The sequence below is a fragment of the Ovis aries genome, chromosome 5 (assembly GCF_016772045.2).
Source record: "Ovis aries strain OAR_USU_Benz2616 breed Rambouillet chromosome 5, ARS-UI_Ramb_v3.0, whole genome shotgun sequence".
Classification (NCBI taxonomy): Eukaryota; Metazoa; Chordata; class Mammalia; order Artiodactyla; family Bovidae; genus Ovis; species Ovis aries.
The window spans coordinates 73181536-73325714 of NC_056058.1; positions in this window are offsets into that span (position 1 = coordinate 73181536).

Sequence of the window (144179 nt, forward strand, 5' to 3'; positions counted from 1 at the left end):
AATGTACTGAGATCTGTATTCAGAACTCATACATTATTTTTGGTGCAATCTCTTGGTTAAAGTAAGTTATAAGGCATTCATGGAGTCAAGGGGTGAGGAAATAAACTGCTTTATGAGAGTTAATGAAGAGTCACTGTGTGAAGAGGCATGGATACAGGGAAGAGTGGAGGATGGTGAACATTTCTGTAGCGTGTCTCATCCCTTCTTCCTTTATTCCCTGATGGCACATGTACATAATTACAAGAGCTTAATAAGCACTTTTTGACAAACTATGGAAACTGTGCATTGAAGATGGCAGTCCATGATGATAGAATGAGTCCTGTCCCCAGCATCGTGTGTGCGTGCACATGCGTCTATTCAGTCGTGTCCAACTCTTTGCAACTCCATGGACTGCAGCCTGCCAGGCTTCTCTGTCCATGGGATTCTCCAGGCAAGGATACTGGAGTGGGTTGCCATTTCCTCCTCTAGGGGATCTTTTCGACCCAGGGATCAAACCCACATCTCTTGGGTCTCCTGCTCTGGAAGGTGGATTCTTTACCATTAGAGCCACCTGGGAAGCCCCTAGCACCCTAAAGCTGCTGTTTGAGAGGGAAATAAGCTTTTGTCTTGTTTGAGTCAATATTATTTTACAGTGTATACTACAGCAACTGAACCAGAAAGCAAACTATTACAATACCCATTTTGTGGATGACAAAATCGAGCTCTGTAGAGACAAAGAAATTTGTCCAAAGTCATTTGGTATATAAATAGCAGTGGCACCATTTCAACATATATTTGTCAGGTTCCAGAGCTCATGTATTTAAGTACTCTGCTGCATCTGCCTATTGCAACAGTATTCACTTTTATTTATCTACAGGGGGTAAAACTCAGGAGATATGTTTTCATCTTCAGTAGGAATTTATGGCTTCTATTAGATGAGTACACTAAATGTAAGGTCTCAGTTGGTCATTTGTAGTGCAAAATATAGTTGTTACGTGGAACTGAGTAAAATTTTTGGAGATTATATCTGCATACATTTATCTATCTGCCTAAATATACGTGTGTGTATATCAGTTCAGTTCAGTTTAGTCGCTCAGTCGTGTCCGACTCTTTGCGACCCCATGAATCGCAGCATGCCAGGCCTCCCTGTCCATCACCAACTCCTGGAGTTCACTCAGACTTGCGTCCATCGAGTCCGTGATGCCATCCAGCCATCTCATCCTCGGTCGTCCCCTTCTCCTCCTGCCCCCAATCCCTCCCAGCATCAAAGTCATGTATGTACATATATAAGTATACATATATATATATAGTGTAAATATTTGTGCTTTGATCAGTCAGCTTTTATACCTCATCCCTTAGGAGTTTATATTATATGATCAAGGTCAAACTTGAATGATCAGCCAATCAAAGTAAAAAAAAAAACACAAAAAGTCAAGTAATATTGGGTGTTGTTGTAATAAACATCTCAAGCTGAGTATGACAAGATACAAAAAGGCTTTGCATTTATCTATTCTTGGGACAGAAATTGCAAAATAGATACAAAATGGTAGAAGCATAGCTGTCAGACTCAGGCATTATGAATATCTATAGTTAGGGACAATTTAAATATATGGAAATTAAATCATCCCTGGTTTCTACCTGTAATAGCATAATCCACTCTGCTAATCATATATGAAACCTGAAATTTGGTGGGCTTATTTAGGGGATGTCTTGAAATTGCGAATGAAAGTTGACTGAAGTTTGCTTTTTGTCTGGATAACAGGGAAAGGAGATTAGTGATCTAGAGCAGCTGTCCACCAGCACTTTGCCTCCTGATACCTTGGGCCATTGTGTTGTTCCTTTGGTTTGCTCTAAAGACTTAAAATGAGACATTTCTGTATTCAAGCGAAGGTTTTTCTATGTCAAGTTATTAGAGGGAAAAAAAGACTCAGTGCTGCCCGTGTAGAGAACTGAGGATCTTCTACAGTTTCTTTCAATCCTTTATGTACATGATGAGCTAGAATAACCCCACTGAACTGAATTATCCTTCTAGGGTATGGTTCAGTGAATACCATTATATTTCAGCACAGCTTGAGTGATTTTTAATGCCAAAAACATCAGCAAGAAATACAAATGTTACAAAAATATTGAAACAATACCATAAAAAAAGCCCAGGATCATAAATACTTTACTTTGCAAGGTCTCAGAGGTCAAAATAGCAATACCATGGAAAATTAAAATGTTCTCTGTGTGAGTGCCTTTCAGGGAAAGACACACACACACACATACACACACACACACACACACACACACACACACATACAGATATATACACACGACAGTAGTTTATGATCAAAATGCCCCAAACCATTTCCTGACTCTATTTTAGGCTGATTATGAGAGGAGAAAACATAGCCATTTTTCCAGGACAGAAAAGCACAATTTATGAAGATATTAATCTGCATTTTTTATTTGCTTTTAATTATAATCTAATTAAAGGAGCATTACAGCCTATGAAAGAGATGACTTTTATATGACTTACTTCCTTAACCACACAAAGGAATATGATGTGCAGTTATCAGTTGGCTGAGGATTTGGATTTAGACAGTTAAGAATCAAAAACTCTTGCCTCAAAGGGTTTGCATCTGAGAAATCCCTTTTCCGTCGAGTGCTCTTTGAGAAACTATGCTACGGGTGTATGTAAAGTGAGTCTGGAGAAAGGGGAAAAAAGAATCAACCAAATGACACCTTGTGAGATCTGTGCACAGCGCTGTGAAAAGCTCTTCTGTATTCACCCCTTGGTGCTCAGCTGTGTGTGGCCTCCTCGTGGATCTGCCCACCACGGGTCAGGTCTGCTACTTTCCTGACTGATGTGTCCTCTTCAACTTAAGTCAGTGAGTTTACGGGAAAAGAATGCGACCTGATATTTCTAATAAAGAGAGGTGGCCCAGATACTTGGAGATAGCAGTTTAACAAAGAAGGATGGCTCCGTTTTACTGTCTAGAGCACCTCATGTTTTCAATCCACCAGTGTTTTGTCAAGTTTTTTTCTCTCCACCTCCTCACTTACCTGTTTGTGCTACTTGTTTTCCAGAGCTTGCTTAGTAGGACTACAATGAGTTCCATCATCTTATTAGTTACATTTTAAAAAGTATGTCAAAGAGTCCAAAACCAGTTCTGCCTATTAATCGATTTTAGACAAAGGTACACAAGGAAATTCCTTGGAGAAAGATGTCTTTCAAAAAAGGATGCTAGAACAATAGGATATCCATATGCAGAAAAGGAACCTAGACCCAAACATTACATCTTACATGTGAATTAATGTTTGTCTTAGACCTAAATTATTGTAAAACCCCAATTTACAAAACTTTTAGAAGAAAATATGGAAGAAAATCTTTGTGCTCTTGGATTAGGTCAATATTTTTTAGATATGACCATTAAAACATAAGCATAAAATAAAAAATGGTGATTTGGAGTTCAACAAAATTAAAAACTTCTGCTCTGTGAAAGATGCTATTAAGAGATTGAAAATCTGGGTTAAAAGAAATCTTTGCAAAACCCATGTCTGACAAAGGGAACCTACTGGTAGTATGGGAAGAATTTTTAAAATGTCATAATAGAAAAACAGGGAAACAAAATTATTTGTCAAAATAGCAAAACAGAATTGAAAACATGAGCAGAGGTTTTATGCAGATGCTTCACCAGAGAAGATAAACGGATGGCAGAACGTGCATGAAAAGATGTTCATTATATTAGTTATTAGGGAAATGCTAATTAAAATCACACTGTTATATTACATACTGTTCAGTTCAGTTCAGTCGCTCAGTTGTGTCCGACTCTTTGCTACCCCATGAAACACAGCTTAAAAATCAAATATGACAAACTCAGTGCTGATGAGGATGCCAAGCAATTGGATCTTTCATTCATTGTTGGTGAAAATGCATATTGGTACAGCCTCTTTGGAAAAGAGTTTATCAGTTACTTATAGAATTAAAAACGTGATTACCCTATGGCTTCAGTGATCCTACTTCAAAACAGTTACTAAGAAAAATTAAAACTTACAGTCACAAGTTTTTTTTTGCCTCTACCACTGCTGAACCCTCATGATACCCAGTGCTGACCTCACCCACCCAATAGACATGCAGTGGGCTCTGTCCCCTAGCCACAAAATTTAATGTAATCTTTGCAATTTATTTGACAAATTTTGGAAATAATCCCAAATCTTTGAACTGATGAATGTATAAATTGTGTGGTGCATCTGTACAATGGAAAACTACTCAGCAATAGAAATGAATGAACTCTTGCTATCTGTAAGTATGAATGTACATCATATGTTAATGAATCTCATGGGCATTAAGCTAAATGAAAGAAGACAGACTCAAAAGACTTCAAACTGAGTGATTCCAGGTATACTATATTTTGGAAAAGCAAAGGCTATAGGGAAAGGAAACATCAGTTGTTGCCATTGGCTAGGGACTGGGGAAGGGTGAAGAAGGGAGTGATTTAAAGGGATACAAGGAAATTGTTTGGGGATGGTAAAACTGTATTTTGATTGTCATGATACTTATACAATTTTTTTTTCCAAATTCATTGAATCTCACACTAAAAATGATCTAATTTTTGAATGTGTAATTCATAACTCAGTAAGATATCAGATAATTTGTTGAATCAACATTAGTACTAATCATCATAAGAATGACTTGAGACTATTCTATGCAGTACTTTGATTTTACCAGGACATTAGTGAAAGTCACTCAGTCATGTCTGACTCTCTGCAACCCCATGGACTGTAACCTGCCAGGCTGCTCTGTCCATGGAATTCTCCAGGCTAGAATGCTAGAGTGGGTAGCTGTTCCCTTCTCCAAGGGATCTTCCTGACCCAGGTCTCTCACATCGCTGGCAGATTCTTGACTGTCTGAGCTACCAACTTTAGTTTAGGGTAATAAGGATAGACTTTTCAAGTGAAGCAGTGTCAGGAATCCTCCTGCTAATGTAGGAGACTCAGGAGATCTGTCTTCGATCCTTGGGTCAGGAAGATCCCCTAGAAGAGGAAATGGCAACCCACTCCAGAATTCTTGCCTGGAAAATTCCATGGACAGAGGAGGAATACAGTCCGTGGGGTCCCAAAGAGTCAGACATGACTGAGCACATACGTGCAATAGGATGGGAGAGTGCTGCTCAGAAGTGGTCCTGTATTTGTGGTGTTACAACTTGATAATCACACTCTTAGACTATATAAGCAACCAAATGACATCTTCATTCATTCATGTGTAATAATGAAAGCCTGGAGAAAGCAAGAGATACAGTTATTTACAACCCCACGTGAAACATAGAGTTTATTAATCATGGCCTTTTCATTATGTTATACTTAGGAACAAAAAGGAGTTCAACATCTATTTTTGATTTGTGGCCAAGACTCATGAGTGTACAGAGAGGTTGACAGCCCTTGACTGGTGGTCATTACTAATTTAATAAGCAGTCTTCAAAGCTCTTGCAAATACAAAGGAATCTGAAGTTACATGTGTAATATGCAACGTGCGCAAAATACTTAATTCTATTCACTTTGAAACCTAGAGGACAGTTATTAAAATTGTATGGTGCAAATTAAAATTTAAGATTAAAATACAAGATCAAAAGAATCATTTTTTTTCCCTCAGCACTATTAAGGATCAGCTTTTTGAATAGACAGACTCGATGTTCAATGTCGTGTCCTTTCCCTCTGGAGAGCTAGATTAAAGCTAATCATAAGTGACTAGAGAAACGTATCTTTCTGTATTTTTTTCAAGTGGGAACACTTTATTACTTTTTAATATATAATGTAATTGTAGTCACAGGGTGAAAAATACAAGTCAAATAAGAGTATGGACAATTTTAGAGAAGAAAGTATGATGTGAGAAAATATAAAGTGTGCCTCAATGACATTCATAGAACTCTGAAAAAGCGCGTTTCATTGCCTAACAGACACCTCAATGTGAATAGGTGAAGACTCACATGAAACTTCACCTCCACCCTCACCTACTTAAGACTTGAAAAATACACTGATAGTTATCTTTTGTGAGCCTTTGTTAATGGTCTGATATGTTAAGGATGAGTTATGAGGAATGATTGGAGCAATCAACAGCAAATCTCTTAGCTTCTGGTTGTGAAGTTACATCCCTAGAGGGGACAGCATCTCACATTATAATGAGGGTGTTAGATCTGGCCCAGGACACACTGCCTCTTGTAAGTCAAAAAGCTTCCATGTCTGCTGAGTTGTCTCTTTGACTCCTATAGGAAGTAGACATGTATGTACCTAAATCCCTTTGCTTACATGGGAATATGCCAGGAACAGCATAAGTAATCTCAGAGGGCATGAAGTTCCTAATATTAGCCATGTTTGGGGTTGCAAAGAGTCGGACACGACTGAGCAACTGAACTGAACTGAACTGAACTGAAACCTGAGTGCTCCTATTGGGAGATTGGGATTGACCCATCTACGCTATTGATACTATGTATATAACAGATGACTAATGAGAACCTGCTGTACAGCACAAAGAACCCTGCTCAGTGCTCTGTGGTGACCTAAATGGGAAGGAAATCCAAAAAGAGGATCTATATGAATCATATAGCTGATTCACTACAGTAGAAGCTAACACACCATTGTAAAGCAACTATACACCAGTACATTTTTAAAAAAATCAGTGCTAGTCCATAACATTTATTTCACTGACAGAAACAGGCAGTTATAATAACTACAGCTCTTCTTTAGTTGTAAATTTTTTTTTCTGAATATTCAAATATTTAAGAATGACTCTTACTGAAGGTTTAAGAACAAATGGCACATGATAAACAGACTGCTCTGGGTGACCTTCCTTAACCATGAACTTGTCAAACCGTAAGGCAGAACCCAAGTTCTTACTTTCATCATCTTTCCTGTATTTGTTAAACGCCAACAAATTTTGAGTGCCTCGAGTATATTGGCACTGGTTTGTGATATAACCTTATAAAACTAGACGACTATATAATTTACTGTCTAAGCCAGGAGACTTTTGAGGGTGAAGGCTGGTCTGTTAATATATTTGCTTAAAAAATAGGCATAAACCAGTTGTATGGCAGGCAAATGAGGATGTATTATCTCCATATGAATGTGAATCCTGTTCCTAGTTGAGCCTGAAGCACTGCCATGACCTTGACGCACTTCATGTCATTAAAAACATTATATTTACTGTGGGGTACAGTTTAGCACATGGAAACGGAGTTCAGCAGAGTGGTAGATAGTTTTGGCTCTGGAATCGTGGTTCAAATCCTAGCATGTATCAATGATTGGTTGTGGAACCTTGGGGAACTTTCCAATCTCATCAGTTGTCAGAATCAGTATTTGTATTCTGAGGCTCGTAAGGGTATATATAGTAGCATGGTGCTATAAGCACTTCCCAGGTGGCACTTGTGGTAAAGAACCTTCCCGCAAATGCAGGAAGGGTTCAACCCTTGGGTCAGGAAGAGCCCCTGGAGAAGGGAACGGCAACCCAGTCCAGTATTCTTGCCTGGAGAATCCCATGAACAGAGGAGCCTTGTGGGCTACAGTCCACGAGGTCACACAGAGTCAGACACATCTGAAGTGACTTAGCATGCACACAGACACGGTGTTATAAGAGGAAACTGAGAAATACATGAGTCGTGTGCCTGGCACAAAGTCTGCCACACAGGCAGATGATCAGTAGATGGTAGGTGCTAAAGGTAGTATAAATTGTCAACAAATGGAAATGAGAATTGACAACTGTTCTTACTGCAATTACCGTATCAGGCTTAGTGTGCCAAAAGTAGTAGGTGCTTAATAAATTCTTATTTAATGGAGGAGTGAATAATAATTGGAAATAATAGTTAAACAGAAATATTTCATAATATTAACTGTTCTAGATAAATAGAAGTTTATTAGATTTTTTTCTCATTTTAAAGTCTCAGAGCTGGTTTAAATACATAAACTCCCCCAAAGGAAGATGATATAATATTAAACTGCCCTAATTCAGTGAGTCTGGGCCCTGGTTTTGTATTGAATTCATCTGAGGTGTTTTAAATACTGAGTCTTGGGCCCTAGTCTCAGTGGGTCTGATTCAATTGGTTTAGGGAAGGATCCAAGCATTGGAATTCTCCAATGTTCTCCAACTTACCTCCAGGTTATCTGAATATAGAGCTAGGGTTACGGGCCACTAATCTAAGGTCTGTGCAAAGTAGGTAAGGCATTTAATTTGTATTGGGTATATACTTTAGGAGAGAAAGGAGGTGGTACAAAGGAAAGCGGTTGAGATAGCAGAATGCTGAGAAGCTGTGACCTGAGAAATTGTTGAAAGGATTCAATAAGAAGCTTAGGGAGGTAAGAAACCTTGGCCACAGTAAGACTGAAGTAGACAGGTAAGTGGTTGATTGTTTCATTGTAGGAATTTTGCCAGATCTGCAGATTTTATAAGAGAGGAAGAAAGTGAGGTTTTTATGTGAATTCTCCTGATTTTTAAGTGGGAGATTTTTTTCCCTTTCAACTGCCTGCTGTTCCAGAGTACGCGTAGGTCTTGTCTGGCAGCTCTGTTGTCTGTTGGTTTATGCCAGGAGTCAGCAGACTGTGGCCTAATCAGAGCAAGTTCAGCTTACTACCAGATTTCGTATGGCCTGATAGGTAGGTTTATCAATGGTTGAAAATATCAAAAGAAGATTAATATTTCATGAAGTAAAAATTATATGAAATTAAATTTTAGTGTGCCATACAGCCACCCTTACTCATCTACATATTGTCTATATCTGCTTTCAGGCTATAAGAGCAGAGTTAAATAGTTGCAACATATTCTTATAATGTTTAGTGTACTACAAATTATAATGATGTTATCACTTTACAGCATTTCAAAATACACATGTAAGAATTAAAGATTTTAAAATTAAAAAAAAATAAAAAAAATAAAAAATAAACAATGGCAGGGCAATAATTTTAACAGCAGGTAAACTAGACCTGAGCTGCTTCAATATTGTCATTCTATGTGACTACTCGAATTTTGTATCTGGATTTGGTATTCTGGTGTGGTAAGAGGATATTTTAGTTTGCTGAATTTGAACATAAATTTAAGATTAAAATGTATCCTTCTATTTAAAAAAAATGCATGTTATTATGGACTACCTTATTTGTTTATTTTTTGTTGTAAGTGCATACTCAGTATTAACATGAGAAAAGTGGACTTTGTGCAGTAAAGCTGAATATCTCAAAAGGGTCCACATTCTGATTTTCAGAACCTGTATGTTATCCTGTCTGGCAAAAGATACGTTGTAGATGTGATCAATTGAAGGGTTTGAGATGGACAGAGAAGAGTCAGAGAAGGTGATATTACGACAGAAGAGATCGGAGTGATGCAGGTCACAAACCTAGAAACTCCAGCAGCCTCTGAAAGCTGGAGGAAGCACAGAATGGATTCTCCACCAAAGCTTCCAACTGGTCCTGCTGGTATTTTGACTCTTAACCCTGTAAGACTTACTTCAGACTTCTGATTTCCAGAACTGTAAGAGAATACATTTGTGTTATTTTGAAGTTAAGTTTGTGGTGATTTGTTACAGCAGCCACAGAGGAAACTAATATGGACTATCGTACTTTTAAAGTCAATGGAGTGTGAATTATTTTATTATTGAATTAGATGCCCCAAATTGCATTTATTATGCAATGACAATATAGAGATGCTAAAAGACTAAAATATATGATGGTATTACCAGGATAAACACCCATCACAATGTTCTCAATGCACAGGAAAGCAATGGTCAGGAAAATTGAAAATTTTACAAGATGGTATCTTATCTTAGTGGAAATTCTTCACAGCAGTGAAAACAAAACATGAGACTGCAAACAAAGTAAGCTTTCAAATGACTTATATGTTAATTAAACAAAACAAAATCACTTACTGTGAGTGAGTTAATTACATCATGTTTGATTGAAACAACCAAAACCAAATACAGTTAGAGAAAATGAACTGATTTAAGATTATTAACTTTTTGGTGAGAACAGTTGCTTGAACAGTTGTACAGATTTTGATGGATCTCTTTGGTTATTGGTGAATTGATAACCGATTGATGATAGATTACCATACTGCTCAGTTGTTTATCTGAGGAGTCAATACCAGGTTTGAAGAGACTTAAAAATTAGTCTGCATGGAACATTTACAGGTGATAAGTTTTTCAAGGACTTAAAAAAACACACACACACATACACACACTAATTCAATATTACCTGAAGTGGAATCTGCTAAAACGCATTATAAAAGAAGATGGTAACAATATGTGACACAAGAATAAATTTAGTTGAACAAATTTACAAAGCTTTTGAAAATATGAAGTCTTAAAATGCCATGGTTATTCTGCGTATTATTCGTTGGCAAGTATTTTGCAGAAAATGTTTGACTTTATCATGTTTTATTGAACTGGTGGATTTTCCAGGTGGTGCAGTGGTAAAGAATCTGCCTACCAGTGCAGGAGACACTAGAGACATGGGTTTGATCCCTGGGATGAGAAGATCCTCTGGAGTTGGACATGGCAACCTGCTCCAGTATTCTTGCCTGGAAAATTCCAGGGACAGTGGAGACTGGAGGGCTGCAGTATCTGGGGTCACATACAGCTGAGTGACTGAGCATACACACCATCAGTAGTAAACATTATTCACTTTCATGGATCTATTCATCATCCATTTTGTGAAGTCTTGTCAGAAATAGAAACTAAATATCCTGACCTTCCCTACCATTTAGCAATCTGGTAATTTAACAGGAATTACATTTCATTGCAATTGTTTGACTTGAGGACTGAACTTGAAAGTTTTCTGAACAAGAGGACTATCGTCAACTGTTATGGAACACTGCACATTTTGGAAATTAATTTGCTTTGGCTGAAGACTTGATAATTTTCAGAACAAGTAATATAGCTTGAATCACAAGCTTCTTTGTATATTTATTGTAATATTAAAAGTTAAAATAAGGATATCTTTAATCCTACACACATTTACAGCAGATATATTTTCTAAACTCAAGCTACAGATCTAGTAGCCCTCAATGCAAGTGAAAAGGGAATTTCCATATTTCAAAATCCATTTAATTGCACAACTGAGGAGCTTCCACTTAACCTTCAATTGGACGTGATTAATCTACATTGTAATGACATACAGAAAGACAAATACCAGAGAAGAATCTAATAGAAATTATAAATGTCTTCCAATTGATGAATATCCACAATGAAAATTATATGCTCATGAATTAGTATCAGTACTTGACAATATCTATCTATGTAAAAGAGCATTTTTAAAGATGAAATTGGTAAAATCTCATTACAATTCAGCATTAACAGATGAACATTTGCAACTGATTTTTGTTGTAGGGTATACGAACTTTGAACATCACTTAAGTGAAATGTTATCCCTCCTTCAAAAGAAGAGAATTCCATTTGCAGACCTCTATTACAAAAAATAGACTCAATAGTTTTTGAATTTTGTAAAAAGAAAAAGTATGTAAATTTGCTTTTTCCTTTTGCTATATTATTGCCTCCATAACATTGTTAATTTTGCCTATTCATTTACAGGGCCCCAAATATTTGCTGTTTGACTCTTACAGAAAATTTTGCAGACGCTTTCTCTTAGTTTTTTTAACACCTGAATCAAACTGCATGTGTGTTTCCTCATTCACTGGGACTGGAGATTGTGTGCAGGGATAGGGGGCTGGAGGAGAGGTATGGTAGGAAAATAACTTCCCAAATGAATTTAGGATGATTTTGGAAGCAAAAAATCTGTGCAGCCAAATAAAAACGGATACTAACTCAACCATATTTGAGGCTCATCTGTTATCTAGCTGACTTCAGAGTAGTTTCCCTTTCCAGACAAACCCTGGCTGACGTCCTGGTCAATCCCTAATAATCAGAAATGGATGAGTCAGGGCAGTGGAAAGAAGATGCATTTGAAACTTCAGAGGTTAGTATACCGCTAGTGTACATATATATCAGGAAGGTTATACCACTAGTTTAAATATATGCGAAGCAGACTGCACTGGCTTCCAACTCCCTGAGGATTCTCTCTAGCAGCCATAGTCTCTCTTTTCAGGTTCCTGGCAGGCTGGAGAGGGAAGAGAATTAATGACCCCTGGGCAACTCTCAGCTAATGATACCACCAATGGGATGACTCAGAGACATACATGCCACAACGATTCCCAGTTTCTTCCAGTGGGGACAAAGACCAGTGAACTGGCAGAACAATGCATCCTTTGAAGATTGCCTTATTTCCTCTGTCTCGTGCCCTTGCTCCTCTACCAGTGCCTACTGGGATGTCACCTCCCAAATAAGATGTTTGTCCCTGAACCCTTATCTCAGGGTCTGTGACAATTCATATGATCATATAGAATCCAGACTTTTCATTACTTTTGCAAAATACCTTTATACTAAAGGAAATTAAGAAAATCTTATTTACAAAGGCATCACAAAGAATCGAATGCTTAGGAATAAAATTAAACAAGGAAGTGAAAGATGTGAACACTTAAAATTATCAAACATTGCTGAAAGAAATTAAAAGGCATAGATAAATGAAAAGATATCTCAACATGTCTATTTTAGTTCTTTTGGATCTCTTGAATTGAGCTGCATAAGTTGCGTCAGTTGCTTCATTTGCTATTTGAATTTTAATTAGATCCCATTTGTTTATTTTGCTTTTATTTCCAGAATTCTGAGGTGGATCATAGAGATCCTGCTCTGATTTATGTCTGAGTGTTTTGCCTATGTTCTCCTCTAGGAGTTTTATAGTTTCTGATCTTACATTTAGATCTTTAATCCATTTTGAGTTTAAAAGTGATCTAGTTTCATTCTTTTACAAGTGGTTGACCAGTTTTCCCAGCACCACTTGTTAAAGAGATTGTCTTTACTCCATTGTATATTCTTGCCTCCTTTGTCAAAGATAAGGTGTCCATATGTGTGGATTTATCTCTGGGCTTTCTATTTTGTTCCATTGATCTATATGTCTGTCTTTGTGCCAGTACCATACTGTCTTGATGACTGTGGCTTTTGTAGTAGAGCCTGAAGATAGGGATTGCATTGAATTTTGTAAATTGCTTTGGGTAGTATACTCATTTTCACTATATTGATTCTTCCAATCCATGAACATGGTATATTTCTCCATCTATTAGTGTCCTCGCAATACCTTATGACCCCAGCAATCCCACTTCTAGGCGCCAGTACATATACACAATGGAGTATTACTCAGCCGTTAAAAGAATTCATTTGAATCAGTTCTGTTGAGATGGATGAAAATACTAACACCTGTATCACAGAGGAGAGGGTGGGGATGATTTTGGGAGAATGGCATTCTAACATGTATACTATCATGTGAATTGAATCGCCAGTCTATGTCTGAAAATGTCCATTCTACCCATGCTATCTACAGATTCAGTGCAATAACTATTAAAACTCCAATGCCATTATTTGCAAAAATGGGGAAAAGTATCCTAAGATTCATATTTAATCTCAGTGGACCTTGAATAACCAAAACAGTCTTGGGAGAGAAAAATAAAGATGGAAGCATCACACTTCCTGATTTGAAAATAACAAAGTAATCAAAACAATGTGCTACTAGTATGAAGACAGATGGAACAAAATAGACCAATGGAACAAAACAAAGAGTAAGAAGTAAACTTTCTTGTATATGTGGCTGAATGATCTTCCGCAAAAGTTCCAAGACCAAACAATGGGGACGGGACAGTCTCTTCAACAAAAGACGCTGGGAAAATTGGATATCTGCAAATTAAAGAATGAAATTGGACGCTTAGCATTTACCATATAGGAAAAAAAGTAACTCAATGTTGATTACAGAACTAAAGATAAGACCTAAAACTATTAAACTCCTAGAGGAAAATATAGACGAAAAGCTTTCTGAACTTGAATTTGGAAATGACTGACTGGACATAACACCAAAAGCCCAGGCCACAAAAGCACAAATAGCCAAATGAGACAACAGCAAACTTAAAACCTTTTGCACATGAAAGGAAACAACAGAGTGGAAAGCAATGTTTACATTGGGAGAAAATATTTGTAACTCAAAAAATGTCTTATAAAGGAATAATATACAAATTTACAAGAACTTTTTACTCAACAACAGAAACAACAAACCTGATTTTAAAATGGACAGAGATCTTGAATATCCACTTTTCCATTGAAGATATACAAGTGACCAAAAGCATACAAAAAGATGCTCAGTATTACTAATCATTCACTCAGTCAGTTCAGTCGCTCAGTTGTGTCCGACTCTTTGTGACCCCATGAATTGCAGCATGCCAGGCCTCCCTGTCCATCACCAACTCCCGGAGTTCATTCAGACTCACGTCCATCGAGTCGGTGATGCCATCCAGCCATCTCATCCTGGGTCATCCCCTTCTCCTCCTGCCCCCAAATCCCTCCCAGCATCAGGGTCTTTTCCAATGAGTCAGCTCTTTGCATGAGGTGGCCAAAGTATTGGAGTTTCAGCTTTAGCATCATTCCTTCCAAAGAACACCCAGGGCTGATCTCCTTTAGGACTGGTTGAATCTCCTTGCAGTCCAAGGGACTCTCAAGAGTCTTCTCCAACACCACAGTTCAGCACTCAGCCTTCTTCACAGTCCAACTCTCACATCCATACATGACCACAGGAAAAACCATAGCCTTGACTAGACGGACCTTTGTTGGCAAAGTAATGTCTCTGCTTTTGAATATGCGATCTAGGTTGATCATAACTTTCCTTCCAAGGAGTAAGCATCTTTTAATTTCATGGGTGCAGTCACCATCTGTAGGGATTTTGGAGCCCTCAAAAATAAAGTCTGCCACTGTTTCTACTGTTTCCCCATCTATTTCCCATGAAGTGATGGGACTGGATGCCATGATCTTCATTTTCTGAATGTTGAGCATTAAGCCAACTTTTTCACTCTCCTCTTTCACTTTCATCAAGAGGCTTTTTAGTTCCTCTTCACTTTCTGCCATAAGGGTAGTGTCATCTGCACATCTGAGGTTATTGATATTTCTCCCGGCAATCTTGATTACAGCTTGTGCTTCTTCGAGCCCAGCGTTTGTCATGATGTACTCTGCATAGAAGTTAAATAAGCATGGTGACAATATACAGCCTTGACGTACTCCTTTTCCTATTTGGAACCCAGTCTGTTGTTCCATGTCCAGTTCTAACTGTTGCTTCCTGACCTGCATACAGGTTTCTCAAGAGGCAGGTCAGGTGGTCTGGTATTCCCATCTCTTTCAGAATTTTCTAATCATTAGAGAAATGCAAATCAAAACAGCAATGAGATACCACCTCATATTCATTTGGATGGATGTTATAAACAACAGTAACACCACCAGGCCGTGAAGGTGAGGATATAGAGAAATTGGAGCCTTTGCACATTGTTATGAGAATATAAAACTCTTCAGCTGCTGTGAAAAACAGGATAGAGATTCCTAAAAAGTTAAAAATGTAATTACTGTATGATCCAATAATCTCACTGTATGATCCAAGAGTCTCATATAGGAATTACTGTATGAGCCAAGTAATGTAATTTCTGTATGATCCAAGGATTACTGTATATCCAAGATATATACCCAAAAGAATTAAAAGCATTATTTTGAAGAGATATTTCCTCACTCATGTTCGTTGCAGTGTTATTCACATTAGCTAATAGGTGAAAACAACCAAAATGTCTGTCAACAGATGAATGAATAAAATGTGATACACACACACACACACACACACACACACACACACACAATGGAGTATTTTTTTGACCTTAAAAAAGAAGGAAATCCTGTCACGTGGTACAACATGGATGAACCTTTAGGACATTGTTCTAAGTGAAATAAGCCAGTCACAAAAGACAAATTCTACATGATTCCACTTATATAAGGTATCTAAAATAATCAAATTCATAGAGACGGAAAGTAGAACTCTGGTTGCCAGGGCCTGGGGAGAGGGGGAAATGCAACACTGTTGTTTTATGGATACAGAGTTATATTTTCGCTGGATGCAAAAGTTCTACAGTCTGTTACAATGATAATATACTTAGCCCTACTTAAATGGCTAGGATGATAAATTTTATGTCATGTGCTGTTTATCACAATTTAAAATGTGAGCATACTGAGTGGGAAATAAGGAAACAGAACGAGGAAGAGAAAGAATTACCCAGCTATTTGGAAGGAATGGAGTGTCCCCATTTTTTCTATTAGAGACTCCTGTCTTATGACCTACATGAATTTGGTGGAGAAATCACAGGTGTCTTTAGGGATTTTCCCAGACGGTACAGTGCTTCTGGGCCTCATCGTGTCCCCCTACTTAGAGTCCAGTGTGACCAAAGGCATCAAACATTCTCTCATCTTCATTCACCTGTCTGTGTTAGCTTCTCAGTCATGTCTAACTCTGTGAACCCATTGACTGTAGCCTGCCAGGCTCCTCTGCTCATGGAATTCTCCAGGCAAGAACACTGGACTGGGTAGCCATTCCCTTCTACAGGGGATCTTCCCCCAAGTCAGTGATCGAACTCAGGTCTCCTGCATTGCAGGCAGATTCTTTACCATTCTTACACTGGGACAAAGGCGTTGAATGGCTGAGTGTAGAGACTGCTGGCAAAAAATAATTGCAGAGCGATGGAAACCACAACTAAGAGGCAGAGGTTTTGTGGGAAGCTCCGAGAATTCCGTGGTGAAAACACACACAATTTTGGAGCCTGCTGATTTACTGCATGCCTGGAAGAGTGGACAAGGCAGGAGTGACGTAATTCATCCGAGCGCCTTCATCCTGCTCCACCTGCTGAATCATGAGCCTAGGAAGAAAATGTTAGTTCTGACAGCTGAGTTTTTCTTGTTTCTTGTCTCTCTCTTTCTACACCATGGTCTAGTTTAATGCACTGAGAAGCTTGTTTCCAGGGTCTGAGACCCTGCCTTGGTCCATTGTCTTGTTCTCTATCACAGCCATGTGTGAACCTAAGATTATAAACAGAGCAGAATTCAGGAGAGTATTCAACCCCTTTCTCATTCAGATCCATTCTATGGGGAAGACTGGCCTCTTGAAGAGACCCCTGAAGGCAGAGTGGTCAGGAATGGCTGTGTGTCAAGCTGGAACTGGATCACAGATAAATTCATTGGTGGTAGAGAGGCAGTCCAGGCAGAGGGCACCTCAGGGGGAAAAAGCATTGAGACAGGAATTAAGGCAGAACTTTCTGGAACAACCAGGAGGTAAGCATTGCTGAACTGGGTGAGGACTAGAAAGAGATGAAACTAGGAGGAGAAACCAGACCAGTTTAATTCTAGAGTCTGTACTTGTAACTGGAAGAATGCTGACACTTCTGCCATACTCATCTGCACATTTATCTATCTATGCAAAATCATTTGCGAGTGAGTTGACAAATCTCAAACCATTTCACACCTAGATATTGTAGTGTACATATTCCAAAAACAATTCTTGTACACCTAAGAAAACTAGCAATACGTTTTTAATATCATCTAAATACAGTCTGCATTCAAACTCCCTCTTTAGTTTCATTTGATCTCAAACAGTCCCTAGCCTTTCTTTTTCTGTTTCTTTCCAATGATCAGCTGGTGAGAAGGCCTGGCCAGTTGTCATGCAAAAAGTCTCCACTCTGTACTGGGCTCTCTGTTTTTCCGTGTCATGAAATTGTCTATGCCCTATCTTTTGTATGAACTGGAAGGTAAGTCTGTAGATGTGATTCGATGCTGGATGCGGTTTTTGGCACGAATACTTGATGTTATGTGCTCTTGTTGCATCATCAAGGGGTACTTAGGTTGTCTCATTGATAGTGGTGCTAGCCTCGATCCTTTAAAGTGGTGACCAACGTATTTTACCTTTGTTAAGGCTAACTTAGTTTTAAATTAACCAATAATCTGTAGGATGATTCTTTGGCAAGGTGTGAATATTTTACTCTCCACCTACATCTTTATGAACGTGAAGATACTTGGCTTAGTTAGTCGTCGAAGCTGCAAAGTTCTGAATTTATATTCCTATCATTACTTTTATACTGGCTAGCTTATATTCTTCTGTGCTCCATGCCTCTTTGAAGTAGTAGAAACCAAAGCTTAAGTTCTCTTGGTTCAGCAAAGGGCTTCAAGGTAAAAATGAGCTTCTGTGTTCTTCTTAACTTTTTGGGCTCCTGCTTTTGTTTAGTTTGGGGACTGAATATTCCATGCTTTCTTGTAGAATCATCAACAGATTTAAGATATTTTTATATTACATCTGTAATGTTTAGGGTGAATATAAATGGATTGTTTTTACCTATGATTCTTTTTTATCTTTATTAGATTGAGCAAATGTTTATTTTTACCTTTTCCTACTCTTATTTGAAATTACTATATTCTATTGGGTTGACCTAAAAGATTGTTTGGTTTTAAGTAAACCTGGACACATTTTTCATTTTCGTGAAGAACTTTATTGAACAACACATTCGTTAACTGAACTTTTTACCCAGCCCAATATATCTGTGTTTTAAAAATTTAACATGTGTGTTTGACATAAAATCTAAAGAACAACACATTCACTAACTGAATTTTTTGGCCAACCCAATATATCTGTATTTTAAAATTTTAACATGCATGTTTGTCTGACATAAAATCTAAAACTATTTTTTTTTCTTCTGAAGAAATCAAAGATGTGAAGAAATCAAAGAAATCAAAACTTTTACATTTTGCTTTATAATACTTTAATTTTCCTTAATTTCCTTTTAAATTGGAAATTACCTCTTGTTATTATCTTATGTTGTGTTAGGGACTGAATTGTGTGCCCCAGAATTACCATGTTGAAGCCCTGATTCCTAACATAAATATATTTGGAGATAAGGCCTTTAAGAAGGTAATTAAGGTGAAATTAAGTCATAATGATTTCCAACCTAATAGGGCTAATATACTCATAAGAAGGGAAAGAGACTCTAGGAGTGGGCATCAGTTCAGTTCAGTCGCTCAGTCATGTCTGACTCTTTGCGACCCCATGAAATGCAGCACGCCAGGCCTCCCTGTACATCACCATCTCCCGGAGTTCACTCAGACTCTCGTCCATCAAGTCCGTGATGCCATCCAGCCATCTCATCCTGGGTCGTCCCCTTCTCCTCCTGCCCCCAATCTCTCCCAGCATCAGAGTCTTTTCCAATGAGTCAACACTTCTCATGAGGTGTCCAAAGTACTGGAGCTTCAGCTTTAGCATCATTCCTTCCAAAGAAATCCCAGGGCTGATCTCCTTCAGAATGGACTGGTTGGATCTCCTTGCAGTCCAAGGGACTCTCAAGAGTCTTCTCCAACACCACAGTTCAAAAGTATCAATTCTTTGGTGCTCAGCCTTGTTTACAGTCCAACTCTCACATCCATATATGACCACAGGAAAAACTATAGCCTTGACTAGACTGACCTTAGTCAGCAAAGTAATGTCTCTGCTTTTGAATATGCTATCTAGGTTGGTCATAACTTTTCTTCCAAGGAGTAAGCGTATTTTACTTTCATGGCTGCAATCACCATCTGCAGTGATTTTGGAGCCCCAAAAATAAAGTCTGACACTGTTTCTACTGTTTCCCATCTATTTCCCATGAAGTGATGGGACCAGATGCCATGATCTTAGTTTTCCGAATGTTGAGCTTTAAGCCAACTTTTTCACTCTCCTCTTTCACTTGCATCAATAGGCTTTTTAGTTGCTCTTCACTTTCTGCCATAAGGGTGGTGTCATCTGCATATCTGAGGTTATTGATATTTCTCCTGGCAATCTTGATTCCAGCTTGTGTTTCTTCCAGTCCAGCGTTTGTCATGATGTACTCTGCATAGAAGTTAAATAAGCAGGGTGACAATATATAGCCTTGACGTACTCCTTTTCCTATTTGGAGCCAGTCTGTTGTTCCATGTCTAGTTCTAACTGTTGCATCCTGACCTGCATACAGATTTCTCAAGAGGCAGGTCAGGTGGTCTGGTATTCCCATCTCTTTCAGAATTTTCCACAGTTTATTGTGATCCACACAGTCAAAGGCTTTGGCATAGTCAATCAAGGAGAAATAGATGTTTTTCTGGAACTCTCTTGCTTTTTCGATGATCCAGCGGATGTTGGCAATTTGATCTCTGGTTCCTCTGCCTGTTCTAAAACCAGCTTGAACATCAGGGAGTTCACGGGTCACGTATTGCTAAAGTCTGGCTTGGAGAATTTTGAGCATTACTTTACTAGCATGTGAGATGAGTGCAATTGTGCAGTAGTTTGAGCATTCTTTGGCATTGCCTTTCTTTGCGATTGGAATGAAAACTGACCTTTTCCAGTCCTGTGGCCACTGCTGAATTTTCCAAACTTGCTGGCACATTGAGTGCAGCACTTTCACAGCATCATCTTTCAGGATTTGAAACAGCTCAATTGGAATTCCATCACCTCCACTAGCTTTGTTCGTAGTGATGCTTTCTAAGGCCCACTTGACTTCACATTCCAAGATGTCTGACTAGATTAGTGATCACATCATCATGATTATCTGGGTCATGAAGATCTGTTTTGTACAGTTCTTCCATGTCTTCTTACCACCTCTTGTTAATATCTTCTGCTTCTGTTTGGTCCATACCGTTTCTGTCCTTTATCGAGCCCATCTTTGCATGAAATGTTCCCTTGGTATCTCTAATTTTCTTGAAGAGATCTCTAGTCTTTCCCATTCTGTTGTTTTCCTCTATTTCTTTGCATTGATCGCTGAAAAAGGCTTTCTTATCTCTCCTTGCTATTCTTTTGGAACTCTGCATTCAGATGCTTATATCTTTCCTTTTCTCCTTTGCTTTTCACCTCTCTTCTTTTCACAGCTATTTGTAAGGCCTCCCCAGACAGCCATTTTGCTTTTTTGCATTTCTTTTCCATGGGGATGGTCTTGATCTCTGTCTCCTGTACAATGTCACAAACCTCATTCCATAGTTCATCAGGCACTCTATCTATCAGATCTAGGCCCTTAAGTCTATTTCTCACTTTCACTGTATAATCATAAGGGATTTGATTTAGGTCATACCTGAATGGTCTAGTGGTTTTCCCTACTTTCTTCAATTTAAGTCTGAATTTGGCAATAAGGAGTTCATGATCTGAGCCACAGTCAGCTCCTGGTCTTGTTTTTGTTGACTGTATAGAGCTTCTCCATCTTTGGCTGCAAAGAATATAATCAATCTGATTTCGGTGTTGACCATCTGGTGATGTCCATGTGTAGAGTCTTCTCTTGTGTTGTTGGAAGAAGGTGTTTGCTATGACCAGTGCATTTTCTTGGCAAAACTCTATTAGTCTTTGCCCTGGTTCATTCTGCATTCCAAGACCAAATTTGCCTGTTACTCCAGGTGTTTCTTGACTTCCTACTTTTGCATTCCAGTCCCCTATAATGAAAAGGACATCTTTTTGGGTGTTAGTTCTAAAAGGGCTTGTAGGTCTTGATAAAACTGTTCAGCTTCAGTTTCTTCAGCGTTACTGGTTGGGGCATAGACTTGGATTACTGTGATATTGAATGGTTTGCCTTGGAGAGGAACAGAGATCATTCTGTCATTTTGAGACTGCATCCAAGTACTGCATTTTGGACTCTTTTGTTGACCATGATGGCTACCCCGCTTCTTCTGAGGGATTCCTGCCCGCAGTAGTAGATGTAATGGTCATCTGAGTTAAATTCACCCATTCCAGTCCATTTTAGTTCACTGATTCCTAGAATGTCTACATTCACCCTTGCCATCTCTTGTTTGACCACTTCCAATTTGCCTTGATTCATGACTTAGAAAAAATACTTTGTGAGGACAGAGAGGAACGATGATCTTCTGTAAGCCATGAAGAGATCTCACAAGACACCAATGACACTGGTGTCTTTATCTTGAACTTACAGCTTCCCAAACTGTGAGAGAATAAGTTTCTGTTGTCTAAGCAACCCCATCTCTGGTATTTTGTTAGGGTAGAGAGAGCTGACCAATGCAGATAGTCAAGGCTTCTTTCTTTATTTTTTATTTATTTAAAAAAATATTTATTTGGCTACACCAGGTTTTAGTTGTGACATTCAGGATCTTTGATCATGCAGCATGTGGAATCTTTAGTTGTGGCTTGCAAAATGATTTAGTCAAGGCTTCTTTAGACTCATGGATCCGTATGACACTGTCTCTTCTTACCACTCCTTCCCACTGTTCATTTCTGAATTTAACTTCCTCTTCCATGTGGTACATCCTTTAGTAGTTCTTAGAGCAGACGCTTTCTCTCTGGCTTTCTCTTTCTTTACTGAAAATTCTTTTATTTTTTATTCTAGAATAAGAGTTTAGCTGAGTTGCAATTATCAATAACTTTTTTCAATACTTTCATTTTATCCTAAATATTCTGAGTTCCATCCATTGTTGCTACTAAAATAATTATTAAAGATTTATGTTTTTTAATGTAAATATTTTTAATAAAATATTTTAATAAATATTTTTTAATAAAAATGAGTTTTCCCAAGAGAACACACTGGTCATAGTAAACACGTTCTTCCAACAACACAAGAGATGATTCTACATGTGGACATTGCCATATGGTCAATACTGAAATCAGATTGATTATATTCTTTGTAGCCGAAGACAGAGAAGCTCTACACAGTCAGCAAAAATAAGACCAGGAGCTCAGATCATGAAGTCCTTATTGCCAAATTCAGACTTAAATTGAAAGTAGAGAGAACCACTAGACCATTCAGGTATGACCTAACCTAAATCAAATCCCTTATGATTATACAGTAGAAGTGACAAATGTATTCAAGGGATTAGATCTGACAGAGTGCCTGAAGAACTATGCACAGAGGTTCGTGACATTGTACAGGAGGCAGTGATCAAGACTATCCCCAAGAAAAAGAAATGCAAAAAGGCAAAATGGTTGTCTGAGGAGGCCTTACAAATAGCTGAGAAAAGAAGAGAAACGGAAGGCAAAGGAGAGTAGGAAAGATATATCCATCTGAATGGGGAGTTCCAAGCAATAGCAAGGAGAGATAAGAAAGCCTTCCTAAGTGACCAATGCAAAGAAATATAGGAAAACAATAAAATGAGAAAGTCTAGAGATCTCTTCAAGAAAATTAGAGATGCCAAGGAACATTTTATGCAAAGATGGGCACAGTAAACGACAGAAATATTATGGACCTAAGAAAGCAGAAGATATTAAGAAAAGGTGGCAAGAACACACAGAACTATACAAAAAAGATCTTCATGACCCAGGTAACCATGATAGTGTGATCACTCACCTAGAGACAGATATCCTAGAGTGCAAAGTCAAGTGGGCCTTAGGAAGCATCACTGTGAACAAAGCTAGTGGAGGTGAAGGAATTCCAGTTGAGCTGTTTCAAATTCTAAAAGAAGATGCTTTGCAAGTGCTGCACTCAATATGCCAGCAAATTTGGAAAACTCAGCAGTGGCCACAGGACTGGAAAAGTTCAGTTTTCATCCCAATCCCAAAGAAAGGCAATGCAATAGATTGTTCTAACTACTGCACAATAGCACTCATCTCATATGCTAGCAAAGTAATGCTCAAAATTCTACAAGCTATGCTTCAACAGTCCATGAAACAAGAACTTCCAGATGTTCAAGCTGGATTTAGAAAAGGCAGAGGAACCAGAGATCAAATTGCCAACATCCATTGGGTGATAGAAAAAGTAAGGGAATTCCAGGAAAACATCTACCTCTGCTTTATTGACTATGCCAAAGCCTTGACTGTGATCACAACAAACTGTGGCAAATTGTTAAAGAGATGGGAATACTAGGCCACCTTACCTCCTGAGAAATCTGTATGCAGGTCAAGAAGCACCAGTTAGAACCAGACATTGAACAATGGACTGTTTCCAGATTGGGAAAGGAGCTCCTCAAGGCTGTATATTGTCACCCTGCTTATTTAACTTCTATGCAGAGCACATCATGTGAAATGCCGGGCTGGATGAAGCACAAGCTGGAAACAAGATTATCAGGAGAAATATCAATAACCTCAGATATGCAGATGACACACCTGAAGAGGAACTGAAGAGCCTCTTGATGAAGGTGAAAGAGAAGAGTGAGAAAGCTGGCTTAAAACTCAACATTCAAAAACCTAAGATCATGGCATCCAGTCCCATCACTTCATGGCAAATAGATGGGGAAACAATGGAAACAGCGAGAGACATTATTTTCTTGAACTCCAAAATCACTGCAGATGGTAACTGCAACTATGAAATTAAAAGAGGCTTGCTCCTTGGAAGAAAAGCTATGACCAAGCTAGACAGCATATTAAAAAGCAGAGACATTACTTTGCCAACTAAGATCCATCTTGTAAAAGCTCTGTTTTTTCCAGTAGTCATGTATGGATGTGAGAGTTGGATCGTAAGGAAAGTTGAGTGCCAAAGAACTGATGCTTTGAACTGTGGTGTTGGAGAACACTCTTGAGAGTCCCTCAGACTGCAAGATAAATCTAGTCAGTCCTAAAGGAAATCAGTCCTGAATAGTCATTGGAAGGTCTGATGCTGATGCTAAAGCTCCAGTACTTTGGCCACCTGATGGGAAGATCTGGCTCATTTGAAAAGACCCTAATGCTGAGAAAGACTGAAGGCATGAGGAAAAGAGGACAACAGAGAATGAGATGATTGGATGGCATCACTGACTCGATGGGCATGAGTTTGAGCAGGCTCTGGGTGTTGGTGATGGACAAGGAAGTTTGGCTTGCTGCAGTCCATGGGGTCGCAGAGTCAGAAGTGACTGAGCGACTGAACTGAACTGATAGTATTTTTTAATGTTACTTTGTTTCTTTCTCTTTGGTCACTTTCAAGATTTGTTCTTTGTCTTTATGTTCGCTGTATCCATGTATGGTTTTTCTGATGGCTCAGTTAGTAAAGAATCCACCTGCAATGCAGTAGACTCCAGTTCTATTCCTGGGTCAGAAAGATCTGCTGGAGAAGGGATATGCTACCCACTCCAGTATTCTTGGGCATCCCTTGTGGGCTCAGCTGGTAAAGAATAGATTTTATTTTACTTATCTTCTATTTTATTCTGTTTCTTTCTTGAGGCGAAGGATTCTTGCATTTAATCAGTTACAAGAATTCTCAGTTGTAATTCAGTATATCACCTTTCTCCATTCTTTGTATTTTTTATCTATACTCCTACTGACAATGTATTAGACCTTCCCATTATGTTGTTGATTCTGTTAACTTTTCTTTCAGGTATTCCTCTATTTATGTGTGCTCACTACCTAGGTAACTTCTTTACATAGAGTTTACTAAGTCTTTTTTCCGTGATTTCGTTTCATTTATTTTTAGAAGTCTAGCTTGTTTCTTTTTAAATTTTGCCAAGTTTGTTTTTTGTAAGTGTTGTTTATTGTAACGCGTTCCTCCAAATTTCTTTTTTACATGAGTATTGTCATTTCAAAATGTTGGGTTGGCCAGAAAAGTTCATTTTGTTTTTTCCCTAACATTTTCCAGCAAAATCTGAATGACCTTTTTGGCCAACCCAATACTTATCGCTTAGCTTTATTTTCTTAAGTTCCGTGTGTTTGTTGAGTCTACTGGCTTTTTTTCATTGTCTCTTATTTCTTTGTATATTCTACATTTTTGTACTTTCTGGGCTTATTGTTAGAAGACTTTGATCTCTGATAATTTAAAGTTTTAAGGAGGTTTATGTTTGTTTCTGCCAAATACCTTTTTATGATTATCATTGCTTTTTAATGCTAATTTTTCACCTTGGTAGGGTCCAGATCAAGAGGAGTGGGATGGGGAGTGAAATGGAGGGAGTTTCAAGAGAGAGGGGACATATGTATACCTTCGGCTGATTCATGTTGATGTTTGGCAGAAACCAGCACAATTCTATAAAGCAATTATCCTTCAGCTAAAAAACAAATAGATTTGAAATTTAAAAAACCCTTCAAAATAAGCAGTAAAACAGTTACTAAATGAAAAAAGAATTAAAAAATGAAAAAAGAAGTAGTTTAAATCTGAACCTGTGTCCTATGATTTTTCAAAGAAGACTCCTTTATCATTCAGGATCCAACCTTCAATTTCCTTTCGCTTCCCTGAAACACTTTCTTGAGCCATAGTTACTCATACAGTAGCATTTTACTGCTTTAAAAAGTACTCAAATGTCCTGCCTTCATCTGAGAATCTATGTGATAACATCTCTTCTTCTTCTTATGTATTCTCAGGACCTTTAAATCCTAAGTCCCTCATTTATGAGAGCAGTGGCCCTCCATTCAGCTTCTGTGGAGTCAGCTCACAGGCCAGTCCCTCTGCTTGCCAGCTTTCTTTTAGTTTTTGTCTCTTGGGGAGATCCAAATGCATGCACAGCACACGCACATTCACACATATGCTTTTAAAAGACTGCTTGCAGTAGTCCATCTAGAATTTCTTTGTATTTGGCACCAGAAGGTTTTCGGTCATTAACACTGGAGGAATGGGAGACTGTGGTGGTTGTTAGCACAAATCCCAAACTGAATGAGCTACACTTTTCAAAAAGAAAGTTCATAGTCCAAAGAACTATATGTAAAAGGCTAAAGATGACTTTGTTAGACATATACGTAAGGTTGAGCAAGGTACACTGAGATTCTTTGACAGAAATCTTACTTTACAGTTCACGTGAAGAATTCATTCGGTCACCAGTGTGCTTAAAGCAGACAAAAAATAAACAGTCCTCTCTCCGAGAAAACCCTCTGCTTATAGTGCTTACTAATTTCTATGGTGTAAATATTCTCACAAATGGTTGGTTTCAAACCAGCAGTGGTTTACCAACTCACTCACAAAATTCCCCCAAATTTAATAACTGGTCCTTGGAAACCAATGTGAACCACTTGAAGCGTACTACTGCATTTAATCCATAATCCTGGATAATTTTTGTGATAGATGTGGCGTTTTCACTTTTTCTTGTTTCTAGAACTCTGTGTCCTGGTTTTGTTGCTTTCCTGGACATAAAATTTAAGTTTAACAAATCTGGTATTTTTAATAAAATCGATTAAATTTAAATCTTAGACTATGGGATCAGCAGACTTTTTCTATATAGTGCCTGGTATAAATACTTTAGTATTTGCTAGCTATATTTAGTTATTTTTACAGAATCCTCTTCTTTTACTTTCTTTCTTCTTCTCTTTTAAAAACAACCCTTGAAAAATTTAAAAACCATTCCATAGTAGGCCCTTAGCTGGATTTGATCTGGGACTATAGTTGGCTATAGTGTCTCTACTCTAGAATCTTGGAATTACTGCTGTCTTAAAACAAAACTTGTGCTGAAATTTCTGACAGATCATAGGATAATCAGACTCTCTATTTCCTGACTTCTTCAACTATTTCTGAAATTATCAAACCAAGATTTTTCTGGCATCATTGAGCTGAGACAGTCTATTTTGATTGTGAGTCTTTGAAACTGTTATTTACTATAAATGAATACATATGTCACTATGGAGAAAAGATTTGATTTCTAGAATTTTCCTTTAAAGATATCTCTGAGATATTTATTTTTTTCCATTTTAACACATTTCGAAGGCTTCACAATAAAGCAAAATATTAGTGTTTGTGAATTATTTTGTCCTTATCCGAATGCTTGAGGCTATTAATTTTTCTTTGTATAAAAATGTTTTTACATCCTTCCAAACAGGACTTAAGCTGACTTCTAGTGGTAGGTAAAGCTGGAAACTCCATGGCTTAACTGCTTTATATTATTTTAAGGACTGTAGAAATTGATGGATTATCATCCAGAAAATGAAAACAGTTTTCAGAACTACTTCGCTTAGAGAATTGAGCTTTTCAAAGCATACCCCCTCCTCAAACACCATGTATTATGTGATTTAAGCTCCTGTTATTTCTGCAAAGAGCTTAAAAGAATGACTGGCCAGCATGAAAAAGCAATAGAGCATTAACTGAACAGATTTAAAATAATTGAGTTCTACATTTATTAAGAACATAATAAAGGATGTTATCAAAATTTCACATGTGAATATACCATTCCCAAAACTGCTTATGAAAATAATAGACTTTGATGCTGAGAATGAAAAAAAAAAAGCTTTAAAAATTTATTACGAAACTTCCCTTAAAAATGAATTTTAGAAACTTCTGCCTTATTATAGAAATACCTCCTGACAGGCTACAGTTATCTGTTTCCAGATTTGTGTACTGTTGAAACAAAATTGATGAAGATACAGGGCATTGTAGATTTAATATAGAAAATTCCATTTCTTAATAGAAGTCAAAAATAGAAATGTGATCAAATGAGATGAAATGAGAGAAAGGGCAACTGGGAGTAGGAAAATGAAACAGAAATGTTTTCCTTTTATCTGTAAAGTGAGTCTAGGCAGCAGAATGGAGATGGTTGTCAGGATAAGCAGTAAAAAGTCAGAGCTGAAGGTATATCATAGGTACTTTTTGTTAACTGATCACTATGCTAGCTTATTTTAACTCAGAAATGTAGTCATCACAACTTTTCAGTTGATAACTGCTATAAAATGTTATTTGAAAGGTTGAGAAATTTACCTATTTTTTAAAAGTTAGCAACAGCTTTAAAATACCAGTCAATTATTCATAGTTCTGATAATTTATGCTAAACTTGGTAATCTCTTGGTTCATGGACCTAACATTCCAGGCTTCTATGCAATGTTGCTCTTTACAGCATTGAATCTTGCTTCTATCACCAGTCCCATCTACAACTGGGTATTGTTTTTGCTTTGGTGCCATCCTTTCATTCTTTCTGGAGTTATTTCTCCACTGATCTCCAGTAGCATATTGGGTACCTACTGACCTGGGGAGTTCATCTCTCAATGTCCTATCTTTTTTTCCTTTTCATACTGTTCATGGGGTTCTCAAGGCAAGAATACTGAAGTGGTTTGCCATTCCCTTCTCCAGTGGACCACATTCTGTCAGACCTCTCCACCATGACCCATCCATCTTGGGTGGCCCCACACGGCATGGCTTAGTTTCATTGAGTTAGACAAGGCTATAGTCCATGTGATCAGATTGGCTAGTTGTCTGTGATTGTGGTTTCAGTCTGTCTGCCCTCTGATGCCCTCTCTCAGCGCCTACCATCCCACTTGGGTTTCTCTAACCTTGTACATGAGGTATTTCTTCATTGGAGGGACTGATGTTAAAGCTGAAACTCCAATACTTTGGCCACCTGATGCACAGAGCTGACTCATTTGAGAAGACCCTGATACTGGGAAAGATTGAGGGCAGGAGGAGAAGGGGACGACAGAGGATGAGATGGTTGGATGGCATCACCGACACAATGAACATGGGTTTGCGTGGACTCCGAGAGTTGGTGATGGACAGGGAGGCCTGGCGTGCTGCGGTTCATGGGATCGCAGAGTCGGACATGACTGAGTGACTGAACTGAACTGAACTGGTAATCTCTTAAAAGCTCATCAAAGATTTTGTTACTACCATGGTGAAATAAGAGAAATAAACATCTATATGTTTTTTATGAGTGATGATGATGATCCACATAAAAATATGTGTATTCTAAAACAAAAAGGCAGTTTCCATTGTCAGGAATGATTGTCTTCTAGAAGGTTGTCTCTAGGTTATCACATATGAATGGCTAAATTCTATGGCTTATTACTCCTCTTTGTGATAAAAGAACAAGCTAGTTTACCTTTTAAGTAATATGGCAAGTAAGGAAGATATTCACATATTCAGTGAGCAAATGTTTAATGATTACCTCTTTGTTCCAAGCACTAGAAATAAAGCAGTGAATGAACAAAGTGCATGCTTTGTTATAAAGTTATGCTTGAAACTTATAATCAAATGTATTAGGTGAAAGGGAGAAAGAAAGAGACTGTAAACATAGTACACCAATTTAATACATCAGTTGATAATAAGTGCTAGAAAGAAAAAGTACAGGAACCAGAGGCAGAATATGCTTGTGATTTTATAGGGGTGGTTAGAGACATCCTATCTGATATAATATTTCAGCAAAATTCTATGAAGGATTGTGTAATGGTTAATTGTGTGCATCAACTTGACTGTGGCATCTAGGGTGCCTAGATGTTTGGTCAAATAGCATTCTGGGTATTTTGGTGAGGGTGTTTTGGATAAGATTAACATTTGAATGGGTAAACTGACTAAAGCAGATTGCCCTCCTTAATGTGGGTCAGTCTCATTAAATCAGATAAAGGCCTGGGTAGAACAAGAAGACAGACTCTCCCATGAGTAGGAAGGAAAATTCTTACTGCCTTTGACCTGGGACATGGGTTTTTCCTGACTTTGGAGTCCATTTGAAACATCAGCTCTTCCTGGGTCTTGAATTGGCAATTATATGCATAGTTCATTTGATTCTCTTTCTCTAAAACAATCTGACTAATATAGACTGTGAGCAAATGAGACATTTGGATGTGGACAGGAAGAGAGCTTCAGGCAGGGGCAAAGACAGTACTCAGGCCCTGAGTGAGTGGGGAGGCAAAGAAAAGATGGGAAGTTGAAGTAGTTGAGACAAAGCTACACAGAACCTGTAGGTCACAGTAAGGGGCTTTTCTTTAATTTTTATAAACGTAGCTCTTGAGCATTTTGAGTAGAGAGACAATATGATTTTATTTATGTTTTCAAATGGATCCTTCCATCTCTTATTTTTTGAAATGGGAATTACTGGGAAACAGGAGATAAGAGCTATTATGAATAAAGTTAAATGTTTGGTCCTATATACATTAATTTTGAGATTTCTGTTAGATGCCTAGTCACCATTTTATATACAGCTGCTGGAAATATTTCTAAGTATTGGGGAAGTTAGGGGCTTCTCTGGTGGCTTAGATGGTAAAGAATCTGCCTGTAACGTGGGAAACCCAGGTTTGATCCCTCAGTTGGGAAGATCCCCTGGAGAAGGGAAAGGCAACCCACTCCAGTATTCTTGCCTAGAGAATTCCTTGGACAGAGGAACCTGGGGGGCTACAGTAGTCCATGGGATCGTGAAGAGTTGGATGTGACTGAGTGATTAACACTTTCACTTTCACACTTTCATAGAGGAGATTAAGGCTAGAGAGAGATAAAGATGGTATTTTAAAATGTGGGACTTGATAATGATGATATATAGAGTTTATTATGGGCCAGGAACAGTTTTAATTCTCAGAATAACCTTGTAAAGTAGGTATTATTAATATTTCCATTTTATGGATGAGAATTCTGAGGCATAGGAGGTTATGTATCTTCTTTATAATCTACTTACTTGTAGTAAGTAATGGAGTTGGGACGTAAACTCAGGCAGACTGATTCTTGGAATCATGCTATCATGCGTCCTTTGTGAGGACTCAGTCGCTCAGTCGTGTCCGACTCTTTGTGACCCCATGAATCGCAGCACACCAGGCCTCCCTGTCCATCACCAATTCACAGAGTTCACTCAGACTCATGTCCATCGAGTCCGTGATGCCATTCAGCCATCTCATCCTCTGTCGTCCCCTTCTCCTGCCCTCAATCCCTCCCAGCATCAGTCTTTTCCAATGAGTCAGCTCTTCGCATGAGGTGGCCAAAGTACTGGAGTTTCAGCTTCAGCATCATTCCTTCCAAAGAAATCCCAGGGCTGATCTCCTTCAGAATGGACTGGTTGGATCTCCTTGCAGTCCAAGGGACTCTCAAGAATCTTCTCCAAACCACAGTTCAAAAGCATCAATTCTTCGGTGCTCAGCTTTCTTCATAGTCCAACTTGCACATCCGTACATGACTACTGGAAAAACCATAGCCTTTAGGAACTATATATACTTAGAGATGAACCCTAAGGATTGTTCTAGGGTAATACAGTAAATAAAGGTCAGCAAGAATGAGGAAGAACTTGTCAAGGAAACCAAGAAGTAACACCAGTAAGGTCTAAGAAGAATTCAGAAAATGTCTCCTGGGAAGCCAAGGAAGGGCATATTTCAAGTGAGTGACTCATGAAGTCAGATGGTCCTGCTCGGGCATGTATGGTGAAAAATGAGAAGGGTCATTTGTTTTTTTAATGTGGAATGTTTTGTTCAGCCTGATTCCAGTTGTTTCAAAAGAAAATGGGCCCTGTGTTGGTTTTCAAATACCATTATCTACTAAAATGAATGAAAACTCCTGGGCTCCTTGGAAAAATATATGATTCCAGAACTGAGGCATGGAAAGTACAAGACGAACCTGGAATATGATGTGGCAGAAAGTGAGGATGTACTCAATGGCTGATGTTTCCAAAGGATACAGGAGCATGTTCGAAGAGACCTCCTCTAGCCACATACTAGACAATTTGAACATCAAGATAAAGAATGAAGGCAAAGGATTTTAACCTATTGAATATGAATTCATGAATTCAAATCAGTATAGTTAACTAAAAGAATTAAAGAGAAATCTTCCTCAACAGTTTCTTTTCTCCAAACTAATAAAGAACAGCAGAATTGGAATTATTGTTTGGTAACTGGAGGATGAGATGGTTGGATGGCATCACCGACTCAATGGACATGGGTTTGGGTGGACTCTGGGAGTTGGTGTTGGTGATGGACAGGGAGGCCTGGCGTGCTGCAGTCCATGGGGTCGCAAAGAGTCGGACACAACTGAGCAACTGAACTGAACTGTAAAAATAATAATTGATTCAGGCAGGATTTTTTAATGGCTATAAAAACCAGTGGGTGAAAGTTTAAGGAGTAATGGAATATTTACTTAGTCTCAACTTATCTCCTCATAAGACTTACCAGTTACAAAGTGTAAAATATTAACTTTGCAGTAGAGAATCCTGGCAGACATCACTTTGATAGTCCCAGTCATGGAACAAATCAATAGGGTATACCTCCTGATTGGAGAAGGGAATGGCAGCCCACTCCAGTATACTTGCCTGGGAAATCCCAAAGACAGAGAAGCCTGGTGGGCTGCAGTCCACGGGGTCACAAAGAGTCAGACATGACTGAGCACACAGCACATACCTCCTGATACAGTGATCTGAGAAGAACTTTACACGACTATATCACCTCCAAGGTGCTCCTACCAAAAGTCCGTAATATGAATCCAGTAATGAGGAACAATCACACAAATCCAAATTAGAGACATTCTATATGTAACTGGACTGTTCTCTTTAAAGATGCCAAACCTTTAAATATAAAAACTCAACAAATATTTAGATTATAGGAGACTAAGGCGACATAGGGAGTATGTCAGGGCTGTATATTGTCAACCTGCTTATTTAACTTCTGTGCAGAGTACATCATGAGAAACACTGGACTGGAAGAAACACAAGCTGGAATCAAGATTGCCGAGAGAAATAGCAATAACCTCAGATATGCAGATGACACCACCCTTATGGCAGAAAGTGAAGAGGAACTAAAAAGCCTCTTGATGAAAGTGAAAGAGGAGAGTGGAAAAGTTGGCTTAAAGCTCAACATTCAGAAAACGAAGATCATGGCATCTGGTCCCATCATTTCATGGCAAGTAGATGGGGAAACAGTGGAAACAGTGTCAGACTTTATTTTTGGGGGGCTCCAAAATCACTGCAGATGGTGATTGAAGCCATGAAATTAAAAGACGCTTCCTCCTTGGAGGGAAAGTTATGACCAACCTAGATAGCATATTCAAAAGCAGAGACATTACTTTGCCAACAAAGGTCTGTCTAGTCAAGGCTATGGTTTTTCCAATGGTCATGTATGGATGCGAGAGTTGGACTGTGAAGAAAGCTGAGCACCAAAGAATTGATGCTTTTGAACTGAGGTGTTGGAGAAGACTCTTGAGAGTCCCTTGGACTGCAAGGAGATCCAACCAGTCCATTCTGAAGGAGATCAGCCCTGGGATTTCTTTGGAAGGAATGATGCTGAAGCTGAAGCTCCAATACTTTGGCCACCTCATGCGAAGAGTTGACTCATTGGAAAAGACTCTGATGCTGGGCAGGATTGGGGGCAGGAGATGAAGGGGATGACAGAGGATGAGATGGCTGGATGGCATCACCGACTCAATGGACATGAGTCTGAGTGAACTCCGGGAGTTGGTGATGGACAGGAAGGCCTGGCATGCTGCGATTCATGGGGTCGCAAAGAGTCGGACATGACTGAGCGACTGGACTGAACTGAACTGAAGGTGATATGAAAACTGAGTGCAGTGCTTTAGTCTTGGATATTCATTTGCTATAAGAATTATTACTAGGACCATTAACAGAATCTGAATAAAGTCTATGGATTAGAGAATAGCCTTGTATCATTATTTTCATATTTTAGTAAGTTGGTATGTCTTAAAACATATTGCTGCTGCTGCTGCTAAGTCACTTCAGTCGTGTCCGACTCTGTGCGACCCCATAGATGGCAGCCCACCAGGGTCCGCCGTCCCTGGGATTCTCCAGGCAAGAACACTGGAGTGGGTTGCCATTTCCTTGTGCTTTAAAATAAAATACTTGATACTGGCAAAGTATAGGAAAATATTCTTTGTGCTTGTTAAGGATTACATATTAACTATTATAAAGTTATAATGTCTGTTGATAATAACTACAAGTGGGAGAGTGTTCATGTCATCATTGAGTTTATTAAATATCTGCTTTTCAGATTCAACACCGCCCTTGCCCTCAGAGATATTTGATGGGGTCATTGCTTTCAAGGGTTTTAACCCTTTAGGATGGAAGGATGCACATATAGATATTAAATATCAATGCAGAGTAGCATACAGTAAGTGCTGAATGAATGTCGCATCCATACCATACCACACCATATCATAATAACTTGGATAATGGAGTTAGACCAAGAAATGAGATAACAAGTTGGACAAGGAGATAAAACTTAGCTTAGTGTGTCAGTTCAGTTCAGTCACTGGGTCATGTCCGACTCTTTGCAACCCCATGGACTGCAGCATGACAGGCTTCCCCATCCATCACTAACTCCCAGAGCTTGCTCAAATTCATATTCATCGAGTTGGTGATGCCATCCATCCATCTCACCCTCTGTTGTCCCCTCCTCCTGCCTTTAATCTTTCCCAGCAGCAGAGTCTTTTCCGATAAGTCAGTTTTTTGCATCAGGTGGCCAAAGTATTGGAGTTTCAGGTTCAGCATGTCTTTCCAATGACTATTCAGGAGAGATTTCCTTTAGGATTGACTGGTTTGATCTCCTTGCTGTCTAAGGGACTCTCAAGTATTTTCTCCAACACCACAATTCAAAAGCATCAATTCTTTGGCACTCAGCTTTCTTTGTAGTCTAAGTCTCACATCCATACATGACTACTGGAAAAACCAAAGCTTTGACTAGAGGGACTTTTTTTGGTAAAGTAATGTCTCTGCTTTTTATTTTATTTTATTTTTTATTTTTTAATTTTTTGTCTCTGCTTTTTAATGTGCCGTCTAGCTTGGTTATAGGTTTTCTTCTAAGGAACAAGTGTCTTTTAATTTCATGGCTGCATAGTGTGTGAAAATGAAAGTGACGTCACTCAGTCGTGTCCGACTCTTTGCAACCCCGTGGACTGTAGCCCACCAGGCTCCTCCGTCCATGGGATTCTCCTTTCTAAGCTTGTTGCCATTGTCCATCGATGGCCTTGTATAATAATAATACATGCTTCATAGTTTATTACCCTTCCTCACCCACTGTGGTGCCCTCCATGAGGGTAGTCCCACATCAGTCTTGGTCATTATTATATTGCTGCACTGTATCCAATTGAAAAATTATATATGTACTGCATGAATGAAATGTATGAGAATTAGAAGTGATATTTTAAAAAGTTTGATGTCTTAACACTGAGGTTGAGATTTCTTATAAAATTAGGATATTCCAACTATAGCATGTGGTAGATAATAAGAATTATAACTTTATTTATTAAGAAACTGCTATCATTACAATCATCAGACTGTCACCATATTTAGAAGTCTGGAAGAAAAGGTGATGCTTCTAAATGTAGAAGAGAGGGGCCAATAGGCAGAAAGAATCTTGTAAAAAAAATTCCTAAGGAATGGTGACTTCTTTCCTTCATCCCTTCCTCTGTGCCTCTCTCCCTTTGTCCCTCCCTCACCCTTCTCTCTTTCTTTCCTTCTTTCTTTTTACTTAGAAAAGATTATATTGGAGTATAGTTGATTAACAATGTTGTGTTCGTTTCAAGGGATTTGGTTATACATATATATGTCTGTTATTTTTCAGATTTGTGTCCCTTATTGGCTATTTCAGAATGTTTCGTATGGTTCCCTGCACTATACAGTAGGTTCTTGTTGGTTATCTATTTTTTACATAGAAGTGTGTATTTGTAAATCCCAAACTCCTAATTTACTCCTCCCTCTACCCTTCCCCTCCTTGTTAACAACAAGTTTGCTTTCTATGTCTGTGAATCTATTTCTGTTTTGTATACCAGTTCATTCATATCATTCTTTTTTTGGGGGGAGGGGTTTCACATATGAGTGTTATCATGCAATATTTTCCTTTTTCTTTCTGACTTCACTTAGTATGACAATCTCTAGGTCCATTCATGTTGTTGCAAAGGGCATTATTTCATTCTTTTTTTTGGCCAAGTAATAATATTCCATTGAATTAGTACATACCACATCTTCTTTATCCATTCACCTGTTGATGGACATTTAAGTTGCTTCCATGTTTTGACTGTTGTAAATGGTGCTGCTATGAATATTAAGGTGCTTTATCTTTTCAAATTAGAATTTTTCTCCAAATTTATGCCCAGGAGTGAGATTGCAGGATCCTACATTTGCTCTGTTTTTAATGTTTCAAGGAACTACTGTACTGTTCTCCATAGTGGCTATATCAATTTACATTCCCACCAAACGTGTAGGAGGATTCCCTTTTCTGCACACCCTGTCCAGAATTTATTATATGTAGCCATTTTGATGATGCCCATTCTGACTGTTGTGAGGTGACTTTGTAGCTTTGAGAAATTTGTATTTCTCTAATAATTAGCAATATTGAACATCTTTTCAGTGAAGAAGTAGGCTGAGACAGTTTATCCAGTGTGGCAAAGGGAGTTAAAATTAGAGAGGTAGGTAGGAGAGAGCTGGCAAGTCTTAAATTCCAGTGTCAAGTGAGGAGATTGGATTTTACCCAGTGTCTAGTGAGGAAGCAGCAGAGGAGGAGATGGTTAGAAAGCATCACTGACTCAATGGACATGAACTTGACCAAATGCTAGGAGAGAGTGGAGGACAGGGAAGCCTGGGTTGCTGCAGTCTATGGTTGTCGCAGAGGTTGGACACAGCGAGTGAACGACAGGAGGTGTTATATTGTTAGCATTGTGAAGAATTTAATAAGTAAATAAAGAAGTTATCAGAGGTACATCTCATTATTGTAATGTAGCCACACGGCTACCTACTATTAAGTATATTCAAAATTTTGATGTTTTGCCAGTAACAATGACTTTTTATATAAAATTGTTGCTATTATAATTATCTTGCCAAAAACTGAGGTAAATATGATAAGAAGTACAGCAGGCAGATCTTGAAAGTGGTTTATGCTAGAGGCTATGGTGTGTTATGTGTGATCCCTGGCATCCTTTTATTTATTTTAATTGCAACTGACGTGTTTGGGACATTTCTTCCAACCGCTATATTAATGACTATCATAGTTAAGGTTACCTGGAAGCAATAGATATGCCCAAGGACATTTACTACTTTATAAAAAGTTCATCTCAGAGTGTTTTCTGGACACAATGAAACATTTAGGGTCTTGGTTAGGTCTCAAGAGTGTAGCAGAGTATAGTAAATGGACTTAGAAAATGCAAAATTGCTGCATTTCAGATGGTTGCCATAAGTCATTTGTTACATGCTGACTGCATCCATAAAATACCTCAATTTTGTGCATTTCCTTAGGGAATGCCTTTCTTCCACATACAAATAAGAAAGAAATTGGTTTGGGAAGGTTGCAACAGATGATCAAGCAAGGTGGAAAATGCATGAAGGATGCAGAAACTGGGAACTCTGTATCATACAAATGCTTTCCCAGTCTTGCCTGTTTAGAAGGAGAAACTGACCAAACTCCAGTCAGAATCTCCTATCTGTTAAGTTTCTAGGGACCATATTGGTTTATTTGTGAATGGCTATTTACAACTAAAATATGCAATTAATTCATTTTTCTAAGCCCACATATGGTACAAGGTATCAATTATATAGCCAATGGAATAGTAGGACTGATTGCATATTTTGATGTGAAATTATTTAGGTTCCTTTCAAATTACTGCTTCTGCCTGGGGTCCTGGAGTATGTGAGAGTGTGTGCGCCATGTAAGAATGGAGTCTCTATTTCCACAGCCCTCTGAATCTCCTGAAAATAAGCTCCACCGGACTTCAAAGACACAAGTTCTGATGGCTCGTCTTCTGATTGCAGGATCCCCCAGGCTGGGGAGCCTGATGTAGGGCTCACACCTGTTGCTTTTTGGGGAGAACCTCTGCAATTACAATTATTCTCCCATTTGCGGGTCGTGCACCCTGGAGTATGGGTTTGTCTATACTGCAGCTCCACCCTCTTACCTGTCTTGGGGTTCCTTCTTTGTATCACTCATTGTAGAAGATCTTTTCTCTTGATTCTGATCTTCTCAGCAACAGTTGCTCTGTAAATAGTTGTAATTTCAGAATACCTGTGAAAGTGTGAAAGGAGGTGAGCAGGGTCTTCCTACTCTGCCATCTTGGCCCATTTCCAATTTCACATGCATCCTGTCCAACTCTGCAGCCTCGGTCCATGGGATTCTCAAGCAAGAATCCTGGAGTGGGTCCTCCTCTGGGGGTATCTCCCCAACCCAGGGATTGAACCTGTGTCTCCTGCATCTCTTGCATTGGCAGGCAGATTCTTTACCACTGAGCTACCTGGCAAGCCATTTCTAATTCTAATTCATTTCCTGGAAAATAATTAGCATTTAGTAAATTCATGTTTTAATGTGCATCTTCCTACTATGGGTAAAAACTCATGGATATAGTTTAAAGACGACCTTATACTGAGTTCCTCTGGAGATAGGGGAAAATGTTGTTGTTGTTGCTGAGTTGCTAAGTCATGTCTGACTCTTTACAACCTCATGGACTACAGCATGCCAGTTCATAACTGCTTTCTATTTTAAAGATCTCCTTCAAGGAAGCCTGTTGAAGAGGGGCTCATGGTTGGAGGAGGAGGTGACAGTTCTCAGGAAGTGTATTTTTGGTTTGATAGAGAATTATTGTCTTGTACAGGACTTAAATCTCAAGTCTGCAGTAGGTGGTATGTGACTTAAGAGCCTTAAGGGAGGTGATTTGTCACTGAATGTCAAGTGTAACTCTTTCAAAGGGACTAACAAGTGAAGTGGAAAAATATCATATTATGTGCCATCTTTGTTCAGAAGGATTCTAAATGAGCAGTTATTCTGAAGTGGAGTTGTGGGTTTAAGACTGGTTTTACCACTTATCTGGAATCTTGAAACATGCCGCAGTGTTCATGGTTTCATTCCTTGGCAAGAGAATAATGAGAAAGCTTTGAGTTTTTAACCTCTTTTGCAGAGATGATTTTCCAGGAAACTTGATTTTGCCAGTCCTTTTATTTTTGCGTCTGTCTTTATAGAAGTTACCATGGTGGCAGGTGTCTGGAGAAAGTACAGTAATTTGACTCTTATTACACATTATATTTATCTCTAAGGTAGTTTATCACTTTTTTAATATCTTATGGGAAAATTGGGATTAAAGAAGCAATGGATTCCATTTTCTTTTATTAGTTCACGTTAGTAGGTGCACACATATGTTGATATTATCAATGACCATGTAAATAAACTATTTTACTGGTCTCATTAACAGTGTACAAGAGCCTGTAATTGTATAGAGTGCATAAAATGTATTGGTACATTTTGATCATTTTACTCAGCCTTGTGTTTGCTACTGGAGTAAATGGATGTTAAAATTATATACTTCCAGTTGAGAAGGTATGGTGTTTTTGCTGAGTAAAACTGAATCTTTTCTACTATCATCTCACAAATACTAGGAGTTCTGCCAATAGAGGTACTCTTCATTTGCAGTATTCAGTGTTTTTTTTTTTTAATGCAATTAGAGCAATAATAAATAGCATAACATTTCCGTTAAGGTGGGAGTAGTAGAGCCCATAAAAAAACCACTGAATATGATTCTTGTGGTAGATGAAAGGTATCAAAGACATCTCATGGTTTTGCCTTTTTTCCTTGGTGCACTTAGATTAAAGGTGTCAATTTATCTAAAGAATGTGTGCCCCAAAATTCATATGTTGAAACCTTAACTCCAATATGATGTTATTAGGAGGTAGGACCTTTGGGAGGTAATAGGTCATGAGGGTGGAGCCCTCATGAATGAGGTTGCTGCTGCTGCTGCCGAGTTGCTTCAGTCGTGTCTGACTCTGTGCGACCCCATAGATGGCAGCCCACCAGGCTCCCCCGTCCCTGGGATTCTCCAGGCAAGAACACTGGAGTGGGTTGCCATTTCCTTCTCCAATGCATGAAAGTGAAAAGTGAAAGTGAAGTCGCTTAGTCATGTCCGACTCTTTGCAACCCCATGGACTGCAGCCTACCAGGCTCCTCTGTCCATGGGATTTTCCAGGCAAGAGTACTGGAGTGGGGTGCCATTGCCTTCTCTGATGAATGAGGTTAGTACTCTTATAAGAGGAGGCCAGAGAGCTAGGTAGCTCTTTTTTTTTTTTTTTGCTGTGTGATGACACAGCAAGAAGACCACCATCTGTAAACCTAGTGGAGGTCTCTTCTCAAGAATCCAACTGTACTGACACGATGATCTTAAACTTCCAACTTCCAGAGTTTTGAGAAACAAATGTTATGATGATTTGTTTTAGCAGTCCAAACAAAATATATACTAGCAATACCTCAGTTTTAAACCTACCACCTTTATGTATACATTTTGGAGTTTTCCCTCTAATTCTTAGTGATTTGGCAATGAGTACTTTTAAGAGAGAACAGATTATTTGAGAAATATACATGGGATGTTAGGAACACTGTGATCCCCTATCTTTTTTTTTAACACATATTGTTCACTAAGGGGGCTTGTATTATAAAGATCAGTAATCAGCCTGTGGTTAAATGAAACAACATACAGCGTTATAAGTGAAATTTCTTTTTGCCTACTTTGGGACTCAGGCAAGATGATTAAGGTACAAAGAACCAAGATGGGAATAAAATAATTTTATATTTTGCACATATTATATTTTGAAAAAAATAGTTTTACAATATTTTACATAGTTTATAATATTTATTTACACACATATACAAAAGCAATTTAAGGAAAAGGGAAAGCAGAATTAGCAAGATGATCTCTTTAAAGTACATGCTCAGGCAAATGAAAGAACAAATGCAGACAGTGGGCATAGATTTCCTATATTCCTGGCCCAAGTGCTGAGGCTATAAATTATGTAAGTAGCCACATAACAAAGCAGCATGAAGCCCAGGTATGTTTACAAAGGAACATTCACACCGGCCCTGGCAACTTGAACCTCATTTCTACTGAGACCGGAATGACTGATGAAAGGTGATTGCTGGCGGGTGTTATTTCTTTATCTTTAAAGAGTGGCATATTGTGCAGCAATGCAAGATATCCAAAAGCTGCTCTGGGTAGGCCAGATCTTATTTTGCTCTCCAGACTACTTGAAGCTTTGTGTGCAGACTTGGTTTATCAGCACCCCAAGCAGATTGGCCCCCGTAGGGCACTCATCTGATTGTGGCCAATGTAATCATTGCTTCCAGGGGACTGTGAAATTTGACAAGCCCTGTGGTATGTTGGCCATTACTGAAAGGGAGGGTTTCACAACACTCTAACTTCATGGTTTCCATAACTTTTTTTCTTGTTCCTAAAGCAACCTAAAACCCACCTTGTTCTTTTCAATCTATGTCTGAGCTGTTCTTCCCAGCCCTCTCATTTTTTCCTTTGTTTTCTCCTTTCCTTTTTTGTCTTCCTTTCCTTTCTCCCCCTCCCTTTCTTTCTCTCAATCTCTTTCCCATCCCTCCCATTGTCCCTCCCTTTTATTTTTCCTCTCTCCCTCCCTCCCTCTTTCTTTGATTCTTTTCTTTCCTTTCTCTTTTCCTCTCCCCTTTCTCTTTCTTTTTCTTTTGAGAGAGAAGAAGAGAAACTAAGGATCCTTTCTCTAGGGTAAAGACGATTAATTAATGTTGTACTCTAGGCCTTCCCTGATAGCTCAGCTGGTAAAGAATCTGCCTGCAATACAGGAGACCCTGGTTTGATTCCTGGGTCAGGAAGCTCCTCTGGAGAAGGGATAGGCTACTGACTCCAGTATTCTTTGGCTTCCCTGTGGCTCAGCTGCAATGTGGGAGACCTGGGTTCGATCCCTGGGTTGGGAAGATCCCCTGGAGAAGGGAAAGACTATCCACTCTAGTATTTTGGCCTGGAGAATTCCATGGACTGTATGGTTCATGGGGTCGCAAAGAGTTGGACACGACTGAGTGACTTTCACCTTCACTACAAGTTTAGCACAAGAACACTCACCAAACAAAACTGATTAGCTTTAATACTATAACCATGCATCAGGACAGCAGTATGTTTTGTTTCCCTTTGCCTGAAAATCCCTTGCTTAATTTGCTCTTATTTCAGTTTAACAATAAATCTCCATCTTGAACAACATTTTGCTGTTACCTCACCTTCTTTTTCTTCTTAGACTGCACACTGAAGGTGATAGTTGTATATTACAATCAATTTTTTGAATATTTCACATGAGAATAATCACACATAACCATGGAATAAGCTAATTTTTTTATTCTTATAGAGGAGAATCAGTTCTGGTGGGTTTTTATTATTTAAGTTGAACAGAACTAGAGGGCAGTTATTTTTAGGGGCATGTAAATGCTAAAAGTGGAAATGAGTCATATGTATTCATAAACATTAACAGTGTTTATAATATTGACTAGCAAGGGCTGTATCAAAGTCTTGATTATGTTCATAAAGATATCAGAAGAAAAAGAAAATAGCCTTGTGTTTGCATTTTTACACTTAGGCTGATCAGTATTCTCAATCATCATGTAGGTTATGGAATAATTTTACATTTTCCCTTTTGTATGAACTCTTATTTATATTTATAAGTATAGACTTCCTTTTTCTGTTTCCATGTCAAAGTAACTTACAGTCTCATTGTAGTATAGCAAACAGAACTAACTTGGAGGCAAAACAATTTTCCTAATAAGGTATTAAGCAACACAACAAAACACATTTTACGAACTCGTCCAACTGTCGAGATTCTTGTAGTACATCAAAATGAGAAACCACAATTGTGTTATTAATTAAGAAGAATACAGTTGCATTTGCCGAAGCATAACATACTTTCACATCTTCAGGAAGAATGTTTCAGGAAGAGATGACAGTAAATTTCAATTAGAAAATAAATACCACACTATACATTTAGCCGTCATAAAATAAAATATACATCGCTTGACTGCTACTGTATTGAATGCAGCCATATGTTTGTACGTTTGCCTCATCATCAAGAGGATAACTGATTTTAGGAGGATGCTGCTGTGATTTAGTCAAGGGGTATTGTGTAAACGGAGATTTTCTATTCTAGAGCAAAGTTTGGAAAACAATTTCTTGATCATCTATCAAATTGAAGGTAATAGTTTTGATAAGCATTGCGTTGGAAGTCGTTATGATTTTGACATGTGTCGTAGGGGTTAATGCTTCATTCTTAAGCTATTCTCTGTCTCTATGTAGATCACTTTTGGAAAGCTCAGATCCAAACACCTTGGAGTTTTATAACAAAATACCGTAGACTGGGTAGATTAAACAATAGAAATTTGTTTTCTCATGAGACTGGAGGATAAAAAGCCCAAGTGAAAGTGAAAGTCACTCAGTCCTGTCTGACTCTTTGAGGCCCCATGTACTGTAGCCCTCGATCAATGAAATTCTCCAGGCAGGAATACTGGAGTGAGTTTCCATTCCTTTCTCTAGGGGATCTTTCCAACCCAGGGATCGAACTCAGGTCTCCTACATTGCAGGCAGATGATTCTTTACTGTTTGAACCACCAGGGAAGCAAAAAAAACAAGAATAAGGATAAAGATTCTTGCTTTATCCTCACATTAGGGGGGCAGGAAGTGATTGAAAGACAAGATTAATGAAAAAGTAGATTTAATTAGGGACACTGGGATTGGATAAACAAAATATGAGTCTGGCCAGTAACTCTCATGCCAGGTATCCTCTGCTGCTGCTGTTGCTGCTGCTGCTAAGTCACTTCAGTCATGTCCGACTCTGTGTGACCCCATAGACAGCAGCCCACCAGGCTCCCCCGTCCCTGGGATTCTCCAGGCAAGAACACTGGAGTGGGTTGCCATTCCCTTCTCCAATGCATGAAAGTAAAAAGTGAAAGTGAAGTCGCTCAGTCGTGTCCTACTCTTTGCAACCCCATGGACTGCAGCCTACCAGGCTCCTCTGTCCATGGGATTTTCCAGGCAAGAGTACTGGAGTGGGGTGCCGTTGCCTTCTCCAGGTACCCTCTAGTGACTCCTAATGTCACCTAAATGTTAGAATGAAGTTTTATGCTCTCATTTTACCCTGTTCACTCTTTGCAACCTCCAGCCACTTGCTCTTCTGTATGCTCCTTGAAGAACTCGCACCTTTTTCCTGCCTTTGGGCCTTTGCATAACCTACCCTTTCTTTCTAGAATATCCTTTACCTGATTTTTGTACATCTTCTTCCTTATCATTCAGGTTTTAACTCACATGTTGCCTCCTCTGAAAAAGACTTGACAGCCATATCTAAATAGCTTATTCCCACTCTATACCACTTACTGTTTCATCCCATTGCTTGGCACCATCACCACTTTTCACAGCATTAACACTATTTTAAATTATGCTGTTTGATTATTTTTTCCTATCTTTCCCCTCCCCACCCATCTATTCTTGTCTTGAATAGAAGCTGTACGAGAACAAGAGTGTTGTCTGTCTTGCTCACAGTATCCTCTCCAAGACCCAGAAAGTACCTGACACAGAATGGACACTGTATCCACATTCACTGAATAAAGAAATTTTTAGAATTGCTTTTAAGGTCTATTACTACTGAATATAATATATATTCAGATACATTTTTGGATGTCTCCCTCCTCTTTGAATATGACCCCAGGCCTCCTTGGGATGATGAGGGCAGAGGACACCCTGAAAAATAAAGTGTTGGAAATATATTTGTATTCCTTTATCTCAAACTGCTTATTGAAACCCAGGAGAGAAGCTTAAAACACAAATCCTATTCCTTTTCAAAGAAACACAGACTCTAATACCTTTGTGAATGTGTCATCTGAGATTTCAGACATAAATGAATAATTTTTAGCTGGTTCCTATTCTTATTTTCCAGATATGAAAATATTTTGAGAGAAACTATCCACATGCCTCAGCTTGAAAGTGCATTACTGATACAAAAATACTTGCAAAGCAGAGTAATAGATAAAAACTCCACAGAACTAGATTTTATTTGACAGTCCTGAGACTTTTTTCAATGACTGCACAAAAGCGTTAAATAGAAATGGCCTAGGGATAGGCGTTGAATCAATATGCACCAGTAAGTTTGTGAAATCAATTTTTTGCTCCTCAGATGCAGGAAAATTGATGGAACCGATGCTGTGTAACTCCTATTAATTGCCCACAGTGACAGAAAATTTATCAATTACTTATTGACTTCTTTTAGACTATGGGAAGATGCTATAGCTCCAAAGTGTATAATATAGAAACCTTCCCTAGCTGAATGAAGGTGCAACTACAAATAAATCCAATTTTTAAATGTATACCTTTGTATTTGGTTTCACACCCATGCCTCTCTCTCCCACTCACATCTTGCCTCAGACGACATTCTGCGTCTTAGAGATGTCTGTCCATTAAGGTTTACGATAGAAACCTTGCTAATAGCGTTAGCAGTAAATACTTTCTGATACCATGAGCTAAGCCTTGTGCTAATCAGTAGTCACAGGGATTGGTACAATGGTTCCTTTCAGGTAGTATCAGAAAAGCAAAGTGTATTAGGATGTACGCTAGGCTTCCCAGGTGGCGCTGTTGTAAAGAACCCATCTTCCAATGCAGGTGACATAAGAGAGACAGGGCGGGGTTCAATCCTTGGGTCTGGAAGATCCCTTGGAGGAGAAAATGACAACCCACTCCAGCATTCTTGCCTGGAGAAGCCCATGGACAGAGAAGCCTGGCAGGTTGTAGTTCATGGGATTGTACGAGTCAGACATGACTGAAGTGACTTAGCACACAGCACACAGGATGTACTCTGCTATAAACCATGAAAATTAAAAAAACAGAAGCTCAAGCAAATGAGTTGGGGAGAAGGAGCCAGGTGGACTACAGTTCATGGGGCTGCAAAAAAGTCAGACACAACTGAACAACTAAACAACAACAGCAAAAAGCATAGTGTCCAGGGCAGATGCTTTTACTACATGGTGGGGTAAGAAAGCCCTTGACCTTCCTACTTTGCCATCCCATCCATGGTGTGTGATGTGCTTCATCATCCAGCAGGACTCCTCTAGGTGTGATGTCTACATTCTAGATCCCCAATGGATCAGTGGACAAAGAATTCTCCTGCAGTGCAGGAGACACAGGGGACGCAGCTTTGATCCCTGGGTTGGGAAGATCCCCTGGAGAAGGAAATAGCAACCCACTCCAGTATTCTTGCCTGAAAAATCCTATGTATAGAGGAGTCTGGAGGACTACAGTCTAGGGGGTCGCAAACAGTCAGGCACAACTGAGCGGGTAAGTGTGCACACACGTAGAGGGGAACCATGAAGAACAAAGGTCCAAAATGAAATGCCAGCTGACCCTGGCTCTGTTTGAAAGACTTCATGGAAGCTCCTCTCAGGAACTCCTTTTTACTTCTCAGTGACTAAAGCTAACTTAGGGAAAGGTAATTGATGGGAAAGTTAACTTATGGAAAGCGTAGGAAAAGCACATTGATGCCCCAAACTAATTGCCCTTGATAGCTAAAGACAAGGAGAGAACAGATAATGAGTAGTGTCTGCCTCTGAAACTGACACTAAGTACTAGGTGACTTGCCAGAGTCACAAGGCAAAGGAAAGGAAGGCAGACAGTGCTTTGAGGTCCCTCTCTCTGCAGTTTAAGGAATAATGGTCCTGTTGGTGTTTGCTTTGTGATTTGAAAATGAAGCTGCTTGACAAAAAGTGTGAGAATTGTTGATTTCAGACGCTCTTTGGGATAGACAAATTTTATGTACTTGTTATTGATCAGGATAGAAGTAAAATACCTTAGGACACTGGTAACAGGCCCCAAATTAGAAATGAAACTCATGAACTTAATACTGTGTCTTGCTCTACTCTAGGCATTCATTTTTTCCCACTGTAATGTGCACAGGTATGGCAAATATGGTTATGTAATCTTTCTTTTTCTGTCTTTAAAAATACATGCAGTTTAATGAAATGGGCTACATTTAATTTCTAAACATTTTTCATGTTTCACTTTTTAATTTCAAAGAAATAATTGTCAAAACATGAAAAACAATATACAATTCTAAACTAGGAGACACATTAATAGAGTCACAATGCTTTTCCTGTGCAGAGGGGATTAGCTGGGTTGAGGGAGTGTAAATGTCTAGTTTAAGGTTACTCTGGTAATAAATCAATAGAGCCAAGATTTGACCTGAAATCCATGTGTTTCTTTTCTTTTCATCAGATTTTCTAGAATTTATTTACCTCATTTTTTAAAAAAGCTTATTGTTTCCTTACAGTTTCCGTAATTTTTTAGAGTGTTTAATATGTTCTTCTTTGTGAGGAGCTCAATTAATGTTCAGTTCAGTCACTCAGTCATGTCTGACTCTTTACGACCCTATGGATTGCAGCATGCCAAGCTTCCCTGTCCATCACCAACTCCCAGAGCCTGCTCAAACTCATGTTCATCAAGATGGTGATGCCATCCAACCATCTTATCCTTTGCCATCCCGTTCTCCTACTTTCAATTTTTCTCAACATCAGGATCTTTTCCAATGAATCAGTTCTTCACATCAGATGGCCAAAGTATTGGAGCTTCAGCTTCAGTATCAGTCCTTCTAATGAATATTCAGGACTGATTTTCCTTTAAGATTGACTGGTTGGATCTCCCTGCAGTCCAAGGGCCTCTCAAGAGTCTTCTCTAACACCACAGTTGAAAATCATCAATTCTTTGGCGCTTGGCTTTCTTTATGGTCCAACTCTCACATCCTTACATGACTACTGGAAAAACCATAGCTTTGACTAGAAGGACCTTTGTCGACAAAGTAATGTCTCTGCTTTTTAATGTGCTTTCTAGGGTGGTCATAGCTTTTCTTCCAAGGAGCAAGTATCTTTTAATTTCATGGCTGTAGTCACCATCTGCAGTGATTTTGGAACACTAAAAATAAAATCTGTCACTATTTCCATTGTTTCCCTGTCTATTTGCCATGAAGTGATGGAACTTTATGCCATGATCTCAGTTTTGTGAATGTTGAGTTTTCAGCCCATTTTTTCACTCTCATCTTTAACTTTCATCAAAAGGCTCTTTAGTTCTTCTTTGCTTTCTGCCACAAGGATGATGTTATTTGCATATCTGAGATTATTGATATTTCTCCCTTGATTCTAGGGAGAATCCACCTTGATTCCAGCTTGTGTTTCATCCAGCCCAGCATTTCACATAATATACTCTGCATATAACTTAAATAAGCAGGGTGACAAAATGCAGCCTTGATGTACTCCTTTCCCAACCTGGAACCAGTCTGTTGTTCCATGTCCAGTTCTAACTGTTGCTTCTTGACCTGCATATGTATTTGTCAGGAGGAAGGTAAGGTGGTCTGGTATTCCAATTTCTTTAAGAATTTTCCACTGTCTTTTGTGATCCACATAGTCAAAGGCTTTGGTGTAGTCAAAAAGCAGAAGTGGATGTTTTTCTGGAATTCTCTTGATTTTTCTGTGATGCAACGGATGTTGGCAATTTGAACTTTGATTCTTCTGCTCTTTCTAAATCCAGCTTGAACATCTGGAAGTTCTCAGTTCACATACTGTTGAAACCTAGTTTGGAGAATTTTGAGCATTAATTGCTACCATGTGAGATGAGTACAATTGTATGGTAGTTTGAACATTCTTTGGCATTGCCTTTTTTGGGGATTGGAATGAAAACTGACCTTTTCCAGTTCTGTGGCCACTGCTGAGTTTCCCAAATTTGGTGGCGAATTGAGTGCAGCACTTTCACAGCATCATCCTTTAGAATTTTCTATAGGTCAACTGTAAATCCATCACCTCCACTAGCTTTGTTCGTATTGATGGTTCCTAAGCCCCTTTTGGGAGAAGGCAATGGCAACCCACTCCAGTACTCTTGCCTGGATAATCCCATGGATGGAGGAGCCTGGTAGGCTGTGGTCCATGGGGTCGTTAAGAGTCTGACACGACTGAGTGACTTTGCTTTCACTTTTCACTTTCACATATTGGAGAAGGAAATGGCAACCCACTCCAGTGTTCTTTCCTGGAGAATCTCAGGGATGGTGGAGCGTGGTGGGGTGCCATCTATGGGGTCGCACAGAATCGGACATGACTGAAGTGACTTAGCAGCAGCAAGGCCCACTTGACTTCACACACCAGGATGTATGGCTCTATGAGTGATCACACCATTGTGGTTATCTGGGTCATTAAGATCTTTTTTGTACAGTTCTTCTCTGTGTTCTTGCCACCTCTTCTTAATATCTTCTACTTCTGTTAGGTCCATACAGTTTCTGTCCTTTATTGTGCCCATCTTTGCATGAAATGTTCCCTGAATAGCTCTAATTTTACTGAAGAGATTTCTAGTCTTTCCCATTCTATTGTTTTTCTTATTTCTTTGTACTGATCACTGAGGAAGGCTTTTTTAAATCTCTTCTTGCTATTCTTTGGAACTCTGTATTCAGGTGGATATATCTTTTGCTTTTTTCCTTTGCCTTTTGCTTCTCTTCTTTTCTCAGCTATTTGTAAGGCCTTCCTAGACAATCATTTTGCCTTTTTGCATTTCTTTTTCTTGGGGATGGTTTTGATCCCTGCCTCCTGTCCAGTGTCATGAACCTCTGTCCATAGTTCTTCAGGCACTCTGTCTATCTAATCCCTTGAATGTATCTGTCACTTCCATTGTATAATTTTAAGGGGTTTGATTTAGGTCCTACCTGAATGGTCTAGTGGTTTTCCCTACTTTATTCAATTTAAGTCTAAATTTGGCAATGTGGAGTTCATCATCTGAGCCATAGTCAGCTCCTGGTCTTGTTTTTGCTGACTGCATAGAGCTTTTCCATCTTCAATTGCGAAGAATATTTTTTATTTCTGCAAATAATTCTGCAAAGAATCAATTAATGTTAGTTCAATAACTAAAAATATTCAGTCTGGTTATTGTTGGTATATAGGAGATACATGCGTGTATGTATCTCATGCTATTACACTCTTAAAAAATATAACCAGTTAATTTGAGATAGGATACATTTATCATACAGTTCACCCATTTTAAATTATGCAGTTCAACATATATTCATATATTTGTACAGCCTTCACTACTGTCAGGTTTTAAAACACTTTCATCGCTTCAAAAAGTAGCTTTGTTTCAATTAGCAGTCATTCTTTATTCTTGGATTCCCCCTCCTCCTTCCTGGGCAACTGCTAATCTTTCTACTTCTGTAATTGTGCCTGTTTGGACATTTCGCAGAAGGGGATCATATGCGGTCTTGTGTAACAGGCTTCTTTCACTTAGTATGTAAGTTTCATCCCAGTTGTAGCATGTATCAGCACTTCATTCATTTTATGGCCTAATAATATTCCATTGTATATATATATACCACATTTTATTTATCCTCAGTTGATGGACATTTTGGTTGTTTCTACTTATGGGGAGTAGTGTATATGAGTATTATGAATAATACACTCATGTACAAGGTTTTTTATGGATGCATGTTTTTATCTCTCTTGATTTATACCTTGGAGTGGAATTGCTGGAGCAGGTAAAGAATTTGCCTGCAGTGCAAGAGACCCAGGTTCGATCCCTGGGTTGGGAAGATCCCCTGGAGAGGGAAATGGTAACCCACTCTAGTATCCTTGCCTGGAATATCTCATGGATGGAGGAACCTGCTGGATTGTAGTCCATGGGGTCGCAAAGAGTTGGGCACGACTGAGCAACTAACACACATGGTAACTTTACATTCAACTCTTTGGAAAAACTGCCAGGTTGTTTTCCAAAGTCCCTGTACTGTTTTGTATTTCAATAAATACTTTATGAGGGTTCAATTTACCATTGTTATAATGCTATTTATTATTGAAAATGTACTTTCCTACAAACACTGTATAAATTTAGAGGGAAGTATTCCTGATACAGTTTTCAAAGAAAGAAAGTCTGTTCTCCTTGGAAAAAAGTCCAGATTGGTCAGGAGAAGATTCTGATGAATAGGATCAGTTAATGAGATCATGAATGACTGGAATCTCCCAAAGAGGGTATGAGATGGGGCACTGTGAAATGCCCAAACACATGTTTAAATAACTGAGGACAAGGATTCATACATGAAGACTATCTATGGTGTTTTCAAGCTCTCAGGAGAGGTAGAGTTTGGTTTAGTTACTTTATGTCAGAAAATTCCCAATGAAATAAACACCTTGAAATTTTTTAGTATTTTTTAATAGCCATGAACAAGTCTAGAAATATTATAGGTTGTTGAAGTTAAGCAGAAATGGAATCTACAAATTTACATTTAGTGAAAGACTCCAAGTTTGCCCGATAAAATCTCAGCATTTTGATCAGGGTTGTATGAAAATTTCCTGGAGAGAATATGCAAGTTAAAATTCATTTTCAAGATTTGTTGTTGGGAGCTTGACTGATTGGATTAACTTAAAAGGTTGTTGGAAGAACTGGCATTTGAAGTTCTAAATGGCAGAATGTAGGCACATAGCATCTTTGGTGAAAGCCTACCAGGAAGGGAAAACTATCTCAAAATGCACTGAGATCTATCATTGACCAAGTTGTTTATTTGGATTCTTTGAAGTTTGAGATGTTAAAAGGTTAATTTTTTGCTGCAAGAAAGAAAAGTATAGCAGCAATAACAAAAATAGAGAATTAATAATGATTTCAAAATGAATCTTTAATATTTAAACAGGTACTATGGGATAGTGTTTATGTTTATCTATAAATATTATGTCATTCTATGCTAAAGGTAAATTCTTCCTGTGGAATATATATGTTTTCAGGAGAAAATGTCCTTAATAAGCAAAGATCAAAGTTTTCCTTTGTTGTTATTTTTGCAAATCTTGTTGTCCATCTTCCTGCTGGACTTATTTATAAGTTCATGTAGTGACTTTTGTAATAATGTGTTACTTAAATTCGAAAATCTCCTTTTCCTCTCCTTTGTTTGGTTAAAAGAAATTTCCCTGTTCTCTTTTCTTTCATCAGAAGACAATTAAGATATTGTTCATAATTTTATGTCTAGCTCTCCTTCCTCTTTTTATCTAGGGCCTCTTTTGAATACCCCTTTGAGACACTAAATTCATTTAATACCTTTGCTATGAATGCGTACTAACACCTTGTTAAGTCAGACCATCAAGCTTTTATCATTTGCCAATTTTTCATGCCTTCTAGTGTATATAGGCTAAATTTCACAAACTGATTGAAAAGTAATCTTTAGTAACATGATATTAATGGTAACAAATTATATCCATGACATTCTTCTATAACAGTAGAAATCATCAGCACTTAAGCTTGAGGTACAGGATATATAATATATGCAGAAGAAATTAAAAACAGGTGTTTCAATGCACAGTTCATTGGTGATGAAAGAAATGTATAATGTATGTAGAAATAATTGATTAAATTCGTACTTAGAGGAGAGATGAGATGGAGTTAAATGTGAGTTACTTAGGGGAAAATCCTTTTATTTAAAAGTCTTGGGAATACCAAATAAAAAGCACAGTCAATAATTTAAAATAGCATCAATAATAAATGCAATGGATAAAAGGAAAATGGCCAAATCAAGTCCAGATGTTTCAAAATGAATAGAGCTATATAAGGGTGAAAAAGTAAACATGTAGATGTTAATAATGATTTCATTGAAATGTTGTGTTGTGGGTCTGTTCTTATGTGTTTGGGGATTATATATGTGAAATGACAGCCACTGAAAATATTAAATATGTAATTTTCCCATAGGACTCCTCAAAAATATTTTTGGATAAGAAGTTCTGTAGCTCTTGATGTAATTTATATTTATATTCTATTAACTTAGCATATTGAAAAGCAGAGACATTACTTTGCCAACAAAGGCCCGTCTAGTCAAGGCTATGGTTTTTCCAGTGGTCATGTGTGGATGTGAGAGTTGGACTGTGAAGAAAGCTGAGTGCTGAAGAATTGATGCTTTTGTACTGTGGTGTTGGAGAAGACTCTTGAGAATCCCTTGGACTGCAAGGAGATCCAACCAGTCCATTCTGAAGGAGATCAGCCCTGGGATTTCTTTGGAAGGAATGATGCTGAAGCTGAAGCTCCAGTACTTTGGCCACCTCATGTGAAGAGTTGACTCATTTGAAAAGACTCTGATGCTGGGAGGGATTGGGGGCAGGAGGAGAAGGGGACGACTGAGGATGAGATGGCTGGATGGCATCACTGACTCGATGGACGTGGGTTTGAGTGAACTCTGGGAGTTGGTGATGGATAGGGAGGCCTGGCGTGCTGTGATTCATGGGGTTGCAAAGAGTCAGACATGACTGAGCAACTGAACTGAACTGATTCTTATACTGTCTTAAGAAATTGCTTTTAGTAATTTATATAATGAAATTCTAAAGTTATTCCAAAATAAATCACTGGCCATTTTGCATGGTAATAAGGGATAAGTTAAGATCCCTGTGCAGTGTATGGAATTCTTAGAAGTTTTTCTGATTTATTTTTTAGGTCCATTTAACTACTGTGGTAAGTGATGGTATTTTTGCTCTTTCACTTCAGAAAATAATATATATTTAACTCTATCATTTTATGTTTATATAGGTTTATACGTAACTAATCATACAAACCACATCACTTTTTAAGAGTAAAATGGGAAAGGCACTGTTAATAATTAAGCCAGAAAAATATGTATAGAGTAGGACTACTTTAAGCAAATTAAGCTATATAGTCACTTTCTGTATATAAATGTGCGTCATAACAAAACTTCATATTTAACTTGATTTATCCAAACTGAAAACCACCAAAATGCTCACCAGCTGTAAAGTGGATAAATAAGTAGTTATAAAATGGACCACTTGTATTTATATAATGCTGTGTTTATACAGTGGAGTTCTATATAACAATGAAAAGGAATGGGGTACGATGTGCAACAGCATGGATGGAACTTAAACATAGATTGAAGTGAGGAGGCAAATATTCAAAATGGATGAAACTAACATTTAGTAAAGTGAGTATAATACTCTTAAGAGTATTAATAAAATAAGAGGACCCCTGAAGATCATGGCATCTGGTCCCACCTCTTCATGGGAAATAGATGGGGAAACAGTGGAAACAGTGTCAGACTTTATTTCTTTGGCTCCAAAATCACTGCAGATGGTGACTGCAGCCATGAAATTAAAAGATGCTTACTCCTTGGAAGAAAAGTTATGACCAACCTAGATAGCATATTCAAAAGCAGAGACATTATTTTGCCGACTAAGGTCCACCTAGTCAAGGCTATGGTTTTTCCTGTGGTCATGTATGGATGTGAGAGTTGGACTGTGAAGAAGGCTGAGCGCCGAAGAATTGATGAGTTTGAACTGTGGTGTTGGAGAAGACTCTTGAGAGTCCCTTGGACTGCAAGGAGATCCAACCCGTCCATTCTGAAGGAGATCAGCCCTGGGATTTCTTTGGAAGGAATGATGCTAAAGGTGAAGCTCCAGTACTTTGGCCACCTCATGCGAAGAGTTGACTCATTGAAAAAGACTCTGATGCTGGGAGGGATTGGGGGCAGGAGGAGAAGGGGACAACCAATGATGAGATGGCTGGATGGCATCACTGACTCGATGGACGTGAGTCTGAGTGAACTCCGGGAGTTGGTGATGGACAGGGAGGCCTGGTGTGCTGCGATTCATGGGGTCGCAAAGAGTTGGACACGACTGAGCTACTGAAATGAACTGAACTGAACTGATGTTCTAGAAATATCGATCTGTTTGGTAAATACATATTTATACATGCATTAAATTCATTGTCTCATGACTTGGGCACTATACTGAATTAAATAAATGAACAAAAAAGCAGAAACAGACTTATAGATACAGAAAACAAACTGATGGTTGCCAGAGAGGTGGTTGGTGAGGGGAGTAGTGAAATAGGTGAGGGAAACTAAGAGGTACCAATTTTCAGTTGTAAAATAAATGAATCTCAGGATGAAATGTGGAGAGCTTAGTCAATAATACTGTAATATCTTTGTATGGTGACAGATGGTAACTAGACTTATCCTGGTGATCATTTGTAATATATAGAAATATTGACTCACTTATATTGTACACCAGGAACTAACATAATATTGTAGGTTAATTATACTTTAAAAACCAACCAATTTACAAAGTCATAGAAAAAGATATCAAATTTGTGATTATTAGAATTGGGAGGAGAGGGAATTGGATGAAGGTATTCTAAAGGTATGAACTTTCAGTTATGAGATAATTATTAGGGATGTAATGTACAGCATGATTAATTAACACTGCAATATGTTGTATTGTATAGGAAGATTAAGAGAGTAAATTCTAAGAATTCTCATCACAAGGAAAAACATATTTTTTTTCCTTTATATCTATTTGAGATGATGGATGTTCATTGAGTTAATTGTGGTCATCACTTCATGATGTATGTAAGTCATACATACAGTACTTTAAACTTATACAGCACTCTATATCAATTATATCTCAATAGAACTTGAAGAATAGAACAAAACATAATGTTAAACAAATATAGAGAAGTAATGGTAGTCCTAGGCATACAAAGCACTGTTATCAGACTAAGGTAAACAAATGTTGGTCAGACAAAAAAAGAAAAAGAAAAATGAATATGCTTACTGCCTGGCCCTCTGTTAGGTGTAATCTCCTTGTGATACCTCCCAGAGGTACGTTGCCAGCTAATCTTAAACTTCTGGAGTCAAAGATGCTTCCTCTTCTTCATTTAATTGAGTTTTGTTCTTTCCCATATTTATGAATTTGCTCATGCTGAACTGTTACTTAAATACCATTTCCTTTAACAACTGCCTATCAAAATCTTCCTCTTTCTTCAAAACCCCAGTCAAAAGCTTTGTATGTGTCTCCCTCAGGCACACTTGCAGGGCTTGCCTCTGTTTGCATTTTATAGCCAACTTTGGCCCATATTTCTTTTTTCCAGTTTTTAAATCCTTCATTGAGCCTTAGGCTTGGAGAAGAGAATACGTTGGTGCATGAGACCAAAGCTTTGTTCTAGAGAAAACCATACCATAATTTCTCAGATATTGGTCCTTTTCATAGTATGACTTCCAATGAAGGTGTTTTGTATCCCTATCAAAAGTCCTTCTTTTAGATTAAAACTCCTTATAGATGAGAAAAAGAGAAGGGGGAGGGCACATCTTATTCATCTCTACATTCCCCATAATGCCTCAGCAACAGTAAAAAGAGATAATAAACGCAGTGAATTGAAATAAATTCATTTGGTTGAATTGCTGGAAAATTTTATGTGGGGAAAATATAATGGATTTCACAATTTGGCCAACAATAGGTGGCTGATAAGATTAGTTAGTGCCTTTATTAACTCAGGTTCATTGTAGAGAAAATACACCACCTATAATTTTAGCTTTTCCCCAATAAGATGACTTCCCAAGGTTTCAGCAAATCCTGTGCGAATAAAGTTAATCTAGTGCAAATGATTTCTGCTTCCATCAGTTTTAAACATGATTGCTCTTACTATTGGAGGTGTACTTTTGTACTGCATAATACTTTCTTTCCACATGTCCATGTATTATCCTGGGGGTGAGTATATCTTGTGCCAGATTCACTTTGAGTTAGATTCAAGTCACAGAAGACTTTTGGGGGGTTAATTTATAAATTTCAAATTAGATGGACTCTTAGGTCCTCCCTTGTATTATCATTTATCTTCAACTGTTTTTGAGATTTGTATTAGTATACATCAAAGATGATCTGTCAGATACAATTAGATTCTACTCTATTATATAATGCTTCAGACTTTCTTAATTTTTTATACTCAGCATTATATTTAGACAGAATCCCAAGTTCAGTGTATGTAAAAACTCACATATAAATATGTAACATTAAAAGTAAGAACAGGTATACTTCCACATTTGATTCAATATACAAATCACTTAATGAACCAACTAAATAAAATTCATGGTTCCTGGTTTTTGTTTTGTAGATAGTTATTCAACATGTTTTATGATAAAATATAACATGAAACATCTTTATCTGAGAGTTTATGTTCTTCCCTTATAAAAATTGTTCTACTTTTTAAAAAAGTAAGTAAATGAAAATTCACAAAGAATACTTACTAAAAACTGTGAAGTCCCTGTCAGTGGACATATTACAACAGAAAGTGCATAACCATCTATTAGAGAAGCTATTCAGATAGTTGCTACATTGAATAAGAGGTTGGTCTTGAGGGTCTCTTAGAATACTTACAACTCAATGTATTTGAGAAGAAAACAGGTGTCACAGAGTTAAGACTTTTTTTTAAAAGAATGGTGTATGTTGAGTCGTACACTTCTATTAATAAAAGTCCCAGTTTATTGAGCGCATACTATTTTTCACTTGCTAAATAGATTTAAATTACTCTGTGATGATCATCATAAAATAAATAGCAAGTTTACATTTTCCCCCAAATTATATTAAATCTAAGCTGACTTCCAAAATTGGCCTGAATTCCAATATCAGCCAATTTCCACTGGTAATCTCTTTTCTTTCTTGTGCAGTGCATGAATATGAACAGAGTCTGGGTTTTTAAATCCACATTTGACGGTTGGAACTTTTATTTTCCCTGGGCCCATGTGGGCATTTAATGGTGGCCGTGTCTCTTGGTGCACCTCTACCTGAAGGATAGATATGTCTGAGGGCCTTCACTGAGATGCCAAGACTAGAGAGTGTGGTTTTCATTTTCACCCCAAACTTGTGCCTGCTACCTTAAGAACATGGCTTTTGGTCTGGTTCAGAGCTCCTCTGTTTACATTATCAAATTCCACTATATCCAACACACCTGAAACTTCTGTTCTTTCACCTTTGATTACCCAAGTGAACATTCCATCACCATAGACTTAAAGGCCTGTTAGGGTTTGACGTCTTAGCTTTTTAAAAACAACTTTTAAAAAATACCCTTGAAGATTAAGGAAAACCTAAAACTTGGGGATGGAGGCCTGAATACCCTCCTGTATACTGGAGGGAAGAGGAAAAAAAAAGGTGGTTTACACAGTCTATTTTGTTTCTGCTAAATCTATAGTAGCAAGAAATAATTTCTTAACAGATTATCCCACTGAATGAACTTCTTAAGAAAATTTGTTATACTTCACAGATACTGAATTAGATACTTACAACAATATTACAACATAAAAGTTTGCCCCATTTCATAGATGCAGAAGCTGAGGCTCAATAAAGAGAAGCAACAGTTCAAAGTCCACACAGCTAATAGGCAGGGCAACCATAATTTAAGATCTAGTCTATCTGATTGGAAAGCTTGTATACATAGTCACGAGAGCATATGTCCTCTATAGTGTCAGTATCCTAGTCAGAAACAATTCACCCAGAATATCCTAAACATCTGTATAGGAGGTTTGTAAATTTTTTCCGTTATGTGAACATAAAAGTAAAGTAATGAACACATTTAAAATAATATATCATGATTTATATCATAGTCAACTCCAAGTTCAGTTCATTCATAAAAATTAGTGAATGGGTGACTTGTCGGAAGTGTGTTGATATTTTACTCTATTTACAGGGTAGCAAGTTACCTTGCAATAGTTTCCTGGGTGTTTGCAGAAGACAGAGAGCACAACCTAAAATGGTCCTACTTTCATGAATGCACACACAGTGGGTTTTCTTTACAACACAGAAACTCTGAACTGAATTAACCTACATCTTTTATAATGGGCAATAGGACTTTCCTGTCCTTCACAGATAAAGATGTTTTCTCTATCTTCCAAAGATGTTTACTGTCCAGAAGTCTTTGACATGATTAGCTAGAATGATAGATCAGTTAGTGTCTTGCTTATAAGAAGCACAGAGACATAAGAGATCCATGGAGAATGACCTCGCAATGTTACCACCTAGAATTGAAAAAAAATTTTTTGAAGAAGTATTCAATTTGGTGTGAAATCTTAATTTTCTGAATTGAAATAACTGGTTGCTTTGGAGTTGTATGGACACTGCCTAATTATTATCTGTCTGGTAAAGCATACACTTGTTTGAGCAAAAATTCACAATTGTAGATCCCTGCAAATATCCTGTAAGTAAAGTAAGTGATGAGGTTTGGGTGCGTGGCGAGTTGCCTTAGTCATGTCCGACTCTTTGTGACCCTATGGACTGTAGCCCGCCAGGCTCCTCTGTCTATGAGATTCTCCAGGAAAGAATACTGAGTGGGCTGCCATGCCCTCCTCAAGGGGATCTTCTCAACTCAGGGCTCAATCCTGCATCTCTTCATCTCCTGCACTGGCAGGCGGTTCTTTACCACTAGTGCCATCTAGGAGGCCCTGAGGTTTGGATGTAAGGCAGCTATTAAATGGGCTCAATGTTGGAGGCACAAGCCTAATAGCTGAGGATTGTGGTGAAATGGACTCACACATTCCATTTAAAGGCAGCAGTGACTTAGGTTGATTAGCTGTTTCCAGATTTTCCAGTTATTTATGAGAAGTCAGAACCAGTGTGTATATAAAACCTTGATTTTTCAAAGTGGGCAACTTTAAAATAATTTCAACGACCTCAGCAAAAATAGTAACAAAAATAGTATAAATATAATTTTATATATAAAATAAATGTATACATACATTATATGTAGATATGTTTTATACGATATATATTTCATACAAAATGTGTACAGATTAGATTTACCCTGTAGATTCCTGTAGTTTTCATCCTCTGATTTAGCATTTAGCTAAGGGCTTCCCTTGTGGTTCAGCTGGTAAGGAATCTGCCTGCAGTGCGGCAGACCTGGGTTCGATCCCTGGGTTGGGAAGATCCCCTGGGGAAGGGAAAGGCTACCCACTCCAGTATTCTGGCCTGGAGAAGTCCATGGACTGTGGTCAATGGGGTCGCAGAGTCGGACACAGCTGAGCGATTTTCACTTCCCTTCACAAGAGGAGAAACAGAAGAAGGGAACACAGTTCCTCGGTCTCCTAGGTCTTAGAACATTCATATGATTTAATGGGATGACAGATAATTCAGGTAGATTGAATGTTCCTAGAAATAAGAATTTTAATTCCTACTATTCATTAATTTTCATTCTTTTTGAGCAACACTATAAAAAGGACCCGTAAATACATTTTTCCTGTAGTGTTTGAATAACTATAGCTTAAAAAGATACTGAATGCTGCAACACTTCTTAAAAAAATAAAGATCATCTTTTGTTGCCATGCTATTTTTTCCTCCATTTTTTTTGACATCCATCAGCTACATATGTTTCTCACAGTGGTCTGTATTTGAGAAGTCAAATTCAAACCACTGGTTAAAAATGACAAGGCATCTAAAAGAATGGATCAGTTTTGACTTAACCAAGTGATTTTACTGAGCTGTCAGGATTAGCCTTCTTCCACTGCAATTTAAATAGTACCCGAGAGAGAAACCATGTTATTTTAGGAAGAAGAAAGATGTTGTTCATAATGGAGAATGTGATGGAGGTAAGGTCTTATGTGTATAAAGATTTTTTAAGGAGAACTCACATTGTTAAAAGCCTCATATTAAAAAAAAAACCCTCGTATTGCTTTTATGTTGTCTATATATATATATATGTGTTTTATATATATAAAGTGCATACAGTATAAACTATGTATTTGATTATAATTTAGAAGAATAAAATTTAAAAATGTACAGAGTGATCCTAGGAAAAGTATCTTCATAAATGAGAAAGAGTTATGGTTGCACTTTGAAAGCGTGGAATTTTCTATCAAAGACATACATATTGGAAAAATAAGGAGGAAAACAAAAGTCAGAAATTTTACCGAGACTTGAATTCTTGTTCCAATTTTATTTCTGGTTTGCTATCAGGCCATGGGAAAGGCATTTCAATTGTTTAGATATCAACATGTACAATGAACCTACTCAGGTTGAACTGTCAATTTGCTTGACAGTTGGGTAGTTGAAATCCCCTATTACTTTTATGTTGATGCCTCTCAGAATGCAGAGTGAAAACAGTTGGTTCTTGGGCATCTACCAAGATGAACTGGAAAGAAACTGTAGAGATTTCAGGGAATTGTCTGCTGCATGGGATATAATTGTTTCAAGGATATATCTTATTTGATCCATTAAAGTATTCAATTTTTAAAAATTATTTGATAAGATTTTTAAATTAGTAGATTTCATATGAAAATCAAAATTTCTGGGTTCTTTTTAAAAAAAATTGGAAAAATTGTGTCCATATTTCTGTCTGCTAAGCATTCAGTTCAGTTCAGTACAGTCGCTCAGTCATGTCCGACTCTTTGCAACCCCATGAACCACAGCACTCCAGGTCTCCCTGTCCATCACCAACTCCTGGAGTCCACCCAAACCCATGTCCACTGAGTTGGTGATGCCATCCAACCATCTCATCCTCTTTTGTCCCCTTCTCCTCCTGCCCTCAATCTTTCCCAGCATCAGTGTCTTTTCAAATGAGTCAGCTCTTCACATCGGGTGGCCAAAGTATTGGAGTTTCAGCTTCCAACATCAGTCCTTCCAATGAATATTCAGGACTGATCTCCTTCAGAATGGACTGGTTGGATCTCCTTGCAGTCCAAGGGACTCTCAAGAGTCTTCTCTAACACCACAGTTCAAAACCATCAATTCTTTGGCACTCAGCTTTCTTTATGGTCCAACTCTCACATATATGACCACTGGAAAAACCATAGCTTTGGCTAGACAGACCTTTGTTGACAAAGTAGTATCTCTGCTTTTTAATATGCTGTCTAGGTTGGTCATAAATTTCTTTCCAAGGAGTAAGCATCTTTTAATTTCATGACTTTAATCAACATCTGCAGTGATTTTGGAGCCCAGAAAAATAAAGTCAGCCACCGTTTCCACTGTTTCACCATCTATTTGCTGTAAAGTGATGGGACCAGATGCCATGATCTTCGTTTTTGAATGCTAACCATTGGTGCAGGCCAAATATCAGCTGGGTCCCTTAAAGGGGAGAGTGCTCATCCATTCTGAAATCATGAATTTTAAGGACCCCTGGTATAGACATGGTAAAAAATGGTACTTTGCAAAGCAAATATAAGGACATCCGACAAAATAGTGAGCAAAAGAAGAGACAGAAAATGTAGACTAGTGGGAAACCTATTAATAAATATTCATTGAATAGGCTTAATAGAGTCATAGACAAGGTGGCATAAAAGTCACTAAAAGGAAATATGGTATAATTTCAAAGGTGACAGTGATCCTCAGCAGTCATTAATTTAACGGATGAGGAAACTGAAGCACTGATAGTGTAAGAGAGATGACTTATCAAGATCGTACAAACACAAAGACAGAATTGGAATGTGTTTTTGTTGACTTCTGATTCAATTACTTTTGCACCACTACTTTTTTCTCTCTTTCAAGTCTCCTCCTAAAAGAAGCTCACATGTCCACTGAGACTACACACCACAGTGACTTCTGGGTAGCTCTGTGTGTCAAGAAATGTCTATATGCCCTTTTAAGTTGAGGTCTAGAAGAAATAAGCATTCAGAATGAAGTGCCTGGCATAGAAGTGACACCCTAGAGATTGTCTTTTTGGAAGAAGGAAAACATTAGGTCCAACATTTTATTTTAAACTGGATGGCCCTCTTCTGACATGTGAGAAATGCAGACAAGCTTCTTTATGTCCCATTTGAAAGATCTGTATAATGGTTGGGGATGGATGGAGGAAGAAGATTTCTGTGTGACCGTAAGGAAAGCCACAATTCATCACATGAAACAATTTCCCTTAATAGGAAGAGATTTTAAATTATGGGTCAAATATTGGCTAAAGATTAGGAGACACATTTCTCATTAGTTATACAAACTATTAACACTGGCTTCCTTTCTTCATTATCCATTCTCTATTTTGGAGTTCAATCAGGAGGGTAGGCTGTATGTAATGTTCTACAAAATCTAATAATATTAAAGACTACTTAATCATGCATAATACAGGTTCTGTTGGAAGAAAATAACTTATGCTACTGAATCCAAGAACTTTTATCTATATTGTTATGGTGGCTTGAAATGATAATGCCCTAAAACCACCTGCTGTTGTACCAAGTTATTACATTTAGGAATAACATGGTTGACATAAGTTTTATTGAAAATAGAGAACTTCCATTTTTAAACAAGTGTAATGACATGAGGTAAGCAATTTTAAGAGATTTATTTAAATAAACCCAAATTGTAGGGTAAGAATTAAACATATTTAATTTTTTTAAAAAGCCAAAATTTAAGGATGGTTCAATCTGTTATCAGAGATGAGCTAATTTCTGTCTGTATCAGGGGCTGAGTGGATTTCTCTCTGACTTAAAGAAGTAGTATGCAGATATGGGAAGAGAAAGTATACATGTTTCTTTTAGTATATGCTTCACAGAAACAATAACCATGGGCTAATTTTCACGGTTGAAATGGTCTGTTACTTTGTACAAAAGAAATAGTTTCTAACTTGCGCATTTTGTCTGAAAATGTTGTATATATGGAAGAGAACATACTTCATTTATAATTGCAGAGCACATCTTGCACAATATTTTTTCTTGTAATTTTATAAGTCATCATCATCATGATAAAAAGTTAGTAAGGTTCATTATTGTTATTGCAGCCGATTATTAGTCTCATTGCCATTTCTAAGAAAACAGTTAAAATATGTATTAGTGCAGTAGTTCTTTCATTCAGTGGCTGTTGGCTTTGCCAATCTAATCCCAAAGATTAATTGCTGTCTTTCTTATGCATGTTTTTAGGTTTTTAGTGGGACTCTTTATGGAGCTGGAAGATTGAGATATTTTCTTTAATTTCATTTAATAAAAATTAGACTAAAAATACAATTTTAGGATCTAATATATAATAATTGGATATTCACAGAGGTAAGGCACTGAAAATATTGGTAAAATGGTATTAGGATATTGCTAGAGTAGATACAGCTAGTGTATATTTTATTAGCATTGATGAATATTGGATCCAAAGTGTCTTAGCATATTTCTGATGAAACTACATGCTCATATATATGTATATGCATATATATATATACATACATATATATGCATATATGTTTGTGTGTGTGGTTGATTTATTTATTTTAAAATTTTAATTGGAGGATAATTTTAATTGGAGGATAATTACTTTACAATGTTGTGTTGGTTTCTGTCATACAAGGCAAATCAGCCATAAGTATACATACTGGAGAAGGGAATGGCAACCCACTCCAGCATTCTTGCCTGGAGAATCACCATGGACAGAAGAGTGTGGTGGACTGCAGTTCATAGGGTTGTAAAGAGTGGGAAACGACTTAGCATGCATGCATATGTATATATTCGCTCCCCTTCTTCCATCCTACCTATCTAGGTCATCACAGAGTGCTTGCTGGGCTGAGCTCCCTGTGTTATATTGCAACTTCCCACTAGCTATCTGTTTTACATAGTGTATAATGTATATTGTACACAGTATTGTGTTGTGATAGTGTATATATGTATCAGTGCTTCTCTCCTGATTCGTCCCACCCTCACCTTCCCCCTTCCACCCATCAAATAAAGGGATGATTTATTATATGAAATCAGTCCTAAAATGATGCCTAGTTTTACAATCAGAAATTCACTTGAAGTTTGTTGTGTTTTGATCTTTGTAATTTAGTTAAAAGATCTTACTGCACCTACTCTTTGGTCTTCACCAAAAATTAAATTCTGCTATGATCCAGAATTCTTCTGCATATGTTATAAAAATAAAAAATATAAAGTTCTGGGTTGAGTTCAAGATGATTTGATTACATTTGGTTGAATTTTATTTTTCAAGGTGTTTTGTTATGAGTTGCTTACTTGTATTAAACTTTACTTTAGATTAATTTATTTTGGTTTTCTATTATAAGGGTTTTCCTCTCCTGTCTTTTGACCTTTGAAATTTGAACCTATTTTATGGCAACCACATTTATTTTATATTGTCTTCATTATGGAGCTCTTCTTCTGGAGATTTTATGTCTTCTGTTTTTTATTGCAGTTATTTTATGTTCATACTGGTTTTCAGTCTTCTTTTACAAATTTATATATGCTTGCCTTTGAAATTTTTTTCAGGTGTTTCACAGAGTTCCTATGTGTTGCTTTATCTTTGAACAATACTACATAGGAAATATAATTTTCTTTCAGAGATATAATAGATATGAAAGCTAATTGTGATTTTAAATACTCATTAGCTGCTTAGACTGAGCCTGTCATTTCTGTAGAGATATTCAGTGAATATATCTTTCTTAATTTCTGCTAAAATATAAATCATAAAATATGCTCACTTTTCATCTTTGTCAGATTCATCTTTAATCCAGTGGTTTTTCTCACAATAAGAAAAATAACACAACAAAGAAAGTCAAAGCAGAGGAAGAAGAGAGCAATGAATTATAAGGGAGAATTAGAAATACTGACTATTGAAAAGCCAAGCATATAAAATGAAGCTAAGAAATGATGAGAAATAAAATACAGAAGAAACGAATAAAAATTTCCACAATTTTGATGAAAACACAGAGAGGAATGAAACAGATGCATTACTCCTCTTAGCTCCTTTGTGGCTGTGCACAGCCTTCTGCATAGACATGTAGCCACTGATTATAATTAGTTGAAGACTTTATTCCCAACTTCCCATGTTTCAAATGCAAATTAATGATTTCTCTGACAAAAATAAAAGTCCTTGACACTCTCTTGAAGAAGGACTCAAGTAAAATGAATAATCAGTAGAGATGAAGAGCCTTAAGTTCTCAAGGTAGGATTCACAGATCCTGCTTTTCTGAAAAAGCAGGAGGTACTGTTGGAAGGTAACACTTATTTCAAAAGGACCATTTTATTATGGGCAGGTCAAATTGTAATATACAGTCAAAATCTAGTCAAACAGAATGCCTGTGTCAGGATGGAGTGCTTCTAGAATATTTAACTATATATGGCTTTACCCCAAACATTTCATATTTTCATATTTATAGATATTCAAAAGAAAGTAAATACTAAAATATTACATTGGCACAGTTAATATTTCCATTATTTCTTTCTGATAGCAGCATGTGCTGTTTTTTTTTAAAACAGACAAAACCCTGATTTAATTGCTTTTCTAGGCAGGTAATTATCTTCCCAGTCTTGTCTAACTTGAGCTTGATGTTAATTTGATTGAAATACTTGCAAGTTTTTTCTACCCCTCCCACACAATTTTTCTCTTTTCATCGCATCTGTGGCAGATTAAGTTTCTATGATTTATCTTTGTTTACTTTCTCTTTCTATATGTGAAGTTCTTTTTTCACAAATGTTTCAAGTAAAGACAGGGTAACTTCAAAACGTTGAGAGGTTTCCTTCTGGTAGAATGAGCAGACATACTTGGGAATGACTGACAGCATTTCTCGAGCTTATTCCAAATGGTCTAAAAACAGATGCAAAAACCAAATACGTCCACAGACCTTACTCTTTTAAATGCAAAATTACTTTTACTGTGTCAGAAATAGCTCCTTTAGGTATTTATGCACATCTGGCTCTTAAGAAAAATAGTAATGAAAATGAAAATATATTCAATCATTCCAAAGAGCCACCAATTGGTAAGTACCTACGATATGCCAGGAGCTGTGAAAGACATATTATGCATATTATTTTATTGAATTCCTGTGGAGTCCCATTAAATGGCTGTATTCAATTTTTTAAATGTGTTAAAGAAAACGTAGAAAGGAGTTAATGTTACTTACCCAACATCACATAGGCAAAAATCTATATATTTTTAAAACACATTTTTATATACATATATATTTAAAGCATTATGATTGCAAAACCTATGCTAATTAAGCTGAAATAAGATCAATTATTTTTAAAGAAATAATCTCAGACAGGAAAGAATCTGCCTGCAATGCAGGAGCCCTGGGTTCAGTCCCTGGGTTGGGTAGATCCCATGGAGAAGGAAATGGCTGCTTGCTCCAGTATTCTTGCCTGGAGAATTCCATGGACAGAGGAGTCTGATGGGCTACAGTCCATGGGGTTGCAAAGAGTTGGACATGACTGAGCGCTTCACTTCATGCTAATTCAGCTGAAATAAGATTAATTATTTTTAGAGAAACAGCCTTACACAGTAAATACTAGTGGAGAAACTTCACCTATCCACAAAAATGTATATATCTTAAAAGGCTGAAAAAGTTTGAATATGATGGTTATATAGTTGTTCTGGTTATCTCTGGCCATGTACCAAACAACCTAAAACTTAGTATGTCGACTGCTGCTGCTGCTAAGTCACTTCAGTCGTGTCCTACTCTGTGCGACCTCACAGACGGCAGCCCACCAGGCTCCCCTGTCCGTGGGATTCTCCAGGCAAGAACACTGGAGTGGGTTGCCATTTCCTTCTCCAATGCATGAAAGTGGAAAGTGAAAGTGAAGTCCCTCGGTCGTGTCCACCTCCTGAAGTGAAGTGAAGTCGCTCAGTCGTATCCAACTCTTTGCGACCCCACGGACTATAGTCCACCAGGCTCCTCCATCCGTGGGATTCACCAGGCAAGAATACTGGAGTGGGTTGCCATTTCCCTCTCGAGGGGATCTTTCCAACCCAGGGATCGAACCCAGGTCCCCCACATTCCAGGCACATGCTTTAGCCTCTGAGCCACCAGGGAAGCCCTACTACTACTACTACTAAGTCGCTTCAGTTGTGTCCGACTCTGTGTGACCCCATAGACGGCATCCCACCAGGCTCCCCTGTCCCTGGGATTCTCAAGGGAAGAATGCTGGAGTGGGTTGCCATTTCCTTCTCCACTGTATGAAAGTGAGAAACAAAAGAGTATGTCTTAAAACTGTTGATTATGCCCGCCAGTTTGTAGATCAGTAGATTAGGCAGAGGACAGTGTGATGACTTGTCTTTCCTCCATGATAACTTGGGTTTCTGCTGGGGTGCCTCCATTGTGGCCATAGGCCTAATGCATTAGTTGTAGTTGTTGTAGTTGCTCAGCCGTGTCCGACTCTTTGCAGCCCCACAGACTGTAGCCTACCAGGCTCCTCTGTCCATGGGATTTTCCAGGCAATAGTACTGGAGTGGATTGCCATTTCCTTCTCCAGGGGACCTTCCCAACTCAGGGCTCGAACCTGGGTCTCCCGCATTGTAGACAGATGCTTTACAGTCTGAGCCACCAGGGAAGTCATACTAGCCATTTATTTGATCCCTTAGTTTTCCATACCATGTCTCATGGACCTAGAATGTCCACTGTAGCTTCTCCATTTAAATGTCAGATGGGGGTGAAATGGTTAAAATTCATCAGTCATCTTTCCTTTCCCTTGAGTGCCTTTCTAGATAGCAAGTGTGGACTTCCTCAAAGCAAGACTTTCTCAGAGAAATTGAACTCACATGGCAGCTGTCTTATCCCAGAGCAGGTGTTCTAAGATGCAAGGCAGAAGATGAAGGTCTCTAATAAACCAGTCTTGAAAGTCTCAGAATGTAATTTCCAGATGCAAGCTGTTGACCAAGGGTGTGTGAGCTTTCTGTGACTTGATTAGCTGTGTAGATGATGGTTCAGTTCAGTTCAGTTCAGTCATGTCTGACTCTGCGACCCCATGAATCGCAGCACGCCAGGCCTCCCTGTCCATCACCAACTCCCAGAGTTCACTCAGACTCACGTCCATCGTGTCCGTGATGCCATCCAGCCATCTCATCCTCTGCCGTCCCCTTCTCCTCCTGCCCCCAATCCCTCCCAGCATCAGAGTCTTTTTCAATGAGTCAACTCTTCGCATGAGGTGGCCAAAGTACTGGAGCTTCAGCTTTAGCATCATTCCTTCCAAAGACATCCCAGGGCTGATCTCCTTCAGAATGGACTGGTTGGATCTGCTTGCAGTCCAAGGGACTCTCAAGAGTCTTCTCCAACACCACAGTTCAAAAGCATCAATTCTTCGGCACTCAGCCTTCTTCACAGTCCAACTCTCACATCCATACATGACCACAGGAAAAACCATAGCCTTGACTAGACGGCCCTTCGTCAGCAAAGTAATATCTCTGCTTTTGAATATGCTATCTAGGTTGGTCATAACTTTTCTTCCAAGGAGTAAGCATCTTTTAATTTCATGGCTACAATCACCATCTGCAGTGATTTTGGAGCCCAAAAAAATAAAGTCTGACACTGTTTCCACTGTTTCCCCATCTATTTCCCATGAAGTGATGGGACCGGATACCATGATCTTCATTTTCTGAATGTTGAGCTTTAAGCCAACTTTTTCAGTCTCCTCTTTCACTTTCCTCAAGAGGCTTTTTAGTTCCTCTTCACTTTCTGCCATAAGGGTGGTGTCATCTGCATATCTGAGGTTATTGATATTTCTCCCGGCAATCTTGATTCCAGCTTGTGTTTCTTCCAGTCCAGTGTTTCTCATGATGTACTCTGCGTAGAAGTTAAATAAGCAGGGTGACATTTACAGCCTTGATGTACTCCTTTTCCTCTTTGGAACCAGTCTGTTGTTCCATGTCTGGTTCTAACTGTTGCTTCCTGACCTGCATACAGGTTTCTCAAGAGGCAGGTCAGGTGGTCTGGTATTCACATCTCTTTCAAAATTGTCCAGTTTATTGTGATCCACACAGTCAAAGGTTTGGCATAGTCAATAAAGCAGAAATAGATGTTTTTCTGGAACTCTCTTGCTTTTTCGATGATCCAGCGGATGTTGGCAATTTGATCTCTGGTTCCTCTGCCTTTTCTAAAACCAGCTTGAACATCAGGGAGTTCACGGTTCACGTATTGCTGAAGTCTGGCTTGGAGAATTTTGAGCATTACTTTACTACCATGTGAGATGAGTGCAATTGTGTGATAGTTTGAGCATTCTTTGGGATTGGAATGAAAACTGACCTTTTCCAGTCTTGTGGCCACTGCTCAGTTTTCCAACTGCGCTAAAGATGGCCCCAGGGAGAATCTTGAGTTGGGATGCTTAGGTGGGCGACAGAGAAAGAAAGAAGAGATGAAACAGGAGCTCCCCGGTCAGAGATTTGTATGATAGATGAGGGCACCTATATCCTCCTTCAAAGATTGCCATCAGGTTAGCCAGAGAAGCAGTGACAACCAGCCTAACACCAGATCACACTTTTGTCTAGTTAGGAAATGGGATGTTGCTTGTGTCCCCTTTTCTACCCTAACATTCCCTATAGGGAATGTTGAATGAGCCAGCATCCTAGGTGTAGAAGTGCAAACCATGCCTAGCCCCTCCCCTACAGCTTCAGGAACGTACGTCAAAAATTGGTGCATGGTTTACATATAACCATTTTAAATTAAAAAGTTCTACTGATTGAGTATATATTATACTGGGTTGGCCAAAAAGTTTGTTTGTTTTTTCATAACATAGGAAACTTGAAAAATCTTTTTGGCCAACCCAATATATGGCAACCCACTCCAGTGTTCTTGCCTGGAGAATCCCAGGGATGGGGGAGCCTGTTGGGCTGCCTTCTATGGGGTCACACAGAGTCGGACACAACTAAAGTGACTTAGCAGCAGCAGCAGCAGCAGCAGCAATATATATATATATATATTTATAATACTAATTTATATGTATTATATATTACTATAATATGTTATTTACCATATATAGCAATTAGTCTATATTATATCATTATATAAGACAGTATATGTGTACATATATATACTGTATATACACTATTACAGTAGTGTACATGCATAATGAATATGTTTTATTTGTTAATATAGCTTGTAAAGTACAAATATATTTTTAAAAGTCAGCACTCTGATTTTTCAATTCACATAACTCAACAAGACCAGATAAGAGAATTTAGCTTCTGCTGTAGTTATGAGTCTAGGTTAAGGAAATGGTATAACCTCTGGAACTGTTGCTGACTTTTGGGGCAGCTTTTATTTTGCAGAGTGTTGGGGAAAAGGAGTTTATGGAGAAAGAGCTATTTCATAGAAAAAATCAGGTTGTATGAGCAGACACAGGCTATATGAGTGGAGGAAGGAAGATATTAAATTGACTAATTTCTGGTTCCTGGTTCAAAGCCTTCATGAGGATCAGCCTTATTTCTTGATTTCCATTAGATAATCATATATCTTTAAATGCAGTCCATCTTTTTCCTCAGCTACATGACTGTAACGACAATTAGAAACACCTTGAATAAAACCTCAGGATGTCTACTGGAAGTTTCTTTATTTAAAAAAACATTTATTTTAATTGGAGGCTAATTTACACTATTGTAGTGGTTTTGCCATACATTGACATGAATCTGCCGCGGGTGTACATGTGTCCCCCATCCTGAACCCCCCCCACCTCCCTCCCCATCCCATCCCTCAGTGGTGTCCCAGTGCTCTGGCTTTGGGTGCCCTGTTTCATGCATAGAACTTGGACTGGTGACCTGTTTCACATATGGCAATATACATGTTTCAATGCTATTCTCTCAATCATCCCACCTTCGCCTTCTCCCACAGAGTCCAAAAGTCTCTTCTTTATATCTGTGTCTCTTTTGCTGTCTTGCATATAGGGTCATCATTACCATCTTTCTAAATGCCATATATATGTGTTAATACACTGTACTGGTGTTTTTCTTTCTAACTTACTTCACTCCATATAATAGGCTGCAGTTTCATCTGATAGACATCTCTCTAAAGATGTATTTAGTTTGAGACCAAGTGAAAGTGAAAGTCAGTTAGTTGTGTCCAACTCTTTGTGATCCCATGAACTGTAGCCTGCCAGCCTCCTCTTTTCATAGAATTCTCCATGCAAAAATGCTGAAGTGGGTAGCCATTCCCTTCTCCAAGGGATCTTCCTGACTCAGGGACCAACCTCTGCTTGAAAGTAACTTCTCTGAAAGAGATATGCTATGACCAAACAATTGCTACATCTAAGATTATATAATATCTATAGAAATGGAAAATGTCATTTTTCATTCCTAGAAATGAAACCTATCAGAATTTGTTTTCATTTTTTTTCTTCCTCTTTGAGACTCTGTGAGTCAAATGTACCAAAATCTATTGAAAAGAAATATTTAATATAATTGTGCTAGCCAGTCAAAGAGCTGAAAAAAATGAAATGTATCACTGATGTAAGGAAATCAATCTCCCAAATCTAAGCTGTTTTCCTTGTTTCTTCCCATTTGTTCCTATTTACCATTACCTGTCGACTTCCATGGGCAGTGCTGGTATTTATCTCTTGATGGGGTTACTTGATTTTTAAGCCCAAAGACTGGAACAAACCATTTTTCACTAAAAAGTATCATTTGTTTTCATTTGGGCTCTTGGGTTCTTACTAGGTGAATGCTTATTACATTGAAATAATAAATAGGCTTGAGGAACCAGCATATTGCAAAGCACTTTTTTGGTGTTCTTGAGATGAAAATATTTATAAGAGCATGCAACCCCTGGATTTGATTTTCCCTACTGCTGTTCTTGAGTGACCTTGGGCGATTATCTCTCAGCTTGCCGTGATGTGATTGTGTGTCAGTTGAATTCAGAAACAGCTAGAAGCTTCTGAGATCCTTAGATTGAAGTTGTTAACTTTAAGTAACAAAGTTTTAATTGGGCCTCCATTTAGTGACAATTAGGATATTTGTACTGTTGACCATTTGGGATATGAAAAGGGCATATTCCTATATATTCAACTGGCTTGAATTATCTTTTAGGATAGAAGCTTGATTCCAAATGAATATTGCATGCTCTTTAAAATATTAAATATAGCCCCGTTCATGTCCAATAACTAAGATATGAAAATAAGAGATTTCTTAAAATAGCCAGTAATTTAAAATAAGTGAACAATAAATTGGTGAATTCACTTTGATTGGCAGGTATTTGATGGACAAATCATCAATTAAAATTTGGGCATCTCAGAGACTTGAAATTATCTATGTTTTACCTTCAAATTGCCACCTGAAGACTGGGCCTACAAATTGCAAAGATTACAAATGTTTTGAAGTCTTCTGAGAAAGTTGCTACATAATTACAGTTTATTATCTTGCTGTCCTTACCCCATTTAGGTTTTTATTCTAAATAATATAGTTAGTGAAAATGAATAGAAAAATGAATTCATATTTGAGGCCTCTATCTCTCTATATATCTACCTACCTATCTTCCTCATGTTTAGTTAGCACTCCATTCATGTTGAATGGATGTAGATGATAAAAGTAGGCAGTATAAGACAGGAAGTAGCAAATATCGTAAATTTATTAAAATAATGGGAGATTACAGTTCTATAGCTGGTGATCGTATCATGCTAGAACAAAAAGACACAATTTCTTCTTTCAGTTGCATGGTTAGGTAAGAGGCAAGTCCCTCCAAATCGTTTGTGTCTTTCTCTCTCTTCTATTGGTTTTTAATTTCATCCATAGTTTATATTCTTAAGATTCTTAAATTTTAGTTCTCTGTAAAAGAATGAAAGAAGTCTTTGGAAAATCTATGTGTTTATCATAATTCCTAAGATGAACATGAATGGGAATTAGCTCATCCCATAATGATGGATCTATTATGACACAGATAGAAAGATTGTGATGTTTATAGAAAGATTAAAAGAGACTGAGAGAGTGAAGCTACTATCCTGAAATTTATGTTCAGCTATTTGTATTCCACCTGAGTATCTTTCAGAAAAAAAAGTCTAATACCCTCCAGTGTTTTGGCATCTTAAAGTCTTTTGCAAGTAACTTGATTACTGTTCAATATATTGGCATATATTTAATTTACTTATGCCTTTTAAAATTGTCATTTTTTAGAAGTGAAAAATCATACATATTAATATTTAATAACCAATGTTATTTGTATATAAGGCCTCATTATAGGTGGGCATTCAGTTAAATATAGGTTTTGTCATGTTATTTTTAAAAATTCTGCGTTTAATTTTTTATTAGCAATTTAATCTCTTAATTCAAACATGTGATATTCAAATTTTTTTTAAACTTGAAGCTCGGGAGAAGGTTTTATTTGAAAATTTGGCTTTCTTCCCTTTATGCTTCTAATTGCTTCACTTGGAATTCTGTTTACACACAAAAAATGTAAGGGGACTATGAATTAACAAAATTGTGAAACCTTGCACAACAGTGTTTCAAGAAGATTTAAAAGAAAAAAAAAAAGAGTTTCCTCTTCTGATTTGCAAGGTGAGTAAAAAAGCAAGAACTGTAAAGTATATGCAGCCTAAAATTCTGGGTCAGTTTTATGACAAAAAAATTGGTGACAAAAAAATTGTCAGATGCTAGTAAAATTTATCAAAGGATGATCTTTGAAACGCTTGCTGCAAAATACTTTGAGAAAAAAGATAATGTAGTCATGTAAATTCAGGAAATGCTGATAATATCTCCCTTTTCTGGAGATTCACAAATCCTTAATCATATTAAATTTCTGAATAGTTTACTGAAAAAACCATCCAATCAAAATTTATTTTCCAAGGTTTTTAAAACTAGTACTTAAAAAAATGCTATTAACATCTCACAGAATAATCCCCAAGAATCACTCTCCTGGAATACAGTTGGAAGGGACAGCATCAGAGTGCTGTCCAACTTAAAAATTATACACAGAGTAACAGAGAGAAAGAATATCTCTGTATTCATCTCTATAGAGATATAGTTTATGGATATCTACATATTCATTGTATATATAGAGAAGTGTATAGATAATGCAGAGATATTTTAACTTAGTAGGTTTTAAAGAATTTTAAATCTTTTATAATTGAGATTATTGTGTGAGTAGTGATAATAACACTAATAAAACTAGCAGCAGCATTTGTTCAGTGCATTGTTGCTAGATGTTCCAAAATCATTAGATCTCATCTCCATTTTCAAGGTAAAAAGCAAATCAGAGAGATTAGTACCTTGCCCAAAGCACTCGCTGTTAATGGCAAAGGCAATAATAGTGAACTATTAATCTGAACTAAAACTGGCTTTAGTCCATCATCTGCGGGTTTTCATTACACCACAGTCCCTACACCTGCTGAGCTTTGGTGCCTCTTGGGTAGACTGAGAGGTAGAAAAGATTATGTACACAATGAAGTAAAGTATGGTCAAGGAGCATTGAGAAAGAAATGGAAATTTGAATAGATAAAGAGTATGTTGCATTCATGCTCAGTAGCTTCAGTCGTGTCCAACTCTTTGCGACCCTATGGACTGTGGCTTGCTAGGCTCCTCTGTCTATAGGGATTCTCCAAGCAAGAATACTAGAGTGCTTGCCGTGTCCTCCTCCAGGGGATCTTCCCAAACAAGGGATCAAAGAAATTTTTTTAGAGAAGGAATAATTTAAGTTTGTTGGAGGGGCCACTGTGACTACAAGTAGTTGGTTATGTGATTTTCTCAATGGCATTACAAGCAATTAGATGGAACACTGTGGGTATGGACATGGAGTCCTTATTCCTAACTCAAAATAGAAAAGCATTTATAAAGGCTTTGTTGCCACCTTCTCCAACCTGAAGATCAGAAAGAGAAAAAAGAGTAGAATATATTAGCTTTTTTCTCACATTTTTTAATAGTCTAAAGGAATATATTTGACTGATGTATTAGAAAACTTTGAAAATATATATAGTATTACCTAGAATTATTGCTCTTATAATCCAAAAGTTAAATGTTAAAATATTAGAAAGATGGTAATGATGACCCTATATGCGAGACAGCAAAAGAGACACAGATGTATAGAACAGGCTTTTGGACTCTGTGGGAAAAGGCGAGGAGGGTGGGATGATTTGAGAGAATAGCACTGAAACATGTATATTATCATATACGAAACAGATTGCCAGTCCAGGTTCAATGCATGAGACAGGGTGCTCAGGGCTGCTGCACTGGGATGACCCTGAGGGATGGGATGGGGAGGGAGGTGGGAGGGGGGTTTAGGATGGGGAACACATGTACATCCATGGCTGATTCATGTCAACGTATGGCAAAAACCACCACAATATTGTGAAGTAATTAGCCTGCATATAAAATAAATAAATTAAAAATAAAATTCATTTAAAGCCTGCATTTCTTGGCTTGGTAGAATTCAATGAATGTACGTTCTTTGGAAGGAATGATGCTAAAGCTGAAGCTCCAGTACTTTGGCCACCTCATGCGAAGAGTTGACTCATTGGAAAAGACTCTGATGCTGGGAGGGGTTGGGGACAGGAGGAGAAGGGGACGACCGAGGATGAGATGGCTGGATGGCATCATGGACTTGATGGACGTGAGTCTGGGAGATGGTGATGAACAGGGAGGCCTGGCGTGCTGCGATTCATGGGTTCGCAAAGAGTCAGACACGATTGAGTGACTGAACTGAACTGAACTGAACTTTCCTCCAACAATTTTGTTTGTTTAGTGCTTTAGTGAAAATATGAGAGTATCTAACTTTTTGATGTGTCAAGTCACTGGACTGGATAGATGATCGGATATACATCTAGTCCCTGGTTTCATTTTCTCTCAGTTATCTGAATTTGTTGGGCCTTCTCATTTCTCTACATAGTTCTCAGATTGTATTCTGGAATTTTGAGATTTTGATTTCTCTTAATGGCTCTCCACGATGAGCATAGTTGAAAAGGGATGGGGAGAGAAACCCAATATGTTGCATTTGCTCTGGCGTGATAGTTTTGAAAGAAGGAAATTGTCAGAGGAAGAGCCACTGATGACTTTACAACTGCTCTGTTGAGTAAGAAGCCACTAGGACGGTGTGTCTGGCCTGAATTGAGATGCGCTTTCAGAGCACAGTGCATACTGGGTTTCACATAGTCCCCCCAAAAGTAAAATGTCTCATTAGTAAATTTGTTAGAGATTCATATTTCGAGTATATTGAGCTATGTAAAATGTATTATTAAAATTAATTTCACCTCATTCTTTTGACATTTAAAAAATCTAGTTTCTAGAAATTCTTATATTGCTCATATGGCTTATATTTCTAATGGAGAGTGTTGTTTAGAAAAATTACTGTATTTACTACATGAGTTAATAAAAGTCATACTTGGAGTTAACTTTGAGACAAATCATTTGAGAGTTAGACTAAGTCTAATGTATGATTAAAGAGGAAATATAAAGTATGATTAAAAAGAATCCCAGTTGTGTATAAACTTGTCTCTAAAGTCATGAAATTATATGCATTAAACTTGTACAACTTTTTGTATGTCAATCACACCTCAGTTAAATGGTTTAAAAGATGAAAAGATTTCCAGTTTTATCTGTCAATGGCTATTCAGGAAGTAATACCTGTGTGTGTGTGTGTGTGTGTGTGTGTGTGTGAAATGTCTGAATATTTGACAATCCTAGTTTGCTTAATTTAAGATCTTCCTTTGAAACAAGCAATGGCAACCCACTCCAGTGTTCTTGCCTGGAAAATCCCATGAATGGAGGAGCCTGGTAGGCTGCAGTCCATGGGGTCCCGAAGAGTGAGACACGACTGAGCGACTTCACTTTCACTTTTCACTTTCATGCATTGGAGAAGGAAATGGCAACCCACTCCAGTGTTCTTGCCTGGAGAATCCCAGGGATGGGGGAGCCTGGTGGGCTGCCGTCCATGGGGTCGCACAGAGTCGGACTCGACTGAAGTGACTAAGCAGCAGTTCTTTAAATAGATTCATTTCAATAAAACACTTAAACTAAAATTAACTAAAGTCGCCTATTTGAGTCTCTTATTTTCACAAGATGTGAAATTAATTTAGCATGGGTCACTGGGTCTTATTGTGCCTGTATCATTTTGCTTGTACTCGTGTTTCTCTTTTAAAGTGGTGTGGCCAGACCTAAATATGTACCTTGTAATGTTTGCATTTGAATGTTTCGCTATACTTCTTAAATTCAGTTTCTGCTCTGTGCCTGTGTGTAGTCGTGTCCGACTCTTTGTGACCCCATGGACTGTAGCCCAGCAGGCTGCTCTGTCCATGGGATTTCCCAGGTAAGAATATGGGAGTGGGTTGCCATTTCCTATGCAGGGGATCTTCCCAACCCAGGGATGACACCTGTGTCTCTTGTCAGGCAGGTTCTTTACAACTGCACCACCTGGGAAACCCAAAATTGAGTTTATAAAAATGTAAATTTTAAGAATTATATTGTATTTAATGTCTAGTGTTTGAATCCCTGAAACATTTCTGTTGGCATTAAACATAAAGGTCTAAATTTTCCTAGTTTACATCCCTATAAAAAACATGTACCTATTTTTATTTAAGAATATCAGAAAACAAGTTAATAGCCAGATTATGAAAATCTTTATTTTTTCTTCCAAAAATACTTGCTAGGTCTTACTTCTAGAGCATGTAAGTGAATTTTCTTATTTTTATTCCAGTCTCCCATATTGATTCTGTGATGAGATTGACCTTGTTTACTAAAAATAAATGCCTTGGAACGTGATTTAAATTCTATAGAACTTCAAAAATACCTTTACATATAATACTTTCATATAGACCCATTATGTAAATTGTTGGTTATCAAATTATGCACCAGAAGAAAATAATTTGAATAAATTTTGTCAATATTAATTTGTCTCTACAACAGAGAGGTGTGAAAAATAGGGCACAGAACTGAGACAAAATGCCCCAGATTACTTCTGTGGGTTTTATTCTCGTCATACAAAAGCTTTATACAGTGTAGCTCAGTTTAGCCTGATTGTGCCAGAACAGGTTTTCCTGAAAGACTCACTGTGGCCCAAGTGACCTATTTTGTTTTCTTTTGTATGTATAAGGCTTTTTGTTTGAAAACTATATCTTGGAATGTGAAAGTGATTGACACGAATGGAGATGACCTAACCCACTTCTCCTCCCTGTTCTTAGCCTTGTCACTTCAGACTCAAGCTAGTTTCTCCAGGCCTGAAAAAAGAAAGGAGCTGGTAGAGAGCAAGGTTATCACACTCCTTTTCCTCTGGACCACTTCTGTCTGGCATCCACAGAAGGGTTTCTGAACACTCCATGCAACTTATTATTCTTCGCGAATACTTTCCTAGTCAGCAAGTAATAAATTGTGCTGGGCCGTGTGATGAATCTTTTACTTACATTATTTTATAAAATCTCCTCACAGAAATCTTAGAAGGCAGATAACTTGTCTATGGACATGTCAGTGATAATTAGCTGTATTAGTTGGCTCTCTTGGTTGCAAGCAAAAGAAATCAGGCTTAAACTCATATAAGAAAAAGATAGATGACTTACTGACTTACATAATCAAAAACTCAGGAGTCACTCCTCGGTTTAGACATGGTTTGATCAGAGGAGCCCAAGAGTTGTTCGGAGGATTTTGTTTCTCTGTATTGCTCAGCACTGCTTTCTCATATGTTGGCACCCATTCTCAGGCAGACTGTTCCATCGGTGGCAAAATGATGATTGCTCGAGACAGACGAGGATGGCATCCCTGGGGAAAGTGAAAGCCTCTATTTCTAGCAGTTTCCAACAAGTCTTGAGGCTGGCTCAATTATTGGACCAATTACAGTTACATAGCCATCTTTGCTTGGCTTCCCCAGTGGCTGAGTGGTAAAAAACCCACCTGCAGTATGGGAGATGCAGGAGACATGGGTTTGATCCCTGGGTCAGGAAGATACCCTGGAGGAAGAAAAGGAAACCTACTCCAGTATTGCCTGAAAAACTCCATGGACAGAGGAGCCTAGCAGGCTAGAGTTGAAAGAGATGTGTAGAGTTGGACGTGACTGAGTGATTGAGCACACATGCACAGCCTTTTTTTTTTTTTTTTTTGGTCACAGGATAGATATGGTGAGAGGGTTAGGCTTGGGTCACTGGAACTGGGTTCAGCTAAGTCCTTTCCTCTAAACACAAGACTGAGAAAAATACTGGGCTTATCTCCTAAGAAAAATGCAAAAGCTGTTTCTAGATGAATGGAGAGTTCACCCAAGGGCACAAATAATCACAGGTGTGCACTATGGGGGCCAACCAGGATCTGAGCCCAGGTTGTGTGCCATTATTAGCTTTGTTGCTGGTGGTGTTCTTGTTATATTCAAGCTTATGGTGGCAATACTGTACTATATCCTTCCCAAACTAAAATGTTCCCTTCTCAAAGTTTTTACCTCCTGGCTAACATTGCCCTCTCATTAAAATATAGCATGTACATAGTCTGAATCATTTCTTCAGCAAATTAGTTTGCATGTTGATCTTAATTTCCTAAATTCACGCTAAGATACTGAGCATCTCAGAAGCAAGGACCGTTCTCTCTTCTCCTTTTGGATAATGTGCAGCACATGTTTTGACACATGTGAATTGTAACACAAATATCCTTCTTGTATACTGTGGTGTACACTGTTAACCTTCTGGATTTTGCAAGTATATTTTGATTTCAAAAGAATGAGAGTGGTTTCTTTTCTGATAACTCAATAAACAAGCATCCTTAGGCTTGAGAGCATGCCACACTCAGAAAAAACTGTTCAATGCTTAACATCACAAGTGAATGTTTTCAGAATTTAGGTGTTATACTCAGGAATATTGTGATGATTTTTGATGTTTATGAGCAAATCTCAGATCTTGTACATACTTGCTAGTTAATATTTGAGGCTTTTAAACAAAGACTACTTTTAGTATTTGAGGGTTGGACTAAGCATGGTTTCTCTGTTTGAAGTGGGAAGAATAAAAGTTTAGATTTAAATAGACTTAGGTTATAATCTTGATAGATATGTGGATTTGGATAATCCTAATGTTTGGGGGCAGGAGGAGAAGGGGATGACAGAGGATGAGATGGCTGGATGGCATCACTGACTCTATGGACGTGAGTCTGAGTGAACTCTGGGAGTTGGTGATGGACAGGGAGGCCTGGCGTGCTGAGATTCATGGGGTCGCAAAGAGTCGGACATGACTGAGCAACTGAAATGAATGTCCCTGAATTTTAGTTTTCAAATTTTAAAGGGACGTGGTGGAATTGATAAAATAATGTACCTAAGGTGCCTTTCTCAGAGAACAACGCTTATAGCTGCTCAGTGATAATGGGTACTTTTGTTTCTCTCCCCTCTCTCTTCCTTGTCATGTGTTATTATTTTGGGTACTTTTTCTTGTCTTCAAGCCTCAGTGGGTGACAGCAAAGATGACTTGCAGCATCAAGACTGCCCATTTGTAGACCAACCTAGCACATTCCGCTTGCCATATTTGTGTCAACACCCCATGACCTTGCTTAGTTGGGGATGGAGAGGAATATCTGACTTTGATTAATAGTAGTTATTTCTTTAAGGTAAGATACTGACTTTCTCTGTGAATACCCTCTTGAAACAGATTTTGCTCAAATCACTTTGATGAATGTTTATTGAGTTCCTGCTTCCTGAAGTCAGTCTGCCTGGGCTTACATCCCAGCTCTGCTTCTTACTAAGTCTGTGCCTCGAGCAAGTGATTTGTGTTTTCCACATGTAAAATACCATGATCATGGGCTTCCCAGGTGGCACAGTGGTAAAGAATCTGCCTGCCAGTGCAGGAGATTCAGGAGACATGGGTTTGATCCCTGGGTCAGGGAGATCCCTTGGAGGAGGAAATGGCAATCCATTCCAATGTTCTCACCAGAAAAGTTCCACAGTCAGAGGAGCCTGGCAAGCTACAGTCTGTAGAGTCACACAGAGTCAGACAGGACTGAGTGACTGAGTGCATGCACCAAATGCAGTGATTACAGTGCCTACCTAAAGAGCGGCTGTGCAGATTTAGAGAATTTAATCTTTTCACATAGCATGTGAAGTCTACACTTAGACATATTTATTAAGTACAATATGAGGCTGAGTCAGAATTTTTCTTTACCCCTTAAGTGTTTCCATATAGTAGAGAGGGGGGAGAGACATACTCCTAAATAACCCTAACTTTATCACCCAGATAATCACAATGGTGTGATCACTCACCTAGAGCCAGACATCCTGGATATGAAGTCAAGTGGTCCTTAGAAAGCATCACTATGAATAAACCTAGTGGAGATGATGGAATTCCAGTTGAGCTATTTCAAATCTGGAAGATGATGCTGTGAAAGTGCTATACTCAATATGCCAGCAAATTTGGAAAATTCAGCAGTGGCCACAGGACTGGAAAAGGTCAGTTTTCATTCCAATCCCAAAGAAGGGCAATGCCAAAGAATGCTCAAACTACCGCACAATTGCACTCATCTCACATGCTAGTAAAGTAATGCTCAAAATCCTCCAAGCCAGGCTTCAGCAATGCGTGAACTGTGAACTTCCAGATGTTCAAGCTTGTTTTAGAAAAGGCAGAGGAACCAGATCAAATTGCCAACATCTGTTGGATCACAGATAAAGCAAGAGAGTTCCAGAAAAACATCTACATCTGCTTTATTGACCATGCCAAAGCCTTTGATTGTGTGGATCACAATAAACTGTGGAAAATTCTTCAAGAGATGGGAATACCAGACCACCTGACCTGCCCCTTGAGAAGGCTGTATGCAGGTCGGGAAGCAACAGTTAGAGCTGGACATGGAACAACAGACTGGTTCCAAAGAGGAAAAGGAGTACATCAAGGCTGTATATTGTCACCCTGCTTGTTTAACTTCTATGCAGAGTACATCATGACAAACGCTGGGCTTGAAGAAGCACAAGCTGGAATCAAGATTGCTGGGAGAAATATCAATAACCTCAGATATGCAGATGACACCACCCTTATGGCAGAAAGTGAAGAAGAATTAAAGAGCCTGTTGATGCAAGTGAAAGAGGAGAGTGAAAAAGTTGGCTTAAAGCTCAACATTCAGAAAATGAAGATCATGGCATCCAGTCCCATCACTTCATGGCAAATAGATGCGGAAATGATGGAAACAATGAGAAACTTTATTTTTGGGGGCTTCAAAATCACTGCAGATGGTGATTGCAGCCATAAAATTAAAAGACGCGTATTCCTTGGAAGGAGAGTTATGACCAACCTAGACAGCATATTAAAAAGCAGAGACATTACTTTGTCAACAAAGATCTGTCTAGTCAAGGCTATGGTTTTTCCAGTGGTCATGTATGGATGTGAGAGTTGGACTGTAAAGAAAGCTGAGCACAGAAGAATTGATGCTTTTGAACGGTGGTGTTGGAGAAGACTCTTGAGAGTCCCTTGGACTGCAAGGAGATCCAACTAGTCCATCCTAAATGAGATCAGTCCTGGGTGTTCACTGGAAGGACTGATGTTGAAGCTGAAACTCCAAAACTTTGGCTACCTGATGTGAAGAGCTGACTCATTTGAAAAGACACTGATGCTGGGAAAGATTGAGGGCAGGAGAAGGGGACAGTAGAGGATGAGATGGTTGGATGGCATCACCAACTCAATTGAGATGAGTTTGGGTGGACTCCAGGAGTTGGTGATGGACAGGGAGGCCTGGTGTGCTGCGGTTCATGGGGTCATAAACAGTCAGACATGACTGAGCAACTGAACTGAATCTACTTTGTGCTAAATCAAGAAAGAGGGACTCTAAGCATGGTAAAGAAAATTTTCATTGGCTTAACCTTATCCAGCTGAGACCCAATGATTTCTTTCTGCTGTTGAAGGATGTATGTAGAGAGACCTTATTATCTCTCTATTCCATACAGTTTATCTGATAATATGTCATCTTGAATTATGTTGTTTTTTGCAAGTAACTATTTTTTATCCCCAACAAAATGGCTGGTTCCTTGTTATCAGGAACTAGTATATGCTTGAACAGTTTTTGGATAGAGTTAATAAAAATCATATTTCAAAAACCTAGACTAAGCTAGACAGAGTTAACTTATGAGATATTACAGGACCAAGTTGTTTGCAAGGAGACTGTTATGCATCTGTAGGGCTACAGGTTTTTGTTTTTTGATGCTGAACTATTGAAATAATAAGCAGTGGTTCTTTCTGAAGGAAAAGCAGCAAAGATACTGTTAAATTTTCAGATAGAATTAATTTCTAGGACATTGCTAAGACTATCCTCTGACATCATTTATACATTGACAAAATGGCAAGATGAATTTGGATAGCCTCAAATTCATATTCTGAGTCTTTCTACTTCTTATCCACGGAAATTTGGATAAGACACTTATATTTCAGAGTTTCCCAACCTTCTTCTATAAAGTAGAGATGTAGTAACTAGTCACTTGTTAGGAGAAGTAAATTTGACTGTGTACACAGAACATTTAGCTAGTGTCTAAACTGTACCAAGTGAACAGAGAATGGAAGTGATAACAGTAATAGTCATTTATTTGCTTGAAACAATGATGTTCATATAATGTCTATCAATTTAGAAATACTTTCCTCTATTTGTTGATGAGACATCTTTTGGTCTTAAACAAATAATGTTTGTCCACACAGGGTAGTTTTCCCTAGGGTAATATTTCTAACTAACTCTGAAAAATTACAGAGTAACCAAAAGACTCATAGGGGATGATTCCATCTGTTCAATTTTTGGATCAAATGTGGAATAAGCACAGTGTAGGAGAAGAATGTATGGAGATCAGGGAACCCAGAAATATTTCCTCTGACATGTTATTATCTCTTTTTTTTAATGATTAGGCATTAAATTTTGAATTTTTAGAAATTGTTCTTCCCCAGTGCTTTAGCTATTACTAAAATCCTTTTAAAGTAGTGCAATGAGAAGTCAAGAACAAAGAATCTGGAGTCATATTTCAGATGTGGCCTTGGGCCAGTCATTTAAATTTAATGTGCCTCAGTTTCCTCATCTAGAAAATAAAGACAATAACTGCTCTATTTTTAGAGTTGCTGCAGGCACTAAATAAAGTAATGGCCATAAAGCCCCCAAAATAGCTTTTGGTGGTGGTTTAGTCCCTAAACCATGTCCAACTCTTGCGACCCCATGGACTGTGTAGCCTGCCAGGCTCTTCTGTCCATGGAACTTTGCAGGTAAGAATACTGGAGTGGATTGCCATTTCCTTCTCCAGGGGATCTTCCCGACCCAGGAATCGAACCTGGGTCTCCTGCATTGCAGGCTGATTCTTTTCAGACTGAGCTATGAGGGAAGCTCATGCCATATGTATTTTAACTATTATTGGTGCTTTCTGTTCCTGAATGTAATGTTTTCTATCCCTGGATCCACCCATAATATTTTTGTACTGCCTTCACATTTTTTTCTATATCTACAATCATTCTTTAAATCAAATTCAGTTTTTTTTAAAAAAATATTTATTGATTAGGCTATGCCAGGTTTTAGTTGTTGCACATGGCATCTTTGATCTTTAGTGCAGCATGCAGAGAAGGAAATGGCAACCCACTCCAGTGTTCTTGCCTGGAGAATCCCAGGGACGGGGCAGCCTGGTGGGCTGCTGTCTATGGGGTCGCGCAGAGTCGAACGTGACTGAAGTGACTTAGCAGCAGCAGCAGCAGCAGCAGCATGCGGGATCTTTTGTTCAGGCTTGCAACTCTTAGTTGCAGCATGTGGGATATAGTTCTCTAACCAGAGGTTGAACCTAGGACCTCTGCATTGGAGTCTTAGCCACTGGACCGCCAGGGAAGTCCCTAAATTCAATTCTTTCTTGGCTTTTTATATATGAAATCATGGATTTTATGTACTTTGCATATTTTATAATTATATATGATGCTAAAGCTGAAACTCCAGTACTTTGGCCACTTCATGCGAAGAGTTGACTCATTGGAAAAGACTCTGATGCTGGGAGGGGATTGAGGGCAGGAGGAGAAGGGGACGACAGAAGACGAGATGGCTGGATGGCATCACCGACCTGATGGAAGTGAGTTTGAGTGAATTCCGGGAGATGGTGATGGACAGGGAGGCCTGGTGTGCTGCGATTCATGGGGTCGCAAAGAGTCGGACGCAACTGAGTGACTGAACTGAACTGAACTGAATGAAATAAATATGTAATCTTATAAGAACAATGTCCTTACATACTGCCAGTATTATCTATACCACATTTATTTGCAGTTTTGTGCCTTTGCTTGGAGCTTCAAGTACACTCAAAACTAAACTCAAAAATATTATGAAAACTAGAAATATATACACACGACTTAGCAACTAAACCCCCACTGCCATATATGTATACACACAGAGAGAGAATATATGAAGTTCTACTAATTATAGCCATTTATTACTAAGAGGCAACCTATATTTATATGGTTTATTCAGAAATAATTTTCTCTGTGGATTAATTTGACACTGTTAGATGTGAGAATATAGATTGTTCATGAAAAACAGTTGATATACAGAATACATACATACATGTGTGTGTGTTGTTCCAAGGGTTGTAGATTATCTCTTGATATAAAGAGAGGTATAAACAGGAAGGAAAGCTGTAGTGAGAACTTTTGTCATTGTTGTAGTCACTAAGTTGTGTCCGACTCTTTGTGAGTCCATGGACTATAGCATACCAGACTCCTCTATCCATGGGATTTCCCAGTCAAGAATATGGGAGTGGGTTGCCATTTCCTTCTTCAGGGGATCTTCCTGACCCAGGGATCGAACCCATGTTTTCTTCATTGGCAGATGGGTCCTTTACCACTGAGCCACCAGGGAAGCCCAGTGAGGCCTTAAAGAATTGGAAACAGTGAAGAGATTATGGTGTACTTTTCTTTGTAACATTGCATTATTCATATATGGAAAATGTTTAATATTTTCATCTATATTGTGAGCTTTAGCAATAATCCTGTAAGTACTCTCAAATGGTGATAATATATAGTTTTATCCTCTTGAATAGTTAGCACTATGGTGTCCCGTCTGACCTTAAGAAAATGCCAAGTAATTCATTCTCTAGAAATAGAACTATAAAATGGTAACCTTGTAGAACAGCAGCTCTCTGCGTAAAGGATCTGCTAATCATTTACATTTCTCAGTAGACATCAATAGCCAACTATTGTTTAATTGGTGAATGCAATGTGACCTAATCACCTCAAGGAATTCCTCCTCCTAGAAGGTTTATCCCTTGGGATAATGCAATGAACCTGAGGAATGAAGACCTAATTGCAGAAAGATAATGAGTATGGTTTCAGTCGGGCTAAGGAGGAAAGACGGTGGGATAGAGAGCTTCAATCTCTGGTTTATCTACTTTATTATTAATTAGAAGAAAATATTAATCAAGCATGATACCAAACTAGGTACAATACAGACTAAACTTATTAGCAGAGTCAGAAAGAAACAAACTTAAAAATGAAATCTGGTCTCAGGGCTTTCATTTCAAAGCTGGCTAGAAATTCCACACAATGTGTACAAAGATTGCACATGCTTTTAAATTTATTTCTTTCCATAGTCACTGCTTTCCCCACTATCCTTAGTGTGAACAGAGGTTTACACTTTTATGTCAGGTAACAGAAGGCATTGTCTCTCCAAAGCGTCTTTATCTTGCTCATGTTAAAAAACAAAACAAATTAATAGACAAACAGAAAAAAAAGTCTTCTGATATTACAATTTTCTTTTTAGCCAAGTAGGGAAATGCACACAGTTCATGCTGCCACTTAATGGCTATGATATCTTAGGCAAAGTATTTCATCTCTCTAGGCCTTAGGTTCCTGATAAGGAAATGATAGTATCAATGCCTACCTTATATGATGTGTGTGTTGTTTCTAATTATGGTAAGAACACTTAAGGTGAGATCTACCCTCTTAACAAATTTTAAGTGCACAATATAGTATTATTAACTGGAGGCACAGTGTTGTACAGAAGATCTCCAGAACTTACTTATTTTTCATAATTGAGACTTTATGCCAGTTATTAGCAGCTCCCCATTCCCTCCCTGAGCCTCTGCCTCCTACTCTCTGCGACTGAGTGTGACTATTTTAGACAATTCATATATGTGAATTCATGCAGTACTTGTCCTTGTGTGGTCGGCTATTTCACTTAGCATGTCTTTAAAGTTTATCCATATTGTTGCAGGATGTCCTTTGTTTTTAAGGTTAAATAATATTCCCTTGTGTACTATACCACATTTTTTTTATCCATTCATCCTTCGGTGGACATTTAGGTTGTTTCCACATCTTGGCTATTGTGCATAGTGCTGTAATGAACGTTAGGATGTTAGTATCTCTTCAAGATCCTGATTTCAACTATTTGTATAGTTGAACTATACTATTCTGTATAGCCAGAAGTGGAATTGCTGGATCATATGGAAGGACAGGGAAGCCCGGCATGCTGCAGTCCATGGGGTTGCAAAGAGTTAGACATGACTTAGCAGCTGAACAAGAGTAAATCTATTTCAGAACTTTTGAGGAGCCTCCATACAGTTTTCCATGGCAGCTGCACCATTTTGCATTCCTAGCAGAGTACACAAGCATGCCTTTTTCTCCATGTTCTCACCAGCATGTTATCATTTGTCATTTTCGTAATAGTCATTATAGCATGTGTGAAGTGATATCTCATTGTGGCTTTGACTTACCTTTCCCTGAGAATTAGTGATGTTGAGCACCTTTTCATGTACCTGTAGCCATTTGTATGTCTTTTTTGAATATTTGGGCTTGTCATTTATGGCCTTTATTATGTTGAAATAACTCATTCTATACCTTGCTTAGTAGAGAATTTTTATGATGGAAACCTGTTGAGTCTGTCAAGTGCTTTTTCTGCATCTATTGAAATTATCATGTGATTTTTGACCTTCATTTTGTTCCTGTGGTGTGTCACATTAATGGATTTATGAATTCTAAGCCACTCTGCATTTCAGGGATAAATCCCATTTGATCATGGTATATGATTTTTTAAACATGTTGTTGGATTTAATTTTCTAGTATTTTGAGACCCTTTGCCCATACATTCACTGGGGATATTGACCTGGAGGTATCTTTTTATGAAGGGTCTTTGTCTGGCTTTGGTGTCAGGGTAGTGCTGGCTTTAAAAAATGAGTTTGGAAGTATACCTTCCTATACAAGTTTTTGGAAGAGTTTAAGAAGGATTGGGGTTAATTCTTCTTTAAATATTTGGTAAAATTAATCAGTGAAGCCTTCTGCTGCTGAGCTCTTCCTTGTTGGGAGTTTTTGATTACTGCTTCAGTCTCCTTGAGGCTTCCCTGGTGCTTCTGACAGTTAAGAATCTGCCTGCAAGGCAGGAGACCCTGGATCAATCCCTGGATTAGGAAGATCCTCTGGAGAAGTGAATGGCAACCCTCTCCAGTGTTCTTGCCTGGAGAATTTCATGGACAGAGGAGCCTGATGGGCTACAGTCCATGGAGTCTAAGAGTTGGACACAACTGAATGACTAACACTTTCACTTTCAGTCTCCCACTAGTAATCTGTTTAGATTTTCTTAGTAGGTTATATGTTTCTAGGAGTTTATTAATTTCTTTTAAGTTATCTGGTTTGTTGGAGTGTAATTTTCAATGGTGTGCTATGAAGCTTTTTTTTTTTTAAATTTCTGTGGCATCAGTTGCAATGTCTTTTCATTTATTTCTGATTTGTTTGGATCACCTCTCTTTTTTTCTTTGTCCAGCTAACAGTATGTCATTTTCTTATCTTTTCAAAAATCCAACTTTTAGTTTTGCTTTTCTACTCTCTATTCCATTTATCTCTGTTCTAATCTTTATTATTTCTTGCCTTCTGCTAACTTTAGGTCTAGTTTATTCTTTTTCTTTCCTTGAGGTGTAAAGTTTATCTGATATTTTTTTTTTTGCTCATATAGGTGGTTATTGCTAAAAACTTCTCTATTAATACCGCATTTGCTTTACCCTTTAAATTTTGGTATGCTGTGTTGTCTTTTTTTGTTTGTCTCAAGATATTTTTCTATTTTCCCTTTTGATTTCTTCTTTGACCCATTGGTTATTCAAAGTTTGTTGTTTAATAGCCACACATTTGTGAATTTTATAATTTTTCCTCTGCTCCTGATTTCTAATTTCATTCTATTGTGTTTGGAAAAGATACTTGGAATAATTTGTCTTTTTAGATATAAGATTTGTGGCTTAACATGTGATCAAGCCTGGGGAAGATTCTGTGCTCACATAAGAATATATATTTTGCTACTGTAGGAGGTAATGTTCTGTACATCTTCTGACACCTAGATGTATGGAAAACTACTCCTCTGTTCTCTGTCTGTTCACAGATTACTTTCTACTCCAAAATGTGTGTGTGTGTGTGTGTGTTAGGGGAGAGGTTCTCACATGAAACAATTCTGTAACATCAGCTGATTGTCCTATAAATTAACTCAATTCTGATACCATCTACCTAGAGTTAGCATCAGATCTCACAGATTAAGGACTCAGGCCCACCAGCCCACTCCCTTCCCACTTCAGATGACAATTACAAGTCCTAATCATTATCTGTACATCAGACCACTCAGCTATAAATCTGAGCTTCTCACATTCCCTCTCCAGGTTTGATGAATTTGCTAGAGTGGCTCACAGAACCCAGGAAATGGTTTATTTAGTGTATTACTCATTTGTTATAAATGGATGTAACTCAGGAATAGCCCAATGGAAGAGATTCATAGGACAGGATATGAGGGAAGGAGCTCCCATGATCTCTCCAGGTGTGCCACCACCCCAGTATCTCCAGGTCTTCACTAATCTAATCCAGTGCTATCTGAACCCTACCTTTTGGGGGTTTTTGTGGAAGCTTCATTAAGTAGGCATGACTGACTAATTCACTGGTCAGGTAATTTGGTTCATTTGATTCTCTGTCCAACTCTTCCCTTCCCCGGGGAGAAGGTAGGAGTTAGGTGTTTCATTTGCTCTCTGTGCTGAGCAAAGGGGAGTGGCTATGATAATTGCCAGCTCAAGCCATTATCAGTGTTCTCATTGGCCCCGGGGGACCTTAGTATGCCACGTTCATCAGTGCCCTGAGAGATGCTAGATGGAAGTCAGTCATCTGGGTAGCCCCAAATAAGTTAGAGCATTGAACACACAATGAGCCCTTTTCCAGCCTTGGCAGAAACTGGGAACTGGTTCTGTCCCAATCATATGGTGCTATGCTATGGGAAGGGTTTTGGTGACAGAGTGTCTCAAATTTTCCTGCCAGCATCAGTGTGGCTGATTTCCTGCTTATTTGAGGTATGGGAGCTTCTTAACTTCTGGATTTCTTATAAATGAAATCTGTCTCAGAATTTTTCAATCAATGTGTTCACTGCGAGAAGGAATGCCCAGGCCTTCCTATTCCACTATCTTGCTGGTGTCACTCCCCTTCACTGGGTGATTTTGGGGAGGAAAGGAGATAAGGGATGAAAAGTGCTTAGCTCTGGGCACTGCACATATCAGTCAATAAATAAATGTTGATAGTGACATTGTAGCAGAGACATTACTTTGCTGACAAAGCTCTGTAGAGTCAAAACTATGGTTTATCCAGTAGTCATGTGTGGATGTGAGAGTTGGACGACAAAGAAAGCTGAATGGTGAAGAACTGACGCTTTTAAACTGTGGTGTTGGAGAAGACTCTTGAGAGTCCCTTGGACTGCAAGGATATCCAACCAGTGAATCACAAAGGAAATAACTCCTGAATATTCATTGGAAGGACTGATGCTGATGCTGAAGCTCCAATACTTTGGCCACCTGATGTTAAGAATTGACTTATTAGAAACAATCCTGATGCTGGGAAAGATTGAAAGCAGGAGGAGAAGGGGACAACAGAGGATGAGATGGTTGCATGGCATCACTGACTCAATGGACGTGATTTTGAGCAAGCTCTGGGAGTTGGTGAAGGTCAGGGAAGCCTGACATGCGACAGTCCATGGGGTCACAAATGTCAGATAAGATTGAGCAACTGAACTGAGTGATATTGTTAAAATACTGTGATTGCATTTCTGGTCTAGGGTTCAGTTTTAGACTGTAAATAGTGGAAACATGCCCTTAAATTCTGAGCAGCCAAGAGCAGTTGATAATGGTGTAAGAATGGAATGAGTGACCAAAGGCATTTATATTATAAATTTGCCCATGTACACATATCTGGAATCAGTTCAGTTCAGTTCAGTTGCTCAGTCGTGTCTGACTCTTTGCGACCCCATGAATCGCAGCACACCAGGCCTCCCTGTCCATCACCAACTCCCAGAGTTCACTCAGACTCACGGCCATCGAGTCTGTGATGCCATCCAGCCATCTCATCCTCTGTCGTCCCCTTCTCCTCCTGCCCCCAATCCTTCCCAGCATCAGAGTCTTTCCAATGAGTCAACTCTTCGCATGAGGTGGCCAAAGTACTGGAGTTTCAGCTTTAGCATCATTCCTTCCAAAAGAAATCCCAGGGCTGATCTCCCTCAGAATGGACTGGTTGGATCTGCTTCCAGTCCAAGGGACTCTCAAGAGTCTTCTCTAACACCACAGTTCAAAAGCATCAATTCTTCGGCGCTCAGCCTTCTTCACAGTCCAACTCTCACATCCATACATGAGCACAGGAAAAACCATAGCCTTGGCTAGATGGACCTTAGTCGGCAAAGTAATGTCTCTGCTTTTGAATATGCTATCTAGGTTGGTCATAACTTTTCTTCCAAGGATTAAGCGTCTTTTAATTTCATGGCTGCAGTCACCATCTGCAGTGATTTTGGAGCCCAGAAAAATAAAGTCTGACACTGTTTCCACTATTTCCCATCTATTTCCCATGGAGTGATGGGACTGGATGCCATGATCTTAGTTTTCTGAATGTTTAGCTTTAAGCCAACTTTTTTGCTTTCCTCTTTCACTTTCATCAAGAGGCTTTTTAGTTCCTCTTCACTTTCTGCCATAAGGGTGGTGTCATCTGCATAGAATCAGTAGCAGGATAATAATATTAGACTACCATGATAATTTGCTAAATATTTATTACAAACTGAATTACCAGAGATTGAAAGGGGAGAGTAAGACAAGTTCCCTTTCTTAGATATGTTTACATTTTGAAAGGGGAGACATATAAACAACTAACTGTCATGCAAACTGATCGGGTACCTTGGCAACACGTGAAATTAATTCTTCGGGGTGGGACAGAGAGTCAGAACCAAAGAGCAGGAGTTTGCCAAGTGGATACATTGAAGAAGGATGTTCTCAGTAGAGCAGTGTCATTTGGCATGAGCTCTGAATGGCAAACTCCAGTACTTTGGCCACCTCATGTGAAGAGTTGACTTATTGGAAAAGACTCTGATGCTGGGAGGGATTGGGGGAAGGAGGAGAAGGGAATGAGATGGCTGGATGGCATCACTGACTCAATGGACATGAATCTGAGTGAACTCCTGGAGTTGGTGATGGACAGGGAGGCCTGGTGTACTGTGATTCATGGGCTCGCAAAGAGGTAGGACACGACTGAGCGACTGAAATGAACTGAACTGAATGGCTCAAGGTGCGGTGTATATCTCAGAGGTGAGTGTGTGTATGTGTGCACATCACGCGCTAGAGATGAGGTAAAATTTAGCTGGGAACAGTCTTGAGTTTCCAAATGATATAATCCAACTTTTGTTTAGAAAGTTAACTTTGACAGAAATAAAGACAGTACATCAGCAAGAGAAGAGACTGGGAGCAGGAGTTGAGGTGTTTCAGGTATAAGTTAGAGGAAAACTGAAGAGGAGAGAGAAGATTTTGAGCTGGGCAAACAGGGAGTCATCTGCAAGGTTTTCTGGATAAATGTCAGGGAATACTGAAAGTAGTGCAGAGGATTAAGAAAGTAAGAATGAGTAACCGGTGAGAATATTCATTTAAGAAGTTTGACAATCAGAGAGGCAGAGACAGGGTTAGTAGATCTGAAAATCAGGCTGAATGGAAAGGAACATTTTCTTAGAGGAGAGACTTATTTAAAGACAGAAGGAAAGAAAGATGAGGAATTTAGGATGCAAAAGCAAGTAGTAATTGATAAAGAAGCTTCCAGAATAAAACCAATAGTACAGATGTCAGGCGTGGTCTTGGAAGAGATGAGGATTCAGTTTTTCCCTAGTAAGTAAAGGAAGCGGAATTAAGATATTCATAAGAGTAAACATACTGACCTCTCCTGTTTTTTTTTTTTCTGATGAATATGTGTGATGAAATTTTGAACTTTGACTGTATAATAAGTCATTTGGGCTACAAGGCCATACAGACGTGGATAACAAGGATAAATATGCTGTAGAAGTGAGGGGAGGAAACCATGTGGATCATGGCTTGTGTTCCTTTTGTACTGTCAGCAAGAAGCGTCAAGTCATGTGTTAAGTCCAATTTCAATTGTACATGCCTCAGGAGGTAGCATATTTACATGTTCTGCCTTGCCATGGCCCTGGATTCCTTTTATGTTTTATTAAAGTTATGAGACTTACCTCCTTTATTATAAGAACACCTCAACCCCCTTTTATAAAGTAGTAGATAAAATGTGAATAAATACTGAAGATATTTCAAAAACAGTTTAGATATGGGAGAGATGGAGCCATATTATTGATTACTTAAAAGTGATAAAAAATTAGAAGAGGTAGAATAGGCCATTGTGTTCAATCCGGACATGCTGAAGTTAAGAAAAGGACTTTAGACCATAGCAAGCATCTGCGACAAAGCAGTGGCAGGCTGAGAAAGCACAGAGTCTGCGGCAGTCACAGATTTGAAGGCTATTGTGTATCACGATTTGCTTCAGCAATTCAGTAAGTCAAGTTCAGCGTCTCCTAAGACTGTTAAACCCTCAGCCCTAATTTGTTCCTCTCTATGGTGAAATTACCCAGAATGCTAAAAGATACAATCCCCTCTTGATACGGTCACGAATTGTCTAAATCCAAAAGCCAACATAACCGACATGAATTTTAGCACTGTCCTTTCTCAGAGAGTGAGCACCAGTATAAATCTCTAGACAAGGGAAGACATAAGAAAATTATTTTGCAGAGTCTCTGATTAAACACAATAAATTAGTTAAGCGGTACCACTGAGATTTGTGCTGGAGAAGCAGAGTTCAGAGCTCCAATGAGAACTTGTTGGAGTCCTTAAGAAGGGGATAAATTACATCTGAGAGAACCTTACACTTTAGCAAAGAAATACAATAGACTGCAAGTATTTGTTGAGTTATGAGAAGCTACAAATGGGATTTTGTTAGTTCTGAAAATGTAGGAGGAGGGCGTTTATTTTGCAGGAAGGCTCAGGATGGTACTCCAACTAGCTGGAGAGAAAGTCTGACCATTAGCTAGACGATAGTGTTCTCCAGGTAGGAGTCCTCCAGGCAAGAGTCTGGCCTGTTTAAAACAGAGGAAACACATCACCCTTTGAATACAGTCATATCATATGATTTATTTTTGCTTTCAAACATATGGTCACTGACTGTGGTCATTAAATGAGAATAAACACCCTTTCTTTACCTCCACCTCTCCGATATCAGCAATTTCAAGGTGGTTCTTGGTGGTTCTCTTTAGTCAGGACTCTAATACCACCTCCTACCATCCTCAAGTCTGTTGTCTTCTTTTCTCATAATAAAGAAATGAGAAGACCTCCCCTTTTCTAACTTTCTACAGGAGTCAAAGTTCCCATTGGGCCATAATTGGTAACCAGAGCTGAAGGCTTAGCAATTAAATTCTCCTTGAAAATATATGAATAAAAGTAGAAATGGTAAGGGCTGATTTTTGACTAAACTTTTGCCAGCTCTTGCAATGTTTTATGAAGAAATGCTGGCAGATTCAATAAATCTCAGCTGGCTGTTGTCCAGGAGAAATTATCACTAGCCCATTGAAGGATCTCTGGCTGCTCCTTAGGAAAGGGAGGGGAGGAGGAATCATTCTGGTTCATTCTGAGTTGTGCATTATACATTAAATTAAAATATATGTTTCACCCATTTAGCAGTCTGAATAATAAAAGCTGTATACAGCTGCAACAACTCTGCTCTATGCATTTTAATGACTGATTTGTGAATATACTAGAATTATAACTGCTATTCAAATATTTTCCTTTTTTAAGAAGTCACAAATCCCTCCCTTTAAAAATGCACAGACAAACACTTTATAATCTTTTAATAATTTGGACTAAAGAGTTTTAAAGCTTAGAATATGTGGAAATTATTTGTTTTAGGACCAGTAAATATAATGGGCTTGTCAATATGGTATTCAAATAACTGTCAAAATATTTGGAGTGTCTCCAGCAAAGGGAACCTAACTCGATTTCTGCATTCAAATGAATTCTAAATAGAAAAAGTGATATACAGTTCAAAAGGAAGCATTAGACTATAAAGCACCTTTCCATTTCTCTAAGGAATTGTGATCTACTGCTCAAATAGACTTTTAAATGGCTGCTGAGTTTTCAGCCTTCTCAGATGTTCATACTTAAATCAGTTTGAACTAGTTAAGTAGAGTCACAATTAGAATTGTAATTTCTTTTCTTTCCGTTTTTAACCAATTGTGAAGAAAGCTAATAAAATTGGGAAATGAACATCTGCAACCTTTAATATGAAAACTGGGTCTTAGAAGGGTGAAATAATGCTTTATCGGCCTCCAGAGGGTATTTTCCTAAGCATAATGCCAGTTTTAATGTAGGCATTCTGTACTTTTTGTACAATGAAGCATAAACCAGAGGCTTTCTCTAATCAGTTCTAGAAATCAGGAGATTTAGATTCAACTTATGAGAAAAAAAATGGCATGTGATGACAAAGATAATAATATAGCATCTTCAGTTTTCTCATAGAAACTAAGAAAAATATCTGTTAGCTAAGAAGCCAAAAGTTTAGGATACTTCTAATTGCTGTGAGGAAGTTCTCAGTAATTCGCATGTCCATCCTTAGTAGGAAACATGTTAGTAAAACATGAAATTCTATGGAATCTTATCAGAGCATTATAATTGTAGAAGTCATTCCCTTTATTACTTGCTTATTTCAGTCTCAAATAACTTACAGTCTACTAACATTGCTTCCAGGATCTCATTTTACAAAGTATTGTTTCCAAAAAATAAGACAATCTGAAGAATCTTAGAAGCTTAAAAATAATGTTTTATTCCTGATTCTATTTGTGGTTTGTAACACTGATTCAAACTTCTTCCTAAGCAATTTTTGTTAACATTTATAAAGTGGGTAAAGAGTCTGCCTGCAATACGGGAGACCTGGGTTTGATCCCTGGGTTGGGAAGATCCCCCTGGGGAAGGCAATGGCAACACACTCCAGTACTCTTGCCTGGAAAATCCCATGGATGGAGAAGCCTGGTAGGCTGCAGTCCATGCGGTCGCAGAGAGTCAGACACAACTGAATAACTTCTCTTTCACTTTCATAAACTGATCTAAATGTCTGTTATGATAATTAATTTCGGAAAGCCCATTTGTAATTGTTATTCTAGAGCTGCTGCTGCTGCTGCTAAGTCGCTTCAGTCGTTTCTGACTCTGTGTGACCTCATAGATGGCAGCCCACCAGGCTCCCCCGTCCCTGGGATTCTCCAGGCAAGAACACTGGAGTGGGTTGCCATTTCCTTCTCCAGTGCATGAAGGCAAAAAGAAAGTGAAGTCGCTCAGTCATGTCTGACTCTTAGCGACCCCGTGGTCTGTAGCCTACCAGGCTCCTCCGTCCACGGGATTTTCCAGGCAAGAGTGCTGGAGTGGGATGCCATTGTCAGCAAACTTTTTCTGTAACAACAACAACAACAAACCAGTGGGCAGTTTGGATTTTGGAGTGAGGATGCTGTCAGTCACACTGGGTGAGCCCTGCTGTCCTAATGCCAAGTGAGCCATAGAAAATGTGCAAACGTGTTTGTGTGTGTGGCTGGAGGACTTGGCCCTTGGGCTGTTCTAGAGCAGTGATTCTCAGTTGGTTTTGGTGTGATGGGAGGGAACTTCGGCAAGTTCATTGGGGAATAAAGTTCAAGAGAGTCCCTACTGGAAATTTTCATCTTTTTCCTGTAAAGAGTCCACAGGAAAGGACTTCGTTGGTGGTCTAGTGGTTAAGACTCACTCTTTCTATGCAGGGTTCCATCCCTGGTGGGGGGCAGACAATTGTTTTTTAGCTGAAATAATAATTTTATGGGGTTTCTAGGTCTTTAGGGAGGGAGGTGGGAGGGGGGTTCATGTTTGGGAATGCATGTAAGAATTAAAGATTTTAAAATTTAAAAAATAAAAAACTAAAAAAAAAATAAAAAAAAAATTGCAAAAATAAAACAGAGGGTCAGAAATCACTTTCCGTATTACTGTAACATTAGCATATATAGTCTAGACAAGTGATGTCCAATAGAAATATCATGAGACATATATGTGAGTTTCAGTTTTTGAGCAACTATGTTAAAAAAGTTAAAAAAAACTGAAACAGGTAAAATCAATATTATAATGTAATTTATTAAATAAATATATAAAATATTATACTATAATCTATATTAAAATTAATAGGGTACTTTACATTATTTTTTTGCAAAAGTCTTTGAAATCTGGCATGTATTTTATACTTACAGCTTATTTCAACTTGGACTAGTCATATTTCCAGTGTTCTGTGGCTATATGTGGCTAGGACTGCCGCACTGGACAGAACAGGAAAAGACCATATAATATGTTACTTTTACTCACTGGACTATATTTTGAGAATAAATGGTGTAAAGCATAGGACAGATGAATGTTCTCCTTCTCCTCTACAGCAGTGAGCCTGGCAGGAGCCAAAAAGGTCTTCATAATGCAGCATTTTGGGAAGTTACTGCCAATCAAGAGAGATGGCATTTAGGATGAACCTCTTGAATTCAATCACACAACTGATGATTTGAAATCTCCTGACGCATTTCACATAGTCATTTTCTTTTATTTGCCAACTAGGGTTCGAAAATCCCAATACCCAGGAGAGATCAGAGAGATACCAGTGAGAGAATCCAGCTGGAGGACAACAGCAGAGTGTGATGGGCCATCTGAGGCAAGTGACAGGTATGTACCCTTTGCGACGTATCCACCTTCCAAAAGCCAATCGTGTGTCAGCAAAACAGACACACCTGCAAGACTCACCATCGGACATCTAGACCTGTTGGTTTGCAGTCTTTGATAAGTGCATTAAGTATAAAGATGTGTCACTATTTCAATAGAATTAACACTAATGTTGTTATCAGTACTTGTCTGATCTCTGACAGTTGTGGGGGTCAGGTGATTTGATCCCAGCTTCGCCTCTCCATCTGCCCTTCTGTCTTATGGGCGTATTCTGCTTACTTTGACCAGAGATGCTATCACAAAGTCATTTGCTTGTCATTCCTCCACTCTTCTTTGCCCACCAGGAAAAAAAATGCCCTTCTCTGAAACCTTCCCAATCTCTCTGTAATGTTCATAGCTGTACAGATGCAGAAAGCCAAAATTCAAAAAAAAAAAAAAAAAAAAAAACTCTTGAGGCTGAAAGCCTTTAAAAACTCATCTGGTAATAAAATCTTGCCTGATCTGAACTCATTTATTAGCAAACTCTGACATTGCTGGACATGAGTCTCTTTATAGGTCTTTATTTAGCTAACAGTTATGAAAATTCATAGCGCAGAGACATCAGCATTTTGAATATAGGGGCTGTCCTATGGAATGATTGTGTAGATATATGGTGTTAATTCCGTGCTATCCTACTACATCTGAAAAGTTCTGAAACACATCTGGCTCCAACTGTGCCTTGATTAGCGAGCTTTTATTACTAGTAGTAGGAGTATCAGTAAGTAGTTACTAGGCACAAAACATATTCCAGGTTCCTTATGTATTTTAACTCTTTTATTCTGCACAACAACCCAATTAGGTTAAGTATTATTATTCCCTTCTTTTGTAGATGTAAACAGTAAGGCATTTGTAGAGTGAAGTCACTTGCCCAAGGTCACACAGCTCCTAAGCGGCACCATCAGGCACTGCAGATAATCAAACCCAGGTAGTCTGGCTGAGCCTTTCCTGCTGTGCAGAAGCACCCATCTCGGAGTTTGTTATGGGTTCCCCTCACTTGACATTTACTACATGAATGCTCTGTCTCCTGAACTAGAATTCCTCCTCCTTAAAAGCTGAGATTGTCTCCTGATACTACCTACACGATAAGGGTGTGAACGTAACAGCATTTATAGCAAAGAATAAGTAGGTAAAAAGGAGCATTGTGAATTTCAGTAAGATTCTGCAGATGATGGTTCTGCATTTGTTCTGCCTTCCACAAAGCTTATTTAACTTTGCGTGACCTGACAGTTATTAAACTCTGCCTCCCTCAGTGAAAATAAGCAGAGGCACAACCATATATGCGATCACCTCAACTACAGTGAGGATGAGTTCTGTTTCAGGTGCCTACTTATTTAATGCTTATTTTGACGTATGCAGTATGTAAGAGCTGATTATTTCTTACCTCCGTGTAGCATGTATAGTTTCTGGGGCGGCACTATTACTATTCCCATGTTACCGATGATAACAGCAAGGATGGGAGATGTGTGACTGTGATGCTGGGAAGTGGTGAAAGTGTACAAAGTGTAGATGGTTTGAGCCAGGGGCTCATGGTCTTCGTCATCATCCTTCTCTGACTCTGGCTTTCTTCTGAGATGACTCTCTAAGATATGTCTCTTTCTGACTTGAGTCTTCCTGTCTATTCACATTTCTTGCCACTCCATTTACACCAGAGGATTTGGGTTTCTGAATATTCCATCCTCTTACCATAGACAACACTTCGTAATCCTCAGAGCAGTATCATGGGTTTGTACTGTTGGTGTTTCCATTTTACAGATTTGAAAACTGAGGCTTTAAATCGTTTACTCAAATTCACATAGAGAATTTGTGTGGCTGAACTAGATTAAAGTATAGGTTATCCGATCTAAGGTCTCATACACTGACAGCTCATGGTAACTAGTTTCATATTATTTCAACACTCTAAGAACAAATGAAAATTATATATTAAAAAAAAAACCACACCAAAGTTATCCATGGAACTTTCTTTAATGGAACTTCCCACCTACTGACTCAATGAAGAAATGAACCGAACTGAATATTCTTCTCAGATTCACTAGGGGCATATTTTTGCTCTTAGCATAAAATATTTACTGTTTGCCTCTGTTTAGCCTATATATCTCATTTTCAAAGCTAGAGTCTTTTTTTTCTGGTTAATCATATTTATCAGTGAAACACAATTTAAGTCACTGAAATAAAACTAAATGAAATAAGAGGAGAAAAGTGGAATAAAGAAGTTCTGGACAAAAAGTCTTTTGACCACAGATGGATGCCAGATTGGAAATTTTATTTTTCTTCAAAAGTGATTAATCATAGCAATCACCAGTAAACAGTAGTACATATTTCTGTGTTACCTCTTTATGCATTGAAAAAAATATAGCACCAACTAGCATCAACTTATTCTTTTTAACTATTGGGATATTTTTTTAGAAGCATCAATGTAGGTGAAAAAAAAAAAGACTTTATGAGCAGTCTGATTGATTGCAAGTTAAAAGAAAAAGTGGGCTTTTCCCCTTCTTTGGGCTTAAATCCTGTGGGCATATCTCTGAATCTTCAAATAAGTCCCTCCAAGGGAGAAAAACCCATCATTTACAATATGCAACCTCAGTGCCTGGGGACTTCCTGTCACCTCACTTTGGAAATGTTTGGTGAGCTATGCAGATCACGAAAATTAGGTAATAAAAACCCACCACCATCCAACCAGGGAAATCTATTACTCACCTCTTCTATTAATAGAGTTAGAGCTTCGATTTCACACTGCAAAAAGCTCAGATTTATTTTGCTTACTTGAATCTCAAAGCTTGAGTGGTCTCCGATTTGGGAAATGTAAATTCTGCTTCCTTTTAAACTAAATAATAGTTCTATTTATAACAATTGTCATAGCCTTTATAGTTTTTTTTTTTTGCATATAAAATGCTGCAATACATATACCTACTCTAATGTTTCTAGTAGGACGAATTTAGCACACTGATTTATCAGAAAATAGGGAAAAAAGAACCATGCTCACCTTGGGGAGCGGATGTGGAAGTATTGGGGAACTGATGACCATTTCACCCACTTGCAAATGAGAGGTGAAAATTCATCTTGTTCACTTGTAAATTCATGCAGAGCTTTTTTTTTTTTTCCGCTGAGGTGTTTGATTTGATAGAGGAAATGTGCCGAGGATTGAGGATTTTGTTTTAAGGCAATTCCATTTCTCACAATACCTCCTACCTTCTGTGCATCTATCATTTAGAAAAATGGTGAATAGAGCTTAAGTGGCTAATAGCCAACTCCAGTTCCCATTTTTATCAGTGAAAGAGTTTTTCTGTTCAAAATGCTAACAGTTAAATGCAAAACTAACCAACCAGCCATTGGGTGGCACTGTTGCTCCACTGAGTTCTTGGTTAGAGAGCATTTCTCTTATACTAAAAAAGGGAAAGGAAGCATGATTGTGCCTTAAAGAAAGTGGCATTGTTTAAATGGGATAATTGGATTTCCTCTATCTTTGATTCTTTATATCCACCAAATACCTTTTGACCCAGGAATAACACGTAGGTTTAAACTCAGATAGCAATATCAGCTGTTTGGTTCATGCTACGTGGAGCTTGGCATGGGAGAAGGATTCTGGTGCTCTAGCCAAGCCAATGGGGAGATGGTTACTGATTGATTAACCATGTTTGTTGTGCATACAGAATATTGGAATGTTGACAAAGCTTGTCATTCTTGATACTGAGCTCTAGATGAGTGGCTGTGATAGAAATAATTCTATACTACTGTTGGGGCTACATGGAAAATATGAATGGAATCTGTTTTTGACTGTAAGAGTAATGTTAGGTGGTGTGTTGTGAGTCAGACTATTCTGGCACATTGTTAATCTCTGGTAATGTGAACATAACTGGAACTATATGTGTCCTCTTTTCTTGCCTCACCTAATCCAGCCAGAGTTTTAAAGATTATGAGGAAATGATGTCATTACCATGGGGTGGTTAATGGTTTTTGGCTGGTTAGTGCTAGAGGGCAGAGGCCAGAAAAAGATGTCTTCATAATATTAGAAACCTCAACGCTCAAAGAATATCCTCATTTTAGAGTTTAAAATCCTGTGTTTTTTAACTTGAGATCTATTATGGGTCTTAAGATTTACCGTGAAAGAAGTGGGACTATGACACATGTGTGAGTCTCTGAGTGCATTAAACACTTTCTGCCTTCTCCGAAGATCTTACTGTATTCCTCGACATGGGTATTTACTGAATGGGCCCTGCATTTGTGTTTTCTGTCATGTTGAAAATCATCAGTGTTTATGTGGCTAATAAGCACTTGACCGATGTCTTGTGTGATTGAGGACCTGGATTCTACATTTTTGTATAATTGCATTTAATTTGAACATGAATGTAAATAATCTGATGTGGTTATTAGCTATTGTATGTGTATGTATGTGTATTCTATGTATGTATTGTACGTATATTCCATGTGTAGTGTATTGCTTCACTAGCTCAGTGGAGTTGAAGCTACTGTAGAAATTATTAACACTGAGGTTTGAACAGTTTACAGGCTACCAAACCAGATGGCCCTCATATAGGCAGAGTAATGCCCAGTAAGAATAGTTAAGGTTTACTAAGCATTCGTTATATGTATGGCACTATTCTAAATATTTAATATATTTAGTCTTCCCAGCAACATATGAGGAAAAACCTTTATCCCCATTTTGCAGGTGAAAAAATTTATTAAAAAGCTCATGCACACACATATTCCATAAGATATTATGGAAAAACCCAAATGGACTGTTTTTCCAACCCTATGCATGGATTCCCAAGTGGGATATGTTGGCCCACTAATGGTTTGGTTTCTTTTCTAACATACAGTGCTTCAGGGTATGATCATTGTTTACTTAGAAAGGTGGTTGAGTTGGTGGTTGGAAGGGGCAAAGAGGGATGGCCATACACAACAGTGCCTAACAAACCTCAACCACTACCTCCCTGGGCATTACGCAGCCCACTCAGCAGACAGGAGTCCCCTTTAGAAGCAGTGTGGTGGCTGATATTCCTTGGGAGTGCCGTCTTCTTCTCTTCTAAGTAGGTGATTGAAGTGCTCCTTCTAAGCAAACAGATTTCCTTCCTGGGAGGTTTTCTAGCAAATATAGTTTCCTCCCGTACCTTCTTACATTTACTGAGTTGTTCTAACATGCATCACAGATAAGAATCTTGGGTAACTGCCCGTACCTGACTGTGAGAGGAGCCCACAGCTAAGGTGCTGTTGTAGCCAAAGGATGGCAAAGCTTTACTCTAGGACGCACAGTCAGCATAGGCTTCTGTGACGGACAGAATGATGCCTTCCACTCCAATGACGCTCATGTCCTAATCCCTAGAACTCATGAATATGTTACTGTACGGGGTAAGAAGGGGCTCTGCATGTGCCTTTAGGTTCCAGATTTTGAGACAGGAAGAGTTATACCAGGATCAGTTCAGTTCAGTCACTCAGTTGTGTCCGACTCTTTGTGACCCCATGAATCACAGCACGCCAGGCCTCCCTGTCCATCACCAACTCCCGGAGTTCACTCAAACTCATGTCCATTGAGTCAGTGATGCCATCCAGCCATCTCATCCTCTGTCTTCCCCTTCTCCTGCCCCCAGACCCTCCCAGCATCAGGGTCTTTTCCAATGAGTCAACTCTTTGCATGAGGTGGCCAAAGTACCAGAGTTTCATCTTCAGCATCATTCCTTCTTCCAGTGAACACCCAGGACTGATCTCCTTTAGAATGGACTGGTTGGATCTCCTTGCAGTCCAAGGGACTCTCAAGAGTCTTCTCCAACACCACAGTTCAAAGGCATTAATTTTTCGGCGCTCAGCTTTCTTCACTATACCAGGATGCTGTTACTTCTACTGCTAAGTCACGTCAGTTGTGTCCGACTCTGTGTGACCCCATAGATGGCAGCCCACCAGGCTCGCCCATCCCTGGGATTCTCCAGGTAAGAACACTGGAGTGGGTTGCCATTTCCTTCTCCAGTGCAGGAAAGTGAAAAGTGAAAGTGAAGTTGCTCAGTCGTGTCCGACTCTTCACGACCCCGTGGACTATAGCCTACCAGGCTCCTCCATCCGTGGGATTTCCCAGGCAAGAGTGCTAGAGTGGGTTGCCATTGCCTTCTCCATTACCAGGATAGCCTGATGTAATCACAAAGAACCTTTTGGAGAGAGGCATGAAGTCAGAGAAGAAAAGAGAATATGCTGATGGGAGAGAGAGAGATAAGACGCTACCCCAATGGCTTTTAGGATGGAAGAGAGCCCAGAGGACAAGGAATGTAGGTGGCGTCAAGAATCTGGAAAAGGCAATTAAACAGATGTTCTTCAAGAGCCAGCAGGTCTGTTTTGAACTTCTCACTTCCAACACTGTGAGGCCAAAAAATGATGTTGTCTTAAGTAGTGTGTTGCTGCAGAAGACAGGAGACTAATACAGCTTCTTCCACAGGAGACTTTTTAAAAAATTGATACAGAAGAGAAGGGTGTTCCAGCCAGAGAAACCAGCGAGTTCAAAAGCATGATGCTCCAAAACAGCATTCAGTGCGAGGGAACAGTGTATATCTCAGGGCAGCCCACAGCCAAGGTGTGTTTCAGGGAAATAAGATGCTGTATAGGAAAGGAGCATTCTGGTTTTGCTGCTAATATCTAAGTGTTCTGAGGGATTCTGTGTGTGTTCTGAGACCCACATCAGGGCCATGCTGTCCTTTTATGGACCATATGTGGACCTCAGGAATCTCTTGTGTATTTCTCTTTCCACAGAGATCAAGAGAAAAACCCATAAATATTTGCTACAAAGAAAGATGAAGGATCCCAAGACATTAAAAATAAGAAAGTAACATGAAAGAGAGAAAGCTATTTCTGTTTCCTTAGATAGAATTTTTTTTCCTTTACTGGCATTAGGAAGTGAATGAGAAGAGAGAAACGATCAATTTCAGATTGGACCAGGGCTCCTAAAGGAAATCTTTGTGACCCACATAATATATCTTATACTTTCATCTTCTTTTCATGCATCTTTCATCTTTTTTTTCCGGGGTGGGGGGCTCCAAAATCACCACAGATGGTGACTGCAGCCACGAAATTAAAAGATGCCTGCTCTTTGGAAGAAAAGTTATGAGAAACCTAGACAGCATATTAAAAAGCAGAGATATTACTTTGTCAACAAAGTTCCATCTAGTCAAAGATGGTTTTTCCAGTAGTCATGTATGGATGTGAGAGCTGGATTGTAAAGAAAGCTGAGAGCTGAAGAATGGATGCTTTTGAACTGTGGTGTTGGAGAAGACTCTTGAGAGTCCCTTGGACTGCAAGGAGATCCAACCAGTCCATCGTAAAGGAAATCAGCCCTGAATATTCATTGGAAGGACTGATGTTGAAGCTGAAACTCCAATACTTCGGAACTGACTCATTAGAAAAGACCTTGATCCTGGGAAAGATTCAAGGCAGGAGGAAAAGGGGACAACAGAGGATGAGATGGTTGGATGGCATGACCAACTCAATGGACATGAATTTGTAAGCTCCGGGAGTTGGTGATGGACAGGGAAGCCTGGCATGCTGCAGTCCATGGGGTTGCAAAGAGCTGGACATGACTGAGCGACTGAACTGAACTGATACTTTCATCACATTTTATATATAAGAAAGTGAAAGTGAAGTCGCTCAGTCGTGTCCGACTCTTTACGACCCTGTGGACTGTAGCCCACCCAGCTCTTCTGTCCATGGGATTCTCCAGGCAAGAGTACTGGAGTGGGTTGCCATTTCCTTCTCCAGGGGATCTTCCCGACCCAGGAATCGAATCCAGGTCTCCCGCATTGCAGGCAGATGCTTTAACCTCTGAGCCACCAAAGGGGAGGAGTTTATACATATATATGTATGTGTGTATATATATATATATACACATATATATATGTATGTATATATGTGCATATGTATGTATATGAGAGCAGGATGGTGAATGGTCAAATTAGTTAAGAGATTTCCTCTTGGGGAAAACTTTTCCTTTGGGAAAATTTTTGATAAATCCTTGTCTTGGAGGATAAGCTAGTTCTGCATACCTCAATATGTGAGCCCTAAATTTTCAGAAGCATGTGCACAGGAGGGAGGGGAACAGAGCAGAGAGAAGAGGAAATCTTATACTGTATGGGTGGACTTCTCCATCCTAGGGGCTTCCCTTGTGGCTCAGCTAGGCAAAGAATCTGCCTGCAATGGGAGAGACTTGGGTTCAATCCCTGGGTTGGGAAGATCCCCTAGAGAAGGGAAAGGCTACCCACTCCAGTACTATAGCCTTGAGACTTTCATGGACTGTATAGGGGTCACAAAGAGTCAGACACAAGTGAGCGACTTTTGTTTTCACTTTCACTTTCTCCATCCTAGACATTGTCAGGGAAGACTTCAAATGTTCTGAAATATTTTGTGAGTTTCTTGTAGCACCTGGTGGACATCCCAGAGCTTTACATCTGGGGTTCTTCAGAGGAGACACAGAGAGCAGGTATAGACACAAGCTTGATAGTCGCCATGGACAGTTAGCTGTCTATAGCACTTGCTGTTTTATTAAATAGACTTGATCCAGTGACTTCTCTCTGCTGTTCTTTTTATCTGCATTTGTAACACTAAGTCTGGTTTGTTCAGAGTTCCTAGGGAATTGATGGTTAAACTGGGGAGGGGGTAGCGTGAGGTGAACGAAGTACTTGACAAGTACACAATATTGTGCTCAGTCACTCAGTCATGTCCAACTCTTTGCAACCATATGGATAGTAGCCCGCCAGGCTCCTTTGTCCATGGGAATTTTCAGGCAAGAATATTGGAGTGGGTTGCCATTTCCTGCTCCAGGGGATCTTCCTGAAACAGAGATCAAACTCATGCCTCCAGCATCTTCTGTATTACAGGTGGGTTCTTTACTGATGATCCATTGGGAAAGACCTACACAACATTTAATGGGCACCCCCAAAATTCAGTAATTAGGATAAATGCTATTTAAATATACTACTTAAAAGTAAAAATTAATGCAAAAAAATAACAGTTCCATGCTGGAATGCTGAGACACAGTTTTAAAAAAATTCTGTCTTTATTTTAGATTTTTGATGTGTTGATATTTTTGTCACCATGGATTTTATATTAACTTTGATTTTTTTTAAAAATTGCAATAAAATATGTCTTGTTTATTGAGATTTTCTGGGCACCTCTTGTCATGACTGTTTATGGCCATAAACAGTCTGGGAGATAAGGAGGTGAGGAGCTTGAGTAAGGATTCACCACCTACTGATATCAAGTAAGAGCAGTGGGTAAGAAACAATTCTGTTCCCCTCATTTGGAAAAGGTACAGTGCAGAAAAATGTCTCAGGTCCTGAGCCAGAACTAGAACAGAGTCTTCTAACTCCCAGGTCTGTACTCTTTCCATAGCTTAGGTAATTTCTTAGCTGAGATTTCTGATTTCCTTCTCATTTTCTTTCATCACTTTATCTTCTTGTCTGTTGGTATTAGTCCAGTTGGTATAGGAGATTGAGAATACCTAAGTATGTAAATTTAAGTCTCATTTTTTCTAATTTATGTTACTCTCACTGACATGTAAAAGTAAAACAACAATTCCTGTGCTATTGATTTGCCATTCACATTGTTGCTTTTTTACTGTGTGTGGTTCTGGCCGACATACAGTCATAGCACCGAAACATAAAAGCTGATTGATTCTGGCACACCATTTGGATATTTAGTTGCAGTTACAGTTTTATTTGGAGAAGGCAATGGCACCCCACTCCAGTACTCTTGCTTGGAAAATCCCATGGATGGAGGAGCCTGGTAGGCTGCAGTCCATGGGGTCGCTAAGAGTTGGACACGACTGAGCGACTTCACTTTCACTTTTCACTTTCATGCATTGGAGAAGGAAATGGCAACCCACTCCAGTGTTCTTGCCTGGAGAATCCCAGGGACGGGGGAGCCTGGTGGGCTGTCATCTGTGGGATCGCACAGAGTCAGACACAACTGAAGCGACTTAGCAGCAGCAGCAGCAGCAGCAGCAGCAGCAGCAGTTTTATTAGGATATATTCCATTGCCATTTTTCTATTGTTACTTTATCTTTATGGATAAATGATTTGACAGTGAATAACAGATAGATAGGCAGATAGATACAGATGTACAGAGAAGTAAATAGATAGATACATAGATAATAAATGTGGTATCTGTCAAATGACTCTATTCAAATGAGGGCTAAATTTCCCCATGTAGTGCCTATTTACAAAATATCAACCATTACTTAATAAATGCGGTTTTAAAAAGTGAATTTGGAGCAATTCCTATTATTAATGTTTTATATAATCTTTCAGTGATCCAATTTTTCTTATATGTTTAAGTCCTGATAAATGCAGAGGAAAAGTAAAATAATAAAATTTTTATTGCCTTAGAGAAATTGCTTTAAGAGTAGCCTGTAAGTGTCAAACTGTTTACTTTTTGTTTGTCCAAAATGGGAATACTCCATATGGACGTGCAATGATGAGGAGCTTTTGGGCTGAACTCGGGAAGATGCAAACAGCATTCCCAGAGACCGAGGGGAGAACTTGTCCCTTGTGTATCACAGCTATGCTCAGAAGAGCCCTTGTGATCACAGGTCAAGGAGATGGAGAACAGATAATCCACTGGGGACAGCTGAGAGATAGAACACATCCCAAAGCAGTGAATGGGAGAATCCACTCTAACATCTGGCTTTGTGTGCTGGACTGTGGGCTCAGGTGAGAGTGGGATAACAGATTCTCTTTGAACAGAATCCATTCACCTACAACAGTGGGAACTGATTGCTTTAAATCTGGAAAAAACATTAAACAATTGCACATGTTTGTACTCTATTTGAATGGCAGAGCACAGTGGTTAAGGACACTGAGTGTATCTGGAAGGTCACCTCTTATACTAACTAGTTGTGCCTTTGGCTAATCTGCCTACCTTCTCTGAAATGGGAATGGTGGTAGAAGTTACCTTAGTAGTTACCTCATTGTGTGGTGGTGGGCATTACATGAGAACAGAGACTTCAGATACCTCCCCACAGTGTAGCCAAGGTGATATTTCAAAACATAAACCACATTAGATGTACACAAGAATCAAGGGATCTGACCACTGCCCTGCTGACCTCATCTGCAAGCTCTCTCCCCTCCACACCCTCTACATCAGTGGTCCCCAATCTTTTTGGCACCAGGGATCGGTTTCATGGAAATCAATTTTTCCACACATGGGAACAGGGGGTGATTTTTGATGATTCTTTTAAGTAGCATAGCACCTCGCATCTGCAATTCACAGTAAGTTTTGCACTCCTAAGAGAATCTAAATCTGCCTCTGATCTGACAGAAAGGGGAACTCAGGCGGTAAGGCGAATGATGGGGAGGGGCTGTAAATACTGATGAAGCTTTACTTTCTTGCCCACTGCTCACCTCCTGCTGTGTGGCCCAGTTCCTAACAGGCCATAGACCAGTAATGGTCTGTGCTCTAGGGGTTGGAGAACCCTGCTTTATACGACATTCATGTCACTCTAGCTTTTTTTTTCCTGTCTCTTGTACGCACAAACTCATTCCTATTTTTCCAGCAAAACACTTATACTGACTTTTTTCTGCCTGAATATTCCTCTTCCAGCTGTTTATAGAGAATTTCTGTGACTGCCCAACAAATATGCAGGCTCTCTCCACCCCATGATGACCTTCCATTCCTCTTCCCCATACTGTTTTCTCCACAGCACCTGTAATTGTCCATTTGCTTTGTCCTCATTTTCTATTCCTCTTGCCTCAGTTAAGGCCTAAGCTACCTTGTCTGTCTCATTCAACATGGTCGGCCATGTGTTTAGAAAATCGCCTGATGGTAAGAACTCAATTGAAAATGCATCGGATGATTGAATGAATGAGCACAAAGTCTGTGACTCAGCCAAGATGATCTCTTCCTTGTGCCTGTGTGTCCTGCTGTTTCCACAAAGGAGATGGTGAAGTTGGACTTGTCAGCACTGTTTCATGGCTTTGCTAATGTGATTCCTCTCCGAAGTCTGGGGAGAGAGGCCTTTTTTCACAGGATTAAAGGACTATTTGCTTTTATTGCCTGAATAAGCACTGTCACAGCTAATCATTTGAACTTTCATGGTATTCAAAGGCTGATGTAGGTATTTGAGATCTTAATAGCAAAAGTAAAAAGAATATTTACATAGTTCATAAAAGGACACCCTATGCTTCCTTTCTGCATTTTACAGCACCTCATCACAATGGAGAGTGGATTCAGTGATGCACTCAGTTTTATATTATCTCAGACTTGCACCACAGTCAGATGACCACCTGGCTTTATAACTTCTTGAAGCAAATTACCCATTGCCACTGATACTAAAATGACTTCTTCCTGAAATCCCAATAAATCCCCCAAATGTTATGCAAATTGAAAAATACCCCTGTCAGAAGTCTGTCAGATAACACCTCTCATTCCCAAGGACTATTTGTAAGCTTTCAGAAACATCCAGAAAGAAGTAATGAATTGTTCTGGTACACTGTTCTGGCAGCCATTAATAAATCAATATGAAGGGGAGTTCTGAAGGGCAAAATGTTGCTGTCGGTGGGTGTCCGATTTAATTTTGCTCTAAATTAATATTTCGAATATGATAAGTGAGCTGGCAGGAACAGATTTCATGATTAATTCTGTGGAGTCAAAAATGCTTTGATTGCACTTTAATAGCTGCTCCACTGATCTAAAAGTGCCTGAAACAGGCTCACGTGGGCCAGCTCACAAATTGCATGATAATGTGGATCCCACCCAAGGAGGAGATTTACTTTTATTTTCGAATCTCTGGCATACCTTAGGAAAGCCATGTTTCATCGTGCAGGCAGAGACACTTTTATAGCCTGTGAGCCATGGCTGAATGATGCACGTGGCATGAGTGAACAGAAAGTGCCATTAGAACTCCTCGGTAAGCCCTGCCTATCTGAAGCCATATAAATCAGCATCCGATGAAGTCATTGCTTCCCTGGAAACGAGGGTCCCTAGAATGAAAAGTTCTATTGCAGAAAGACCAGTAAGGTACATGTCACCTGAGCTCATGAATGAGAAGCAGAAAGGGAAGCTGAGTGTTTACTTTGGAGTCAGTATGGACTTATAATTGGTGCTAGCATGATAGGCTTATGGTGGTGAATATTGGGAGGCTGCTGCTGAAATTTTGTATTTGTTAGCAGTTTATTGAGTGCACCAACATTTTGCTGCATGGTATGAATTTAAGGATATAGGCAGCAGAGTACGTACATCCATGGAGCTTAGTTCCAGCTTGTGAGGCAGACACCTTAACACTACGTTCAGAAGGGCAGAGTGGAGGATTGAACAAAGTGCTTTGGTACCAAATGGGAGGATGGAATTAGCTGTATCTGGGGGCTTATGTGTTTTATCTCAGTCTTAGAGAATGAATAAGGCTTTGCTGGGAGTACACAGGTATTTTAAGCAGAGAAAATACAGGGGAAGAGCATAAAAATATGAAAACTCTTGGCATGTTTGAAGAATGGTAGGTAATTCAGTCTGATTAATAAGCACAGGGCTTTAAGGGTAGAGAGAGGCAAGACTGAAGACAGTTTGACATTAGTGAGGGGTTTTGAATGTGACGTTAAAGTGAGCCTCGTTCATGGGCAGCGGAGAATCAGGAATAGATTTTTAAGGAGATAGAATTGTGATGTATCCTTCAGAGAGAATAGTAAGGAAGCTATGACTATGTTGAGGATTATATGGAGAAATCTCAATCTCATCACAAACTCAGATTTCTGCTTAGGACAACTACTTAGAAGTCCCACTGCCTAACATGTCTGGAAGAATAAATTTTGGGGGAAACCTTGATCCTTTCATAGGCATCTGAAAACTTACATTATAGTTTTTTTGTGTTATCTTCCAGACAAATCACAAATGCCACCAATTAAGTGTTCTAGTATTGAAGTCTGCATCTCAAGGGTCCCTAGGTAGAGACGTGTCTTGGGTCTCAAACTAATCTTTATGAAAATGTTTTAAGTTTCTTCTATGTGGATGAGTAAAATTTAAAAGGGAAATATGATGAATCAATTCCCATTTTTAGATTGTTTTGAATATAGGCTAGACTTTTAGAGTTGGAGATACACTGAATGGCCTTCATATTTCCTTGATGCCATAGCAAATGTGAAGGGAAAAGCATTTTCATGTCTTCTAACCTTTTTAGAAATCTATGTAATATTTAATTTATCTGATGGTTGGGTAAAAGGTGGGTGAATGCAGTCCTGTTATATATATATATATATTTTTCTTTTTTTTTTAATTTTAAAATCTTTAATTCTTACATGCGTTCCCAAACATGAACCCTCCTCCCACCTCCCTCCCCATAACATCTCTGTGGGTCATCCCCATGCACCAGCCCCAAGCATGCTGTATCCTGCATCAGACATAGACTGGCGATTCAATTCTTACATGATAGTATACATGTTAGAATGCCATTCTCCCAAATCATCCCACCCTCTCCCTCTCCCTCTCCCTCTGAGTCCAAAAGTCCGTTATACACATCTGTGTCTCTTTTGCTGTCTTGCATACAGGGTCATCATTGCCATCTTTCTAAATTCCATATATATGTGTTAGTATACTGTATTGGTATTTTTTAACAGAAGAAAGAAAACTCAACTTTGACTAGGTCACTTATACTTCGTTTTCTTTCAAGCTTTTGATTTACTTATCTTTTTATTTTTTACCTTGCTCTTTCAAAGTACATTTCAGTTATGTTTAAGATTGTTTACTATGCATTGGTATTAAAGTTTGCTATTAACATTGGTTGGAATCCTTGAAAATTATTTATTAAGTTCAAAAAGACTTACTTGAGAAGTTAATTCACTTTTCTTTTGGTTAATATTCTTTATATACATCATATCATTCACGAGTTTTTTTCATTCATCTCCACCAAATTATTACCTAATAAGCTCATGTATTTTTGGTTTCACTGCGTTCCTAAGGTGTTTGGATACAAATCTAGTGTCTAAATTTGTAAATTAATGGGTAAGGGAAATATCCAGACTCATATGAATGAATCTCTTTTTGTTTGTTTTAGATCTAACAAAACTGAAGTTTAAAGATGACCAACTGAATGTTGGTCAGGTACTCATTCAATGTGGTCTCGCCCATTGATTATTACCTGCCTGGGATGTAGTTAATGTGAAGTGTGTTCCTACATTCTAAAGTCACTTGATGACTGAAATTCCTCCACACGACACTAAACGCAGTCACCTCCATCTGGCCAATGGCTGTACAGAATGCTGGTTTCCTCCGTTTTCTAAAGTTGCTGGGATGTAAAGACACTGCCGTTTCCTGAAAAGGTGCACAGGAGACTGAAATACCAAACCAGGATGCTAATTTATTATTTTACCTTGAGAAATAGAACTGTCAGGAGGTTGAGATACTGTTCTGACTTAACACATTCTTCCCTTTAGGCCTTGAAGTATCAGGATGGTCTTCACAATCATCTTCTAGAATTGCATGAAAAATCAAACTTTTTTTTTTTGCCTTGAGATGGCCATAGCTTTCTTTGAATCTGGAAGTCAAGATTCCATGCACCAGGCAAAGCACAAGTGAAACCAAATTCTTGAAAGACAAACATAGAACTGGAAATCAGCAAGTAGATCAAAAAGGTGAATGTTTGACGTCACAGCCCTCATATGTTACACTTTCCAAGGCAGGCAGGATCCCTGAGCTGGTGGGGTATCCTCCTCTCTAGATCAGTTTTCATATGTGCTCTGAATGTTGGTTTTAAGACACATCTTCTCCAAGGTTTCCATGACCAATCAAGTTCTCTTCTGCCCCAAAGTCTTTGTTGAAGTATGTTGCCATCTTCAGTGTAATTAAATCCAACCTTTCCAAGCCTTGAGAACTCTTCAATATCTTGGATGTGGTATTAACAGCTGGCCTATTTAATATTGGTTTATATTTTCCGTTTCATAGGACAATCTTCATTGTCTTATTTCTACAATTTGGCTGAGTTAGGAGAAGGCAAATCATCATGATTTTAAAGGTACTGGCAGCATGGATATCAAGAGTTTTATTATTTTGAATTTTGAGGCAGTTCCTATTGAAATTAATATACCCCTAAAGAAAAAGTTTAGTCACTCTACGCTTCATTTTGAATTTATCTATTCAGTTCTTCCTTGAAAAATTTTGCCACATGATCATCAGTTTTGGTTGTATGGATTGCCTCCACTTTATGTTTGTATTCTGCTTCATTAATTTCTGATGTTTTAAAAATTTTCCTTCCTTCTTCTCTCCTTGGATTTATTATGCCATTCTTTCTTTCTTTCTCAGATAATATTTCATTTCTTAGTGTTCAGCCTTTCTTTTTTTCTATCTTAAGGCTATATATTTTCTCAAAGTACAGTGTTAGCTATATCCCATATATATTAATATGTAGCATTTTTATTATTCTTAAAACCAAAGTATTTTCTCATCTTCATTGTGTTTTTTCCTTTGACTTATGGATTATTTAATTCATTTCTTAATTTCATTGTGAGAAATTTCTAGTTATCTTTGAGTTAATTTTTAACAATTTCATTGTTAGGATATCTTTGTGGTTAGAAGTTGTGCTTGTAAAGGTCAATCCTCTGCAAATTTTTGAGACTTCTTCTATCTCAACATTACAAGTTTATGAAAATATCATATGTGCTTAAAAATTATGTCTACAGCTGCCAGGGGCAGTATATTTTTCTGTGAATCAAGAGTGTGAATAATCCTCAAACCTTCTCTATCTCTGCTCAAAACTTTTGCTGCTGCTATTATCAGTTACTGAGAGAGGAATGTTGGAATCTCTTAATGTGACTATAAACTTGTTTATTTGTAGGCCTGCCAATTTTTGCTTGATAAATTTTCCAGATTTATACATGTCAATCTAAATTTTTGAATCTTCCTTGTAAATTGAAATGTGTGTCATGATGTGGTAAAACTCTGTCTGCAGTGATGACTTTTCTTAATAGATATTTATTCATTATTAGTATAGTCACCCAGATTTCTTTTGAATATTATTTTGATTACTATTTAAAGGATTTACTGGATTTATATTATGTATCAATGCTTAAATTAGTAAAAAGTTATAATTTGGGCTTTTTAAATTTTGTAGTTACCTTTTAACTGAGCATTTATCTATTTCAACTTACTATTATTGGCAATATTTCATTATTTGTTTCTTTAAATGTGGTGGGCTTTGTGCTTAAATTTGTATCTGATCATTCTAGTATTTAAATTGTGTCTTTTGTGCTATTTGTGTTTCTGCTGATTTTCATTCATGTTACCTTGTTTCCTTGGATCCAGTTATCTTACACTGCTGTATGGTTATTGCCCTTGAAAAATATCTGTGGTATTTCCTCATGGATGATGCTGAACATACATATCTCCGGAATGGCTATGCACTGCTCTGGCCACAGCCATGGTGGTAGTAGGTCCTTAGTTGTCTCAGACTATGTATAATCTAAACATTTCCATGAAGTCTGCCCACAGTTTTGAGAGTTCTCCCATAATCTCCCGTTTTTCTTTTCTACTGCTTTGCGCAACACCCAAGCAAACATTTTTAGCTCTTGTTTCTAGAGGACTTGTTGATCCAAATAACCTAGGTTGCCAAAGTTGGAAGCCAGCAAATTCTTCTTAATGTTTCAGATATATGTGAACAGTTAACTGAAAGAATTAGATGCCCTTTAGATGTATTTTGGTGGGGAAGAGTGCAGAGATAAGGATTTTGAACTAAAGCAGAATCTCAAGAGCTGCGATGGATGACAGTATGATAGTGGAATAGTCTAGACCTTTTTATTTAAACTAATTTAGGAAAATAGCCAAGTAAGTATGCTGAAACATTAATAATGTATTTCTGTTCCCACAGCTAACAGCCAGTCCTAATATATTACTTACTCTGCAATGATTATGCTGCTGGTACCTATTGGGAGCATAAATGGCTTTCCAGACAGCAAAAACAAGCCCTTCCCAGGATTTGGGAAAGTGTGTCTCCCTTTGTGTCTCATCCTTCCCATTCCTCTCCCCCCACCCCCTGACCCTAGTCATCCCTCTCCCCCCCCTCTCCCTTCCACCTTCTCCCCATTTTATTGCTTTTCCGCCCTCCTTCTCTGTACCTGAAGTCCTCTGGGACTTTATGTGTTGGCAGTAAGCAAACACAGCCAGGTTGTCTGTGATAGAGAGGAAGGAATGTGAGGAGTCACAAGGTACAGGGAAAAACACAAAGGCAGATTTCCTTCAGAAATTCTTAGAGGGACGGAAGAGAACGAGAGTTGAGAGTCTGAGTCAAGACAGACAGCAAACAGTCTTAGAGGTTTTCATCCATTCAAGTTCGAGTTCTAAAACAGCATTGTAGAGGAACTAATTTCTCTATTTCCCTTTTTCCTTCTGTTAGTCACTTAAAAGATGGGCCAGAGAGGAAGAAGCAGAGGGTGTTGTTTAACTTTCCAGGTCAGTTATTATTTTCTTCCTTTGTGTTAATGAAAATCACAGTTTCATCAGAATTAAAAAGTACCCATATGTAGTTCAGGATTTGTTAACATCAGCACCATGGACATTTTGAGCTGGATAATTGTTGAGGGGATGCCCTGTGTTAACAAAATGTTCAGTAGCATCCCTGTCCTCTGCCTGCTAGTTGCCAGTATCAGTTTCACCACAGACCTAGTTGTGACAACCAAAAATGTCCCCAGAGATTGTCAAGTATCATCTGGTGGGTGAGGGGCTAGACAACCACCAGTTGAGAACCAGTTTATCTTAATATCAAATAACTTGGATTTGGTGAAGGTTGGTTTTTGTCCTTTGTTTGTAAAAAAGAACTTTTGCTTCCATGTGAAATTTACCATTTAAAGGGCTTTCCTGGTGATTCAGGCAGTAAAGAACAGCCTGCAATACAGGAGACCCAGGTTTTATCCCTGGATCGGGAAGATCCCCTGAAGAAGGGAATGGCTACCCACTCCAGTATCCTTGCCTGGAGAATCCCATGGATAGAGGAGCCTGGCAGGTTACAGTCCATGGGGTAGCAAAGGGTTGGACATGACTGAGCGACTAACTCTTTCATTGTCACTCTACTGTTTAAAAAAATGTGCGTCTCAAACCATGAAAATCACAGGATTTTCATTGGTGATGGTCTCTATCCAAGGATCATGTACCTGGTATTTTCTTTATTGTTGGAAGTATTATTGGATAGATTGGGAGGACCTTGGGTTGTCTTTCTTGTGAAGTGTGATCCTTCTTCAAACTCCAGGGCTTGTGCTTGGTTTATAGGCTTAATAGGAGCTGACTCATGGGCTGCTAAATACAGAGCATGGTGCTGAGTGTTGCACACACCTGACAGAGCTGGACACTTGCCCAAGTGCATACGCTTTCTTCAGTGTTCTGCTACTTCAGTGGGTAGGATTTGGACAAGAGACTCAGAAAATGAACTGCGAGTCATTTTGTCCGGCTTTGAATCCTGGCTCTGTCACTTATTAGCTTTGTGATTGTGACTAAGTTACATAATCTGTACAAGCCTCAGTTTCTTCTTTATAAAGTGAAAATAATAATGATATGTATCTCAGAAGACTGTGATTAGAAATAAATTAAGGGCTTAAACCTCGTTATCATTATATGAATGGTAGCTATAATATTAGGTCTACTTTTTAATCTCTCTATGTCAACTGAAATAACTTGCTTTCTATGTAGTTTTAGATGCTTGTGATTAAAATAGAAGTTATATAAATAATTGCACTTATTCAAATGGTAAATATGAAATTTTTATATAAATTTATTTTTATATTTTAAAATTTATTTGTCAAAATATGTGATTAAAATGTCATTGGATGCTTTATTAACCAATAATTAAATATAAGGCTGTTGTGAATTATTTCTAATCATTTTGTCCCAAGATTAAAATTACATCTTGAAGTGAAATGCTTGGGAGTATTTGTAAAAGTGGAATTTATGTTAGCATCATATGAACGTTTTTTGAAAATTTTATTTCAGTGGGTCAATTGTTTGTTTAAAATGAATATAGCAGTTACATTAAAAAAAAAGAAACAAGAAAAACTTCATTTCTAAGGAAAAGCATTTTGTGATCTTTTTCTCATATGCTATTGAGATACTTACTATCTTGGATCCTAAAATCAGATAGAGAAAGGCAAATGTTCCTGAGAGGTTTCCTCGCATCTGTAAATCATGCTCTCATCTGAATAGTACCACTGATAGGGCAAAAAATGAGATGAGCATGTACTTCATGAGTCTCATGCTAATTTTCTTTGCCAATCTCCTCAAGAGGAAGGTATTTTTCTCTTCTTAAGACTTAAAATAGAAATATTTTCACTCTCATTTCTAGTTTTAACTTATTTAAATAAAGATACACAGTTCTCAACTTCTTATGCAAAATATAGCCAAAGCCATGGTTAGATGAAAAGTCATAGCATGGAGTACATATGGACACAAAAATAATTAAATTAAAAATCTAACTTAAGAAATAAATGATAGTGAAAGCAAAAGCATGGGAGCAATAAGCATAGATTCTAAAATTAATTAGGCAACAAGCTATAATATAGAGAAACCATTTACCAAAGATAAAACAAATAGAAAAGCAAACTAAAGTGTGTATAAATAGCACATATGCAGATGAAAGCAACAGAGTTGTAAGGAACAGTTTTCCTCAGCATGAAAGGCCAAGAAAAGCAATGGAGAAAAAAATGTCAACTTCTGTAGCTTCAAATTACTAGTAACAGGTCTAGTCAAACAGATAAAATTAAAACAGGTGATAAAATAGCTAATAAACTCAAATATACCAAAAGAAAGTCACATTTTCCTGTCTTAGAGCTATTCTCTGCTTCAAGACGGAAATAATATGTCATAGTCGGTATAATATTTTCATTTGTCTTGCTACATAATAACTTGCAGAGTTAAATTTTAATATTTTCTTTTTGAGATCTTATTAGTTTTGTGGTTATGAATAACTGGAAAAATCTTGTAAATATAGAATGTGAATATGAGAGACATGCTCTTTAATGCCACCATTCTATATCCATGCTCTGCCGGCTCTTGTATTATGTCATTTCTAGGGCTGTTAGCTTTCTCATATCCTATCAATAGCTCCTCAACATCAATTTGAGAATAATTCTAGACTATAACTTTAGCTCTAGTTTTGCTATGAACCCAAAACTGCTATAAAAATTGTCTTAATTTTAAAAATTGTAGTTAATAGTCTGAAGGAAAAAAATGATATGATAGTTTAACTCCTGTGATTACATGATTCATTACAAATTATCAGCATGTCACAGAGTAATTTTTAATAGCAACCAAGAAACAGATGTCTATATAAATATTCTTTATTCTTTGGCACTATGTTAGTATCTATCTATCTATACATACATATCACATATCACATTATACTGTAGACTATAGTATATTACATTATATTACACATATATGAAATATATACTTTATGTCTGTTATATTATGATAAATGAATAATATACATATTAGCATAGCATATTATATATACATATTAGCATAATATAATATACATATTAGCATAATTTACATATTAGCATAATGTAGAAGCTATACATAAATACAGTGTATAATATATATGTTATACATGTTAGCATAGCATATTATAATATACATATTAGCTAGCATACTACCAAGGAATAAAGAGGCATTAAGACATTAACCTTACACCTATTGACTATTAGCTATTTGGATGTGCACTTCTCCAAAACAGTACCACCACAAGCAGAAAAAGTATCTTAGCCATTCAGTATGCAATCTTCCATTTCCGCCAATACGTGTAAGTAAGAATATACTGCATGCTCTTTTTCAATGCTTTTTGTCTAGTAAATAGTATATCAAAGTTCTTAGAATGTAGTAGCTGTAACACCACATGTAGTGAAAAGCATTGTTCAATTTCATAGAATAATCTCATAATTCTCAGTTATTTATATCACAGATAAACAGATGACTTGGTACTGTAGTATATGAGAAAACAAGCTGCTTATAGATACTAAAAATGTCTTGCTTCTCATAGAGATTCATCCCACTTAACCACAAAAGAAAGCCTATTAATTAGACTTTTGAATCCCATTAGGAAAAACAAATACCGATACTTAACTGCTCAAATATGACATGATGGAAAATTGCTAACATAATTAGATTTTTAATAGTGTTAATGACTCTTGTATCTTATTAATAAGAATTAAAGCTAATATAATATTATATGAAGAAAAATTGCCACTATATGCTCTTCTACAGGGAAATATAGCACGATTATGTCTATTTCCACATGAAGGGGTTTTAATTTTTATTCCCTTGCAGTTGTAATATAACTCACATGTTCCTTGGCTCAATATATTATCCCTGACATTATGTGACAGAAGGTCCTACAAGTACACCACTTAGGTCTGCAATCTCATTAGATATCCCAAGTCAAGCATGATGTTGACTCTGGATGTAAAACTATCCATATTAAAGGTTGAAATGACTTTTCCCTGCCCCTTTTCTCTACCTTTTTGCAGATTATCACTCCTTCAATGCCTTGTTTCAGCCCCTTTCAATATTCCCATTTATTAGTCAAATTGTATTCACTGTTTATGCCATGCATTTTGTTATATTTGACATAGCGTCTCCCTCTTTAGTTATTCCCTGGACATAAAAAGCAGGTTTTATTGTCTACTGAGTGTGTCTCATCAGTGAGTTAATAAGCCAATATTCATTTAGCATCTTAATGTCCATCATGTTGAAGATAACTGAGTGTCTCAAGAAATGTTATTAAGGAAGGGCATGATCCTTGTACACAGAGAAGGTGTTTATTTGTTCAAATTATGTCACTGTTTTAGCACGTCTTCTTTTTTAGAGACTTGAAAGTGTAGTATTCATATTTCTATAAATCCCTTCTGCTAGCTAAATTCACCATCCTAGCTGCCACAAAGACAAATGGATGCTGGTTTCCAAACCAGGCACTCAGCAGAACATCTGAGGAAATAGCCAATATTTGAGATAGATGGCTTGCCAACCAACTTACAAACTCACCAAATATATGCAGATTATAAAAGATTCAGTGGAATGACTGATGATGTGACCAAGAGAATATTTGCTCACTGTCTCTTTCAGTATTGGCATATCACTTTAATGTGCGTTTAATCAGAAGGTGGACCTCTGATACTAAAAGTATGATGGTTCTTAGACCAGCAATTACCTAGGACCTTTCTGGAAGTACAGATCTTGAGTGCCATCCTAGAGATTATGAATTAGGATCTATAGTTTAACACAATCCCCAGTCTATACTTACCCATAATAATGTTTGAGAAGCACTGAATGTGGTTTGCTTGAACAAGACAGACAATTTTCTTCCTTTAAAGAAAAGTGAAAGTGATGGCGATTTTGCTCAGGTTGTATCAAGAATACAGTGTGTATGGGTTTCCCAGGTGGCTCAGTGGTAAAGAATCTGCCTGTCAGTGCAGAAGACCCCCTGGAGGAGGAAATGGCAACCCACCCTAGTATTCTTGCTTGGAGAATCCCATGGACATAGGAGCCTGGTGGGCTACAGTTCACGGGATCGCAAAGAGTTGGATATGACCTAGCGACTAAAACCACAGTGTTTATCTGAGAGCAATAATTTAGGCGGTTCTTTAGAAAAAAAAGATCAACACAATAAAAAGGAGAATACATAAAGTGGTTCTCAACCCTGGCTGTACATTCAGAATTACCTAGGGACCTTCTAAAATACCATTTGCTGGGCCCGCCTCCAAGAGATTCCGGTTTAGTTTTAGGGTGAGTTTCCTATGCATCCAAATTTTTCAAAAAGTTCTCAGATGATTTTGATGTGCAACCAGGGTTAGAAACCACTGATAAAATATGAGAAATGGTTGATGGAACTTGGCTTAACTAATTTGAAGAGAAAACTTGTGTGGATAACCGTAGACTGATTTTGTGTAGCTCCAGGAAACAGGGTTGGACTAAGGAGAGACTGACTGAATAATTGAAAACCAATATAATAAGAAGGTTGGTAGGTTGGCTTCAATATAGTAAATTGGCTTCAATATAGTAATTTGGCTTCAATATAAGAAGTTTGGTAATTTGAATAGTTTGGGCTTCCCTGGTGGCTCTGACAATAAAGAATGTGCCTGCACTGTGGGAGACCTGGGTTTGATCCCTGGGTGAAGAAGATCCCCTGGAGAAGGGAATGGTTACCCACTCCAGTTTTCTTGCCTGGAGAATTACATGGACAGAGGAGCCTGGTGTGCTATAGACCATGGGGTCACAAAGAGTTGGACATGACTCAGCGACTAACACTTGGTAGTTTGAGCTATATGAAAGATAAATGACCATTTTTGAGTGCACATGATAAGCTCAGGTAAAGACGTACAGCTGAAATGCTCTCAGGAACACCCTAGAACACTCGTGCATTTGGCACTGGGCATTGAGTCAGTGGGGTACATGATTGTCAGACTGCATTATAATAGAGAAATAATAAATGTTTAATGAGCACTTCTGTGCTGGACACTTCAGATGAATTACTCAATTTCATTCTGATCACAGCTATGAGGACAGATTCTTGGAAACCAAGGCTGAGAGAGTTGCAATAATTACTTGAGATTACAAGTTATTGAGTAGCTGGACAGGCTTCCAGCTGGGGTTTCAGTCCCCAAAGCCAGTGGTCTGCATCTAATTCAGATTCTACCATGATGCTCAGTGATACTCAGTTCGTTGACTCTCAGATGTGCCATGCAACAATCACCATGCTGTTTACACCCATGGAAGATTCATGTTGATGTATGGTAAAACCAATGCAATATTGTAAAGTAAAATAAAAATAAAAATACTTCTGTTTAAAAAAAAAAAAAAGGAAAGAAAATCAAGTTTAACGGCCAGTGTGGCTTATCTAAGCAAACTTTCATAAACTTTACAGAATATTTTTTACAATCACTGTGTCAAAACTTTGAAAATAGAATGTTTTTAAAAGAATAATCCTGAAAAAAATGAAGAAGCCTGGATTAAAGGACCTAGAATCTTAATTTAAATAAATGAGAGAACAAGTAATAAAACTAGGTAATTTGCAATACCAACACATTTTGTTACAATTCTTTTTTTCTCCTCTGCTGTGATTGAAAGCATATTTGTTTTTACTCTCTTTTTTCAAATTGTAATCTATGTTAGTATTGCAGAACTAATTATGAGTCACCCAAGTGTAACCAAGGAGCCCTGAGAGCTCCTGAAATAGGACAAAGGAAATTCATTAAGAAATAATGTTGAGCTTATGGTTTCAAAAGGTCATTAGAAATGCTAAACCAGAGTACACTGTTGTCTGAACTGATACCAAATCTAATCATTTATCAGTCCCAGGGTTCTGAACACGTGATTATCATCTGGCTCCTTAACCTCCAAGCAGAAAGTCAGTTGAGTTCTACACCTTGAGTCTAGGGTTAGTGTGTCATCTTTTATCTAGACACGAGCCTTTTACTCTGTCTCCAGATACCGTACTCAGTATGCACTATATATAGGAGCTTGGCAGCCTAGAGACCTTCAGTTTTCAGCTCAAGTGTCCATACCTTAGGGCTTTCCTGCTGGCTCAGATGTCAAAGCAGAGAAGGCAATGGCACCCCACTCCAGTACTCTTGCCTGGAAAATCCCATGGACGGAGGAGCCTGGTAGGCTGCAGTCCATGGGGTCACGAAGAGTCAGATACTTACTGAGTGACTTCACTTTCACTTTTCACTTTCATGCATTGGAGAAGGAAATGGCAACCCACTCCAGTGTTCTTGCCTGGAGAATCCCAGGAATGGCGGAGCCTGGTGGGCTGCCGTCTATGGGGTCGCACAGAGTCGGACACGACTGAAGTGACTTAGCAGCAGCAGCAGCAGCAGCAGATGGTAAAGAATCCACCTGCAATGCAGGAGACACGGGTTCGATCCATCGGTTAGGAAGATCCCCTGGAGAAGGGGATGGCAACCCACTCTAGTATTCTACCTGGAGAATCCCATGGACAGAGGAGACTGGTGGGCCACAGTGTGTGGGGTCACAGAGGCGGACATGGCATGAACACACGCGAACATGCCTTAGATTTGAACCTACGTTGTTATCTCCATTCTGTTTTCTTTGTAAAAGGAGACTGGGCAGCCTTTTATGTGAAAACATCTTAATAACAGTGTAAACATCTGTAATCAAAAGATCAATATTTCAGTGTTGTATTCCAATAATTCCAGGTACTCTTAATCAGAGAAGAGCCTAGCATTGATAACCATTATTGTAGGGAATGTGCTGAGTGTGTGTGAGGTATCTGAGGACATTTGTTTCATCATCATCTTCATAAAAAATGATTTTTTTTCCCTCAATAGTCTAGTGCCAGCTATGCTAGGATGCAGTAGAGGCAAGGGAAACAGTCCACTTTTTCTGTGAAGAGCCAGATAGTAACTGTTGTAGACATTGTGGGCCATGCAGCCTCTGTCTCGGGTACTCCTGTGTAACAGAGCAGCCAAAGGCACTATGTAGACTAATGGATGTGGCTGTCTCCACGTAAGTTTATTTATGGATAATGAATTTAGATTTTTAAAATAATTTTTATGTGACGCAAAACCTTTTGATTTTTGTTTTTTCTCACAACTGTTTAAAATGGGAAAACCTTCCTCAGCTCACAGGCCATTCAAACCTAGCTGGCTGGCTGAATTTATCCTGAGGTCCACAGTTTATCTACACCTACTCCATTTTCCTAATTGCTCTTTGATTTCTAGAAGAGAAGTAGAATTCTGAATCTAACTCTTGGCTTGTTTATTTCAAGCTGGTACTCATATTTCCTACTAAGGACTTGGTAAAATTCTCAGCTCCCATGATAGGGACCTAGTATAGATTCCCAGCCAAAGCCATAAGGACATATAATATGGCAAATGACTTTGGGTATGAGGACCTGAGTTTGAGCCATTGCCTACCCATGTGACTCTGAAAGACTATGTTAAGTTTCTGACTCTTAGACTTCTCATCAGCAAAATAGGCATCATGATAATAATAATGTGAGAAGCAATGAAGATTCTCTAAGTAGATTTTTGAAGTGCCGTATAAAATATGTTATTTTAAAATTTTATTTATTTTTAATTGAAGGATAATTGCTTTATAGTATTGTGTTGATTTCTGCCAAAAATCAACATGAATCAGCCATAGGTATACATATGTCTGATATTAGCTTGCATTTGTAATTAATAATAATAATGTTCCTACTGTGGGTTAGGCATCATTTTAAGGGCTTTACATGTATTGATCCATTTATTTGTCACAACAACCTTGTAAAATTGGTACTTTTATTACCATCACTTTACATATTTGCATACCCAGACACAAAAAGGTTTAATGATATGTCCATGATCTTATAGCTAGTAAGTGGCAGAGGTAGGTGTGAACCCTACATTCTTGTTATTACATCCATACTTTTTACTGCTATCTAGTCTGTTTCATACCATGGTCTAGTTGTATGCCACACACAAGAGTAGGGTTAGAATCCGAGAATCTAATCTCCTAATCCCAGTTGTTTTCTACTACCATATGATGTATTTTGCTGATGATTCCATTTCCTTGCAAGCCCTCAGTAATTCAAATAAATGATCAAACTAAATGCACGGTCATTCCTGGTTATCCAGTGGGGTTTGGTTCCAGGAGCTCCAAGGATACCAAAATCAGCCGATGTTCAAATCCTTTATGTAAAATGGTGTAGTAAAGTCAGTCCTTGGTATTTACAGGTTCCACATCTGCAGTTATGGAGGGCTGACTATATAGATCATTAAAATATTACAGGGTCCCTGATACAAGCAGACTCATGATATTTATCTTTTTATCATATTTTAAAATCCTTTCTAAGCTTTAAAGCAGGTATCAGCTCTTTTTATAAGCTCCAATTTATCAAAGGAATTAAATCCTATCTTTTACTTATATGATCTGTTAATTGACGGGAAAGATCGACTGTTTCAACTGTTAGCTTTGGCTTCATAAAACTGATGCTTGTGAAGAATACTAATCACATGTTGATCCCATATTGCCATTCTGCATTTGGTCACTGGCTCTATATCAGAAAACTTTAATTTTACTGATAGGAAATATATTTTTAAAAAATCTGAATACCAACTTGAGCATCCAACCTTTTTGAGATGAAGTTCTAACTATTACAGGTGTCCTATCTAATAATGGTGCTAATGCCACACTGGATGAGGGAGTAACAAGGGAGGTCTCTGAAGTGTGAGAAAGAAAAGTATTTTGCCAAGACAATGGATAGTGAGAGAGAAAGGAGGCCTTGAGATAGAAAATTGCAGACATTTATAGGTTATTCCTCAAGGGAGTAGTGGAGGTTATTGTCAAGGAAAGGCAGCAGACTTTGGACAAGGTACAAATATTGATCCTTTTACTGAAACAGTGGCTGAATCTGTAGCCTCACTCGTTACAACAGTCACTCTGAGCATTGAGAATTTCGATGATGTCCCTGGTGTTGTAACTTCAGATTCCGAAACTGCAAGTGGAAGTATCACCAGGAAATATAAAAGTGAGATGGACTAAAGGGAACTAAATTGGGAGGCTGAAGTTAAAACTGGAATGCATAATACTTCTTTGACATTATCCCCAATTGTTTTTTTTTTTTTTAATAAATGTGGTTTTTGGTATCTTTTTTTTAAAGTTAATTGATTCAATTTATTCATCTCTGTGTCTCTTTATTCACAACATATTGGGTTGGCTAAAAATTTCATTTGGGTTTTTCTGTAACAGCATATGGAAAAGCCCACATGAACTTTCTGGCTAACCCAAAAACTGAAATAAAGGTTATGGCTATATTACCTGTTAATTTGGTCGAGCTGTGTAGCTGAGTTGGATAGGTGTCTAGGCTGGAATAAACACTTTGAAGCCCTAGCTAGCTTGTTTACTGACACAAATAATAGTGCAAATGTGTTAATGTCTTAATAGAGGAGGCCATATACCCATTTTGCTGTTGTTACGTTAGCCAGTTGGAAAAGACATGGGGGAGTTTCTGATCGATACACATCTGTCCTTTCTTTCACATAGTACTTGTTAGAAGGTTATTATGTCTATAGCTCTGAGATGTATTCTGTGGAAGATTCAGGGTTGAACAAAACAATGAATGGAGCAATAGATAAAATCCAGTAGTCTGATATAAATGAAATATGATAAAGGCAAATACACGATTGTTATAAATACAGCAAATATTATGTAGAAGGGATTCCCGGTTCTGCAGGATGAGTTTGCGGCTCATAGTGGGCTTCTAGGAGGAAATTAATTTCTACTCTGCTGTTCTTTTTAGTGAAGATAACTTGATTTTTCACATTCTACATATGTTGGAGGTGGTGGGAGATGTTGACTTTCTTTAATTCCCCATTTCCACTCTGCTAAACTGGCAACCCACTCCAGCATTCTTGCCTGGAGAATCCTGTGGACAGAGGAACATGGCAGGCTACAGTCTATGGGGTTGCAAGAATCAGACATGACTGAGCAACAAGCACACACAGCAGAAACTAGCATTTATCCAGCCCTTTGAGAAAGCTGTTCTTACATAAAGCGCATGCCGCCTGTCTGGACTCTTACTTCCCTCTGCTCCCCAAACCTTGTATGTTTTGTGAATTGGCTCCTGCCTAGTCGCCCCTTCTGCTCCAGCTCCTGTCAACCACCTCAGGTACTTCGAACCTTTATATGGCCACCTACCTCAGTTTCTCATCATTTCTTCTCTAGCGACCTTCATTTCCATTCTCTGTCACTCAATTTGTGACCGAAAGCCTGGATAATGTAATTGCTTAGAAATTTCTCATCTCCGAGGTCTTAAAGTTAGCGGCACTTTTTTTTTTTTTTCTCCCACCATAGCCTTTGTCTCACAGTTTCCTCAGAACTTTGAAGGTAACACTTCTACTACTTAAATTCATCACCACCTCTAGTTCTTAGGCTTCACCTAGCTTTAATTTCTTCCCTAGCCCAGCCGGACGTCATGGTGTATCACTTCAGCACCCCTGTTTTCTGGGCACACAAATCTCTGTCTCCTCTAAGTGTGGTCTAGCTTCTTTAAGCAACTCAATCGCATTCTTTTCTTCTAGGGGCGTGTTTGGTAGATACATCTAAGTTACACTGTCTCTAGTGTCTCTGATACCATTGCCTGTACTCCAGAATGATCTCTTCCATATATTTTTTCTGCTTCCACCTGTCTTCACTGATGTCCCAGTTTTCTCAGAAGTGATCTCTTCCTTTATATAATAAACATAATTACAAGTAACTCAATTGCTGATTAAATCTTTAATTCTGATATCGAGGCCAACTTTATCTTCTATTTCTACATACTCCCTTGATTGATCTTGCAGCCGAAACAACTTCCATAGCCTGTGAACTTATGACACATATGTATATATTTGACTTCAGCATCTCCCTGCATGTAAGACCATTCTAGTCAGTTGCCAAGATACTCTATAGGTAGATCAGCCATACTGTTCTCCAAAGAGGAGCCATCCTTTCCCTTATTTTACCCACAATGTGTCTTCTTCCTATATTCTCTACTAGCAGATGTCACTACAATCCAAATTTTATTACTCAAGCTAGAAATATGAGAGTCACTGCAAATTTCACCTTTACTTCCCCTCTCCACACATCTAGTTCTTTTTTTTTATTTTTTTAAAAAAGCTCTGTGGATTCTTCCTCTTTATTGCCTCCTTAATTTGTCCATTTTTCTTTAACTCCCACTCACTCAGTTCAAACTATCATCTCCTGCTTAAAATACTGCCATAGTTTAAGTTATCTCCTAGGTTTAATCATTACTTCCCCTATCTATGTTCTGCACTTGTTACTACAAAGCTATTAAATAATTAGCTCTTATAAAAGTAATGCATAATTCTGTCCTTTTTCCTAAATCCTGAAATTTTACCATGTAGCCAATAGGAAAAAGTCAAAATATGCATTTTCACATAAAAGATCCACTCTTTCACACTTTCATTTCTGATTTGTGCTATCTATTATAGTGCCCTCCACTATCCAATACTAGATTCTAGTATATTCCTAGAGGTGTCATGCTATCTCTAGTGTTGTATCAAATGGAATCAGATTCTGAGATAAAACCCAATAGGATTGACTTTTGACAAATTGTTTACTTTTCATTTTTTATATGAAGATGATAACAGTAAATGTCTCATGGTTGATTGGAAGGATCAAAAGAGGTGTCCTTCTTAAAGCATATAGCATAAAGGCCTCATTTGTGGATGCTTAATTAAGACAAAAATAATAAAGAAATATCCTCACGTATTAATCCAGGTGCTTTTTCATCCTGGAGTACCCTAGCCAATTACTGGGAAACTCAACTCAAATTAGTTTTCTCTCCAGGAAGTCTTCCATTACCACTCCCTGATACCTTAGATTCTCTTCCTTTTTATTCTCAAATTCATAATCAATCTCTATTGCTTTCACACACACACATCTCTTATGATTCTTGTAGCACTGTATTATGAATATCTGCTTTGTGTTCACACACACACTCAACTAGACGTTTGCCTAAAAGTGAAGATCTGTATCCTAATTGTTCATCACGCTACCAAGCATTTTCTAGGAGATTGAATACATGAATGTGAGCACAAAAAATAGAGAAGTTCTTTTATATTATCAAAATCAGTCTGTACATATGCGCTACACTTCAGTGTAATATAGTAAACATAATTTATGATCTTACCTTCATGTTGTCATGTATGTGATCCTAAAGTCTTCACTTCAGTTGCTCAGTCATGTCCGACTCTTTGTGACCTCATGAACCGCAGCATGCCAGGCCTCCCTGTCCATCACCATCTCCTGGAGTTCACTCAGACTCACGTCCATCGAGTCCGTGATGCCATCCAGCCATCTCATCCTCTGTCGTCGCCTTCTCCTCCTGCCCCCAATCCCTCCCAGCATCAGAGTCTTTTCCAATGAGTCAACTCTTCGCATGAGATGGCCAAAGTACTGGAGTTTCAGCTTTGGCATCATTCCTTCCAAAGAAATCCCAGGGCTGATCTCCTTCAGAATGGACTGGTTGGATCTCCTTGCAGTCCAAGGGACTCTCAAGAGTCTTCTCCAACACCACAGTTCAAAGGCATCAATTCTTCAGCGCTCAGCTTTCTTCACAGTCCAACTCTCACATCCATACGTGAGCAATGGAAAAACCATAGCCTTGACTAGACAGACGGACCTTAGTTGGCAAAGTAATGTCTCTGCTTTTGAATATGCTATCTAGGTTGGTCATAACTTTCCTTCCAAGGAGTAAGCGTCTTTTAATTTCACAGCTACAGTCACCATCTGCAGTGATTTTGGAGCCCCCCAAAAATAAAGTCTGCCACTATTTCCACTGTTTCCCCATCTATTTTCCATGAAATGATGGGACCAGATGCCATGATCTTCATTTTCTGAATGTTGAGCTAAAGTCTTATATATTCCTTATTAAAAAAAGATGGATCTCCACTAAATATGCTCTGTGTCCATCTGGGATATTTTAGGTTTAATGAAACCTGAGAAATTTTACGCAGTTGATAGTAATAAAACTGCCTGGATTATTAAAAATGAAGGAACAGTGGGTTCTGTTCTAATGTGGAATTACATTAATGAAATATTTGTGTTACATTGTGGTTGACCAGTAGTTTTCTTGGCTATTTCTTTCTTGGTCAAAAGATAATACTTTCTGAATCCTTCTCATTTATGCCTACTGATGCTGAGACCTTATGGGAAGCATAGGAAGGAGGCATAGGAACCAAGGTCATTCAAAATGAAATGATGTAGGGGAAAGACATATTTTTAATGCCTTCATAAAGGCAAGTGCTCTTGCCTTTATATTGGTTCTTCCATTATGTAACTTTTTACAAATTGTCTGAGAAAGAGCAGATGCCAACTAAAAAGGCAGGCTTAGATTTGATGTCCTCTTGTCATTCTATTTTCTTTTGTTTAATTGAGAAGGAAGAAGAGAGAACAGCGCAGGTTCTCTATTATTTCATACGGTTTTTCTGGCAGCTGGAGAATAGTGGTGGTTGACAAAATGTTCAGTTAATTGAAGCCATGTAGTGGATATTGATGATCTTTCTACATTTAATGGAGAAATAAATCTGTTGCGAGAGAAAAAAAAATACAAATGGCTCTTTGGCTGATATATGTCCATACTATCCTCTTCAAGCAAATCAAAAAATAATAATTACTTTTCCAGATGCAATATGTTAATGCTTAATTGCACTCTACAGAGCATCTTAAGTTTAAGAAAAATAACAGCATAGTTTATGCCTTGATTTTTAAGTCTTAGATACAGTGAAAACATACTGAGACGAAACCATCTAATTCACACAGGAACCTGTTGGTGACAGCAGAGTTACACAAATTCTAGCTTGGAAATGTACATTCAAATGAGACTATTCGAGCTTTAAACATATCTGTAAAATAATGGACAATATAAGAGATATTTATTAAATGGGGCTATTATAAATACATTTCAAGCTCTCTGGTTACTCCTGTTTGTAACTTCTTTGGATCTATTGAGGTTTCAAACATATAATGGTTTGGATAAATAAAAATTGCCCTGTTCCCATAAAATGTACTGTTCTCACAAAAAAGGAGAAGCATTTAGTAGCTCATAGGTAATGCCATTTATCAAAGAAAAAGACTTTCTAATGGCAGTAAAATAAGTGGGACGTAAAGACCTTAGTATTAACTGTATTAAACCGATTGTAGTGATATTTTTAAAACTCAAATTCTCAAAATTGTCTTAGTTTCTTAAATTTAGCCTATTTGGAAATAGTGCCTTAAATTTAACTACTTTGAAAGTACTTATTGGCCGTCCCTTTCCTGTTCAATAAGACCAGTTAGGAAAATTTCTGCCATTATACAACATCAAAACCAGGCAGAATGCCCTCAGTTACAGAACTCAATATAGTTTGTGAATATAAATGAATATGAAAGGAAGAGTTGGTGGCTCAGTTGTGTCCGACTTTTTGTGACCTCATGGACTGTAGCCCACCAGGCTCCTCTGTTCGTTGGATTCTCCAGGCAAGAATACTGAGTGGGTTGCTGTTCCCTTTTCCAGGGATATTCCTGACACAGGGATCAAACCCGGGTCTCCCACCCTGCAGGTGGATTTTTTACAATCTGAGCCACCAGGCAAGCCTATAATGAATGAATTAATGTAGCCCGTAAATGAATATAATTGTATATAAAAGGTAGAGTATCAAAAAACTCTCTTCATTCTGGTCTCCAGTCCATTTTGCCAATTTTGCCCTGTTAAAATTCCCTTTACCTGGATCTCCTCTCCACTGTTGGCCACCAATACTTCTCTCTACATTTAGAGAATCTTTCCTCCGAATCAGTTCTTTTCTTCTTTATTTTCTCAAAGTTATCTTAAAGTTCATATCTTCATGCCCACCCCTCTTTCCTCCATTGCTTGAGCCTATGTCCTAAATTTTTTGTGCACTGAGAAGTATTGATAGTATGAATCCTATAGGAAATTATAGTAAGAATCACAGGAAGATTTCAACTTAAGGTACAACTCTGACTTAACTGCCATCACTTCCTGTATCTCTCTATTGAGAAGGATTCTGAGACCATGACTTGATCTCACAGGGAAAGGATTCTCTAATCAAACACCAAACCATGTTATGCATGACTAACATATGGCTTTCCTGGTGGTCACTGGTAAAGACCCACCTGCCAGTGCAGGAGATGCAGGTTTGATCCCTGGAGAAGGAAATGGCAACACACTCTAGTGTTCTTGCCTGGAAAATCCCACAGACAGAAGAGCCTGGTGGGCTATAGTCCCTGGGGTCACAAAGAGTTGGACACAACTGGGCGACTGAGCAGGTGCCCATGCACATACATGTATAATGTAGGTGGGGAATACATCCTTATTGTAAGGTTAATCTAAGGCAATGGTCCTTAAATATTAATTGGTATCAAAAGCACCTAAAGGGCTTGTGAAAATGCAGATTCCTGGGACCTGGTATCTAGTAGTCTCTGTCAGTGTATCTTGGGTGTGGTCAAGAAATTGGTGGTTTTTAGCAAGTGTCCAAGTGTTGCTGATGCTGCTAATTCAGGGATCACACTATGAAAATCAGTGATCAGGTACATGGTTGTTGTTGTTGTTGTTTTTTTAAATGTGGATGTATGGTGGACAGTGGGGAGTGTATAGTGTTTCTTAATCAGAAATGAGTATCAGTATCGTTGAGGATTAAACTAAAGCAACCTATAAGTGGTTTCTACCCCAGAAATTGTGATTTTATCTATCTGATTTAGTCATTCATCTAGACATTTATGCTTTTTTTTAAATTTTTTTTAAAATTTTTATTTTTACTTTATTTTACTTTACAATGCTGTATTGGTTTTGCCATACATCAATATGACATTTATGCTTTTAAATCACCACAGATAAATCTGTAGTGAGTCTAAGTGAGAAAAAGCATCATGCTTACAGAAGTTGGAAGTCTGGTTGGATTATATTGTTCAAGTTAATAGGGGAAACTGTGGAGGGAGCGTTAGTGACATGGGTCCAGAATTATGAGTTGGGGCCAAATCCTTCTGGGTCTTGTAGGTTATATTAAGGAACCTAGAATTTTTCTTAAGAGCATGAGGGAGCCACTGAAAGGTTTAGTATGAGGAGTAATATAGCTGAAACTTCATTTTAAGCAAGCAATGATCTGGCTTAAGTATGAAAAAAAAAGATTTGAAAGCTGACATATCTGGAGAAAAAGAGACACTTTATGAGGAATAATTCAGGAAAGGTGACAAAGGCTCCTTGAAGGCTCAAATAATATTCGGTTTGATCAGCAGCATTTCCCCCATGCTTTTAACACAATGCTTGACCTGAAGTGAGCATTTCAAAAGAACTCTGTAACTGACTGAATTAGAGAAGCAGAAGTGGTGCTGGAGAAGATGGGACAGATTTGGATCCAATAATATTTGTAGAGTAAAATTAAGTCAGTGTGGTGATTGACTGGTTAGAGGTGTGAGGGAGAGGGAAGAACTGAGGGAAATGAAGACTTATGTATTAGATGAGTAGAGGGTATCATTGGACACTAGCCTAGGAGTGTAGATGAGCGAATCCATTTCAGGGCAGTGGAATAGGTGGGGGCTGGGTGCCAAGAACATTTGTGATGCAGAAGGTATGGGGAAAAAGAAAAAACAAACAGAAGAGGAGGGTATCACAGAAGCAAATAGAAGAGTTTTTAGTGAAGGAGCGAGTAGCCAACATTTTTCAGTTGTACTTACTAACAGGTTAGGTAAGATTATTAAATAGTGAAACGTGTCTCGTGGATTTTGGAATCAAAGTATTGATGGCTTTGGCAGAGACTAACTTTGTGTAGTTGTGAGGTTGTTTTGTAGAGTTGCAGGAATTGAAGTCAGATGGCTGTGAGCATAGAGAAGTCTCTCCAGAGATTTGGCTAAGGACAGGAGAAGAAAGATAAAGCCATAGTTGGAGGGTCGTACAATTAACAGAACTTTTTCTTTTTAAACTCAAAATGAATTTAACTTAATGGTGGTTTTTTCCCAACTTTATTGAGATGTAACTGACATATAAAATTGTATAATTTTACAGTAAGCAACATGATGGTTTGATACATGTATACATTGAAAAATGATTATCACAGTAAGGTTAGGTAAAAGATTCATTGCAGCACCTAATTACAGTTTGTGTGTATTTAGTGAGAATATTCAAGTTCTACCTTCTTAGCACCTTTCAAGTATCAATATATAATGCAGTCCTGTTAACTATACTGTATATTAGATTCCCAGAACTTATTCATTTTATAATTGGGTTTGTATCTTTTCAACTTTTCTATATCTTCCAAGCCCTGGCAATCCTCATTTTATTCTCTTTATCTGTAAATGTGGATTTTTTTTAAGATTCCACATATGAGATCATATGTATCTTTCTCTAACTTATTTCATTTAACACTATAGCTTGAAGGTCCATTCAAATCCAAAAGGCAAGATTTCTTCTTTTTTATGGCTAATATTTCATTGTATATGTACAACTCTTTCTTTATTCATTAAACTTAAGCTGTTTGTATGTCTTAGCTATTGTAAATAATGCTGCAGTGAACATGGGGACAGCACAGATATTTATTTGAGATAGTGATTTTTTTTTCTTCAGATACAATACCCAGAAGTAGGATTTCTAGATTATATGATAATCCTATTTTTTAATTTCTTGAGGAAACTTCATACTTTTTCCCATAGTGGTTGCACTAATTTTTCTTCCTGTCAATAGGACACTAGGGTTCCCATTTCACCACATTTTGCCAACAGGTCTGCACACCTGCCTCTTGAGGCATAGATCAGCCTGTCTCCCACCAGAGCTCTCAGTGGACTAGACATCCCTGATCATGGTGGGAGGGGCTGGAGCTGTGCTTAGCGGGTCTCAGGACTGTCAGGATGCTTGTGATCTGTGTCTGTGAGGGCCTGGAACTCAGTATAGGGCCATTTAGGATCTTTGAGGATGCAGATGGGAATTCTCTTGCAGGGTTCTTTGCCAGCAAAACTATCTACAGACTGGTTAGGCAGGCTGGAGCCCAATCACAGGGTCCTTGTAGGATCTACAGTCTGATCATGTCTAGTGGACTTAGCTTGAGAGACTCCTAGACACTGCTCCAGAGAGCCAGTTGACAAGTTAATTCAGGATATATTTCCAGGACCAATTTCTGTGTATTACCTAACGCATAGGTAAATGTGACTCCTCTCATGTCCCTTGGTGTATGGTGCTGTAACCGACCCAAAGGCATATGGGGATGTAGCTGAGTTCTGAAGGGTATGGAGCTGTTTCTATTTTTGTAGCTGGGATCATAGCCAGAAGGTGAGACACTTGGATATGAGTCCAGCTTTTACATGTGACTTTCCTGAGTCTTGGACTAGGGACTGCACTGGGTCCCTTACCTGAATTATAAAGTTCACAGGTAGGCACTTTTGTCTGTAGATGGATACCAAATTATTATTGGGGGTTTCTGGGACATATGAGAGATGTCTTATCTGGCCATTTTGGTGACATCACTCAGTCATGTTTAAAAATTAGTTGGAACAGCCAGCAGAGAGGCAATATCTAGCAACTGTATCTCAAAAGAGATACAGTTATATGTGTAGAATTACAGCAAACACTGACTTAATTCTCCTCTAAATTGGCCTGTTTCTATTGTGGTAGTAGAAAAGATTAGAGTTGATAGAATAGACTTGAAATGAACAAAAAAGTTGGTAATCGCTACTTTGGGGAGTGGATGAGAGAGCAGACTAAGGAACATTGAAAGATGAGGGCAGGGTCAGTGTTGAAGATTCAGTTGGGATGGAATACCGGGATTCCAGTATGTTCTAGTTTATTCCATTGACCCAGGCCATATTTTCTGAGTGTGAAGACAGTTTGACATAAACATTAGGAATATCACAGTGAAAATGAGTTGAGAATATTTTAAGAGGGAGTCCAAATGGTTAATGTGAAGTCTAAGCTGGATAGGAATGGAAGAGAAAGGCCTTGGATGAAGCTGACAGAGAAAGAGAAACATAGGAATAAAAGGTACAGGCAATCTCAGTGTGGTCAGGACAGGTGTATTATGCGTGATTGCTGCAGTTGGAAGGAGAAAACACAAAGGATAGAAGAGTAGGAGAGTAAGGACTCTTGAATTTATGAATTTGCATTTGGAGGATATTTTGACAAAAGATAACATTTTGATTTTTATATCCATAAATCAGCTAAATTCTAAACTCCATGAAGGCAAGGGATAGTATTATAGTCAATATTTAATGTATATCTTGAGTCATTTGTCTTCTTCATCTCTATTAAAGCACTTAACTGGTTCAACTAGTTTTTTCTCTTTCACGATCCTGAATTACTCAGCATCAAGAAAATACAAAAACTGGTGAGCTATTTTTTGCTCTTCGGGAGATCATAACAGAATTATGAGTAGTTACCAAAGGGAGATAGACTAGCCCTGATGATTTTGTCTGCCTGAGTAACTTCTGTAAAAGATACAGCACGATGCTCTGGGTACATAAAAGAGTCTGTGTGATAACAAATATTTGTACATTTCATAATACTTTCTTAGGCATTTTCTCATATATTATCAGACTTGATTTTCATAGAAAATTCTGTAGAGGTATGTAAAATATCATTGCTCTTTGGCAGATAAGGAAAATGAAATACACACTATTCAAGGATCTTATCCACAGTCTCAGAGTTAGATAATGGCCTATTGCAAGGCAAACAAACCAGACCTCCTAGATTACAGTCCAAAGCTCTACCTAAAAATATGCTTTTTAACACTGTGTTTAAGCATCATAGCAAAAAAATAAGTTTTTGCTAGTTGCATAAGAAAATTTTGTTTAGTTAATCATGTTCCTGCTTTTCAACTAATTGAAAATTAATTTAAAATTAAACATACTTTCCTAAAGCTGATTTTTTTGGGGGGAGCGGGGACAAGGAGAACCAAGATTAAATCTTAGTGACTGGATTTCTTCACCTCTGCAGCCACAATAGAAAAAATTATCAGTGTTACAATTCTGTGGTCATAAATGTCATGTGAAAGTAATGTAAAGGGGATCTAGAATTTACTACTCTTGTTTTCTTTCCCTTCAAAAAGGGAAGGAATTCTCTGCTCATATGATGTGAAGGCAGAAAAAAAAAGATAAACACACAAAAAAAGCTTGTGACAAAGTGTCAGAAGTGAGCTGGACTGATTCACTAGCTCTTGGATCACTAGCAAGTCTAACCCATTATCTGCATGCAGTTATGTTGAACCTCATCTCATTTACTTGTGACGAGACCAGGTACCACACCATAGATACCACACAGTAAAATCGTGCCTGTTCAGTTGGAAACTGTTGAAATAAACATTTACAGTCCATTTGGGTTGCAAGGCATTTAACAGCTGTAAAGCATTTGCAGGCAGGTTTCAGGGTAAGTGTCCATGGTTTATCAGTTCAATATGTCTCCGATGATAACATAAACTAGGTTACCTATGTGAGACAGATACAGACTTCTGGCAGCCACAGATATTTATTCAAATACTTCATATAGTCTAGATTTAGAGACAATATGAAGTATTTGAACAAACATAAAGAAAATACAGGTTTCTTAAGTATACAAGTATTTTTCTGATTTGCATCTATAATCTGAAGTGTATTCAGTTCAGTTGAGTTGCTCATTCGTGTCCGACTCTTTGCAACCCCATGAATCACAGCACGCCAGGCCTCCCTGTCCATGACCAACTCCCGGAGTTCACCCAAACTCATGTGCACCGAGTTGGTGATGCCATTCAACCATCTCATCCTCTGTCATCCCCTTCTCCTCCTGTCCCCAGTCCCTCCCAGCATAGGGTCTTTTCCAATGAGTCAATTCTTTGCATGAGGTGGACAAAGTACTGGAGTTTCAGCTTTAGCATCATTCCCTCCAAAGAGCACCCAGGACTGATCTCCTATAGAATGGACTGGTTGGATCTCCTTGCAGTCCAAGAGACTCTCAAGAGTCTTCTCCAACACCACAGTTCAAAGGCATCAATTCTTTGGCGCTCAGCTTTCTTCACAGTCCAATTCTCACATCCATACATGACTACTGGAAAAACCATAGCCTTGACTAGATGGACCTTTGTTGGCAAAGTAATGTCTCTGCTTTTCAATATGCTATCTAGGTTGGTCATAACTTTTCTTCCAAGGAGTAAGTATCTTTTAATTTCATGGCTGCAATCACCATCTGTAGTGATTTTGGAGACCCCAAAATAAAGTCTGACACTGTTTCTACTGTTTCCCATCTATTTCCCATGAAGTGATGGGACCAGATGCTATGATCTTCGTTTTCTGAATGTTGAGCTTTAAGCCAACTTTTTCACTCTCCTCTTTCACTTTCCTCAAGAGGCTTTTGAGTTCCTCTTCACTTTCCGCCATAAGGGTGGTGTCATCTGCATATCTGAGGTTATTGATATTTCTCCTGGGAATCTTGATTCCAGCTTGTGTTTCTTCCAGTCCAGCGTTTCTCATAATGTACTCTGCATAGAAGTTAAATAAGCAGGGTGACAATATACAGCCTTGACATACTCCTTTTCCTATTTGGAACCAGTCTGTTGTTCCATGTCCAGTTCTAACTGTTGCTTCTGGCCTGCATGAAGCAATGAAGATGAAGTGTATTAGGGATGAAGTGCATTAGGCTCACAAATTTAACATATAGTTGTAATATTTATATATTCTAATCTACTCATTAGAAAATTACAGTGGAAATTACCAGAGAAACTTAAAAAGCTCATGATTGGGATCACTGATCTGCAGATACTCTTCTTGAATCTGAAGGGGACAGCAATTGGAATAAATTGTCAGAAAATGATGTCATATTCATCCAACAACAGAAGCGTCTATTGAATATTTACCGTATCTCAGACACTGCAGTATACAGTGGTGAAAAAACTGGATATGATCCTTCTATTAATCGAAGTTGGGGCTTCCCAGGTGGCACAGTGGTAAAGAATCCACCTGCCAATGCAGGAGACAAAAGAGATGTAGGTTCGACCCCTAGTGTTTTTATACGTGCTTATTCCTTTGCCTGGTGAAATTATTGAGACTTTGGTCAGAAATCACCTGAAGGAAGTCTTTTTTTGAGACCTTGGAGATAGTTATTTTTTGCTCTGTTTCCCAGATAATAAGTTCTGTGCAGACAATTGTCTTTGCAGTACTTAGTATGTTCCCAGGCTCACAGCTACAAGCTGAAGAAACAGAGTATGTGTACACACCTCTGATATTAGCACTGACCATACTGTTGTTATTATGAATATTGCTTACTAGCCTTCCCCTTAAAGCTTAGGCCAAAGAATATTCTGTTAAAAATTGATATTTATTGAGGCATAATTTGCATGTAAAACTGATAATTCTGTACTGCATTGATGAATGCAGTCAAGTAGCCACACCACAAATAATGAGATACAAAGTTTCTGTTATCCCATAAAGTACATTTCTGCTCCTTTATAGTAAAATCACCTACTCCCATTGTCATCCTGGAAATCACTTGCCTTTACTTTGTCCTTACACTTTCTGAGAATTTCATACAAATCCTATTATATGAGAATATAGTATGCAATTATTTTAAAATATAATATATAATAAGTTCTATTGTTATACATTAAATTTTCTAAAAATCAAATCATAAAGCATATATTTTTTTGTGCCTGGCTGCTTTCACTTAGTATTTTGCATGAGAATTTTTTCACATTGTTGCATGTACCAGCAGTTTGTTCCTCTTATTGCTGGGTAGATTTCCCTGGTATGGATATGTAACAGTTTGCTAATTTATTTGTCACTTTATGGACATTTTCTTGCTTCCAGTTTTGGCTGGAATGAATAGAGCTGCTGTGAACAGCCACATAACATTTTTAGGGAGATATATGTTATCATAGGCACTTTTCAAGTGACTTCCCTGGTGGCTCAGACAGTAAAGGGTCTGCCTACAAAGCGGGAGATCTGGGTTTGATCCCTGGGTTGGGAAGATCTCCTGGAGAAGGAATGGCAACCCACTCCAGTATTCTTGCCTGGAAAATCCCATGGACAGAGGAACCTGGTAGACTATAGTCCATGGGGTCTCAAAGAGTCAGACACGACTGAATGACATTTACCACTACTGTGTTATCATATGGTGAGTGTATAATTGACTTTATGAGAAACTTTTTCTTTATAAAGTGGCTTACCATTTTTCATCAATATTAATAGTATATTAGAGTTCCACTTTTTTACATGCTTTTCAACACTTAGGCCATTATTTCTTTGTATATATTTTTCCAACCCCTCCCCTTTTCTGGTAATTCAATTATATGTGAGTTAGATGACTTGATTTTTCAGTCCTTTTTCTCTCTCACCGTTATTTTAAACAGTGTTAACTGCCATGTCTTCATGTTCATGGTATTTTTTCCTTGGCACTATCTAATTTTTTTTATATACTGTATTTTTCATCTCTATGAGGTCCATTTGAGGTTCTTTTAGATCTTTTCCCTTTTTCCTTTTTGTATTCATGTAAAAGAACATCATGAACATATTTATAACATATTTATAAAATATATAATGTGTATTAAGAATATACACAGGGCTTCCCTGGTGGCTCAGACGGTAAAGAATCTGCCTTCATTGCAAGAGAATGAAGGGTTCGATCCTTGAATCCAGAAGATCCCCTGGAGAAGGGAATGGCTACCCATTCCATTGTTGCCTTCAGAATTCCATGGACAGAGGAGCCTAGTGGGCTACAGTCCATGGGGCTGAAAAGAGTTGGGCATGTCTGAGCGACTAACACACACATATATATTTCCTAGTTCCATCTACTGAAAGGGCTAGAAGAAGCAACATCCCATTCACAATGAGCACATCCAGTTCCAAGACCTTAATTTTTAATACCATTTTCCATTAAAAGGAACCAGGGATCCTTGGAAAAGTGACTGATCTTAGGACTACGGCAGTATGAATGTGGAGCTTCCTGTGGTTCCAGAAAGTAGGAAGTGATCAAAAAACAAAATGATGGAGGTATATCAAAGGAATATAGGAGCTAACCGAAAGCTCGCCCAATAATTAAAGCTGGAACATGTTGAAAAACATCTAAATAAATAACATATGATCAGATTATAACCCAAAATATAAAATAAATGTCCCTGAGTTTATACATAGTAAATGATTAAATAAATAAATAAATGAGGGATAATATACAAATGTCTCGTACAAGAATACCAAATAATTTATGGATACTCTGGATACTTATGGATACTCTGCCCATAAGAAAGGGACATAAAATTTCCCATCCTATAAGTATACAATGAACAGTGTTTTTGTAAATACATATGTGTGTGTGTGTATGTATATGTGCATAAATATAAAACACAACATGTCAGAGCTCCCGTATCCTCGTATCCTCCGTGGGTGGCCACAGCTGTGACCTCCATTCTCTCTCCAAGGTCAATCTGCAGCCACTGGTATTTACTTGACACAAGAGAAGACCAGCTCTTGTGATTAAGCTCCATCTCTGTAATTAAGACTTTTAAAGCCAGGGCCACGGCTATTAGACAGCTCTGAGGAACTGGTGAAGCAAGCCACGGGCAAGGAGGATGCCAGAGGAGCTTTACAGTTAGAATTATTCCCTGATGCTAATGTTCTCCAGGGCTGGGCAGACAAAAGAAAAGGGCTGAGTAGCAATAACAATTCTTACTGGCAAAGAATCTTTATTTTCAAAAATTGAAACAAAGCAAAACTATTTTGACTTGGTTACAATGACCACATGGAATGGCAAATTTTTATTAGAGTTGCAAGTCTAGTTTAATCTTAATCTTATGGACAACTGTGGATTCATGAAGTAGTGGGGAGATAAAATTTCTTTAAAGAGGGAAGAATGCAGACTTCTTAATAAAATGGTTACTCACGAAGACACTAAGAATATGAATTGACTTTTACAAAGAGCATTTGTAGTATACTGACTGTCGTCTATGTTTGTTTATACTTGGGCAGCTGCATGTTTTTAGTCATGGTATAAACAAGACAAAACTTGATATGATAAAGAGAATTTTGCAACCTAGTAATGTTGAGTTGTTTAAAAAATCAATAGGTCTTTCCTGAAAATAGCGCAGGGAGAAAAGGTAAAAATATTACCCAAAGATAACCACAGCAAAGGAACACAGTAGTTCCCTCTTTTTACATTAATATTATCTTTTTAGTATGATCCTCAAGCAAATACGAGTGAAACAGAAGTAGGTTCTAAAAGAATTTTGTCCTTTAAAACCTCTTCTTGGCCCTGTAATGAGCTGACTGGTAAAATCTAAGCATTGAAAAAAATTCCGGTGGGGATAAATTGATCCACTTCTGACTGAGACTAAAGTCACTTTCACCACTTCAGCAGATTAAATGACTTTTTATTGAATTTGGGGTCACTTCACAGAAGCTGTTTGACCTCAGGTCTTCTCCATCAGCCTCTGTAGCTGGCGGACGGAAACATGGAGGATGCCAGCATGGGATCCGTGCAATGGGGTGATGATACTTTTGGGAGGCAGTGTTTATTTTACCTGATGGTACATGCTGAGTAAGCCAAGGGTGTAATTTTTAAAAAGCATAGGTTTTAGAATTAGACAGCTAGTTTTAAATCCAGGTCAATTGTTTCCAACAAGGATGATCTGAAGCGGAGACATAATCTGCCTAAATCTGTTTCCTTATCTATAAAATCTGAACCTTCCTCAGCCTGAATGGTGGGCAGAACCACATGCCATGTGCTATAGGTAAAGCTTCCAAACTAGTGCCTGGCTCAATACTAACACTGGTTTCCATTTTCTTGTTTTGTTCTGTTTTTGCCCCATTTCTTTAATACAAAATTTATGCCCCATGTGTTCCTGGGCTAAACAGTGTTCTTTCCAGTAACAAACATGACTCTTTCTGTAATTAATGCTCTAACACACTTTCAACATTTAATCTAAATGTCTAGCTTCTCACCTTATCCTAAAAGAGAGAATTAAGTCCTACTGCTTCTTCCGTCTGCTACTGGTTACCTGTGTTAGCATATGCATCACTTCTGTTTTGTGAGAGCCAGGCTAACAGATCCAAATACTGCCCTGTGATAGTCTCGGCTCTGCTTCTATTACATCTCTGTTCAAAAGGAAGAAGTGGTTTTTTCCTTAAAGCTTCCTGTATAATTTTATTGGCAATTATTCCCCATCATGCATTGGGGATCAGCTTCCTGTGACACAATCCAATAATGATTGTCATGGATCAATACATTAGAAAATTTCCTGACAAGGAGCAGCCAGGGAGCTGC